General features: G+C 42.1%; 1 protein-coding gene across 2 annotated transcripts; it reads left to right on the top strand.

The window, feature by feature from the left end:
* The first annotated feature begins 39,426 nt into the window (after positions 1 to 39,426).
* Positions 39,427 to 117,469, top strand: ISM1 (isthmin 1). 2 transcript variants are annotated; one of them, XM_073008451.1, is made up of 6 exons: positions 39,427 to 40,805; positions 88,978 to 89,217; positions 96,865 to 97,129; positions 105,792 to 105,935; positions 109,512 to 109,601; positions 115,761 to 117,469. In XM_073008451.1, exons 2-6 carry the CDS (start codon positions 88,990 to 88,992, stop codon positions 116,276 to 116,278), a joined length of 1,245 nt encoding a protein of 414 aa, XP_072864552.1. In that variant the 5' UTR covers positions 39,427 to 40,805; positions 88,978 to 88,989; the 3' UTR covers positions 116,279 to 117,469. The 2 variants fall into 2 exon arrangements, with proteins under 2 accessions (XP_072864552.1, XP_007958588.3); XM_007960397.3 differs by lacking the exon at positions 39,427 to 40,805 and adding an exon at positions 40,831 to 41,526.
* The last annotated feature ends 3,232 nt before the right edge of the window (positions 117,470 to 120,701 follow it).

The raw sequence follows: 120,701 nt of genomic DNA, 5'->3' as shown, positions 1-120,701 counted from the left end.
GCCTTAGGACCCTCTTCCTGTCCAGGCTACTGTATATTATGATTGGTCAAATCCAATGCCAATCAATTGTTAAACATGTAAAATTACTTCCTGATTCTCTCCACATCTTCCATGAGCTCCTTAAGGGCAAAGATCTTATTCTCTTCCCCTTTTATTCACAGCACCGAGAACAGTCCCTAACCCATAGCAGAAATTAATAAGTGAATGCATGAAGGAACAAATAAAGAATTCAGACAAGTAACTATCTTTCTTAGACATTTAGCACTCAGTGTTTCACATCAGTGATTTGCATGACAATAAAGTAGACAGAGATTTATAACAGTTCATTTAAGGAATTTGATTCTTCTTTCAAAATATTTCATCTGAGGAACATGGCAAAATAGCTAAAAATCTCCACGATCCCTGTATCCAAGTTCATATGGATTGTAACTTTGCCACTATTCCTAACAAGATGTGGAGTTTATTTCTCCATCCTTTGAATCTGGGTTTGGCCATGTCCTTTGCTTCGGTCCATAGGACAATAGCAAATATGATGCAAGCTGAGGCTTAAAAAATGTTTACGCAATAGGGTCTGCCCTCTTGCTGTTAGCAACCCTGAGACCACAATGTGAAGTCATCCAAGCCAGAAGGCTGGATAATGAGAGACCACACGAAACAGAATGGACTGCCTCATCTAAGCGTTCCTAGATAAATCAGCCTGCCAACTGTCTGCCAGACATGTGGGTGAATCCATTCTAGACCATCCATCCTCAGCTGAGACATTAAGACCAGAAGATCTGCAGCCAACTGACAGAATTATAAGAAGGAATAAATGCTTGTTGCTTTAAGCTATTAATTTTTGGGGTGATTTGTTAGGTAGCAAAAGCTAACTGATATAAGTATGTCTTAATAAGTCTCTAGTCAAAATTTGGATTTACAAAGCAACATAAAAAGTAAATTTCTTGGAAATTAAAGAGAAACACACATGGATTATCTACAAAAAACATTTAATATTAAGAATTTTTACCAAAAAATTTAATAGGCTGAGAGTAAAATTTTCTTAGATAGGAAATGAAAATCTTATAAATAATTCTCTCCAAATTATAAACTTAATAAAAACAAAACTATTTTGAAAAATAACAATGAACAATGGCAGATTATCAAGCAATAGCACAAGCCGTTTTCTTTTTTAAGAAAGTAAAATAGTGTGGTACTGTATAAATTTGTATTCAACATTTATTCAAGAAATATTTGTTAAGTATTCACTAGGTGCCAAGCACTGTTCCAGCTATTAGGATATAGCAATAAATAAGACAGATCAAGTGACAGTAACCTCATAAAGATTATAAATCAAACAATAGATTATAGAACAAAAAAGAGTACAAATAAGCCCAGGTAGCTATGAAAACTAACATGATAATGAACTATTCAAAACAATGAAGATGTGAAAAGTGATTTAATTGTATTGTAATAGTACATAAGTACTTTAAGAAACTTAATTTTTAAATATTGCTGATCAGTAGTATAATATATTCATTCTTCAATTGTCCATAAGCTACAAATAATACTATTCTAAACCCTTCAGGTTGAATGAATTAAGACATTGCACTTCAGGTTTTTACAAGAACTGATTAAAACCTTTAATCTTTCACAACCACAATCACACGTAGTGGACTTAATTGTTAGTCTTAATTATTCCTGTCACTGTGGTATTATGATAATCCACATTGTTGTCATGGACTTATGGTGGGCATAGTATTCTTTCTCTTCCTTTGACTTTGGGCTTGGGTATGTGACATGTTCTGGCCAATAGGAGCAGAGCTTTAAATTCTGCTTGTATGATTGGCCATGTCTTCCCACACTTTCGCTTTTTGCCATGGAAAAACCATATTTAAGAAGTTATTGGTCTGAGGAGGATAAGAGACATATGGGGTAAACAATCCACAGCTAGAATCAAGCCCAACTAAGCCCACCAGTCTAAATCAGCTGAACGTAAGCTGACTCACAGACACATGAATGAGAAATAAATGCTTACTGTTATAAGCTACTGAGTTATCATACCAACACATAGGAAGATCTATACATTTTAAATAACTGAATGGTTAAAAACTAAAAGAAAATATTTGGGAAGATTTTTTTCACTCAAATATGGAAGATAAAAAAATAACACATAATGACTTTATTTAAAAATCAATACTATCAAAAAGAACCAATAAATAAATGGGTAAAAGACATGAGAAGACAATAATGTCATATAATAAATACATAAAGAAAAATGTTAAATTTGAACAGCAATAAAAAATACAGAATAAATCCATAATAAAGCACTATTTCCAATGCTCTACTTATTAAAGATATGAATAATATAAGTTGAGTTTTGGGGAAACTAGGCCACTGCTCTTAAGACAGAGTCCAAGCACTTCGCAACGATCACTAAGCCCTACTCCAGCATCATCTCCCACCTCTCCCCCAACTCCAGCTCCACTGCCATCTTTCTGAAAAGTTCTTAGGTTCTTCCTTCCTCAGGTGCCTCTCAAACATTATTCCTGGAGATATTCCCTCTTCCTTCTTCTCACCCTCACTTCCCAGCTCCCCACTGCCTCTTTCTCCTAGTTGACAGGATATAATTTTACTATATCATGTTTACCCTAGGAGATATGGTCACTACATGGAATAATGGCAGAATTGTCCTTATTATGGAAATTGTTTATTTTCTGTATACTTAATTTTTGTTGCACACATGTATTTGATTCCATGTGACTCCACTGACTTTATGAACACGGAATTCTCTCTAAAATTTCAGTACAGAATCCCATTTTATTGGTGACCTGCTAAGGGCCTTATATTACTTTCTCATAGATTATTGTCTCATAAAAGTCATGGCAACAACATTGCAAAGTAACAATAAATATATTCATTTTTATAGAAAAATAAAGTCTCAAAGAGGAGGTTAAGGACACTTCCAATCTCAGCTCTGACATGTAATGAGCTTGGAAGTCATCACTACCATCTTTATAGCAAGAAATGTCTGAACATACTGAAAATCAATGACTTTTCTTGGGCTCATCAGAAAACTGACATGGCAGGGCAAACTGCAACTCCAAAATCTGGGTATACAGGGGCACCCAGGAAGTCACAGTCAAGATCTACTTACCTGGAGCAAAAGCTATTGAAGCCTAAAGTAGTAAGATTCTCAAATAGTAATTTTGGTGAATTTGTGGAGGCTCAGTGTACACTAGTATGATAGTGAGAAATTCCTGGGATCCCAGTCTTAGAAGGGGGTCAGATTTTCATAAAGCTTACCTCCAGGAATGCCACAAGGTCTCACAATGAAGATCCAAGAAAGGCTCCCTCCTGGATCAGGCTGGGTATAGGAAGAGTAATCCTTGTTAAATATTTACATAACATTTTCCATAACAAAGACCTACTTTCCAGGGGGAAGAAAGTGTTGCCAGAGCCTTATTCTATCTGGGAAAGGAATATTTCTCTTACATTAGTCTCTAGTCTTCTTATTTTATCTAAAGAGGCTGCGGGGAAAGAAAACATAGTCAACAGGGGACATGACTCTAAGGAAATAGACTGGGAATGCTGAAACCAGGGAAGAATGTAGGTGGAGGAGGGAAAAATAGCTACATTACCAGTAAAACACTAGTGAAGGTCACAGCCCAAAGACATAAGCTGAATAAAACACTGAGATTTAATTGAAAAATTACAAAACACTCCCCTTCCCCAACACCTTATACCAAGAGAGCTCCATTATAATGACAATAAATTACAGCTGACAGTCTTTCTAAAGAGGAATCTTCAGGGAAGTCCAAAATCAAGACAAAAACAAAGATACTAGAAGAATTTGAAACTTCTTGCACTTATAGCTAAGCCGTAAATGAAGTCAAATTTCTAGCCAGACTAATAAAAATCCTCACACTAAAGACCTACTTTCACCCAATACAATGTGTTCAACTTTCAACAAAAAGGTATCAACAACAAGGCAGGCCAAAAGAAGAAACAGTCTGAAAAATAAAGCAATCTTCATAACTAGACTTAGATGTGACAGAGATATTTGAATTATCAGACAGGAAATTAAAATAACTCTGATAAATGTGTTAAAGGCTCGAACGTAAAAAGTAACATGCAAGAAGAGATGGGTAATGTAAGCAGAGAGATAAAACTCTAAGAGAATCAAGTGGAAACTTTAGAAATGAAAAACACTATAACTGAAATAAAGAATGCCTTTGATGGGGCTCATCAGGAGATTTGATGTGATTGAGAAGAGAATCAGCGAGCTTGGAGATAAGTCAATAGAAACTTCCCAAACTGAAATGCAAACGGAAAAATAAGTGAAAAATGCAGAAAAGAACATAGAAGTACTTAAGAAAAATTTCAAAAGGTAGAACATATGAGTAATGGAATACCTGAAGGAAAAGGAAAAAAATGAAGCAGAAGAAATATTTAAAGTAGTAATGGCTGAGAACTTATCAAAACTAATTACAGACACTAAACCACAGATCTAGGAAGCTCAGAGAACACTATAAAGATAAATACAAACAACAACAATTAAAAAAAAAACCTGAGGCCAATCACATTCCAACTGTATAAAAAGACAAGGAAGGCCCGGCACAGTGGCTCACTCCTGTAATCCCAGCACGTTGGGAGGCCGAGGTGGGTGGATCACGAGGTCAAGAGATCAAGACCATCCTGGCCAATATGGTAAAACCCCGCCTCTACTAAAAAATAAACAATTAGCTGGTCATGGTGGCGCGCACCTGTAGTCCCAGCTACTCCGAATGCTGAGGCAGGAGAATTGCTTGAACCTGGGAGGCGGAGGTTGCAGTGAGCCAAGATCACACCAATGCACTCCAGCCTGGCGACACAGCGAGACTCCGTCTAAAAAAAAAAAAAAAAAAAAAAAAAGAAAAGGAAATCTTGAAAGAAACCAAAGGAAAAAGCACCTTACCTAAAGAAGAACAAGGATAAGGATTACAGTGGACTTCTCGTCAGAACCATAAAAGCAAAAAGAGAACGAAATTGCTACGGTTTGAGTACGTCCTCTCCAAAATTTATATGTTGCCAGTGTGATATATATATATATAAAGCTGAGGGCATTAAGAGTAATTAGGCCACTGGGGGTTGCTCCCTTGTTAATAGGATTAAGGTCCTTTTAAAAGAGGCTTCCCTCAGGTTCAGCTGGCTTGCCCTATTTCCTTTTGCCATGTGAGGATGTAACAAGAAGCTCATCATATCGAAGGAGGAAAAATTGAAAGCCTTTCCTCTAAGATTCATAAGAAGACAAGGATGCCCACTTTTACCACTTTACTCAACACAGCACTGGAAGTCCTAGACAGAGCATTAGTAAGAAAAATTAAAAGCACCCAAATTTGAAAGGAAGAAGTCAAACTGTTTCTGCTTGCTGCTGGCATGATCTTATACTTAGAAAAACACAGTCAACTAAAAAATTCCTAAACTAGCAAATAAATTGAGTAAAGTTGCAGGATACAAAATCAACATACAAAAATCAGTAGCATTTCTATATCCCAATAGCAAACAATCTGAAAAAGAAATCAAGAAAGCAATTCCATTTATAATAGCTACAAAAGTATACTATCAATAAATTTAACCAAAGAGGTGAAATATCTCTCAAATAAAAACTGTAAAACACTGATAAAAGAAATCAAAGAGGACATAAGCAAATGGAAAGATATCTCATGTTCATATGATGAAAGAACATTGTTAAAATAACCATACTATCCAAAGCAATCTACAGATTCAATGTAATTCCCATCAAATAACCACCAATAACATTCTTCACAGAAATAGAAAGAACAATCCTAATATATTCATACAGAACCACAAAAGACCCTGAATACCCAAAGCAAGCCTGAGCAAAAAGAACAAAGCTAACGATGTTAAAGCAAACTAAATATGGCTGAGAAAGGCTCTATACTTCTGTATTTGAGTCCTCGTGGATGAACTGTAACCTAGCTTAACAGTCAGACAAAACTGAAAACCTGACTTAATAGTATGCACCTGTAACAATAGCTGAGCGTTGGCCAATCCCAGTGACCATACTTCAACGACTCATAGACTGCTGAATGTTCACTGCATTCAAACCAGGCAAACGCCAGACTGTAACAAATCTCACTGTTTCTGTACCTCACTTCCTGATTACTGTACATCACTTTACCTTTTTTGTCTATAAATTTGTTCTGACCACGAGGCACCCCTGGAGTTTCTGTAAATATGCTGGGATTCTGGAAACTGCTGGATTTGCAAATCATTCATTGCTCAATTAAACTCCTTTAAATTTAATTCAGTTGAAGTTTTTCTTTTATCAACTGAATCCTAAAAGAAAACCCAGAAAATACTCTTCTGAACATTGATCTAGGCAAAGAATTTATGACTAAGTCCTCAAAAACAAATGCAACAAAAACAAAAATTGACAGTTGGAACCTAAGTAAACTAAAGAGCTTCTGCATAGCAGAAGAAACTATCAACAGAGTAAACAGACAACCTACAGAATACGAGAAAATATTTGCAAACTATGCATCCAACAAAGAGCTAATATCCAGCATCTATAAGGAGCTTAACCACATTTACAAGAGAAAAACAACACCATTAAAAAGTGGGTGAAGAACATAAATAGATACTTCTCAAAAGAAGACATCTCAAAGTGGCCAACAAACATATGAAAAAACGCTCAACATCACGAATCGTCAGAGAAATGCAAAACAAAACCACAATGAGATACCATTTCATACCAATCAGAATGGCTACTATTAAATTAAAAAGTAACAGATGTTGGCAAGGTTGTAGAAAAAAGGAAATGCTTATACACTGTCAATGGGATTGTAAATTAGTTCAGCCCCTGTGGAAAACAGTTTGGACATTTATCAAAGAACTGAAAATAGAGTTACCATTCAACCCAGCAATCTCATCATTAGGTAGGTACCTAAAGGAAAATAAATCATTGTACCAAAAAGGTACCTACACTCATATCACAGCACTATTCACAATAGCAAAGACATGAAATCAGCATAGGTGCCCATCAACGGTGGAATGGATAAAGAAAATGTGTTACATATACACCATGCAATACTATGCAGCCATAAATAAGAATAAAATTATGTGCTTTACAACAACGTGGATGCAGCTGGAGGCCATTATTCTACATGAATTAACACAGAAATAGAAAACCAAATACTGCGCATTCTCACTTACAAGTGGGAGCTAAACATTAGGTGCACATGGACATAAAGAGAGGAACAATACAGTAGGGACTCCAAAAGAGGGTAGGGAGCAAGGGTTAAGAAACTACATATTGGGTCCTATGGTTACTATTTGGGTGATGGGTTTAATAGAAGCTCAAAATCAGCATCACACAATATATCCATGTAAGAAACCTTCATGTGTATCCCTTGCATCTAAAAGAAAAGAACAAAGGTGAAGGCGTCAGACCACCTGACTTCAAAATATACTGTAAAGCTATAGTAACCAAAATACCATGGTACTGGCATAAAAAATAGACACATAGACCAATGGAACCAAATCAATAACCCATAAATAAAACCATGTATTAACAGCCAACCCAATTTCCAACAAAGGTACCAAAACAAACATTAGGGAAGGGACAGTCTCCTCAGTGAATGGTGCTGGGAAAACTGAATGTTTCATATGCACAAGAATGAAATTAGACCGCTATCTTCACCATATACAAAAGTCAACTCAAAATGGATTGAAGACTTAAATGTAAGACCTGAAAACTATGAAAACTATAAAACTACTAGAAGAAAACATTGGGTAAACACTTTAGCACACTGGTCTGGGGAAAGATTTTTTGGGGTAAGAACCAAAAGCATAGGAACAAAAGCAAAAACAGACAAATGGAATTATATCAAACTAAAAAACTTCTGGATGGCAAAGGAACCAACCAACAGAGTGAAGATACAACCTACAGAAAAGGAGAAAATACTTGCAAAATATCTATCCTGCAAGGGATTAATATTCAGAATATATAAGGAACTCAAATAACAGCTAAAAAAGAAAAAATACAAATAATCAAATTTTAAAATGAGCAAATGATCCAAACAGAATTATCTCAAAAAAAGAAAAAATACATACAAATGGCCGAAAGGTGTATGAAAAATGTTGAGTATCACTAATCATCAGGGAAAAGCAAATTAAAACCACAATGAAATATTATTTTGCCCCTGTTAAATTATGAAAATGACAAAAAATAACAAATGCTTACAAGGATATGGAGAAAGGGGAACTCTTATATACTGTTAGCAGGAATATAAATTAGTACAGCTATTAAAACAAAACAGTATAAAACTTTCTCAAAAAACTAAAAATAGAAATACCATTTGATCCAGCAATACCATTACTGACTATAGATCGAAAGGAAAGGAAATCAGCTCACTGATGAGGTATCTGCAATCCCATATTTATTGCAGCACTATTCACAATTGCTAAAATATGAAACAAACTAAGTGTCCATTAACACATGAATGGATGAGGAAAATGTAGTACATATACACAGTAGAATAGTATTCATCTATTAAAAATTATGAATTTCTGCATTTTGCAGTAACATACGTGAGTGTGGAGGATATCATGTTAAGTGAAATAAATCAGGCAGAGAAAGACAAATACTGCATGTTCTCATGCATATGTGGAAGCTAAAAAAGTTGGTTACATAGAAGTAGAGAGTAGAATACTGGTTTCCAGAGGCTGGTAAGGACTAGGGGAGGGGAGATACGGAGTGATTGGTTAATGGGTACAAAATTAGAGTTAGATGAGAGGAATAAGTTATGGGGTTCTGTAGCGCAATTAGGTGACTACAGTTAACAACAATTTATTGTATATTTCAAAACAGCTAGAAGAAAGAAATGTGAATGTTCCAAACACAAGGAAAAGATAAATGTTTGGGGTGATGGATATTCGAATTACCCTGATTTGATCACAACAGGTTGTATATGTGTATTGAAATATCACCTGTGCCTCATAAATATATACAATTATTATGTATCAATTAAAATTTTTAATTATATTTCTTTTAAAAAGCCTAATGAGATCAAATACTGGCACTTTGGTCTTGGATTTCTCAGCCTCCAGTATTGTGAGAAATAAGTTTCTGTTCTTTGTCAATTACCCAGTCTGTGGTATTCTGTTATAGCAGCATGAAGACAGAAGTAAAATGTTTGAAGTGATGAAAGAAAACAATCACCAACCTAGAATTCTGTATCCAAGGAAATTATTTCATAAGTGAAAGAGAAATACTTTATTGGGCAAACAAAAGCTGAGGGGAATTCACTGGCAGCAGATCTGCCCTGTAAGAAATGTTAAAAGTTTTCAAGGCAGAAGGAAAATAACGTGGATCTGAAATTTGCAGGTACATAAAGAACAGGGCCGGGAATGGCAGCTCACTCCTGTAATCCCAGCAGTTTGGGAGGCCAGGGAGGGTGGATAGCTTGAGCCCAGGAGTTCAAGACCAGCTGGGGCAATGTGATAAGACCCCATATCAAAAGTGTTTTTAAAAGACATTAGCCCAGTATAGTGGCAGGTGCCTGTGGTCCCAGCTACTCAGGAGGCTGAGGTGGGAGGATCACCTGAGCCCAAGTGATCAAGGCTGCAGTAAGCTCTGATCAATGCACTCTACTTTGGGCAACAGAGCGGGACCCTATCTCAAAATACACAAACACGCACATACATGCACAAACCACACTCAACACTGGGAGTGCAGTGGTGCAATCACAGCTCACTGCAGCCTGGACCTGCTAGGCTCAAGGGATTCACACACCTCACCCTCTCACATAGCCATGATTACAGGCATGCACCACCACGCTTGACTCATTTGACGACTTTTTTTTTTTTTTTTTTTTTTTCTGTAGAGACAGGGTCTCACTATGTTGCCTAGGCTGGTCACAAACTTCTGGATTCAAGCCATCCTCCCACCTCAGCCTCCTAAACTACTAGAATTAAAAGTGTGACCACTACACAGGGCCTAAATAATAACTTTTCAGAAGTAACAAAAGTAATAATGTATTGGAGTGATTATAGGGTATGGTTAAGATAAATGACAGCACTGTCGCAAGGTACAGGAGAGAAAAATAAGAAATATTCTGTTCAATAACACCTGTACTTCATATGAAGTGTTATAGTGTTATTTAAACATAGACTGAGATTAGCTTTCCAGAAAATGTATATTGTACACTCTAGGGAAACCACTAATAAAATTTTTTGAGTATGATTAATACACTAAGTGGGGAGATAAAATGGAATCATAAAAAATGCTTCATTAAAATCAAAGAAGGCAGAAGTGCAATGAGGCAAAGAAACAAAGAAAAATATACTGAGAAGAAAATCACAAACATGACAGCTGTTAATGTGATTCTTATATCACTAATCACTTAAATCAGAATAGTCTAAATGCACCAATTAAAAAGCAAAGATTATCAATGTGGGCAAAAAAATCAAAGATGTGGTAAGTGGAAACACCCAGGTATGGTCCCCAGATGGTCTCAATATACAATAAAGGCACAAAAGAATGGGCATTTCTTTTACAGAAGAAAAAGGACAAAGTCACTGACCTGAGTCAAGCTACATCCATCAAAACATACAAAAACACACAGAGCAAAAATATGAAAGAGCTCTAGATATTCAGAGTTGTTAAGGTAGTTGAATATACTAGTTAGAAATGCATTCCGTTGCAAGTAAGAAAATACTGTATAAACACTGGTTTAAATAAATTAGGGTTTAGATTTCTCACCTAAGAGAAAGGCCAGAGACAGGCATTTTCTTATGTTGGTTCAGCTGCTCAACAGTGTCATCAAGGAGCCAGACTACCTCTTTCTTTTCATTCCACTTCCTTTAGCATTTGTCCTTATATCTATTGCCTCATTATCTCAAAGTGGCCACCATCGTTTTGGACCTCATATCCTTATTCAAGACAAGAAAATAGGAAAGTGGCATGCTAATAGTATATGTCCCACCTTCAGAGGAAAGTAAACGCTTTCCTTGCAATTCCCTCAGAAGACATCTGTTTACATCTTAGTGGCCAGAACTATATTACATAACCGCCTATAGATGCAAGATAGGCTAGGAAAATTTGTATTTTGCTTTTTCAATCTATATAATTTATGTAGGTGATAGAGAAAAAGGTAGACCAACTTCCTTTCAGTGGCTGCCATTGCATATCCAAATAAAAACAGAAAATGTAATTGTCCAACTATCATTAGTTTTGGTTTTTCTTCTTTTGTTGTCTAAGTTTTTGATTTCTCAAAAAACAAAAAAAAAGTTTTTGCTGAAGATTATCTAGACAAGCCATAAATTCACTTACAACTTCATCTACAGAACACCTTTTCCCTTCCCTGAGCTGTATTCTGGACTATGTGTTTCCGTGGATTAGGACATATGGCTCAAGGGAAAAAACATAATTTAGATGAATACATTGTGTAAATGACATGCAAAATCCCTCTAGGTTTTGCATACAAGAGGTTTGATTTATATCATTCTAGCATGACTTAGGGCATTTGGTGTAGAGTGTACCAAGCCAAGAGTCCAGTAGAACATTCTCAATTGCAAATGGTTGAATATCCAACTCCAGATGGCTTCCTTAAGCAATAAAAGGAGTTTCTCAGTTTGAGCAGAGGTTGATCCAGTGAGTCAACAATGTCACCAAGGAAGGGGTGTGTGTGTGTGTGTGTGTGTGTGTGTTTCCATTTGTCTTTTCTGCCATCTATATCAATTTCACCCTAAGCCTGGAGAGTGCTTCATGCTCACATGATGGCTGCCAACAATTACAAAGCTAATCTTTTTATCATACACATTTAAAATTTTACAAAGAGATAAAGAGATACCTTGTTCTTATCTCAGCCGTTTAGTTTGCTACCATGCTTCACCTTGTTCTGACTGAATCCTAATTAATCACAAGCTTACCCTGGAACCAATCACTGTGGCAATAACAGCACAATGATCTGACTGGCTTCAACCAACTAAGGCTCATCCATGTAGCTAGTGATGAGATGAATTTCATTTAAAATGTAAAATGCATAGCTACATAGTCAGATAGAGGGGGTGACCTGGCGTGCCTTGACAGCAACTACAATTTCTACCAGATCAAGATTCCTGCATTGCTTCTCTACCATTTGTGAGGACAAGACCCCATGAACCCTGGATTCTTCTTCTATAACATATGAATAGTAAAACCTACTCAATCCATGCCTTGGCACCCTTAAAAAGATTAAATATTAGGTTACTATTACTTTTAAGGGCAAAAACCGCAATTACTTTTATACCAACCTAACAATATAAATACAGATACTTTGTAAATTAAAATTTTCAGCAATGAAATTTAAGCTTCTGGATGAATTTCCATTATACACACTGGGCAGCTGCTGCATGACCTGCCTAGATTTACTTGGCCTTCTCATTCCTGTTTGCACCATACAACTTCCAGTGGCAGGCATCTATGTCCCTTTGCCTGAGTGTTTTCTCTAGGCACTGGCCCTCTCTGCCCATGTGGAAGTCAAGTCACAAGGACGAGGGAATTAACATCCTTTTCCCTAGCCCTGGATCAGGCTAGCCTGTGAGTGACAGAATTGAGGAATCATTCTTGGCTTCCGAGATGGGATCATTCTGGCATGTTTTTCACAGATCACAGAGTGGCACAGCATGATTAAACTCCGGGTGCCCACTATGGAAACCGGCTTGCTATCACATCTTATGTTGGCTTCCTTCCACCCCAGTCTTAGTCCCACCCCTGCTTACTGGGACCACCTCCCAGGTAAAGTTTTTGCACTCATATCATTGTCTCAGGATCAGCTTCTGGAGGAGCCCAAATGAAGACATCGAGCAAACTAGAATCACGTGAATATGAGATTGCTAATTTCACATGAAAAGTATATTCCAGACATTTTATTTTAAAACACACACAATGATTCTTTTGAAGTTATTCCTGTGTGTTTTCATTTTCTATGCATAGCATACCTTTGTTTCTAGTTAATTTGTCATGCTGCTGGGCTAACTGAGGGGTCAAGCATGGCCTGCGTCCAGAAAGGATAAAACACACGCAATGATACCCAAGTGTATTTTTCACAAAATCCTGCCCTGAGAATAGATAACGCTACTAGAATATACAACCTACAATTAGCGTATTTATCAGTAAAATACACACTAGGCCATGACAAATTTGTGTGTTTGAAAGCAAAAGAAAAAAAAACACATTCAAGATGTATTCACTTAGCCATTAATTTTTCCTAAGTTTTGTTTTGTGCTGAGTTCATTTCTATTGCAACCAAGCTATTAAACTGACCATTTCAAGCCATTAAACTGACCAAGCTATTAAACTAACCATCAAACAGAACTGGCCGTTTCATCTAGGCCTAGAAGAAATGATGGCCTATTATGCAAGTATTTTGAAAGAATAGTTTTAAACCATCTAGCAGTGTTGTATACAAGTATTAAAAAGTGAACTGTTCACTATATTTGCTTTCTTATTTTACAATTAAATTCAAATTTGGTTAATAACAACCCTGCCTCAGGGCCTTTGTACCAGCTGGTCCCTCTATCTGGAGTGCATCCCTCTGCATGGCTGGCTTTTTCTCATTATTTGGGTAGTAGAAAGAACTTCACGTAAAACTGCACTGTCCAGCATAGTAGCCACTAGCTACATAAGGAAGTTCCGCACTTCATAGGTGCCATCTATGTAAAAGATAGGCTGGATCTTGAAGACTTAATATGAAAAAATGTAAAGTATTGTATTAATCATTTTAATATTGATTATATGTTGAAACGATCTTTTGGATACTTTGAGTTAAAATATGTATTATTAAAAGTAATTTTACCTGTTTCTTTTTACTTTTCTCAATATACTCACAGAAAATTTAAAAATACATATGTGGCCCATGTTTATAGCCCACATCATATCTCCATTATTCAGTGTAGACCTAAAATAATCCCCATATCCACTTCATAGCACTGTTTGTCATCAAAGCACTTTGTCACTCACTGCAATTGTACAAGTAAATTACCAATTGTTTACTTTTATACTGTAAGTTCCAGGGATCTTGTCAGCCAGGTTTACTCCGGCATATAGTAGAGTTGAAAATATACTTGATGAAATAAATAGATGAAGGAATAAAGGAATGAGGGACTATGAGCTCTGTTTTCCTGAGAGCTCCCCTGTCTATAGCAACTCCACCTCATTTGAGTGTGACCAGGTTAATGTGCTGGACTACATCCCCCTGGAGGCAGGGGTGCAACCCACAAAAGAAACAGAACTTGTTCACTGGCCATTACCGAATTATGCTTTGTGGTTCTCTTTATGATAGTACCATCAGAAAGGTAAGACTATTTGTTTCATCTGGTAAGAGTGACCAACCCACCTAATGCAGACCTAGCTCACCAGAAGATTTGCTGGTTATTAGGAAACTAATGATTCAGTAACTAACGTGATTGACTGGGGCCAAAAAGACTCTAGCTGACCTTCTGCTTAGGCAACAGTCATTCCAGCAATCAAGAAACTAAAGGGACTGTGCTGGGCTAGAAGTCACCTCTAATTGCTGGCCTCTGAATCCCATAACTGCCATTAAATGGCTAGCAGTGTTATATAAGTGATACAATTAAGTTCGTAGCTAGCAACGCCATTAAGATGAATAGAAGTTCACTCTTCACTCACAACAATTATTTTTAGATTTGCCTGTTTGAAGACTCAAAGACTTTGTCCAGACTGAATCAAAACCTACTTATACTTTGCCCTGAATTGGCTCTGTCCTGTACAGTAAGCCAGTAGCCAGGGGTTGGGCAACTGTAGTGCTCCATAAATTATTAGAGAAATTGTCATTTTCTCCCTTCTTAGATTTTTCATATTCAAGGAACAGAGAAGGTGTAGAATTTTGAACTCATATCCAGATTGCCTAGAGTTCAAATTCTACCCTGGCTAGTGATTTATAAAAAGGCTTTAAATAATGGTTTAAACTTTATCTGTTTATGTTTCCTGATTTTGGATATCCTCACTGCAAAATACTTCATTAAAATGAAGAAAAAAGAAGAGTATGATTTTTATGTACATACTATCATAATTATGCCCTTCCTAAGACAGAAATTACTTATAAGAATAAATTTAAAACCGTCTATCTTGAATATAAACAGAAAAATCTCTCTAAAAGTTTCCACCAGTCTTTGTCAAAAGCCTGTAAAATTTTAGCATAATATTTTAATATTACTCTTCCTATGTAACAAATGTTTTGGAATATCTAGATTTATTTTTTATTGTAATAAGAAATGTGTCTTAGTTCAGGCTATAATCACAAAGTACCATATAAATAAGTAATGGGAATTATTTTTCATCTTCTAAATATTAGGAATTTGTTTTTCACTGTTCTGGAGACTGGAAGTCTGAGATCAAGGTGCCAATGTGGTCGGGTTCTGATGAGGGCCCACTTCCCTACTGCAGATGGCTGACTTCCCATTGGATCCCAACATGGTAGGGAAAAGAGCAAGGGAGTTCTCTGGGGTCCCTTTTAGGAGGGCACTAATCGCATTCTTGAGGGCTCCATCTTCATGATCTAATTACCTCCAAAGTCCCCACCTCCTAATACCATCACATTGAGGGTTAGGATTTCAGCATACATTTTGAAGGGACACAAACATTCAGTTCACTACAAACATTTAACATGAGATCTACCCTCTTAACAAATCTTGAAGTGAACAATACAGTATTGTTACTATAGGCAAGGCAATATCTGGATTATTAACTATGTTTTTCAGTTTTTAATTATGTGGATATGATCTGATAAAGGGTAACTTTGTTTTTCTACCTCATGTCTAAATGCCTGTAACTGGCCCCACTGCTCTGTTCACTGTTTTTCTTGGGTTTTTTGTTTTGTTTTGTTTTGTTTTCTTTCTTTCCTTCCTTCCTTTCTTTTTTTTTTTTTTTTTTTTTTCTTTTTTTTTTGAGACAAAGTCTTGCTCTGTCACCCAGGCTGCAGTGCAAGTCGTGAGATCACACCTCACTGCAGCCTCCAACTCCTGGGCTCAAACGATCTTCCCCTCTCAGCCTCCCAAGTAGCTAGGACCACAGTCATGTGCCACCATACCTGGCTAAATGGGTTTTTTTTGTTTGTTTTCTGGGAGTTTTTTTTTAGAGATGGGGTCTTGCTCTGTTGCCCAGGCTGGTCTAGAACTTATGGGTTCAAACGATTCTCCCACCTCAGTCTCCCAAAGTTCTGGGGTTACAGGCATGAGTCACCACATTTGGCCCCCTTGTTTTCCCTTTTTTTTTGTTTTGTTTTGTTTTGCCATTAATTTTTACCTCATTTCACAAAGCCACATGCTCATTGTTCTCCTTATTATTTATAACTGGCTTATATTTGAATAATAACATGCATCATTTATTTCATTGCCTGTCTTCCTCCCTTCCTTTCTTCCTTCTTCCTTTCTTCTTCTTTCCTTCCTCCTTCCCTCCCTCCATGCATTCAAAAAATACACTGTGCTTCTACTACCCAATAGTGAGTGAAACATTAGACCCATCTCCTGCCCTCATAAAGCTCCTCTAGTGGCAAAGACAAACATAAACCTGTGTATCTTGTTTTTACATTTAATTTGCAAGCCCCTTGAAGGAAGGGACCGCTTTTCATCCTGTGGTACAAGGGAGATTCCCAGGAATGCTTCTTAGGGTGACCAATGCCCTTTATATTTATTTATATTTATATTTATGTTCAAAACTGACTTTGTGTATTTGCTTCTAGGACTCTAAGATTTTCAGTGAACAGTTGAATCTTAAACCCTTCTGGGGGGATACAAAGGAAATGAAGAGGGTGAAGCCTATGTTCAAGAAGCAGCCAGGATGGTGCTCAAATCTAGGGATTTACATGTCAAGTCATGGCTTGCACTTTATTTCAATTATTCTGTCTCTTCCAAGGGTGACCTGTGCCATAGAGTCACTCCTTCAACCAGCCGTGTTGACTTCACACCTTTTGCACTAGTGCCAAGGCCTGACTCAATAACTTTTCCACTTACATAGGTTTATCTAACAGTTAACAAACACGGATTTATCCTCGGAAAATCATTTCAAACAAACGTTTCTCTGTTTAAAATTATTCCAAATAGATAAAGTAGCAAGTTTCTCCTAATACACATAAATATAAGTTGATTTCCCCAAACAAACAAACAAACAAAAAAACCAGAACACTTTAAATTCACAAAGGTACTACGGCTACTGCATTGACTTTCCACATCTGATTCCTTCATCATCTCAGAAATCAGGTTAACAACAATCTGATATTTTTCATATACTTAATTTTTTACCTGTTATCAATTACAGATGATTAGTGCCAGTTTAAATTATTTTTACTCCACATGCATTTTTGTCTATATTTTTTCTATGCTTCTCTTTGTCTATATTTCTTTGTTTTTCCTTGTATTTCTAAGATTTTCACATTGTATATTTGTGCTGCTTTTCTTAGTGTACAAAGTTTTATCAAATGTACTTTTATAACATTTTCCATATTGAATAATTTTTCTCCAAATTATATTTAATATAACCATTGCTAAAAAAAATAAAACAAAACAAAACAATCTGAGACATAACCCATAGTAATGAATAAAAAGTGATGTGAAATTGTCAGTGCCAAGTGTCAGTTGTACCATCACCTGTATCAAATGAATGGGCCTGCCTTTCAGCACCATTGGTTGTTGAGTGCTTACCATTTGGAGAGGGATCTGTCATTTGAATTGCAATTATGCTAGAGCAGAGAACCTGCAAAGGGTGTCATCTCTATTGCAGTTAGCTCAGACTGTGATCCTGAAAGTTAGCCATCCCTAAGCCTACATAATAAACCTCTATAGCATTAAAACCATCACTATAAACTCCAAGTCACCTGCTAGTGAAGCTTCTCTCTCTCTGAGGCTAAATACCACTTCCCAACAAAGGAAACAATGGGAATGTGATATCTGTGGTTGGAAAAAGCACTGCCTTTAAAATATGTTTTATTTTCTCATGAATCCACTTGACTTAATTTATCTAAATCCCATTTGTAGTTTAAAAAATGAAATAAAACAAAATAAAGTAAGATAAAGTGAAATAAAACTGAAAACACCAACAGAGTAGCCAAAGAAGAAAACTGACATTGCAGGTAAATTTCCACCTAATCTGGATTATGTTACCAAAGGCAGCTTCCTGCCTTCCCAGTGAGGGGGAGGAGTTAAGAGCAAGCTTCATTAGCCATAATGATAATTACATACATTTTCAAAGAGGCTATTATCCTGAGGCTTGAAGTGCTCTATAAACATTAATTAATTTAAGCTCTGGGTAGCCCAGCACCATTATGTCTTTTGTAAAGAAAAGTAAACAGAAGTGCTCAGAAGCTAAGTGGCTTCACTAGGCTCATTTAGGCAGCTGGCACCATAGTTGTGAACAAAACCGAGTCTGAATGACAGTCTCCAATGCCAGTCACAGGCACAGAGGACTGCAAAGGACAAAGGGAAGGAGGGATACTGCAAAGTGGGATTAGTAAGAAATGGCTACATTGTAACCAGAAGGCAGGTAAACAGTGCAACTCAGCTAATAAGATGGACCTCAGGGTGAAGAAAACTACACTTACCATTCCAGTTTTTTTTTCAAGGTGGGGCTTCTCAAACTTTAACATCCATCCAGTCACCTCGGGAATCTTGTTCAACTGCGGATCCTGATTCAGGAGATCTATGGTGAGGCTTGAGCGTCTTCATGGCTAAGTAAGCTCTCAGGAGCTGCTGATGCTACTGGCCTTGGACCACATTGTGTGATAATTTTCTGTGTTATTTTCTTTATTCCTCGGTTGATTCTTTAACCAATGCTATTCTACTTAACTTTTTTCAGTACCCATGTGTTACCTTTTCATTGTGTTTTTCCTCCCTTTGAAAATGAATGTATAATATTTATAGGGGAAAACACCGGCAGGAGCCAGCGTGACTTCTTCGGCCCCTCCTACTTGTGGACCGGAGAACCTTACCCGAGAGCGCCATCGCGACTTCCCTGGCCCCATACCTGAGGACTGGAGAACCTCGCCCGAGAGTGTGTGCATATTTGCAATAAAAGGCTGCCGCTTTCTTATGTAAAAAAAAAAAAAAAAAAAAAAAAAAAAAAAAAATTTATAGGGGAAAAGCAAGCAAGTCTTAAGGGTTCAATGAGTTTTAGCCTTCTTTGAAATTTGGAGGCAGAGTTGCAAACTTCTGGCTGGAATCTAGCTCACCTGCCCTTTGATTCCAGCATGGAGAGGCTGCCAGTCCTCAGAGCAGGCTTGCCTTGGTTCCTCCTACAAAATGCACAAAGGGGATTTCTCTCTATGAGATTTATTATCCGATATTAGTATTTTTAGTTTTCCTCAGCTTTTCTTAAAGAGAAGGCACTAAATTAAAAAAAAAAAAAAAATTTAAAGAGGAAGCACTAGACGGAGGCAAATTTGCACTGTTTGAACAAGGAAAGGATTATGGTTAAGAAACAAAGCAAGGGGTTGTGTTTAAAAAATTCTAACCCACATGGACAAAAAGGAAGACCCTTAACTGGTCACTCAGAGTTTTATTTTTTCCTACACAAAGATAAACATCTGGACATTTGGAAATATTTAAGTAATTAACCTATTTTTCCAGTTTTTCACCATAAACAAATTAATTTAGCAACTTTTACTGCAGACAGGGTTATCTATAAAGCATGCTACTGGATTCCTTGAGATGCAGAGTTGTGTGGGCTCTGGAAAATTTATATACTCAAGTTTACAATCACATTCAGCAATGTAAGGACAATTAGGAAGGCATTAGAGAGAAGAGAAGAAAGGTTCACTAAAGGGTACATCCAAATGGGCCGACCAGGAGAAGCTCATGAAGGGGGTGCCTTGAGGATGAGACCTTAAGATGACCAGTGGTAGTGGGACAGCAGATATGCCAGGCAAAAGGAAACCAAGAAGCAAAGGCATAAAAGTGGGAAGAAATTTATGCGAGTAACAGGAAATAAATTCCTGTAATCACATCAAAAGAAAAAAAGCAAAGCGAGTATTATCTTCATTTGAAACTGCAGGTATAGCAAAATGTAATTCTGGGCTTATAGAAATCCTCATGCATGGTCACACTTCCATCTTTCATCCAGTAAATATCACTGGGAGCATAGATTCAGCACTCCCAGTAATATTATGAATCTATGCTCCTCGGTTACAGTCCTCACACTTGGCCCAAATAAACTCTCTGCTTATATTATTAAAAAAATATTACTAAGAGCCCACTGTGTCTCCAGCCCTGTGCAAGGCTTTGGGCATAATCTGATGAAATAAAATGAACATTACCCCTGAGTTCAAGGAGTTTGTGCTCTAGTTGGGGAACCAGACAAAGACAATTATATAAACAAATAATACATATTTACGGATAATGAAAAACATAGTAAGTGAAAAAGATACAGACCTGTGGTGAAGACGAATGCAAGAGGAGGAGCCTATTTTACACAGGATGATCAAGGAAGACCTCCTTGATGCTAATATCTGAAAGACAGAATGCACCTAAACTGTTGGGTTGCAGGCAGCAGACCTGCTTGTGCAAAAGTCCTGAGACAGAAAAGAATGAATATGTTCCAGGAACTCTCAGAATAATGAGCCTGGAATTTAGGAACCCTGGGGAAAATGGCCAAAGGTGAGGTAAGGCAGAGAGGCAAAGGCCAGATTCTTGCAGATCCTTATGGGCCATGGTGAGGAATCTTACTACAAAGCACAATCCTAAATGGGTTTCAGAGTGGGAGTGATGTAGCCTGATTTGCATGTTTAAAAGACCATTCTCACAACTGTGGGGAGAATGGGATTGGAGAAAGGCAAGAGTAAAATTAAGAAGTGTTGAAGGAGCCCTGGACAAGAGATGATAGAGGCCTGGCTGAGAGGGCTGGCCCTGAGGATAAGTGGGTGGATTCCAGCTGTGCTTTGGTGGTAGAAAATCAGCAGGACTTGTGGCTGAATAGGCTGTGGAGGGGAAGGGAAGGGAGAAATTTGAATAACTGGGTGGATGATGGTACTTAATTTGCTGCCATTTTGCATTATGCCTACCATAACTATCTGTATTATCACAAATCTTCAGACATTGTCAATCAACTAAAAAAGAAAGAAATATAGCACTTAATTATCATAGGAATTTCTATTTAAATATTTATGTGCAAAAAAAAAAAGGCAATGAGAAGAGGAAATACATCCAGATTTTTGATCAGAACTATCACAAATATAGGTTTAGTTTTCCCTAATGTAATGGACTGTGAAAATTTAAAAATGAAGAAAAATTTGGGATGAAGCAGTAAAAAATTGTAGACTCTGAGATGGTAAACTTTTTTTTTTTTTTTTTTTTGAGACGGAATCTTGTTCTATTGTCCAGGCTGGAGTGCAGTGGCAAGATCTCGGCTCACTGCAACCTCCGCCTTCTGGGTTCAAGCAATTCTCTTGCCTCAGCCTCCCGAGTAGCTGGTATTACAGGCATGCACCACCATGCCCGGCTAATGTTTTATATTTTTAGTAGGGATGGGGTTTCTCCATGCTGGCCAGGCTGGTCTCGATCTCCTGACCTCATGATCCACTTGCCTCAGCCTTCCACAGTGCTGGGATTACAGGCATGAGCCACCGTGCCTGGCCAGTGGTAAACTTTTTGAAGGTATCCACCCCTCCATACCCACTACCCCTCTCCAGGCCTAGCTCAGTCAGTGGGGTGATGGTAAATATTTAGCAACCAGCTTTGCAGGGAGGAAGGAATCAAGTTAAGGGAGCCCCGACTGGTAACATTTGCTGATTTCAATGGCATAAATATTCCCTCCATGGCTGAGTTCAAGCCACCAACATGATGTCATTCAATGGAGTTGGAAAGCAATGTGCAGAAGCACATGGTTATACAGTGCGTCCACCACACAGATGCAGCAAATGTTAGTAAATTCAAGATCACTGTAAAATGTAAAGAGGAAATAAGTTTTGAGTATTACTTTTGCATGTAATATCATGTCTTTAATTGTACATTTATGTAATTTAATTCTGAATAATGGCCATGATTAAAAGCAGCTCACAACATTTCTGAAATTTTAACATTCAGCTCTCATAAGTCACTATGTCCACCTCTAGCACACCATTCATGATTCACTGTAAGACATGCTAGATACTAATTGTTAAAAGAAAAACTCTAAATAAATTAAATTTAACAGAGTCTAATTGAACAAAGAACAATTCACCATTACGGCAGCCTCCCAAACCAGAATATGTTGAGAGCAAGGCTGGCTCTGCCACGTAGTCAAAGAGGATTTATGGACAGAAAGAGGAAAGTGACGTACAGAAAACGGAAGTGAGATACGGAAACAGCTGGGTTGGTTACAGCTGGGCATTTGCCTTATTTGAACAGAGTTCGAATAGTTGGCCACCTGTGAGTGGTTGAAGTATGGCTACTGTGATTGGCTGAGTATCAGCTATTTGTTATGAGAAGATTATAGTCGTCTTCTACATCCAGTTAAGCTATAGTTCACTATATAGACAGAAGCCTGCAGGCAGAGTTTAACATATGTAAGGAGGCAGCTTTAGGCTAAATTTAGTTTAACACAATGAATGTCTGTGGAATGAGCTTCACTGGACCCCCTGAACTAATGAAAATATCTGTTTTATCATTCAAATCCTAGAAAAGTTTTTTTTTTTTTACCAAAATATTAATTAATAAGCAGTGACTAAGCATTAACTACGTGCACAAAAACTGGGTGCTACGGGTTGGGGAAAATAAGTAACATGTATTAAATGTTACTGTGTGCCAGTCAGTATTCTAGATCCTGTAATAAGTGAATTCTAGATCCTTTAATAAGCATGCAACAGCTTTACAAGGAGCTGCTGTTATTATTCCCATGTTTATGAGGGAAATTGCAGCACAGAGAAGATGATAAGGTTGATAATGCCACAACTTGAACTCTGTTTCTAATGTCAGGATAAATAAATTAGAATGAAGTAAAATATCTGCTATCAGCAATCTCATAAAGACACATGCACACAGGCATCTATTTCACATGCAAACACTCAATTTAGTTCATGGACCAAACTTCAGGATCTTGTTCAGATTTTAAACTACCGAAAGATTTTATAGTTTCAACAGTCACAGTGCACTTGAAATTCTGGTCTATTTTAATGAAATGTGCCTTTATGGATAAATTAATTAATTAAATGATAACATGGAAAAGCAATTAATTAGTTTGGTTAACATGGTCAATAGCTGCATTTTTAATTAGCAGTGATTTAGCATACATTTTTTATAGCCACTGCCTATTTCTCTTCATGCCACAACTTGTAGAGAATTAAGTTATAAAACCAGTTTATATGCCTATAAAAACCACAAGCTCTGCTAAATGGAAAACAAAGAAGGTAATTTGTATTGTCAAATCATCTTTTTAAACTTAGGAGGAGGGATTAGGGGCTGGGTGATTCAGAGAAGGAAATGCAAAATCTGTAAGGATAAACTCACCCTTTAAAATAATGCCTGACCCAACTCTTTAAAACCATTTTCAAACTACAATAAACATGTGTTTCTGAGGGACAAAAGTGTTTGTCCAAATGCTTGTCACATTGGTTCACACCGAAAACAGCTTTAAAATCACCTCGCATAAAGCGTAGTAATGTCATAAGACTTCTCAGAATCCTATGAATATAATAACTTGAATAATATTACTCAAGCATCTGTATGTTTAAAGACAGACTTAATCAGTCTTTTGAGTACTGATTGGTTTTGGATTTCCATACTTTTATTTTAATTTTCAGACGTCTTAGTTCCAAGGCTGAAACAACCTAATTGCTTTTGCAACAGAATTCCCTACCTTTGATGGGAAGCCAGTGACAGAGACTCCTCAGAGGGCTGAGTTGTTCTGCCTGTCTGGGCCACTTTTATTCAATTATTTTACATCTAGAGCTCACAATTTTCCTCTGCCATTTCCAGGATCCCTTGTTGGAGTTTTCAAGGGCCCATTTTGTCCACCTTTGTAATAGAATTCTTCCCCTGGGCGTGGAAATATTACTGAGGCCTCCTCTAATAATTTTAACAAGGTGTTGTGCAAAAAGACATTTATTTCATGTGGGCCATGTGTGGGAAAATATCTTTTTAATCCTGGATTTATATATTCATATATATATATATATATATATATATTTATTTATTTTTTATTTTTTTTTTTTAGACAGAGTCTTGCCCTGTTGCTCAGGCTGGAGTGCAGTGGCGTGATCTGGGCTCACTGCAACCTCTCCCTTCTGGGTTCAAGCAATTCTTGTGACTCAGCCTCCCAAGTAGCTGGGATTACCGGCGCATGCCACCAGTGGATTTATATTTTCTTCCCATTTGAATCCATTTCGGATTTGGTATGAAGTAGCTGCCAATTTTAAAGGTCTTAAGACAGAATTGGGCCCAAGATATGTTTTGTAAGCAGTGAGAGTATCTTTATCCAGCCAGGGCCACGTGCACCAGCCCCTTCTGACTGGAAGGAGGAACACAACAGACCACAGTGGAAATTGTCTGCAGAGGGCTGGTGGCTCTGCACAGTGCATGGAAGCACTGAGCCCCCTCAGGCCCAGACTCCCCTCCAAGAGGGACTTCTTGGAGGATACCTAGGACCTTGTGGGGTACCTATGTTGCCTCCTACCAAAAGGGGTTGCCTTGGCTTCTGCATTTTCTGGAAGGGTCTGCTACTGAGCTCTGGAACCATAAGTCAGGTCAAATTGCTCCTCTGCTTGGGACCTTTTGCTGTTTTTCCATAATTCTTAGAATAAATCCATGCCTCTCCATAGGGATCTGACCCATGCCCACCTCTCCAAGCACTTCCTCCTCCACTCCCCTCTAACTGTAGCCAGACAAGCCCATTTCTATGCCTTGGATATGCCAAGTCCTTTCCCACCTCCAGGACTTTTTAAGTGGTGGATCTTTTGCCTGGAAATCTCTTCCAGTATGTCCCTTCTCAAAATCAGGTGTCTGTTCAAATGTCACCTCCCAAGAGATGCCCTCCCTCAGACTCTGTCATGGTCTACTTGAGCTTCTATAAAGGAATACCACAAACTGGGTGGCTTCAACTACTGACATTTATTTCTTACAGTTCTGAAAGCTGAAGAGTCCAAGATCAAGACCCTGGCTGATTTAGTGTCTGGTGGGGGCCCATTTCGTGTTTTGCAAACTTGCAAACAGGCATCTCCTTGTTTATCCTCACGTGGTTGAGAGCAGGGAGAAGAGGCAAGTGCTGTCATGCCTCTTCTTATAAGGGCACTAATCCTACTTATGAGGGCCTCACCCTCATGACCTAACTATCTCCCAACAGCCCCACTTCCAAATGCCATCACATTGGGGATTAGGGCTTCAATGCATGAATTTGGAAGGACAGTTCATAACACACTGTCTGCCATATCATCAGGTAGGGGAAGTGAGAGTGAGAAGGAAGGAGCCAGGACTGAGAGTGCTAATGAGCAGGTCAGCTCTGCAGGCAACTGGAGTTCATCCCCTCTGAGGACCCTCTGAATCCGCATAGAACAGTCCCCAGAGTTACACCACATGGGAAGGAAATCAGAGTCTTTACCCACTCCTCCTGTCTGTCATTGCTTGAGGGCTGCTCTCAGGGCCTCCATCACTGGGTGCAGGTCAGACAGGGATGCACTCCTGTGGTTAGAGAACACCCTCAGGCACAGTTACAGGTCATCAGAGCAGGGAGTCCTTGGCATCTATCTATGTTGCCCAGGTGATATGAGATATTAGCAGTGTCTGTGACAAGCTACTTCAGAATCCTGAGGGGAGCTGGCCCTGTAGTTCTTGGTGGACTGGATGCATGAACAGCATTCCTGGAGGTATTGCCAGCTCCTGCTTTAACTCACAACACACACTTGGTGGCATCTTCCCTCTCTGACGCTCAGTTTCCCTGACTGTATATAAGGATCTGGATCACAGTAGTGTTTTTTCGAAGTGTGGCATGTGGATCACAGGTGGTACAAAAGGTAAGTTCAGGTAATAAGAGGATGAATATATTTTAATTTTAAGGATTATGCTTTTTATTGCACAGGGTAACTGCTGCCTACACAAATACCCCCAAGTTTTCAGTGGCTTAACATAATAAACATTGATATCTTAAAAATAATAAAATTATAGATAAATTTTTAAAATAACATTCATTTCTTGCTCATGGACAGTCCAAGGCAGGTTGGTGAGATAGGAGGGAGGCCTCTGATGCACAAGGTCATTCAAAACCCAAAATTCATTCCCTCTACTGAAGCTGCCATTTTCTAGAACTCTGGAGTCCTTAACTGTATTCTTTGCATCCAGACAGTAGACAAGGGGAGACAGGAAGAAAGGGAAAGAGAGAAAGAATAATGCAGATTTCAGGAATCAGTTCTAGAAATGAGTGAATCAGTAACACTTCTCAGCCAGAATTCGGCCATATGACCCCACCTGGATGGAAAATGTAATTCTTCTGTGTGCCCAGGATAAGAACAAATGGAGTTGGTGAATGCACACATAGAATTTTCTAATGTGAAATTAGAAAAACATTAGGTTAATAATAATGGAGGGGTTATATAGATGTGGCAAATTGTGAAGGTAGGAGATGAGTGGTCTCCCAACTGCAAGATTTTATATAGAATTTGTTTATCCAAGCTTTGTGTCAGTAAATAGGAACCTGCATCGTGAAGAGATAATTCAGCACATTTTTCTGGAAACTTTAGGAATCAGTTAACTAGTTACACAATAATGCTGCGTAACAATCACTCTATAACTTAGTGGCATATCTGCAGAGCAGGTGGGGTTGGTGACCTAAGCTGGGCTCAGCTGGCCTTGGCTTTAGGCTTCAAGTCAGGTCGAGGTCTGCTCCACATGTCTCTCATCTTTCTTAGAACAGTGGCTGCCCCAGGGCAGAAGCACAAGAAATATACAAAGTCTCTTAAGGCCTACCCTCAAAACTGACATACCGTTGCTTTTACCCACATGGCACTAGCCAAAGTAAGTCACATGGTGTATTAGTCAGGGTCCTCCAGTGAAAGAGAACCAATAGGACATAGGTATAGATAGATAGACAGATACAGTCACAGACACAGACATAGATGTCAAACTTATTATAAGGAATTGGCTTATGCAATGATGCAGGCTGGGAAGTCCTGTAATCTGCCATGTGCAAGCCAGAGACCAGGAAAGTTGGCGGTGTCGTTCTGAGAACTGGAGGGCTGATGCTGTAAGTCCCAGTTAAGAGCAGGAGAAGACTCATATCCAAAGTCAATCAATCAGGCAGAGAAAGCAAATTCTTCCTTCGGTTTTTCGCTCTATTCTGGCCGTTAAGGGATGGGCCAATGCCTACCTATGTTGGGGAAGAATCTGTTTTATTCAGTCCACCAGTTCAAATGCTAATCTCATACAGAAACACCCTCACAGACACATTCAGAATGAATGTTTAATCTTGGCCCCCCATATCTCAGTCATGTTGACACATAAAATCAACCATCACATACCACTAAGCCTAATATCGATATATCAGTTGGGCAGAGAAACACTCCACTGGGGAAAACAATCCAACTTACCACAGGATTCCTGGAAGATATCCAAGGGAGAAGTGAGAAATCTTAAAGGGGGAAAAAAAATCAGGGAAAATGAGAATAAAACTTACACCCTATTTACATAATTTTATTCATTACCAAAACTTATTATAGTATCATTTTTCTTTGACCATGCAGTCTCGCACTACAATTAACTGAACGATGTATACTAAAATTATAGAGAGACAAGTTAGACAAAGTATTATGCGTCAACTCCCTATGCCATAATAAGGCACTAGTAAACAACTTCCTTAAGGTCTCAGGATGAAACTGACTAAGGTATTAAGTGGGCAAAACACCATCATCTGGTGATGACTTAATGATTTTAGAAAACACACAATAGGATCCTAATATAAGATAAACAACCCAGTTTTTCTTGTTTGCTTTAGTAGCATCCCTGTTATAGGAAAACTAAGCTGAAATTTAATTAACTAAGTTGAAATTTGTTTAATGCTTTTTTAGAATCTAGATGTTCCTTTCCTCACCACCCTTACCAAACTATACTGCAGTCAGTATGGTAGATTGCAAAACCAGCCACACTTCCCTACTCTTCCCTTTATCTATACCCTCTGCAATGTACCTGTATAAGTCTTCCTATCAGGAGTTGGAATTAGCTCACACTTTAAGTCTAGGCCAGTTTTGTGACTTGCTTTAGACAATAGAATTCAGCATAAGTGGCATCCTACAACATCTGAGTGTAGGTTCACAGGTCACAGGCTTCTGTTCTCTCTTGGACCTTGTCATCATTATGAGAACAAGTCCAAGCTAGTCTGCTGGTGAATAAGACACCACATGGAACACAGCTGTTTTGTCCCAGCTGAGATTATCCTCGATGAACCAGGTCCTGGGCCACAGGCCATCTCACACAGATGCACAACTGGGATTAGCCCAGATTGGCAAAACTACCCAATGAACTCATAGACTTGTGAGAAATAATAAATTGTTGTTTGCTTTTTTAAGACACTAAGTTTTGGGGTTGTTTGTTATGCATCGGTAGTTACTGACACACATGAAGTATACTCAGCCCAGTCTTCTACCTCACCAATGATGTTGGGTATGGTCATGGTGCTTTGGCCAATGGCATGTAAAAGGCTGCAATGTGAATTTAAGCCTTATATGTGCTTGCGTGGGTGGGCTAGGCCTCTTGGAGTGTACACTCTCTACTATGAAGCCCAATGAAGTTGTTGTTCTTTCAGCTGGGGTTCTGAAATGCAAACATGAAGAGAAAGCTTGAAATTGACCTGAAACCTGTACTCCATCCTTGACCGCCCAAGATCAATAAACCACAGCTGACCTGCAGATTTGTAAGTGTGAATTACAATGTTTTTTGTTGTAATCCACTGAGATTTTGGTGTTTTTGTTAAGCAGCATTATCATAGCAAAAACCAAGCTAATATATACAGTCTTCACATAGAAAGTTAATGTACTGTAGGTTGCGTATTTCCTTGCTCCATAAACTAGCAGCATCCTTGAAAACATAATGCAATTGTTTATTCATTCTATCATAATTGAATTGTACTGGGAAATTTTACAAATTAAAGAATTCTTTTATGAATTCTTTCTGTAAACCACAGTTAATGGAGAAGGATCTTCCATTATATTGACTTTTTATTCCAGATTTAATATATTCAATATATTAAATTGAAATTTATCTCAAGCCCAAAGAAGAACACAAGAGTCCTAGTCATGACACTCCCATGGATTTATTCTCCTTTGACAAATCTAATATTACTAACATTATCTTTAAAAATTCTGCCATTTATCTAGCTTGTGAAAGTGCTATAACAGAAAAGAGATCATAGATGTTTTGAAGATTCAAAATAGCATTTTTTAGAATGTATAAGATTATGCTAAGGAACTTATAACAAATATAGTCAAGTCCTATCTTCAAAGATGTGTCACAGACTATCTTTATGCTTATTTCTGTTTATTAAGTACAGCTTTCATAGAGTGCACAAATCTGAAATGTACAGCTCAATTAACTTTTACATATATGCACAAGCATCCAGATCAAGATGGAGAACACGTGCAGTACTCTGAAGGTTTCCTTGTAACCCCATCCCTGTCTATACCCTTCCCACAAGCAATATGCTGAACTCTCATCACCTTAGATTAGTTGTGCCTGTTCTTGAATTTCGTATAAACGAAATGATACAGAATGTATTGCTTTGCATCTGGTTATTTTTTTCCATTAAACGTTATGTCTGTGAGAATCATTCACCTTGTTACATGTAGCTGCCAGCCATTAATTCTTTTCCATTGGTGATTAGTATTCCCTTGTACAGATACAGTAAAATTTGTTTATCCATTCTAAAATTGATACACATTTGGATTGTTTCCAGCTGTGAACTATTAGGACTAAGGTTCTATGAATATTTGTACATGTCTTTTTGTTGATATAAGCACTCATTTTGCTGTCTATATACTTCTTAATGGTATTTTAATGAAGGAAATTTCGTATAATGAAAATGTCCAAAAATAGAGGGTAGGCTAATTACTATATATTCATACAAGAACACATGCTGCAGCCATTAAAAGTGTTCTTTTGGAAGATTTTTTAATGGCCGTATGGTTTCAGTTATATCCCCAAATTATGTACAAATGTCTATATACATATGCAGTCTATGTATATTTGCACGTGCAGATAAATGGGTTGTGTGTTTACATGTGCATACGTGTGTGTGTGTGTGTGTAAACAGAAAAGAACTATACCAGAGGTAAACAATAATCATCTTTAGGAAATATAGATATGTATAACTTCAATTTCATTTAAAATAATTCCCCATATTTTCGAGGAAAAATATTGTGTTTATAATAGTAAAAATACTTTAAAAATTATAAGTAACAGAAATCTTCTCTTCATCAGTAAAATCTTTCATGACAAACCACATTTTTGCAATGCTTTCTTTTATTTACTATTTTATTTAACCTAAGTAATAGATCAAATCCTACTCCTTTTACCACAGAGCCAATGAGTCAGGATTGGTATAGTTAGGCCAAGGCAACATTCTCCTATGTGGCTCTTCCTGGACCGTTTAATAATTCCACTTTCTCGTTAAGATTATCATCTAATTATACAATATCTAAAACAAGGAGAGAAAGAGGAGCAAGGAGAAAGGCAACACCTGAGTGCTTAATTGAGATGACAGAAGTACTGAACGAATCTCAGTAATTAGAGTCATCACAAATGAGGTGCCTAGAAAATATTAAATAGCATGATCTAACTGTGTATTATGTTGCAGAAATGAACCCTGTTATAATGACATATAGGTTTGTCACATTTTGAAACATAACCTAATTTTTGCTGTTTATTTTCAGTTTACAGTAAACATTTTTATTTTAAATGCAGTCTTCTGAGACCATAACTTGTTCTACATAATCATCATAACTTCAATTAAGTCTATATTTTCAAATTTAATTTGCCATAAATGGTCATCTGAAAGTCTCAACCAAAATCAAAATCATTTTAGGAAGGAGTCTGAGAAGAAGGTAATCCTGTAGCACTAAACATTTCCTTTTAGGATTTCTCTACTCCGGCGATTAGTAAAATAGGCAAAATTGAAATTATACTATTATTCAATTCCCTCAGTACTTCTGTTATCTCAGTTAAGCACTCAGATGTTACCGTTATCCTTGCTCTTATTTCTCTCCCTGTTTTAGAATGGTTACTTTTCCTAGATATTGTATAATTAGATAATAATCATAATGAGATAGCCACATAGGAGGATGTTGGCTTGGCCTGACTATACCAGTCCTCACTCATTGGCATTATGGTAAGAGATAGGATTTTATATATTGCTCAGGTTAAATAAAATAGTATGTCAAGTAAACAGGCCAGATCCTACCCCTAGTTTCTTTTTGTAAGATCCATGAGCAAAGAATGGTTTTTACATTTTTATATGGTCACATTTTAAGTGGTTATATAAGTATATAAGTAATGCCCTTGATTTTTTCTTCTTGTGACACAAAGTTGAAAATGTTTACTATCCACTGCTTAATAGGAAAGAAATTGCTGACCCCTACTCTAGTCCCCTTATGACACTATGATCTTCATTCATACTAATGAAATGAGTGGGGTTTTGGCAGAGATAATTCTATGTGGAAACATACCCATTTCCTTTTCTAAAAGAAAAAGATAGCATTATTTCCACATAATTCTATGTGGAAACATACCCATTTCCTTTTCCTCCTAAGCATTATAGGAATTCTTTATTTCCCAACTGTTCTTGCAGTTAGGTGGGGTCGGTGTAACTAAGTTCTGGTCAGTGGCAAGTGGTCTGCCCCTTAAAGCATCCTGAGCCACCACATACTTTTTCTCTCTTCACTTGTCTGCTATATGAATGTTCTACAAAATGTATAGCCACTAATTAGGAGCCTGGGTCCCCTCATCAAAGGAAGACTGCCCTTTGAATACCAAAGTATGAAAACTATTGCAGCATAAACAAAAAGCATACTTTTATTATGCTAAGCCATTGGGCTTTGGAGGGATTGTTTGTTATAGCAACCAATTTTACTTTCCCTGACTACTACAAGTATAACTGTTTTTTCAATATTGCCATGCCTGATATTACCATCACATGTTGTTTATTCACAGAAACACACACACACACAAAAGTGTGAGAACAGTTTATCTTTCAATCTTTGTGAGTAACCAAAACATCCCTTTAAAGTTTTAATTATTTGGCTTTCACGGCCCCAACAAATAAAATCTTTATTCCAAAACACTACTTTTTGTTTGTCACTTATTATGGATAAAAGTTGATGGTTATTGACTAAGCTACAACTTCAGAATCAAGTTAGACCCCAGGTAAATAAAGGAAAATCTCAACCTTTATAAAATAACAACCACACTAAATTTGCTTCCAAAAACGTGTAAACAGCTCCTTCATGCTTATTTCTCTACAAGGCTATTTCTCATTTAACTTTCATCATCCTGTTTAGAGTTTACAAGTGAGAATCTTCAGATTTCAGTTTAGACACATCTGGCTCACAAATGAGGCACTACACCCTGAGTCATTGTGAAATCCTCACCACAAGCATTGATGATGAGCTCTTGTGTTTATTAGTAAAGATGTTAGAACCAGCCAGTCGCAAATCTATTTTGAGTGGAGACATCTCTGATGTGGCATCTTAGAGGTGTCAGTTTGATCTTTCTCTGCTAAGGAATTGCTGGATTAAATTCACTTCTAAATGCAAATTAATCAGCTTTAGCTTTCTTTCAGATATAATCTCAACTGAAGTTGTTGAAAGATTATTTCAACTATTCTTTAGTTATTTTTTTTAAAAAAAGAGTTAAAACTTCTAGCCCTTTGGCTTTTTTCTTTATTTCACTGAGTTCTTTTGACTTCCCTAGGGTATATTTATATTCCTTGTGTTTTTTAAAAAATGCATCATAAAGCTAAGGTATTTATTATTTTTAAATCACTAAAAACAATTTTCATGAACAACAAATTTATTTCTCCTTTGTCTTACACTAAGCCTGACTTGCTCCCCATAAAAGGTGAACAAAAAAAGAATTTAAGGCTATGCTTTTAAGAATGGATTGATAATGACTTTTGATTACAGCTAACAAAATTACTGATTCATAGAGTTCACCCTGAGGACAGCCCTCCTCTAATATGGTCACAGCCCACTGCCCTGAGGGAGTTGGATGATGTTGACAAACAACTTGGAACAAAGTGAAGTAAATTCCCAGGAAATTAGATGAACTCATGTTTCCCCTTTCTCCACACATAAGAAAAAGATAGCCAACACACTGAAATATTCTCAATCAAGAGCTCTTCCCATTTAACCTCATAAAAATGACTCAGGATCTCCGTATCTTGAAACAGATTTACCCACAACTGGGAAAAATGTCATCACGGATTCCCTGATGTGACGCACTGAGAAGAACATAACATCCAGGCAGCATTCCTAGCCCAAACACATAATCCGAAATTAATCCTAGAGAAACCATCATACAAATATAAACTGAAGGGCATTCTGCAAAATCAGCTGGCCTAGGCTTTTGAAGAATGTTAACGGCACAAAAGACCCAAAGAAAAAGGAGGAGTGGGAGATGTGGACTGTTGAAGACCGAATGTGATAAACAGACATGACAATGACAATTAAATGCAGAGTGATTCTCATCTGAATCCTAGACAGAAAAGAGTTGCTGTAAAGAATATTGTAGGGACAATTTGAACCATTTGAATGTGGTTTAATAAGTTTATACATATTATTGTGTCGATGTTAAACGTCCTGAGTATGAGAATTATGCTGTGATGATGTAGGAGAATCTCCTTACTCTTAAGAAATGCCTACTGTAGTATTTGAGGTGAAGGGTTGTATTTAGCAGGTTTCCCTGCGTGATGAACTACTCTGTTCGCAACAGCAACCATTTATTTCGCCTCTCATTCTATTTAGGCGCAGCTTACCTGGGTGCTTTCTCTGGTTTCAGCTGGGTTCTCTTAATCTCTCTCATGTGTCTGTGATGAACTGCAGGTCTACTGGGGGCTCTGCTTCTGAGAATAGGCAGGTGTCAGCTGGGGCAACAGTGGTGACTAGGATCACTCCAGGAGGCTAGTCCTGGATTATCCACATAGCAGTGGGAAAGTTCCGATACAGAGGCGCACACACACACACACACACACAGAGAGAGAGACAAAGAGAGAGACAGAGAGATAGAGAGACAGAGAGAGAGATTGAGGGAGAAAGAGGGCATGTAAAGCTTATTGAAGCTTAACCACAGAACTGGTACAAAATCACCTCTGATGCATTTTGTTAGTGAAACTAAATCACAAGGCTTCCAGGGGTACAAAGCCAGCTTGTAAAAAGCCTGGAGACAATGGGGAGAAAACTGTGGTCATTTTAAACAGTCTACCACAAGGAACTACAGATGTTCATTTAATTATACTTGCAACTCTTCTATAGTTTTCAATTTATTTTGAAGCAAAAAGCTGGGGAGAGCAATAGAGGATGGCACAAGGAGCCAGACACAAAAGAGTATATACTGTAAAATTTGATGAATTAATTTTCAAAGGCAAATCAAATGTATGGTGAGAGAAGTCAGAATATTGGTAACTTTTGGGTAATTGGCTTCTGGGGTACTGGTAACATTCTGTTTCTTGATCTGCACAGCGAAAATTCCATTCGGCTATGCAGCCAGGATATGCGGTCTTTTCCATATGTACAGTGTACTTTCATTTTTGAAAGTTTACTTTCAGAAATAGAAAGCGCGTTGGTCTTCGAAGTTAGGAAACCTGGGCTCTTGTCCTGATGCTGCCACCAAGTCCCTGTGCAATATTGAGAATGTCTGTTTAATTTTCTGGGCCTGTTGCCTCAACTGTAAAGGAAGCTAAATGAACTCTGTGGAACCCTCCCAACATCTAGACTCCAAGATTTAATTCTGACCAAATAGTTTGTCCTCTTTTTTGCCTGGAAATTACAAAACCTTGTAATTATGATGCACTTTTCTCCCCTAGTTATAACATGTGCCTGAGATTCTATTTTGCTTTCCAGAATTTGCACGGAAATAATAACAACAAAGCAAATGCAATAAAGGGGTCTCTTTTCAATGCAGGTGGGAACTATAAGGGTTGGCTATTTGCAGAAGTGGTCACTGGAGGAGCAGGTTATTATGTTTTAATATCACAACAGAAATGCAGTAAAGGAATCTGGCATGTTAGGGAGAATCATCAGGAATCCTTCCAAGAAGCGGGTCCTATTTCACCACCACTCCAGCCTTGTCCTGGGGAAAAATAGCACTCCCTCTGGAATAGTTTCTTGACCTCCTCCGAAACTCACGTATCTGGTGGTCTCTTGGACTCTTTGCATAGCTAAGGGCTTTTAGCAAGAAGTGAAAAGAGCCACAGGTGTCCCCCCAGTCTTCCTAGGTTTTGTGTGTGTTGGAGGATAGGGAAGTGCAACATTGCTGGCAGTCCAGGTGTCCCACAAGCCTAGCAGCTGCTTTCAGGGGTGGAGACCCTAGGAGCACCTCTGATTGTGGTGATTTTCTCACTTCTGAGCATTGTGACCCCCTCATAGTTCAAAGGAGAGGCTCTAATAGAACAACACTTCAGGCTTTCTGTTTGTTTGTGTTTCCTTGAGGGCTCCAGTTTACGTCTAAGGCTCCTCGGAGTTCCAAATTTCAACAGTTTTCTACAAGTTTCATTCATTGAATAGATATTTATGGAGTATTTACTGTGTGAATTCAGAAGTGAATGAGGCAAACAAGTGCCCTGCCCTCATGGACAGAATGTGGAGTCGCGTATCCATCAGACCTAGAGACCTAGAATGACTTGCTTTTTCCTCCACGTGAGAGTGATAGTTGAACTTCACAATAGCCTGAGAGTAGACATTCTCAGCCCCAATTTACAGATGAGGAAGATGAGGGAACTGAGACTAGGGAGATAAAATAGTAAGTGAAGTCCATCTGACTAATTCCTTCATATATAGCCTCTAAAACAAACAAGGTGGTGAGGCTGTGCCAGTCCCTTAGGACAGCGGTTGACAAACTAAGTCATGTGGTCCAGCTGCCTAGCTGTATACGTGAAATTTTATTAAAACACAGCTGTACCCATTCCTTCACGTATTTTCTGTGACTGGTTTCCCACTGCAACACTAGAGCTGAGTAATTGCAAAAGGGACCTTATAGCCCACAAAGACAAATAAAATTTGCCATCTTGCCCTCTAAGGAAAAAGTTTGCCATCCCTCCAGCCTCAGAACATTGCCCCCTAGTTAGGGTAATGAAAGTTCCTGGAACAAACCACAAAAGTTTAATGGCTTCACACATTTTTTTAAAAAGTTTATTTCTCAGTTACACAACAGCCCAGCCAGGGTGTTCTTGGGCAGATGTAGGGGTCAGGTAGGGACTCTGCTCCACAGACCCAGACTGATCATTGCTCTAGGGTCACCCTGGGCAAAAATATCCAGCCAGCAGACAAGGGTAAGAAAGAAAAGATCATGCACAGGAAGTTTTTACGGGCTAGATCTGGAAGGGACACACATTAATCCACCCATATTCTATTGGCCAGAATTCAGTCACATGCATAGGATACCGAGAAATGAAGTGTACTAGAATGCCCAGGAAGAAGAGGAAACAGGTTTTTTGTGAACACAGAACAGCCTCCACCACAATCCCTAAATTCTGATCATTCTTACACCCAGAAAAAGTCTCTGGCTGTGACTTCTCAAATCTGTTTTAAAGCTCAGATTCAATATGCCTGTGTTTAAAAAACATTGCTTAATTGAGCCCTTACCTTTTTGAGATGCATACTGAAATAGGTACATATGAAATTACATATCATGAATTTGCTTAAAATAATCTGAAAGGGAGGAAATTTATGAAAATATTGAGAATACAGGTAAGACAAGATTGGCCGTCAGTTTTGTTGAAGCTAGCTTATGAGTATGTAAGGATTTATTGTATTATTCTCTTTACTTTCGTATATATTTAAAACTTTCCATACTAAAAAAAATTAAAGATTACATTGAAACTACTATTTGCTATGTTGCACCAATCTTTAGCAAAATAAAATAAAAAAACAATAAAATCCTAGTCATAATAGGCCACAAGGTTCTCTGCAATGATATTAACTACAGGTGTTCTGGCTTATTCATTTCTCTTCCTTCCTTAAAATATTCAAGTCAAATAAGCCTGCCTGTAAGATAAATCGGACTAATAATGAAAGACAAATTCCATGTGAGAATAGTACAATCAAGAGGCAGAATAGCTATAAAAATTAATGTCAGACACCTATAGTACAAGCACTCTAAGGAAAGGTAATCTATTAACTGGGGCATAAACAAATACCAGATTTGTTACATGCATTTTTAAAACATTGATTGAGCAATTACTCTGTGCAAGGCATTGTCTCAAAGATTATACTTGTCAGGATGGATACTATTCTACCAGCTGCTGCGCAAACATCCCCACATTACAATGTCTGTGAATAAAGTTTTCTCTCACTTGTGCAAGGTTCAATGCAGATATTCCTGGTCCAATTGTTCTCTTTTGAGCAGTAACTCAATTTGAGTTCCTTTCACCTCAGAGTCCTTTGCCATGTAGAAAGGAAAGAGAGGGCTGGGCACGTTGGCTCATGCCTGTAATCCCAGCACTTTGGGAGGCCGAAGCGGGTGGATCATTTGAGGTCAGGAGTTTGAGACCAGCCTGGCCAATAGGGTGAAAATCTCTCTCTACTAAAACGTACAAAAATCAGCCAGGCATGGGGGCAGGATTCTGCAATCCCAGCTACTCAGGGAGCTGAGGCAGGAGAATCGCTTGAACCTGGGAAGCAGAGGCTGCAGTGAGCTGAGATTGCACCACTATACTCCAGCCTGGGCGACAGAATGACTCTGTCAAAAAAAAAAAAAAAAAAAAAAAAAAAAGAACGAATGAAAAAGGAAAAAAAAAAAAGGAAAGAGAGAGTGTGTGCAGATAATCACTCAGGATGTTTTATGGTCAGACCGGGAAGGAAAAAAGCTCTTCACAGTCCAAACCTAGACCCAAGTACACCTAGAAAATGTCTCATAGCCATGAACCCAGAAAGAAACTCGATACTGGGATGGAGGTGATGGAGGTGGGGAGTTGTGGGATGCTCTGAAATGTTCTACCACAAAGGTGATCCCAATCAAGGTCTAGTGGGCAGACAGACATGCAGACACAAGTGCCCCAAGTGTCATAAAATCAATAATAAACATATGGATAGGGTGCTCTGGACGCTCTGCTGAAGGAGGTAGGATTTTAAAAATTTTTTATCAGCTATTGATACAATTTCATAAATGTGCTTGAAACTTAATTGGTTTAGTCTATTAAATTTTTAATTATTTTTCCACAAAAATTGTAAGCCCGTGTTCCCTAACTCAAAAACAGAGCCCTGCTGGCAAGCCTGGTTCGGCAAGTGGACTCATAGAGCCCGGGTGTTTATCAATACTCGTTATGTGTGCTTACTGGAACATAAACTCACCTGGAATGGGGATCTCTCAGCGTGAAGGGATTTTAATAGGATTCATTCATACATTTGTTCAACATTTTATAAAGACATCTGTCCCCAAAATTCAATTTACAATTTTTACAACATTTTACAAAGACTTTGATCTCCAAATCTCCATTTACAATTTCACAAGAATTTACATTCATTGCAAAGGTTTCTTTCCAGAGTTTTTTAAAGGTCATTTTTTTCCTTGGGTCCAAAACTGTTACTTTCAGATGAGAGGAGAGGCAGCTGAGGCTTACATGTGGAGACTGTGTGTGATGAAAGGGCAGGACACAGCGGCCCCGGATCCTAATTCAGACCAGCCTGCTTCTGGCAATAGAAAAGTCATTTGTTTCTGCGAGCCCATATCATAATCTGGCACAACTGGAGGTTAGAACCATCCTTAAAACTCTTTGGCTATGGGATTCTAGTTTGCCATCTTAATTTATATATTCTATTTCGGCGCTGATTCTTCAGCCCTTTCCCTTTTAAGTGATCCTAATTAGAAAACACACAGGAGGATCCTTCCAGGATTTAAAAGCTGCTGGGATCCCCTCTTTGATCTCCCATCTGAACTACCCTGGATGGTTATTGTTTCACGTTTCCCACCCCCCACTCCTCCCGACCCACACTCCAGTGACAATTATTGGCATTTTAGAGCCTAGAGATAGAAATAAGATGTCTGACAGGCCCAGCTGCCTACAAATCCAAAGCAAGTACCCCTCCAAACATCTCCCCTCCTCCCTCGCACCTCCCCCGACCCCCCCAAAAAAACACAAAAACTGAAAAGGAAAAAATATAGCAGACTCTATAAACAGCTGCCAATTTATTAATAAGATGCTGGAGTTAGTTAGAATTTTAAAGATGCTTCAGGCATCTTTAAAGAGGCAGCAAGCCCTTCCTCTCCCGGGCACAAATAAGTCCAGGCAACAGACCCTACCTTAACCATCGCTATTTAAATTCTGCAAAGTGCCGCGGTGACCGGAGGAATCTTCGGAACGGAGCAAGGGTTTGCCTTAATATGGATAATACTTGGTTGAGATGCCTTGGGAGAACTCGAAAGCCGTTGAATTAAGAATCTTAAATCTTTCTAGGGCGCGGAGGAGGAAGGTAGGAAATTGGGGAGGGGGGAAGGGAGGCGTGCCGTCAAGAAAGTGTTGCTTATTTATTTACTTTCATTCACCAAAGGAGAATTCGGAGGCTCCATCCCAGAGGCACTGGCGTCCGGGACGCGGGAAGGGCTTGGAAATGTGCGAAGCGGATGTGTGCGAAGGCATAGACTAGGTCCTGGCTCGCTGGGAGCGAAGGGCTGGGCTGGCGCTGGGGAGGAGAAAGGGAGGGAACGGGTAGGAGGCGGGGAAGCGCAGTATAAAAGGCCCGGCCGGACTGAGAGTCCGCTACTCTGAGCCATTTCGGTAAGGGGAGAGGCAGAGCAAGATCTAGGAGGGAAGCGCGCGGTGCCACGGACAGACTCAGTTCGCTCTAGCATCCGAAGCTAGGACTCTGCGCCCTCAGTCCGATCCCGGAGCCCTTCCATTCGCCAACCGCCCCCTGCAAAGCATGAGGCGCACGCGGGAGCCCGAGGCTGCAGCGCGGCCATGAGGCGGTGGCCCGGGATCGACGGCTGCGCGACGCCAGCCCCCAAATGCCCTCTGGTCGCGGCACCCCCGGGATAAGCCCCCTAGACGCAAGCCCGCTAGAGCCGAGATTCACTCCCAGTTCCTGAGCGCCTGAGCCGCGGGCCCTGAGTCCCTGCAGCTTCCGGCCAACACCTGCGCCGGTCACCAGACGGACGCCCAGCGAGTTGGACTCCCCTCCCTTCCCAGGCTCTACGGGGCGCCGCGGACCCGCGAACAGCCGCGCCCGGCTAGCGGGCGGCCCAGCAAGTGTCTAGACCCTTCGGAAGGATACTTTGGCACTCCTCCCCTCCCCCGACTGCTTCAGGCAGGGATCGCACGCAGACACCTGGCTTATCCGGCGCCCCCTCCGTTTTCCATGACTGCAACTCCAGCTCCATTTTGCAATAAAGGTTTCTAAAGCAGCCCAGGCACCATCCCACCTACCCACAGCCCCGAACCTCAGTGAGCACAGGGGCTCTACCCGCGCCCCCCACAGCGACCTCGGCAGTGGGCACTTGGTACAGCCCGGCAGGCGGACGCAGACGCCGAGGGCGCCCCGGCTACCCTCAAACTGTGCCAACCTCGGTGTGCCCGGGGCCCCCATCTGGAACCGGCCCTCCCCGGGACTCTGTGTGCGGGGCGGCGCGGCAGGCGGCCCCGAGGAGCGCGGAGAGTAGTGGAGGTGGCTTGCCGGGTGAGTGGCTCGGGGCGGCGAGGGCGGGGAAGCCAAGCGTGGAGGTAACTCCCGGCCGCAGCTGAAGCCCTCCTCCTCCTCCTCCTCCTCCTCCTCTTCTCCTCCTCCTCCTCCTCCCCGCGCTCCTCTGGCGGCCTCTCCCGCTCCAGCTGCGGCGCCGCGGCCACATCTGGGGCGCCCATGTGCGCTCGGGGGCTCGGCTGCACCCGCCCCGCCGCCGACCCCGCAGCCCCCTGCCAGCAGGGTGGCCTCCGGCCCGGTCCGGGTCCCAGACAGCCCCGGGACCCAGTTTTTGCCGCCGCCGCCGCCAGGCAGCGCCGGGGCTTGCTCCGCAGCCGGCTTGGACAACCCCGGCCTCGCGGTGGCTCCGCCGTGGTGCGGCGGCGGCGGCGGCGGAGGCTCCTGCTCCCCCGGCCCCGCACGCCCCGCCGCGCCCTGCGCCAGCCCCGCAGGCCCGGGAAGCGGAGTCCTGGCGGGAGCCGAGGCGGGAGCCGTGCTGCCGGGCTCCCGGGCTCCTACTCCTCCTCCCCCGGCGCCGCCGCCGGCCGCCGCGCCGGGTCCTAAAGCCGCGCGTCTCAAGAGGATGGTGCGCCTGGCGGCCGAGCTGCTGCTGCTGCTGGGGCTGCTGCTGCTCACGCTGCACATCACCGTGCTGCGCGGCTCTGGAGCCGCCGACGGGCCCGACGCGGCCGCGGGCAACGCCAGCCGAGCCCAACTGCAGGTGAGTGCGCCGCCGGAGAGGGGCGTGCGAGGCTGCGGGGATGGTTTGTGGGGCGGGGGTGCTGAGCTAGTGCCTGGTGGATGCAAGGAGGCGGGTCCCCCGCCCCACCTAAGAGCAACTGTTTTGGTAGTAGTTTTGCCCGGGCCACTTGACTTAGGCAGAGGCGGAGCGGGGGCACGTGCCTGGAGGCTGCACCCGGCTTCCAAGTCTGCCAGCTGCGCTCCTTCAGTTCTGTCGGTCACGGGTCAGGTGCAGAGTTGGTGAGGAGGTGGGAGGGAGCGAGGTTTGGGATGAGCAGAGGAAGTGTGGAGATATGCTTGCTTGGGGGTGCTACCAGTCTTTCGTTGCCCTTCGGAGGCTGAGTAATGTTACTCGAGGCTGTAGGGACGCAAGGAGACTTCACAGGATGATATCCCTGAAGTCTTTGGGAGAAAGAACTCCGGGAGTCTACCACTTCCTGTCCAAAGGTCAGGACATAATTTCCCAAGGAGAATAGCCAGGCACCCCCTCCTCACCCTCAGGGTTCCCTTGCTTCCAGTGTTCCTCCGGAGGCCTCGCCTGAGGTCCCCCGGTTGCCCCCTTGGTCGTGGGGAAGATGCAGTGAAGGCACCGGTAGTGATTTGGGCCAGTGTTACCTGGGGCTTTTTTTTTTTTTTGAGACGGAGTCTCGCTGTGTCGCCCAGGCTGGAGTGCAGTGGCGCGATCTCAGCTCACTGCAAGCTCCGCCTCTACCTGGGGCTTTTAAACTCGTAGCAAAGTCTTTCTCCCAAGGATCTTCCCCGTTGAAGGTCGCTTTAGCAATGGGATTCTGTTTATCCATTTCAGCTTCAGGGCAAGGGGAGGGCATAGTGGACGGTCAGACACAATGTGAGTTCTGACTTCTGAAAAGAATTGCCCAGCTAGGCATTTCCTGCCGCTACCTTAGCACCTTTCCTTGAGTCTAGGGGTGGGACAACTGTAAACTTGGAGCATAGGCAAAAGTAAACAGGGATTTTCCCAGGAGGCAGAGGGGGGATTCTTTGGCTCCTAAAATCAGCTCAAACCAGGAGCGGTGGTTCACGCCTGTGATCCCAGCACTTTGGCAGGCAGAGGCGGGTGGATCACCTGAGGCCAGGAGTTGGAGACTATCCTGGCCAACATGGTGAAACCCCATCTCTACTAAAAATACAAAAATTAGCCGGGCGTGGTGGCGCACGCCTGTAGTCCCAGTTACTTGGGAGGCTAAGGCAAGAGAATTGCTTAGACCTGGGAGGTTGCAGTGAGCTGAGATCACGCCACTGCACTCCAGCCTAGGTGACAGAGCGAGACTCTGCCTCAAAACAAACAAACAAATAAATAAGCATTATTCATTGTTCCCAAAGGACTTTATAGTCATTGTCTTTGATAATTCACTTTTTACATCTTTATACAATTTGTAGCGAAACTTTACCGTAAGAGAAAACTCATAAAACACTTCCATTGTGTTTACTACGTGCCATCGTTTTAAGTGCTTTACAGAATCTAACTCACTTAATTTAACCATAATGTTATGAGACATGGTACTGTTAATATAGCCCCTTTACAGATGCAAAAACTGAGGTATAGCGAGGTTAAAAAACTTGTCAAAGTTCAGACATTCCAAACTCTCGATTAACTACACCAAATTTTGTCTCTACCAGGATAGACTAAAGCAAGGTGATTATTGCACGCAATTACAAAACCAACAGTAGAAAAGTACACACCCCAAAGCTTAAAGTTGTTTTAACTTTGAGATATGTCTAAAAATGTCCTAACTTTGTAGGATCTCTCAGCTTCTCCCGTGGGTAGCTAGGTACAGTGACAGACTGAGGGAATTTCTATGGGGAAGTTGAAGATGCCACCATCCTATAGACTGGGGCACCCACTAATCTAACACTGTAGGGATAATTCTTAATATCTTCAAGATTTCTGGAAGTTATATTTTATACATGATGCTTTTTTCCTCATGGACTCATGAAAAGCCATAGAACTGATGTTCTGTGGAAAAGTAAATTTGGCAGATTTCTTTATGAGGTGTTTGCTATCATTAGAATAACCCGGGGTTGGCCTTTTCCGCTTGAACAGTAAGGTAATGAGAGAAGCAGCTGGTGGAAGTGGCAGTTCTAAAAGGGAAGTGGACTGAATTCTCAAAAGGGGCTTTGGCTGAAGAACTGCCCCAAGAGGACAGAACAAATGAGGGATTTAGAAAGAGTTATGCTCCTAGAAATATCTGAGTCCCAAGTAGCTGCTAATCCACCAGCTTCAGCTTATCTTGTAATAGTGTTTGGTGATACTGTCCACTCAATGCACACACTTTTCCAAGCAGAATGATGAGTTTAGCAGTTTAGTTCATAATTTTGCTGTTTTGTAATTTGTTATTATAAAAGTTTTATACTCTTCCTGACCAAAGTTATTTCTTTGGCCCTCTGACTCTGCAAAGGTTTTATAAGTCAAATGAAGAATGTTCTGCCAAATGAGGAGGTCTGCAAAAGACATTTATTAGTCCATCATTTTCAGGCCCCAGAAAGTGAATTTGCCAGTAGCAGGTGTATTTGAAGACAAAACTGTGGACACTGTATTCTTTCTTTTTACCAGACATTTTAAACCCAAGTCTTAAACATCATCTAAATTTGTTGGTTCTATGCTGTCCTGAGCTACTAAAATCCTTCTTCATAATCAGAAAATTAATCAATCCATATACATCATTTTTATTGTTTTTGTCTCTGTGTACAACCTTCTAAAATATAAGGTTGTCTTAGAAATATGCAATGGTGGGCTTATTTACCCGAATTGTAGTATGTTTGGATTCATTTAAAAAGAGACACATTCTTATTTAAGGACATATCAAGGACACCCAATAAAGTAGTAGTAAGAAAAGCAACAATAATAGCTAAGATTTATTAAGTGCCTTTTATGTGGCAGGCACTGTTCTTAGCGCTTTAGACATATTAGCTTTCTTAATCCTCACAAAAATCCCATGAATTGAGTACTATCATTATTCCTGTTTCAAATGGAGAAACTGAGGTTAGGTAATTTGCCCAAGGTTGCACAGCTAGAAGCTTCTTAATTTATTTTCATTATTTTGTAGTGGGGAGCTATTTGAAGCATACTTCTATTGCAAGTTCTGGATAAAGTCATACACTCAAGAGAGAGAAACACTTTTAACAATTTACATTTTCAAATGTATCTTGACATTCTTACTGTGTTAACTATGACATATATGTATATATACACACATTATATATACATACATACACATATATGTATAAATATTATCTAAGGTTTTTTTTGTAGTTTCAGCATACTAGGGGTTACATTTTTGACTCTTTGTATGACTGTCTCCCCTAGTATGCGCGAGTGTGCTCAAAACATTGATAGGTATGATGTTACAAGGTGGCAGTAAAATGTTTTGAGTACACTATCCATATTGGTTAACTGGCTGATGAACATAAAAATGTTAGTCTTTGAACTGTTTTCAGTATTTTTACATTATCTAGTAAGAAATTAGACAATTGTGTGCAATAGCTGCATTAAAATGCATGGAAACATCAACTTTTTTTTGCTTTTGAATCTTATTTCATTAGAATAAGTATGTCTCATATTAATCAGATACTCAGATTAGTTCTTTCACATATATTTAATGTTAATGAGAAAATATATACATGGATATAGATATAGATATATAATAAAAGTAGTCTGGAAGACAAAATATAGAATCCATAGGCAATAATAGTACTAATAAAGATATCTCCTTTGTCTGAAATTCAAATTATTGCCTTTCCACTAAATCTCAGTCAGTTTTAGAATCATGAATTTCTATATATTTTTAGTAGTAAGCCAGAGCTCATTAAGGCAGTGAGATTTAAGCAAGTATTATAAAACACCAATTTGATTATTTTTACAGTAACATTAAAGCAAACCAAACTCTGGAATGTAGTAAAATGTCTCTGTTCTCTATTTCCTAACTATCATCTTTATGAGCACTTCCCATCTTTTATCCCTCTATTGCCTTCAATAAAACAGCTTAGCTTCTTGTATTCACTGCTTTGGATTTAGGAGTTCATCCAAGCTACTTATAGCAGTAGAAGCAAAAGCATAATTTATCTGTACTTAATATAAGAAAGTCAACAGCCATTTGTGTTTCTTATTTTGTGACTTACCTGCTCATTTTCCAGTTGGGCTGATTACTTTTACTGGATTTTTTTTTAAATGATGAACCATTGTCTCACTTAGCTATTGCTTCAGAACAACCCACCCTAAAATTTAGTGACTTAACACAACCACCATTTTATTTCCTCATGAATTTGTATGACAGCACCTTGCTTGGGCTCAGCTGAGTGGTTCTTCTGGTGATTTCACCTGATATTACTCATGTAGCTGTAGTCATCTGTTGGCTTCATGTGGGCTAGGTGGTTCAAAAATACTTCACTCATTTGTCTGATAGTTGGTGCTTGCTATCACCTAGGTTTGCTCTCCATATAATCTCTCATCCTTAAGGAGTCTAGCTCATATATCTTTACATGGTGGACTCAGAGCAGCAAGACAATAAAAGCAGAAATTGCAAGACGTCTGGATGAGTTTGCACATCATTTCGGCTGCATTCTATTAGCCAAACAAATCACGTGGTTACTTAGATTCTAGTGGACAGGAAATAGATTCCACTTCTTGATGGGAGGAGCAGCAAAGTCACATTAAAGAAGAGCATGTGTACAGGGAGGAATTGTAGGCATCTTTTTATCTTTGTTCTCCTAATTTTTGATTTACATTTTTAGAACCCGTAGTACAAGGACATAAAGTGTCCTTTTGGGTGACTGTATTTTTATCAAGCTGAAATTCTTTATCTCTTTTATTGCCTTTAGTCTTGAATACTTTTTTGTGTCATATTAATATTGCAACTTCTACTCTTTCTTCCTTTTAGAATTTGTTTGGGTGTCTTTTCCAACCTTTATTTTCAAACTTTTTTTGACTTTTTATTTTTTTCAAATTTATTTATTTATTTTGAGATGGAATCTCACTCTGTCACCCAGGCTGGAGTGCAGTGGCGCAATCTTGGCTCACTGCAAGCTCCGCCTCCCAGGTTCATGCCATTCTCCTGCCTCAGCCTCCCAAGTAGCTGGGACTACAGGCGCATGCCACCACTCCTGGCTAATTTTCTGTATTTTTAGTAGATACTGGATTTCACCATGTTAGCTAAGATGGTCTCAATCTCCTGATCTCATGATCTGCCCGCCTCGGCCTCCCAAAGTGCTGGGATTACAGGCATGAGCCACTGCACCTGGCCCAACTTTTTAATTTAAATATATTTCTTATTAATAAGCTATAGCTAAATTATACTTGTTTATGCAAAGCATCAATGGATTTAACCCATTTATATTTATTGTGATTATTGATAAATTAGAATTTTTTTCATTTTATTTGCTATTCTAAAATTTTTATTTATTTTTATTTTTCCTCCCTCACTCTCATCTTCAATTTATTTATATCATCTTTGGCAAGAGGATTAGCCTCTCTATGTCTAGATTTTCTCATCTGTAAAATAGATATATAGTAACTATTTCTCAGTATTATTGTAAGGATTAGAACATTGAATGCATGCTAAATGTGTTATTAGAGCTTGGTATTTAATCATTTGATAAGTATTTATTTATTTGTTTATTTAAATGGAGTCTTGCTCTGTTGCCCAGGCTGGAGTGCAGTGGCATGATCTCAGCTCACTGCAACCTCCACCTCCCAGGCTCAAGTGATCCTCCCACCTCCGCCTCCCAAGTAGCTGTGACTACAGGTGCTCACCACCATGCCCAGCTAAGTTTTGTATTTTTTGTACAGACAGGGTTTCACCATGTTGCCCAGGCAGGTCTCAAACTCCTGAACTCAAGCAATCCACCTGCCTCAGCCTCCCAAAGAGTTGGGATTACAGGCATGAGCCACCACGCCTGGCCATTTGATAAGTATTTAAATATTACTTTTTAAAATTTTTATCAAGTTTTGAAAGTTATCTGTTCTATTTCTATTATGTTTAACATTTTAACAAACATAATTGAACTAACACTTTTCTATTAATGCTGAGAATCAACCAATCAACCATTATCTATAACCTAAACCCACCACATAAACAAGATTCTGACATGCTAGATGCAAGATTCTCTGTCTTGTCTGTATACTATCTCTAATTTTTTAATCTTCTGAAATTTTAGTGCTATAATATTTCTTTTAATCTTTCTTTCTTTTCTTTTAGTATGTCTATTTTAGGAATCAATTCTTACCAGTTTTATTATACTCCCAATAATTATTTAGACTTAATTCTAAGATTTACTGATTTATCTAGCTGCTGCCTTTTGAGACGGAGTCTAGCTCTGTTGCCCAGGCTGGAGTCCAGGAGTGCAGTGGTGTGATCTCGGCTCACTGCAACCTCCCTCTCCTGGGTTCAAGCGATTCTCGTGCCTCAGCCTCCCAAGTAGCTGGGATTACAGGTACCCGCCACTATGCCCAGCTAATTTTTGTATTTTTAGTAGAGACAGGGTTTCACCATGTTGGCCAAGCTGGTCTCGAGTAGATTTCTCTCTTTTATGATCTCAAGTGATCTGATCTCAGGTGATCTGCCTGCCCTGGCCTCCCAAAGTGCTGGGATTACAGGTGTTAGCCACTGTGTCTGGCCTGCTGCTGCTTCTTCAATCTCATACTTTCATCTTTTATTTTGTTAAAACACAGTTTCAAAAATTTTTTCAGAGACAATTTATTAATTATAAACTCTGTGAGAACCTATATCTTTAGACATATCTTTATTTGATTCTCAAAATTAAATGCTAATTTGGCAGTTGGCTGTCTTCTATCTTATTTCTCCCCTAAGAATTTTAAGAATACAATTTAATTTTTTATACTATCTCATATTTCAGATGAGAAGCCTAATACCATTTCTTTGTAGGTGATTTTTTAAAAACTTGATGCTTTTATGAGTTTTTCCTTTATTCATAATGTTCAGAAATTTTACCAGGTTGTGTTTAGATTCAGGGCTTTAGCTGTTAGTCCTGTTCAGCATATGGTGAACCCTTTCATTCTAAAGTCCCAACTTTGTCTCCAGCTTGAAAAAATTTCTTTAGTTATATCTTTGGTATTTCCAATATCCCTGAACTCTTTTTCTGGAACTCCTGTTAGAGATTGAAACTAACATTGAGATTGAGATTTCAAGATCCATCTTTAATGTCTCTTAATTTTTCTTCTCATACTTTTATTTCTGGTTTTTAATTGTGTCTTATGTCTTGAGGCATTCTTCTGGCTATTTCAACCCCGGTGTCTTGTTTAAGAATATTTCATAACTGAATGCTCATAGTAAATATCAGATGCAAATGTCAAACTCAGCCACTCTGAAACCCAGGACTGAATGAAATAGCTCTACCCCTTCCTGCCCTCAGCCTTTTTTCCTAACTTTTATAGCCTCTTTTCTCCCTTTCTTTTTCCTTCCCTTTCTTTCCTTTTTCTTCCTTTTTTTATCTTCCTTTCCTTTTTCCTTATCTTTCTTCTCTTCTCTCTCTCTGCATTTTTTAAAGTTTTTTTAAAACTATATATAATTTACATACGATAAAATGGATGAATCTTAAGGGTTCAGTTTCATTTTTACAGTTGTATATGCCTATATAGTTACCACCAAAATTAGGATATAGAACATTCCCCATCACCCAGAAAGTCTTCCGGTGCACAATTGTAGGCAATTTACTCCTTCCAGAGGCAACCAATTTCTGGCTTCCATTACCATAGATTAGTTTCGCCTGTTCCAGACTTTCACATAAATGGAAATGTACTGTTCGCTTTTTTCTGTGCGCCTGGCTTCTCTCATTAAACATAGTTTTTGAGATTCATTTATTTTGTGTATATCAGTAGATTTCTCTCTTATTGCTAAATGATAGTCCACTGTGTAACTCTATCACAATTTGTATATTCCCATCAATGGACGTTTGGTTTGTTTCCATTGCTTTGCATATTATGAGTAAGGCCATGTTAGTATTTTTACACAAGCCTTTCTGTGGACCTATGTTTTCATTTCTTGTGAGTAAATTTCTAGTAGTAAGGCTGACGTAGTCTCTCTTCTTGATATTATTGTGGCAATTCTTCTAGGGAAACTGACTTTTTAGAGATCTCACTTTCCTTTTCTCAGCTCTGTAGTGCTTCACTTTCAATCGGTTGCCACTTGTTTCATATCTACCAGAAATCCCTCTCTCTCTTCTGTAGTTGGCCCTTCTTTCAGCTTTCCAGTTCTGTTGTAGATTGACTCATATTTCTTCTACCTCCTCCATAGAATTAATAAATAGAAAAGAAGTAAATGCCACCTTGGTCAGCCACCTTGAGCTGAAACACTATAATTCTATTTCTTAATTTTATTTTCCTTTATATAAACCAAAATAAAGTTCTATCATTTATGCTGTTCCTTCATTTATTCACTTCTACCCATAGTTTAAAAGGCATTAATCTTTGAGGTTTGGAGGCATCCTCAGATGTCTATGCATTTGGTCAAGAAGAATCTGTTTTGGTTTTAAACTTACAAAGCAAATAATCTCAATAACATTTTCCATATGTCATACAAGGGTTTTTAACAGCTCTTAATATCAGAACATTTTTCTTCTGATATGCCCATTAAATCCTTTATGCTACATGTTAATTTCTTGTTCACTTTGTTCACTTTTTTTTCTTCCCACTGTTCATGAACAGGTGGCTGCATTCTTTTCAAGAAACTTCTCCTGCAGAACTTGAAGATTATTATGTAATAGCTCCTTTATCATTTCCAAATTCCATTATCTCAGTTTCTTTAACTTGTCTTCACTAGTCTCATTGTAAAACATTTTAATGCTTTCTGTGGTTCTATTATGTTTCTCTCATCTTCTGAGAGCATCTGTCTTTTGCAACCCTTGGCTTAGGGTTTACAAATTTTACCCTTTATAAATGTTATGATTTGTAAAGAAAAAGATGACAATGAAGCCCCTTTCCCCAATGATAGCTAAGAGTGTCCCTCTGTCTCTACTCATCCCCCAAAGACAGGAGATCATTTAGAGATGGGATGGGGGTGTCGGTTTAGTGCCCAGATTATATGTATGTAGTGGGTTCAAACAAACAGCAAGGGAATGTGTTGTAGAAAATAAAAAAGAAAAGAACAAAAAAACTTCACTTTGCATGTTATTTAAACCTTATACAATTCCTTTTTATAAGAATTATAAGAAACTGTGAACATAAATACATAAAACTTAATTTATTTCCTTCTGTGGCTTATCAGTCAAGAGTTTAGATCACGTCCAGTGCTGACAAAACCAATATGCTTCTTATGCCCAGTGTTTCTCTTGGGACTAAACACTCACTGCCCACTGTGGTCCCTGTCTTGATAATGTACCCTTCTGGCTCTTTCTCTTCCCTGCCTGCCTTCCTCTTCCCCTACCAGAGATTTCTGGGGTCATCTCTCAAATAAATTACTTGTTCTTTGTCTCAGGGTCTGCTTCTGGGAAAACCCACACTAAATGAACCACACCCGAATGGTAGTCATGATGATAATGGATACTCCTCTAGGTAGTAACAATATAGGAAGTCTCCAAAAAGGTAACTGAGCAGAGTTTCCATGAGGCACCTGCTTGTTGTTGTCATTAACAGCGAGGAAGTCTGTTAGTTTCAGAGAGATGCGCTGCAGGCAGCAAAAGAACCAGGCTATCCCATGCACTCCCGGAGCAGTCAGGAAGAGGGAAATTCCAAAATTGCAGAGATGGGCTGCAAAGGTCACACCCAGGCAAAGCCTACAAATTCTTGGTGTTTAGAGATCTAGTGGGTCCTTTTTCTCCTGAGATGCTGATCCCATGGTCCTTTGCTATGTTAGGTGGGAGGATCAGTGACAATGGGGAGGCCTCAGAGGCATATGGGATTGTCCTGTAATGCCTGAAATAAGCAGAGGCCAAGGTGCCTTGACACAAATAGCTTAGCATCAACTCCCTAAGCACAGACCAGCATGTGTCCCTGGAAAGTTATCTTTGTAAACCGAGTAGAAGTAAAAATAGTAGGTTAACTACCCCTTCTTCCTGTTGGCCTGACTCATGCACATTTCAGTAAACCCAATCATCTTGCACAGAGCACTCTCCATGGCTGACACACATCCATTAGACAGCAACACCCGCATTCTCCATGGAAGAGATAGTACTCTGAGGTTCATGGAATAGAAGAGTTCTGTCTTCAAGTTTGGGTCTCTGAGCTGCCCAATTTGCAGTTTTGAGTACCCCAGTCACCAGATATTCAAGAGCAGTGACTTGGAAAAGGTCAGGTAGACTTTGAATGCAATGGGCCGTTGATGTCTTCTGGACACCAGTTATCTATTTTCGAAAATAACAAAATACGTCCAAAATCTATATGAAGAATGCAGAGAAGCTGGAAATGGTCATAGCCCACCCCAGTGTTAACTTCCTCCCACAAGCATCCAGATAGAATATTTTCACCAAGGACAAAGAAACAAAGAGCCGACATGCCTTGCCTCACAGGTAACCGTGGGAGATAGCAGTGAGGACAGGAGGAGAAGAGTGGCAGTCATTTTATTATTATTTTTTTTTAATACAGCTTTGCCCAAGTGCAATTAACAACTAATAAACTGTACATATTTAAATGAAAAATGTGACAATACTGACACCTGTAAAACCATCACCATAGTCAAGATGATGAATAAATCTACCATCTGAAAAGTTTCCTTGTGCTCCTCTGTGAGCTTCAGCAATCTCCGGGCAACCACTGATCTGCCTTCTCTCACTGCAGATTAGTGTTGGATTTCCTAGACTTTTATATATGTGGAATACAGAATGCATAGCATTGCATGATATGGCTTCTTTGCTCACCATAATAATTTTGAGATTCATTCACGTTGTTTTGTGTATAGAGAACTTGTTCGTTTTTATTACCAATTAATATTCTAATGTGTGGATATACCACAATATGCTTACCCATTGACTCATTTAGGTTATTTCCTATTTGGCAACTATTAAAAATGCTGTGAACATTCGGGTATAAGCCTTTGTGTGAACATTTGCTTTCATTTCTCTTGGGTGAATACTTTGGAGCAGAATGGTTGGATCATATAGCAGTTGTATGTGTAGCTTATTAAGAAATTCTGGAACTCTTTTTGGTGCACTCACATAAAGTGTTTAGGATCTACAACAATCCAGGTACTTCCTTGGAAAACTTCACGGAATTTGAAGGTTGAATCCCAGGAAGCTATTTTTCCATAGTTAAAATATAAATGTATGAACTACAGTATATTATGAAATACTGAAAGAAGGAGAGAAGACCCTGTCTCCTTAGAAAGAATTCTCCTTTCTTTTCAGAATGGCCAAAGTAGTCTCATGGGTCTCGATTCTCCAAGTGATGGTGGTGACATCGATTGTAGTGACCATCGTGGTGGGGGTTGTAAAAAGAAAATTAGATGCTGAATCAAAAAAAAAAAAAAAAAAAAAAAAACAGGCTAGAAAAGTGTCCCAGAAGAAAACTCTACTTCTCCCTTATCCTGCTGTCCAATATTCCTTGATTCTCTTGCCCCATTCTTAGTTCCCATGAGTGGAAATTTAAAAACCAGAAATGGATTTCGTATCTTCTGCCTGGGGCCTCAATTACATTGTGACGTAGAAACCTGGTATGGATTTTGAGCTCAAAATGAATTGGAAGCCAGGTTTATTGCTGGGAATCTTCAAATTTCAGGGAGTAGAAAGAGCAAAAATAAAAATGGAGATTCCCGCTGGGCGCGGTAGCTCATGCCTGTAATCCCAGCACTTTGGGAAGCCAAGGCAGGCAGATCACCTGAGGTTAGGAGTTTGAGACCAGCCTGACCAACATGGAGAAACCCTGTCTCTACGGAAAATACGAAATTAGCTGGGCATGGTGGTGCATGCCTGTAATCCCAGCTACTCAGGAGGCTGAGGCAGGAGAATTGCTTGAACCAGGGAGTTGGAGGTTGCAGTGAGCCAAGATTGTGCCATTGCATTCCTGCCTGGGCAACAAGAGTGAAACTTGATCTCAAAAAAAAAAAAAAAAGAAAAAGAAAAAAAAAAAGAAAAGGAGATCCCATTAGATGTTCCTAATTCTTGGCCCAAGAAATGAATTGAGGAGATTCTGACCTTCTGGGCACATGGGACATAGGAGAGCACAGATTGTTAGTGACTCACATAGGATTCTCATTATGAGGGAAAATATTGTCCTTCTCTTACACATAATGTAACCCATCCATTGCCCAAATGTTCACTAGGTGCATTCATGGCCCAGAGATAGACAAGAAGCTCAGAATGGCTTCTCAGCCCTTGCGCCCGGAATGTGGTCTACAGACCACCAGCATTAGCATCTCCTGAAAGCTTGTTGTAAAATAAGAGTCTTAAGCCATGCCCAGAACTACTGAATCAGAATCTGCATTTTTAAAATGTTTATTTATATATATTTTTGGGGAGTACAGGTGCAGGTTTCTTAGGTGTGTATATTGCATAGTAGTGAAGTCTGGGCTTTTAGTGTACTCATCACCTGAGTAGTGAACATTGTACCCAATGAGTAATTTTTCAGCCCTCATCCCCTCCACCTCCCACCTTTTGGAGTCCCCAATGTCTGATTACTCTTTGTATGTCCGTGTATTCCCATTGTTTAGCCCCCACTTATAAGGGAGAACATGCGGTATTTGACTTTCTGCTTCTGACTTATTTCGCTTAGCATAATGGCCTCTGGTACTAGCCATGTTGCTGCAAGAGACATGATTTCATTTTTTTTTATGTCTGAGTAGTATTCCATGGTATATTTCTTTACCCAATCTTCCACTGATGGACACTTAAGTTAATTCCATGTATTTGCTATTGTGAATAGTGCTGTGATAAACAGATGAGTGCAGGTATCTTTTTGATATATATTGATTTCTTTCCCTTTGGGTATATACTCAGAAGTGGGATTGCTGGATTGAATGGTAGTTCTATTTTTGGTATTTTGAGAAATCTCCATACTGTTTTCTATAAAGGTTATGCTTATTTACATTCCCATCAACAGTGTATAAGTGTGCCCTTTTATCCACGTCCTCGCCAACATATGTTGTTTTTAGACTTTTTAACAATAGCCATTCTGACTTGTGTAAAATGGTATCTCATTGTGGTTTTAATTTTTTTATTTATCTGATAATTAGTTATGTAAAGCATTTTTTCATATGTTTGTTGTCCTCTTGTATGTCTTCTTTTGAAAAATGCCTGTTCATGTCCTTTGTCCACTTTTTAACGAGGTCATTTGGTTTTTTCTTGCTGAGTTGTTTGAGTTCCTTTTAGATTCTGTATGTTAGCCCTTCGTCAGATGCATAGTTAGCAAATTTTTTTTGTACAGAATCTGTATTTTGACAAGGTCACCAGGTTAATCATCTGCAGGTCATGGATTGAGAAACACTGGTCTACATGCATGTTTTTCTTACAAGTTGCAGGTCCCAGTAAGCACTTAATACAGCTCCTGTGTTATCCAACTATTGCCTAATAATACAGTAGGACAACTACTACAAATCTCAGTGGTCTGCAGTTATAAGCACGTACTCTCACACTCAGGGGTCAGTGGGTCAGCTGAGGTTCAGTAGATCTAGCCAGGGCATGGCTTTAAGCTATGGATTGGGTCTAGGTTTACGCCATGGGTCTCCCATTCTTTCGTGACCAGCAGGTTACCTGCCATACATTTCTCTCATGGTGATGGGATTATACCTCAGTCATATCTGTTACCATTTTGTCAGCCAAAACAAGTCACAAGATACAACAGACTAGCCAAAAAGTGGTCATGGGCTTTGGAGTTGTTTTGATTCCAGTTCTGCTCCTCAGTTAAGTCTCTGCCCCTAAGCAAAATCCTTACACTTCTCTACATCTCTATGTCCCATTCAGTAAAATGGGATAAGAATAGTTACATCACCAGGGCTGTGTTGGGAAGCTGCTCAGCCTGACTCCAGGGCCAGAGTCAGGCCAAGAGGGAGGGTGAGTCCCAGAGGGCCCTGCCACTGAGAAGTTAGAGCTAGAGAAAGCTCCCACATGTCATTCTGTGGGTTGCTGTGGCAGCACATGATTCAGCCCCCACCAAGGGTTGTTTCTGAGTCAAGAAACACACGCCCATCTCTTTCCATCTTTTTCTGGAAGGGTTGCCCTTTCACTGCTTACAAATTGTGTGCTACATAGTAGGAACTGTGCCTGCAAATATGTTATTCATCACTCATGGGGCTTGGACAATTTGAGCCTGTGACCACTTTCCCTGATGAAAGGGCACTGTTTCCTACCTTCCTTCCCCAGATGCAATAAGAGAAACAGAACATGCCTGGGGACAGGAGTTCCACAGGCTCTGTGCTTGTATATTGTACTTCTTTTTTTTTTTTTTTTTTTTTTTTTTGAGATGGAGTCCCATTGTGTCACCCAGGCTGGAGTGCTGCGGCACAATCTTGACTCACTGCAACCTCCACCTCCCGGATTCAAGCAAGTCTACTGCCACAGCCTCCTGAGTAGCTGGGATTACAGGCACCCACCACCATGCACGGCTAATTTTTGTATTTTTAGTAGAGACAGGGTTTCACCATGTTGGCCAGGATGGTCTCGATCTCTCAATCTTGTGATCCACCTACCTCGGGCTCCCAAAGTGCTGGGATTACAGGCGTGAGCCACCATGCCTGTCTCGGCCATACTTCTAACAAGGACCTGCTCAGAGTTAAAATTCTTGGGAGTGATACAGTAGAAGACAATTATGTTAACAAACTTCTCACCTTTCAAACTAACGCTGGGATATTCATTGAGTTAGCACGGGAAAGACTGGCCCCCATGATTCAATTGCTTCCCCCTGGGTCCCTCCCACAAAACATGGGAATTCTGGGAGAAACAATTCAGTTGAGATTTGAGTGGGGACAAAGCCAAACTGTATCATTCCACCCTTCACCCCTCCAAATTTCATGTCCTCACATTTCAAAATCAATCATGCCTTCCCAACAGTCCCCCAAAGTCTTAATTTATTTCAAAATTAATCCAAAAGTCCACAGTCCAAAGTCTCATCTGAGACAAGGCAAATCCCTTCTGCCTATGAGCCTGTAAAATCAAAAGCAAGCTAGTTATTTCCTAGATATGATGGGGGTACAGGTATTGGGTAAATACAGTCATTCCAAATGGGAGAAATTGGCCAAAACAAAGGGATTACAGGGCCCAGGCCAAGTCTGAAATCCAGCAGGGCAGTTAAATTTTAAAGCTCCAAAATGGTCCCCTTTGACTCCATGTCTCACATCCAGGTCACGCTTATGCAAGAGGTGGGTTCCCATGGTCTTAGGCAGCTCTGCCCCTGTGGCTTTGCAGGGTCAGCCTCCCTCCAGCTGCTTTCAGGGACTGGCGTTGAGTGTCTGCGACTTTTCCAGGCACGTGGTGCAAGCTGTCGGTAGATCTACCATTCTGGGTTCTGGAGGACAGTGGCTCTCTTCTCACAGCTCCACTAGGCAGTGCCCAAGTAGGGACTCTGTGTGGGGGCTCTGACCCCACATTTCCCTTCTGCACTGCCCTAGAAAAGGTTCTCCATGAGGACCCTGCCCCTGCAGCACACATGAGGTCCCTCCCACAACACATGAGAATTCTGGGAGATACAATTCAATTGAGATTTGAATGGGGACACAGCCGACATATCAACATGCCCCTGACCCACCAATTCCACCCGAGTATGTGCCCAACAGAAATCTATTCACTAATGCACTCAAAGACCTAAAAAAGAATGTTCATAACAGCACTGTTTAAAATGGTCCCAACCTGGAAACAACCCCAATGCCATCAACAGAATAGATAATAAGATAGTTAAGTGTACACAGTGGGAAGGAACAAATGACATCTACATGCAACATGCACAATTTCACAAATGTAATGTTGAGTGAAGGAAACCAGGCACAGTAAAGTACGTGCTGGATAATTCTATTTAGGTGAAGTTCCAAACCAGGAAAAAGGAACCTGTGCTGTTAGAAGAGAGTTACCTTTGTCAAGGAAGTGATGAAAAGGGAGTCTAAGGAGGGCAGCTAGGGCACTGGTGATGTTTTGCCTCTTGATCTAGGCGTTGGTTACATAGGTGTCTTCAGTTTGTGAAATCTCATTGAGCTGTAGGGTTATATATGTGTATATTTCTGTAGGAATATCATACTTCAATTTTAATAAAAGAGTAAAGAACGCAGCAGGCAGGGTACATGGTGTAGAAGAGATGGCTGGTTTTCACTGGGAAAGATGACCCACAGCCCTGGAATTCACTCTCTGGGCTCCCTGATGTGTGTGCTATCCCACAGATTGTTCTCCAAATTGGAATGAATGCAGGCTAGTTTCAGTATTACGGGGGTGCTCCTCTGCCTCAGGTCCCAGTGCCATTGTTACAACATCAAAGACCAACTGCTGGCTGAGATGCGGTCCATATGAAAAGAGTGACCAGCAAATTTACTGCTTGACTTCATTCCCTTTAAAAAGAATTGTCTCCATGGTCCTCCTTCAAAGCTCAATTGTAGACATATATCTTCTTTATAGGACATCGTTTACAATAAAGAGGAGCAATAACTTAAAATTTTAAAAAAAGAATACCTTTGAGAGCACTGTGAGATGGATATTCCATTTCATAAACGTCACTGTGGTTACATTGCCCAAACATTCCCAGAAGTCCAGCCATGGGCCTGCGAGCCTTCTACTGGACATGGTGACTTTTGGGGACTAATTTGAATTATATTTTTATGCTCCAGCCCTTTCCCTAGGCTCTGAAAGTTCTGGAGAAGGTCATTAATGAGAGGCAATCTACTTCAAACCAGAGGGCCACCTCACTAAAATCAGGCAAAATGGCAAAATTCATAGCCCATCACTCATTAACTTATTTGGAGCTGCCCTTCAGTGGAGTAAACATTTTTTAAGGGTTGGGGCCAAATTAAACTCCTGGATCAATTATATGTGGTTCCCCAATACCCACATGGACATCACTCCACATAATTCCAGTGTGAAAATGTCACAGACTTACTAGCATTTCCAGATACTAGAACTCAACTAGAAAACAGCAAAGTTGTTTTTATGCCTGTCAGAAAATGAAGAATGTTATTAACTTTCCAAGAAAGAAGAAAGTAAAATTAGAACATACAGGAAGTTTTTGGCTTCATATGGAGTCTGACCCAGATGTGAAAGTCACATCTACAATCAAAATGACCAGCCTCCTGAAAACTGACCAATCCAGAATAATCCTTTCAAGTTCACTCATGATAGCAGTTGATCAGCCCATAGGGGATACGACGTTCTAAAGAGTGGTCAAGTCATCCATTTCTGTTTAACCCATTACTCCTGAAAAGGTTCAGCTCTCCACACTTTGCTGGAAAAAGGCTAACAACTCAGTACATCCTTCCCTCTCTGCTCCCCTCACTGGTACATTCAGGAAGACACGAACCAGGTGAGACAACTGAGAGTTCCTTACTGAGAGTGTGAAGTGTGATAGCGGCACAACACGCAATTCTGAAGACATCATGAAATGAGATAAATCTGGGGAATCCACAGCAACTAGAAAAAAACTGGAAACATTTGAAGAGGCGTTGGGATCACAAAAAGAGTGAATCTAAACATCGAACAGCAGGTATTAAATAGAAATAATGAAAGGCAGGTTCTTAGGAAAAAATATATGGCAGACTAGGTATTCGAAGTTCTATTCCAGGTTCTCCCCAGGGAATCATTGCCCTGAAGCTCTGTCCGGTGTGGTTCTCTCATGCCCCCCAGTGGTTCTTTTACTTCTTATTCGCCAAGGCCAGGATTAATGCTAAGGTCTGGACTAACCCAATAATGGACATGAATGGCCTTGGCCTTAAATTTTCAGGGGTCCATCTGCAGGTTCCTCCCTGAGATCTGAGAAGGTTTTTACTTACTTCTTTCATTTTAAGGTGAATGCTAGTGGGGGAATTATTGTGGTGTGCCCCAAGAAGTTTCTGTGTCTTGGTCCTGACAATCTACATAAAGTACTTTTTGTGCCACCAGGATACGTGGGCACATGACAGGCATTCACATACACAAGGGTCACTGCACGTGGCTGCAGGAATGCCCAGGTTGGACCGGGGCTTCATCTGTGCTCCAACCCGCCTGCACTCCATGGTGAGGCACTCTGCTTAGAAGGCAGGTTGCAGACACTCCGCAAATTCTAGAATGTTGTTGTTGGCAAGATAGCCAAGCCCCAATGTCTCATTTCATTGACAAATAATCTAAAACCTGGAGAAATTAAAAGATTTGGCTAAGACCATACCATTCATTCATCCTAGTGCCAGCCAGTACCAGACTCCAAAGCAAGTCATCTTTCATGAACCACACAACCCCCCATTCCTGAACATCTGTAAAAGTTTTTATAGCCCCGCTTAGCTGAAGAGAATTAGAGTAAATGTACATCTAAAGTGCTGGGGTCCTGCTACATGGTGGTTGCTGTTAGGTTGTTACAGGAGCAGAAAAGTAATTAAATGGACATGAATTTTCTCTTTTATTTAATATACAACCAAACTGCAGTCAGGCAAATGAAATAATGTACATATAAGCATTGAGCACTGCCCAGCCACATAGTTAGCATTCTACAATTCCATTCATTCATTCAGCACTTTCCTATCGCGTGGTTGTGATGAGCAGATATTGTGCTAGGCACTGGAGATTCAATAGAGAACAAGCTTGTGTTCTAGAAAGAAAACTGACAATAATTGATTCATAATAAAGAAATTATTATAGATTGTGATAGGTGCTTAGCAGGACATAAACAGGGAGCAAAAGACAGGGAATAACTGAGAATTCCTACTAAAAGAGAGTGGTCAAGGCAGGACTTGAGGGAAAAGTGACACTTGAGTCCTGAGTTGGGGGATAGAAGGACCAGCTCTGCAAAGAACTTGGGAGAGCCAGTTAGGCAGATGGAATCACAAACACCAAAGCCTTGAGGTGGGAAGGACTTTTGCATGACTAAGGGATGGAAAAGAGACTGGAGAACAGTGTGTAAGGAAGAAAGTGGCACATGAACTTGTAGAAAAAAGCAAGAGTTTTGCAGGTCATGATAAAGAATATGGCTGTTCTAGGACTGGTGAGGAAGAAACCATTGAAGAGCTTCTAAATGATGGCTCCATCTGATCAGTGGAGAATGAGAGGGAAGAACATAGATATGTTAGAAAATTTCATAATAATCCAGGTAGGAGGTAATGGGATGTGGACCAGGGTAGAGAGGAGTGGATGGATGCAAGACACAGTTTTGAGACAGAGGCAACAGGATATGCTGGTGGATTGCGTTTCAGAGTTAAGAAGTGAAGAGTCAAAGACAGCTTCCAGTTTTACAAGGATAGAGTTCATGTCAGTGGATTTATATGGGACATGTGGAATATGAGATACCTCTGGGACACGTAAGTGAAGATAATAGTAGGGAGGTTGTCAAGTGGACAAGCTGAGAGTGAGGCGTCATGACCAAAGTGGTAAAAGGAGAACCAAGAGGGGTGGTGTCACAGAAGCCAGGGGAGAAGAATGCCTTAAGGAGAGAGGACTTCTATCAAATGCTGCTGTGAGAACAAAAAAGATTAAGCCAGAGAAGTGCTCATTCAACTGGGCAATGCAGCTATGACTGGTGACCTGAATGACAGCAGTTGCAGAGGCATCATGGGAATAGACCCTAGTGTCTGTTGGGTAAAGGAACAAATGGAAGGTGAGGAAATGGAGACAGAATATACAAATAAGTCTTGCAAAAGTTTTACTATAAAGGGGAGATATATGAACATGTCGTCAAAAAAGAGTTTTTGGTTCATGTAAGATCAGAGATACCAGGGCATCTGTGATGCTGATGAGAACGATCCAATAGAAAGGGAGAGATTGATGATGCAAAACTGAGAGAGGGGAAATGAGGAGTGAATTCTTCAAGAAGGTAAGAGGCTATGTGTGAGCATTGGCCTTTCGAAGAAGCAGGAAAGCTTATTCTGTGGAACAATTGGGAAGAGGAAGAAAATGAGCTATGCAGACAGGAGAATAGATAGAGTGATGGTAATAAAAGAGTTACCATCCCATGACTCCTGTTCCAACAGTGAAATATGAAGGGAGGGCAGGAGCATAAGTAGGACATTTGAGGAGAGAAGATATGAAATGGTCATCTTGGGTACTGAAGCAAGTAAGATTGTGAAGGAAGGGCAATTGGATTTTGGAACAGTGCTTAGTATTCATTTGAGGGTTTGAGGACATGAATCTAAAATAAAGCAAGTTTGTCAAGTTGGATGCTTTTATTGTTCCCATTATCCACCTGCTTGGCTACTAACCTACGGAAGTTGGATCACTGAGTTCAACCAAAATGGAGGTATTGCCAGTTAACTATATAAGGAGAAGAGAAGGGAGCAAGCAGAGTTGAGAGCCGTTGCAAGGAAATGATTAAAATAAAAGAACACATGTCGAAGAAGGAAAGTAAAAACAAGAGAAGGCTGAAGGGAGTTGAGAAAACGGTAGTGGCTTAGAGATCTCAACGAGTTTTAAAACTGGAAAAACGAGTTAAAAGAATGGGAAGTGTCTTTATTAGAAAGCTTACTGACAACAGGTCTAGGGAAGAGGGTGGTTGAGATGCAGCAGAGGGAAAGGGTGTGGGAGGTGAGGACGTCCAAGAACTGGGGAGGTCATCTATGTGGATGTTGAAGTCACCAATAAAGATAACAGGAGGTCAGTGGTAAAGAAGACTAAGCCAGAAGCTGGGCTTTTCAGTGAATAGAGAATGACCAGAAACTCTGCAGAGCAGTCGGAACATCCAACATCTTGAAAGGAGCAGGATTTGTTTGGTTGGTTTTTGTTTATATTTTTCAGGAGGAAGGGGAAGAAAAGGTCAGGAGGTAGCCATGGGACCAGGCAGATGGAGGAGGAGGTTGAGGGGATGTTCAGAGAAGTGGAAAATGAGAGATTGATTATCATGGAGTAACAGCCCTAGAAGGTCCAGTAAAGGACAGGTTTGGGAAGGTGAAGCAGGAAAGGCTGAGTCCAATTAAGTGTTCAGAGATGTGTAGAGTGGAGAGCCTGGTCTCTTGATGGCAACTGGGGGAGCCATGATGGGAATGGTCCTGAGCTTCTCTTGAATGGAGGTGAGACCCTTTGCTCACTGGCATGGTGGCTTCTAGACTGTTGTTTCTATGCTGATTTAGGTTGGTATAAAAGCATCAGATGAGGGGTAGGAATTACTTGAGCCTCGATCAGTGAGGTTGGCAGCCATAGCTTAAGACATCACATCCCTTAGTGTTCATGTGTGAAGTGATGGGAGCTGGTAGTTATACAGATTTCACCTGATTTTATCTACTTGCCTTTGTCATATACTTAAACAGTCCCTACTAGGGGCCAGATACTTTTTTAAGCATTTGATTAATATTGACTTATTTAACCTTCAAAACAACACCTTGGGATAGGCATTATTATTATCCTCATTTTACGCAATAAGATTAAGTACCTTGCCCAAGTCACACAGATAGCAGAGGTAGAGGCAAGATTTGAACTTTGGCTGTCTGGACACCAGAGTCCATGCTTTTCATCACCATGACTGCGTGGCTTGGGGAAGAAGTTCCCTATCTATTACCAAAAAGAACTCTTGCCTTGGAAGTCAGAAGACATAACTTCGAGTCCCTGCTCTGTCACTAACTGGCTGTGACCATGGGCACAACATTTAACATCTTTCACCCTCAGCTTTCTTAGTGGTCAGTTCCATGCAGTCATTCAGGGACCCAGGATGATAGAGGCCCTGATGTCTTCTTAACAGTCCCAGCTCAGAAGTGACATACATCACTTCTGCTCACATGGATCATCCCTTGACTCGGGATGACTGGGAAACGTATTCCCTGAAAAGGGTTGCCTCCAGCATGGCACAAAGACTTGTATTTTTGGTAGAAAGCTAGCCCTCTCTGCCTCTTTACTCAATATGGCTTATGCTTTTAAGATTCTGCAGTATTCCACACTTAGGGCTGTACTCTCAGCTGTCTGTCTTCTTCCTGCCTGACCTCTAGGTCTCTCTTATTATAAAAGCAGTAAAATGACCATCTGAATGCCATTGACTGCCATGCATCCCCTCACTTTTTCAAATATAAGCTATGAATAAAAAAAAATTAGCCCTTCACTAATGCCAAAACCTAGGGAAGAAATTGAGTGTGCCCAGAATTTTAAGCTATATCCATCATCGTTAAGCATCTGTTTGCACTATGTCTATCCATTAACTAATCAGCAAAACAGAGTTTCAGTAGAAATTGTTACAACTCATTTTATATGGAATGACAAGACTTAGAGGTTCAGAGTATTTCTGCAGTTAGAATAGCAGGCACAGTTTTCCTGAAATAGTTAGCTATTTGAAGAGAAGCTGGAATTGTTTCTCAATTTTCCAGATAATATGTTTGCTTTAGTGGAATGGGAATAGACCTCAATGCTCATGGTATTTGCAGAAGGGAGTGTTTGTCTATTACCACATCTCCAATGTAGGCATTGCTGATTCATCTGCAGGTCAGACTAACAGAGATAACAGAGCTCTGTTAGCCAGTTTAGGAAGGTCACATTTATAGACAAATCCAAACAAGGTACTTTGCTATCCTCTCTTTTGTTCACAGACAGACAAGATAAACCTAGGCAAAGAGAAAACTTGCCTCAATGTTGGATTAAATGCAGAGGTCTGCTTGCACATTCCAAGGTCAAATTAAAAGTCTACAAGAGCAGGAGACTTGATTCAAAACAGCTCGTCTCTGACTGGTTTTCATGTGGGCAGAGGGGACTCTCCGAACACTGAGATGACCACAGCTCACATAGAGGGGTCAGCTGAAATATGGAGGATTACCACTACTGTAGAAGATGTCCTATGCAAAAAAAATCAGCATAAGCTAATGAAAATATATAGTGGTCACTTATTCGGACATTACATGTCCTAAAGTCCTACAAATTATTTGGTAAGGCAGCTTTGTGATGATTTGTTTTCATACAGCAAGATGACGAGTGAAAAGAATTTAATGATAAGCAAACATATTGCATATAAAAACATACTAAAGATATTCATTTAGCATGAAGGCTTATTCCAGTTCACAGGCATGGTATTACCTTTGCTATATACTTCCATAATTGCAACACAGATAAAGAGATAATGTGGTTTCTTCAAAATCCTTGGCCAGGTTTTTTGTTAGCCATCATTAGGTATTTTGGTGTCACATGGATTTATGGGAAGACTCCATTTTCTATTGAGAAGATATGCCCCCCTTTTCATCCCCCTAGAAACAAACTGCCTGTGCAAAGTCAAAAGTGAGTAAAATGTGTAAAAGGGAAAGGTGTGTTTCACCTAAGTGTCATATTCAGAAACATCTGCCTTGCCTGGTGTATATGGCATTAATTTCCTGCCAGTTTTCTATTGGAAGGCCCCCCTGAGTCTTTTGAAATTGAACATCAGGTCATGTTTCTTTAATCAACTCTAGGAAACAATGAAAGAAAGGAGTGGTGGAGAGGTTTCTTTTCACAAAATGTTCCTAAAGTCAAAAAAGACCATGAGTCTGGGATTTTAATACCAGAAAGCACTTATTCCCTACCATCCCATGTTGGTTAATTATCTTCCTTCCTGTATTAGTTATCTATTGTTGTGTAACAAATTACCCCATACTTATGCTACCCCATAGCTGCTCAAAAGAACACACGTTTATTATCTCAGAACTTCCGTGGGTCAGGAATTCAGACACAGCTTACCTGGATCCCTTGGCCCATGGTCTCTCACAGGCTATGGTAAAGGTACCCTCAGTTCCTTGCCATGTGGGCCTCTCCGTGGTGCAAGTCCCAGGATGGCAGCTGAACTTATCAGAGCAGGTAAGTGAATAAAGCCAGAAAAAGAGTATGAGCAAGACAAAATCCACAGTTGTTGTCACCTAATCTCAGTGACATTCCATCATGTTTGCCATGCCCTATTTGTTAGAAGCAAGTCGTTTGCTCCATCCCACACTCAAAGGGAGGGGATTGCACAAGGCTGTATATTCCAGGAGATGGGGTCACTGACGGCCATTTCAGAAGCTGCCTGCCATACTCCCCTCCACATGTACCTGCACATTCCTGTGTGCCCCAATAGTGATAGTTCTCCTGCACACCCTAGGGTAGTTACCTGGGTCCTTACTTTTCCAGATTTCCTTAATTCCTTCCTTTTATTTCATTTCTCATTTCTCTCCTTTCATGTCAATTCAAAATAATACTTAGTTTCATCTTCTAAACTGTTGCTCTCCTCTGCTCACAAACTTCCAATCATTCCCCTTTCTATGCCTCAGAACAGATACTGAGGAACTCCATATCTGGAACTGATCCACTTTTCCTGCCCCTCACTTTACAGGATGCATTTTCAGCCAAATTAGACTCTCACTATTCCTTGTACCCACCCATTCCGATGTTCTTTGCCCTCTTTCCTGTTGCAAAAATTCTGGACAGGCCACAAAAGCTTTTCTGTGGACTGGGCGCTGTGGCTCACGCCTGTAATCCCAGCACTTTGGGAGACTGAGGTGGGCAGATCACTTGAGGTCAGGAGTTCAAGACCAGCCTGGCCAACATGGTGAAACCCCATCTCTACTAAAAATGCACACAAAAAAATTAGCCAGGTGTGGTGGTGGGCACCTGTAATCCCAGCTACTCAGGAGACTGAGGCAGGAGAATCGCTTGAACCCAGGAGGTGGAGGTTGCAGTGAGCCAAGATCGTGCTGCTGCACTCTAGCCTGAGCAACACAGCGAGACTCCGTCTCACAAAAAGGAAAAAAGCTTTTCTGTGAACTATTAAGGTAGAAATGGGCCCACTTCTGAACCCTCACAGCATGGTTCATCCATTTGAGTGAATATTGCATGCTTCCTGCTCCATGCCTATCTGTGGGTATGAAGCATCCCTACTCCCCACTCTGCCTGCCAGGACAGAGGAAGGGCCATGAGACCAGCAGTCATAGCTTACTTCTCTGTTACACCCATGGCACGCAGTGTAGCTACTTGCATAAGGAAAGTGCCCAAGAAAGTCTGGAAGGTCAGGGCGCGTTGTGCTTTCCAAAATGCCTTTACCACATTTAAGGAGGCAGAGCAGATACTGTTTTTTCATTTTATAGATGAGAAACCTGAAACCTAGAAAGTTTACCTACTTGCCTGACATGGACAATGGCAGAGCCATGATTAAATTCCCAAGTTCTAAGACCTTGTCCAATCCCCCAATACCCCAGCCTTATAAGAAGAAAGTAACTGATTTGGGATTCTCCATTCATATCTTTTCTTTTTTATTTTCAATGTAAAACCACCTGACTGGACTTGGTTTTTAATAAAGCAATTTAGAGTCACTTGATAACTCCTGCATTGCAATGAATATCCTTCTCTCTCTCTCTCTCTTTTTTAAACCATTCCAGGGGAAAGGAGGGAGTGAGACAGAGATTTTAAAAACAGAAAAAAATAGTGCTGGGCCAAGTGATTCATGCCTGTAATCCCAGCACTTTGGGAGGCCGAGGCGGGTGGATCACCTGAGATCAGGAGTTAGAGACCAGCCTGGCCAACATGGTGAAACCCTGTCTCTACTGAAAATACAAAGGCAGGGGTGGTGGTACATGCCTGTAATCCCAGCTACTTGGGAGACTGAGGCAGGAGAATCACTTGAACCCGGAAGGCAGAGGTTGCAGTGAGCCGAGATCATGCCATTGTACTCCAGGCAGGGCAAAAAAAATGTGAACCTCCGTCAGAGAGAGAGAGAGAGAGAGAGAGAGAGAGAGAGGAAAGAAAGAAGAAAGAAAGAAAGAAAGAAAGAAAGAGAGAGAGAGAGAGAGAAAGAAAGAAAGAAAGAAAGAAAGAAAGAAAGAAAGAAAGAAAGAAAGAAAGAAAGAAAGAAAGAAAGAAAGAAAGAAGAGATTTAGAGACAGAAAGAGGGTCTGGGTCTGCAATTTGTTGTTCTTCTGTGAAGTGAACTTTTCAACTTACCAAAAACACAGCATCAGGAAATGTGTCTTTAAGGGTCAGCGTGTCCCTTCCTGACCCCTGATTCACGTCTGCTCATCTGATGAAGTTATCAGTAGCTTGTAGCCTGTACAGGTCAGGAGGGTTCCAATGACCCAGGACACCTTTGCCGGATGCCGTGGCTGAAACCACAGCATTTTGGCAGCAAAGTGAGGGGGGGTGGGGGTGTGTGTGTGTGTAGGTAGGAGGAGCAACTTAAAAGAGAGACTTTAGCATGAGGGATAATTATTTCTCAAAACCCACCATCCGGGCCTCTGTAGGCAATATTTTGAATTCAAAATGACTTTCAGCCAAGTCGTGTTTGCACCTGGGAACTGTGAGAAGTATTGAAAGCTTCATAAAGGAGGTGAAACCTGACCACGACAGGAAGTGACTTACAGCCCCGGAGGCTCAGATATATTGACATAAGGTAGTGAAGTAGGAAAGAATTACGGTTTTCAAAAAGAAGTAGGATCTTGGTTTCTCTTTTATCTCAGTATGATGTGTGTGTCCTAGAACAAAATCCTCTAACCACAGTGCAAAAGTGACATTCATGCAAGAGGAGTGGTCTTAAATCCCTTGCCTTTGTGGGTCTGATCCAGAGAAAAGTCAGAATTTCCTCTATGACTTGTTCATCGTGTGTCAGTATTGTGGTTTCCAAGTGCTGTGCAAATCTGATTTTCCAAGTTCCAGGTGGGCTATGTGGGTGATGGCAGCATCCAAAAGTGCGGAAGAAATGAGTTAGAGCCAGGGAGTTGCTTGGAGACTGAGGTTGTGGCTGCCCGATTCATAGTAGTACATTTCTTTGTCTGTCAGATTGTCAGATATTCTTACTCTCTGGCATTTCTTAACTTGTTTCTTCTTTATGAACATTTCTTGTTGCTCCACTTGAAGCAACAAGGGGTCTGCTATCCAGCAGCAGGTGATTATCTAAAAAGCTGAGTATGAACTGCATTGCTGGTGTGTGAACTGTCTTGGAAGAACCATGTCACTGGAAAATTTGATATTATTTTGAAAAGATGATGGGCCTTAGCAGGGAGATGTCTCCACTCCAGAGGAAGCTATTTTTTTTATGCAACACCTTGCCCAACATAACTGCTTCAAGATCAGTCTCAGGAGAATCTTGAGTTTAGCGAAAGCATACTGCATCATTTCCCAGCAAGTGATTTCATAATAAATAAAACCATTGATTTTTACCTCTTGAGCCAGGCCTCATAATACTAATTTCTACCAGTGTCCTTCCCATGTACCCAGGGTGAAATGTGCCAAGTTTGTTTTCCCCTTTCAGTTCACTTTGTTTCCTCTCCTTCGTCCGAAACCCAGTGTTAGAGGGACAGTTTGAAACAACCTGAAGGGATGGCACATGATGACTTTTGAGGCCCTTCCCTAGATCCCCAGATGTTTCCCTGTTCTGCGTGACTTCCCATTTAGGGGTGAGGCGGGGAAGCCAGTGGAATAAATATATTTCTATCTGCAAAACCGAGCACTGGCTTTGAATTAACATGAAGGGACAAATGGAAAGCAAGGTGAAAGTATATGATGTAAGAGAGTTGATCAACATGAAAATACTGGTAAAAAGCACTGTGACTTCTTAAGCTGCTTGTACAGGAGAAAAAGCTGTTTATGTTTAGGTAAGATTGGCTAAACATCATGGGCCAAGTTCAGGCCCCACGTACATGTGGTCAGCTCAGGAGCCCTGCAAAGAACCTGTTGCCTTTATCCAAATATTACTCATTGCTGGGTGGATTTTTTAGGATGATTTTTGAAAAGATAAATAAAATAAGGACACAAAGACCTGGTAGGAAAAAGCCAAATCTCACAGGAATCAGGGTTCCTAATGATCTTCTGTTCTCCCCACCACTGAAAGGTACTGAAAACAAGCAGGAGGGAGATCAGTTGCAAGCCTGCCCATTTCACAGAGGGACCAGGGCTGGGGAGCTGGTGCAGCCATTCCAGGCCAGCCTCCCCTGCCTCCCACCCCTAGTTCTGCCAGCAGACCACTGCCTCCAGACGTGAAACGTGGGCAGGCCAGCTGGAACCCTTCCGTGCCCCGGGTGGACAGACATGGCAGGACCACACGGAGTCCATTCTTCTCCAGCAAAGTAGTGATGTGTTCCAGGCAAAAACCCAACTGAGGATGTTTTGGCCCAAAGGAAACATTTACAACCAAATTATACACCTCGGAAAATAAACGAGCTTTCATTTTGGAAGGAAACCCTGCCAGGGTCTTTATTATTTGCACCACAATCATAAAGTTGGTTTTAATCTCTGTAGTGGAATGCTGCTGAATTGGCCAACTGGCAGGCTCTGGTCGCTTGAGTGGGGACCACTTTGCCTTTCGGAACACACAATGGGAAGCAAAGGGGAGTACTTCTCCTGAACCGTTTTTGTCACCCTCCATCATTTTTTGTTTTGTTTTGTTTTGTTTTGTTTCCTGGCATGTTCATTACAACTTTAAAGCAGACTCCTTTCTGCATTCTCTTTTCCTTTTTTCTCATTTGCAAAAATTCCTGGGGCCTTCCAGAAAAAGGCTTAATGTAATGTTTCCTTTCCAAATTGATGAAAATCCAGGAGGAGGCCCAAGAAGGTCTATAATGGATTTCCATTGATCACTTCCAAGGGAACTGGATATAAAAGCTCACAGTGAACAGACGGGAAGAGCTATCAAGCATGTTCTCTTTTTCTACCTTAACAAAGAAATCTGGAGATGGAAAACTGCTGGTAGTCTGCTGCCAGGGTTCATGCCATGAAACGACCACGTTGATAGGGTAGCCAGGAGGCTTAGGATTTCTAGGATGGCCTGGGTTTCAAATATTTTATACCAGTATCAAATTATACACTGGGTACTCTGTCCAATTTTAGGTTTGGAATAAAGAGGGCCCCTACTAGCTTTCAAGGATGTGGCTGGTGCTTTCATTAGGAAACTCCTTTGATAAGACTCAGAGTCGATTCAGCTCGCAGAGCATTTCACATGTGCTGAAGATGTGAGAATGAAGTCCTTAGGGGCAATGGAGTTTTAGCAAACAGAGCGGGAAAGGAGTGAGTAATGGGCAAGCTTTGGTCCTCACTGATTGGGCAAACCATGGCAACACAGTTAAGCAGGTCAAGCTGCTTCCAAAACCTGCTGCACACACTGGAATCGCCTAGGGATCTTTTTAAGGTCCTGGTGCCTGGACCCTTCCCCAAACTCCCTGTCTGATTTATGTGGTTTGGGATGTGACTGAGGCATCAGGATGTACATTTGGGAACCCCTGCTGTGGACTGTAAGCTCCATGAGGGTAAGATTAATGTCTATCTTGCTCCCTATTGTATTTCCAGTCTTTGGAATAGAGTAATTCGCTCTCAGTAATTACATATTGAATGAGTAAATGAATACATGCCCTGCAGCTCATTTGCCCACACACCATCAAAATGAATCCCAGCTAATTAGGTGATTTCAGCCTTTAAGTATGTTGGGTGGTTTAGGATGAGTGTGGTTTACATTCTAGGTCTCCTTTGCCCCCATCTATTTTACCCTCTGCTTCTCCCTACTGAAAACATCCTGAGAATTATTTTATCATCTCTTCATAGGCTACTTTTAATATTCATGACCTGGAAATTTTATAACTTATGACCATTGATTGCTTTGTATTTTCCATAAGTCAGGAATTGCTGTTCTGCTCCTTGGATTTCTGCCTCCCTCCCTATAATACTTTAATTATTCAGAGATCAACCCAGTCATTTTTTGGCCAGCAAAGCACTGGGGATTTCTTTCACCTAGTAATTGAATGGCGAGCACTTCTCCTCTCCTTCTGATGTTGAAGGTTTTCACTTCCCGCTCCCTGTCTCCATTCCATCTCACCCCCCTTCCACAGACATCGAATTCTGGCAGTGGATAAGTCAGCTTTTATTGTAAAAATGTTTATGGAGACTGTCAGTTCTTAACCTTCAAACTGAACCATGCTGTTTGTATTTTTCCAAGTGATGGAGAGTGTGAAGGACTAATGAAAATGGAGCGTGAAGAGATCAAACATGCGTCGTGGAATCTCTGTTCAAAACCCAGAATGGGAGAAATTCCACTTTGCGGGGGAAGGCAGAATTCTGGGGATGGGATCCTCTGTGAGTTGGACTTACAGCCTGAGATCATGATCTGGCATGAGAGAAAGTGAGGTGCAGGGAGCAAGGGGACCAGCGTGGTATGTGGGCGGTAGAGATCATAAGACTTTCTCTTCGGAGAAGCTAGAGCTAGAAATATATTTCCTTTGGTCAGAGAGCAAGGAAGAGTTGCAACAGACTCTATCTTCTGACCTTCTCGAGCCTGCTTTCAAAAGTCAGGATTTTGAAAGAAGCCATTCATAAGTTTGTACAGCGTGCCATGTTGGAGAACGTTTTGCTTACCGTGTGACTTTTCTGTACACCACTGGGGAGGGTGAGCACTTAGAACCTGGAGCCAAACTGTTAGTAACCGAATACCCAGGACTCTGGTTAAAAATGGGTTTGGCTCTACCTAAAATGTCAATCTGTATATCTGCAGACTTGGGGAGTAAGTGGGAGAGTCTAAGCTGAAGCAAGCAAATGGCATATTCACAGGGTGAGGTATAAATTTGCTGGAGGAAAGCAAAACTCTGGTTGCTACATGAGCTTTCCAGTTGGGGGGTGTGAGATTTATCTGAAAAGAGCATTTTCTTGAGTTGGATTCTTGGCAGCAGTTGGCCCTGTCTATGGAGCCTTAAGACACAGGAGTGTGAATGGATCCCTCAGGCCTTTTTTCTGGAAGATGTCCCTGGAAGAACAAGGAGCAAATGCACAGGGGAGATGGTGAATGAATGCAGCTCAGGAAGTTATGCTTTTTCCTTGGAGTAGGGACTATTTGGCTTTGATGATGGCTGCAGTGTACATGCTGGGAACAAATTGATTGTTCTTCTTCACCTTCATACATGAATCATTGCTTTAATCAGGAAAACTACAGGTTAGGTGTTGGATGGTCTGAGATTTATCTTTGCTGATGGGTTCATCGTGGGGAGGCTTTTGCTGCATCCGGGAGCTCTTCAGTTTAAAGGGGCACCATCTTGGCCTGGTGCAGTGGCTCACACCTATAATCCCAGCACTTTGGGACACCAAGGCGGGTGGATCATTTGAGGTCTGGAGTTTGAGACCAGCCTGACCAACATGGTGAAACCCCGTCTTTACTAAAAATACAAAAAAAATTAGCCGGGTGTGGTGGCAGGCACCTGTAGTCCCAGCTACTCAGGAGGCTGAGGCAGGAGAATGGCGTGAACCTGGGAGGTGGAGCTTGCAGTGAGCCAAGATCACGCCACTTGCGCTCCAGCCTGGGTGACAGAGTGAGACTCTGTCTCAAAAATAAATAATTAATTAATTAAATGTGTATTTTTGTCTGCAAATATATATGTATATTTATATAACCATATATGTATACTTTATATATGTGTATATATAAGTGTAAACAGATGTACATACAAATAGAAAATCTTTGAATTCATAGTTGACTTTGAAGAAAAGCAAGCAGATTCAGAAAATGTTCAGAATCAGAATTGAATTCAAGCGAGCAAAATATCTGCCCCTGGCATCTCCTGCTGAGCCTCATTTCTGCACCTGCTTCCTAGACCCCTGCTGCTCTCTGTTGCTCTGCCAGGGCTGCTCCTAATGCACTTGCTGGGAGCTCAGTGGTGACTTGGTCACAGGCAGGCGGCAGGAACCGTTGGTACCTCCAGCACAGTCTCTATATTATCTCTCTGGGCAAAGGGAGAAGCTGGGCACTGCCCATGGTATCACTCAGAGGCAGATGACTATGCCATGGACTGTGCCAGGACTCAGGGTCACCACACAAGTAAGGTCTAAAACAGGAGCGGAGCCAGCGAGAACTCTTCCACCTCTCCCAGAGCTGCTTCTTATCCTCCCACATCCCAGAATCCAAACATGGTTCCAGAGATGCAGGAGGAGTCAACTGTGGCCACACTTATTGGGCATTGAAATCTTGTTTGTCATTCCTTCCTTTTCCATCTATTCATTATCCCTTCCATTCGTTCAGAGAGCATTTAGTGAGCTCCTACTCTGTACTGGGCTCCAGGCCAAGTGCTGAGGCACAGAAGTGACAGAACAGACACACTCCCTGCCTTCTGGTTCTGACATCATGGTAGGGGCCACAACAAAGAAAAGAACACATAAATAGAATAATTGCAGCTAATAAATACTACAAATGAAATAAGCAGAACTATCATTTTGCTTAAGGGTTGCTTTTAAAGGTTAGGAAAGAACACTGCTTATATAAGATGATCAGGGAAGTCCTCGCTCTCTGCAGGTGACATTTAAGCTGAGACCTGAAGGATAGAAGAGAGAATGATGACAGCCTGGACTAGGACAGTGGCAGAGGAATTGGAAAAATGGATAAAATGCTCTGTTTGTTGTTAGCAAGTATTAAAGGACTTGAAGATGTTAACATGGCTAATATAACCCCCCATTGTACAGCTGAGTTTACAGTTCAGTCATTATTTGTGTGTGACTGTTTAGCCAGAAACTGGACAAAAATGAGTAAATGTCTAATAATGTGTAGAAAAAGAAAAGAAGTATGTATATGGTAGGGAAGTAATGAGGAGCAAGGAGGGATTAACTCTGCTGAAGATCAGGGAAGGTTTACAGAGAAGACAGTATCTAAATAGGGTTTTAAAGGATGCATAGGAGTTTTCTATACAGATAAGGGAAGGAAAGACTTTGCAGGTAGAGTAGACAGAAAGAAGTGTGACACTAGAGCGTCTATTAGCACTTATAAGCCTCTGTATGAATTACAACAAGTCATTCCCTCTGGGAAGACAGTACCCCTTCCTCCAGTCCGAACTTCAACCATTACTTGCCCCCTCACCAGACATCTTTGCACCATGCACAAATTGTACAATGTACATGGCATGGTAGACCTAAGTGAAACTACGAGGAGTCCACTGTGCCCATGCCTATCAGGCTTTGAAATCTTGTTTGTTCATCCAGCCCGCCAACCAGCTGTTCATTCATTCAAAGAATATTTAGTAAAGTTCCTGGGGTTTTTGTGGTGTGACTGCAGTTATAAAGAGGGAAAGACAGTTTGTAATTTAGTCATGGAAAACCGTGACGACCCACCATGCAATGACACTCAAGCAGCCAGTAGGAGAGCATCAGGCTGGGAGTTCGAAACCCTGTGTCCTGGGCCCTGGCTCATGTGCCACCCTCCTCTTCAAAGATTCTCTAGAGGTTGGGCGCAGTGGCTCACGCCTGTAATCCCAACACTTTGGGAGGCCGAGGTGGGCAGATCACCTGAGGTCAGGAGTTTGAGACCAGCCTGGCCAACATGGTAAAACCCCATTTTTACTAAAAACACAAAAATTAGCCAGGTGTGGTAGTGGGTGCCTGTAATCCCAGCTACTCAGGAGGCTGAGACAGGAGAATCACTTGAATCCAGGAGGTGGAGGCTACAGTGAGCCAAGATTGCACCATCGCACTCCAGCCTGGGTGACAGAGTGAGACTTCATCTAAAAAAAAAAAAAAAAAAAAAAATTCCTCTAGATTATGCTTTGTAAAAATGGAGAGTTGGGTCCCAAAACCCATCTTGTGCCCTGCCCCCACCAGGCAGGTCCGACATGACTATTCTCAGACTAATTGTATTTTAATAGGGGATCATGGGATCATGGAAATAAAATGGCTTCAAAATCAAATGACTGAAACACTGACTGCTCCTTCCATCCTCAACGTGGACCTTTTTGGAGAGGAGGACAATTGGTGGTGTTGATCCTTTCTCTGCATTCTGAGCACTCTCTTTACACTGAGGTTGTTGGAAGAGGTGTTCACTCTCCCTAGCAGCTGCAGCCCGCACAGGCTGCCTTTTGTTGTCTCTGCTGGTCCAGCTTTAAAGTGTCTCTGGAGTCAGCCAGAATTCACACAGCCCTAGTAAGTATGAGCCAGGTGACTTTGGCAGGATTCCAAACCTCAGTTTTCTCATCTGTACAATGGGGGTGATGATAATTATATCCACCCAGTGGGAAGCTTTGAGAGCCAATTGGTAAAAGTGATACATAAAGTGTTTGGGCAAGGCTGGCACAGAGAAGACATTTGAAAAAGGTGGAGGAGGTGAAGGGGTGGCTGTCACTAGGGAAGATAGGAGCTGGGCCTGAGGGGAAAAACAGTGAAGAGAAAATATGACAGTGTGAGAGTGAGTGTTAGAAAAGGCTAATGAGAGAAGGGAATAATAAAGAGGAGAAAAGAAGTGTCTTTACCACACAGATGCTACCCATTTTACAGGTGAGAAAGCTTGAGCTGCAGGGAAATAACGTGCTCAACGTGAAGCTCCTCTTTTTTCAAACACTATTTTCCTGTATGCCCTATTGGTTGGAAAATAAAGTAACAGTAACAGAGAAGCTTGGCTTCTTTAAGAGAGTATCAGCCGGGCGCAATGGTTCATGCCTGTAATCCCAGCATTTGGGGAGGCCAAGGTGGGAGGATCTCCTGAGGTCAGGAGTTCGAGACCAGCCTGGCCAACATGGTGAAACCCTGTCTCTACTAAAAATACAATTAGCCAAGCATGGTGGTGGACGCCTGTAATCTCAGCTACTTGGGAGGCTGAGGTGGGAGAATCACCTGAACCCAGGAGGCGAAGGTTGCAGGGACTGGCCCTCTGTGTCTTACTTCCTCAGTTCTCTGCCTCATCTGACCCACTGAATAGCTCTCATGTTTACATAGCGCACTATGTGCCATTTCATTCCTAACTTCTCCCCTCTTGAATTAGTGATAATTCATTATTTTTAACATCACTAGATCTATGGGTTTTGTTGACGAGAACTGATTAACCCTAAAAAGCCATTACACTGCACATGTAAAGGAGTGTTGGGCTGCACTGTTGTCTAGATGTGTATTTTCCTTAAAAAAAAAAAAAAAACAAGGCCAGGACTTCCTCTACCAAACCAAGTCAGGGAGCAGAGTTGAGAATTAAATCCACAGTATGCTGCGGCCCAGTGTTCTTGAGCCAGTCTTCTGAGAATTGTTATTCTGGAGCCGACCAGCATTTAGGGGAGGCCAGGGAATTCAAAGTGGCTGCAGACTCTCTTGTTCTAGCCAGCTCCAGGGTGGAAATTAGGACAGCACCGTATGGTGAAAGGAGCAAGGATTTCGTAGCCTGCTTACTATCTAAGGGCCTCTCAGTCTTAATTTCCTCATCTGTGGAATAGGGGCACTCATGTCTACCTCACGTGGATGTCATGAGACCAGATTTAATGTATAGTGCCTGGAATAGGTGATATTATAGCTGTTATTTCTCCCAAGCATGTCTGTGTCCCCCAGATGTTCTATTTACCTCTCTCAATCCATTTTCCACCTTTCTCCGTCCTATTTCTTTCTTGGGCCTATGATCTGAGTGTATTACATCAACAGGCTCCCTTGCTGTCTGGCTTCTGATTGGGTTTGGCCAGTGCTAGGCATGGCAGGAAATGAACGCCCACCTTACCTCCAACCCCACAACTCTCCCTTTCCCTTTGGTTAACAGTAGCTTCTCCCTGTCCTTGCATCTTCCGGCCTGGAGATGTGAGCTCTCCCTGGCTTTACTGACCCTAGATACTAGAGCATTCTTGATGGTTTCTGGTCACTTTGTCCAGATATGTTAAATTGTCCCTTTATTAAGCTCTCCTTAGTTACCCACTCGGAGGGTGTCATTCATCCCCTGCTCAGACTCAGACTGATACATCCTAATATTATGATATTTATACTGAAGAGAATAGTAAACACGTTCTCTGTTGAATATCTCCCCCTTCATGACAACATCCCAAAAGAAAGCCTCCGAGAACTTGTGATTCTCTTTTCTCAAATCTCAGTTAACGGAGGTTCTCATGGTAGAATTCTCACTGGCGAGAACAACACTGGGAGGAGCTTTGTTTCTCTAGGATCAGAGCAGGGAATTCTATGGGGGAAAAATGAAATGGTCGACAGGAGTTTGGGTACCTTCTGGTGCATGGCCTTCTGTTCTCCCCATAAGGACCCTCATAGGAGGAGAAATGCAAGGGAAGTCCTGCTCACAAGCCATGGTTCTCCATACTGGTTCCGGCTTGTCAGTGCATTAGACCAACATCCGGATAGGAGTCTCTTAGAGAAGGTGAGAAAGCATTACATGGTAATGTTAAAGACCTTATAGATGGTGAGCTGTGGTATCATAATTAGGAATCTGGGCTGGGCGCAGTGACTCATGCCTGTAATCCCAACACTTTGGGAGGCCGAGGCAGGCAGATCACCTGAGGTCAGGAGTTCAAGACCAGCCTGGCCAACATGGTGAAACCCCATCTCTACTAAAAACACAAAAATTAGCCAGGCATAGTGGTATGCGCCTGTAGTCCCAGCTACTTGGGAGGCTGAGGCAGGAGAATTGCTTGAACCTGGGAGTCAGAGGTTATAGTGAGCCGAGATCATGCCACTGCACTCCAGCCTGGGCAACAGAGTGAGACTCCATCTCAAAAAAAAAAAAAAAAAAAAAAAGGAATCTGGATAATTTTACTTCCTTACATTGAAAACTTCCACTCCTTCGGAATTTCCCAGTTTCTACTTTGCATTTTACATGGATATAAGCATTTCTTAACTTCCCCTCTGTAATCTAAATTAGAAGACAAAAACCCATCCAAATAAAATTTTCATAATATTAAAAATGTGAATCTCATACAAATAAAGAATAGGCACATGTCAACTACTTAACTAAATGAATGAAAGAACAAGGGAGATGCTAATGCCATGTCAGAGCATTTGAGAAACAGATATTTATAAAGTTAGTGGGGAAACTGATGATGATGTAAATATGTAAACATAAATTTAAGACTGATGAATGTCCTGTAGAGCCATAAAACAGTTAGCATTGAGTTATTGTTTCTACTAGACAAAAACATTTCTGTATCTACAGAATGAAAATCTACAAGCTAGTGTGTAACTTTTAGTCCAGGCCCTAATCAATAGTAAATAATAAGCCAAGTGAAGATACATGCTCCTACAGAATTAAATGCTTTGGGGCAGGCCTGTGCCCCAGTACGAAGTGATAAACTTGCAGTCATCCTTTTGCTTCACTTCCAAGTTTTGGGAAAGTTGTCTTAACAAGCCATGTGCTATTGGCACTGTCTCACCCTCACACAGTACCTGGTACATAATAAATATCGATGAAGTGTTTGTTGAATGAATCCATGAATAGAACTAACAGCCCAGCTTCCTACAGAGAAAGGTTAGCTAAGCTAAGTCAAGAGCCCACAATTGCATCAGCTGCCAGTTTTTCAAGCAGGAATCACACCATTTCTCTAGAGACGAACAGAACAGCAGTCCAAACAGGAACAATCTGTATAGGCAGGTGGGAAAGGGAACAGGTGCCGGTGGCAGGAGCTTTCTCTTCACTTCTGGCCGTATGTGGCCTATGACAGCTCTATCATTGTTTTACAGTGTCGGGGAGGTCCTGTTAATAAGTGGGCATTACTAGTTTCTAACAGCACACAGAGCTGTACAGGTGCATCATGAAAGCACAGAGGAGAACTGTTAAGTCTCAGCTTTGAGTCTTTGAAAAACTGGCAATGAAGCTGTTACCGAAAAAGCACCTGTCAGTGAAGAAAGTAGTTGGCAGGGCTTTGGAATTTTCCAACAGGTTTTACCCAGCTTTGAGCTAACAGGTAGAAGGATAGAGAGAAAGGAGAAGATGTTCTAGTCATTGTAGATAGAATCTACATTTCATGCATTTGTGAACCACTGGATTTTTTATTTAATCTCCCCACCCTCAATTTGATGTTTTCAGCACTTGGAATAAAGTGGAGTTTTTTCTGAAATTAGGGTGAAATAATTTCTCCAGAACAAGTGTCTCTTTAGGATTCCATTCCAAGGAGGTCAGAGCTGAATAGAGTGAGAGCCTTTCTGCAAGTCTCATTCTACCTCACCATGGTCATTTTACAGAAGAAATAATCCAGGTCCTTTATCAGTCAGCTTTTGCTGTGTAACAAAGCACACTGGGTTCACTAGCTTAAACCCACAAGGATTTATTATTTCTCATGAGTCTCCGGGTCAGCAGGGTAGCTCTCATAGCCCGGGTAGGCTCAGCCAGGACTGGATGGTTTAGGATGGTCTCCATCTGAGTGACTGGCCATTGGCAGACTGGTGAATCTGGGATAAATTATCTCTGCTGCACACGTCTCTCACCATTCAACAGGCTAGCTTGGCCTTCTTCACTGAATGTTCTACGCATTCCAAAGAGCAAAAACAATAGGCAATCCTAAGGCACAAGTGCTTTTCAAGTCTCTGTTAACTGTTGTCCCTTTGGCCGCAGTAAGAAGCTTAAAGAAGGCCAGGCACAGTGGCTCATGCCTGTAATCCCAGCACTTTGGGAGGCTGAGGTGGGTAGATCAACTGAGGTCAGGAGTTCAAGACCAGCCTGGCCAACATAGTGAAACCCCGTCTCTACTAAAAATACAAAAAATTAGCCGGGTATGGTGGTGTGCACCTGTAATCCCAGCTACTCTGGGGGCTGAGGCAGGAGAATTGCTTGAACCCAGAAGGCAGAGGTTGCAGTGAGCTGAGATCATGCCATTGCACTCCAGCCTGGGCAACAAGAGCAAAACTCTGTCTCAAAAAAAAAAAAAAAAAAAGAAGAAGCAGCTCAAAGAATGTGGAAGCAACTACCCAAGGCATGGATCTTTAGAGAAAAGAAGAATTCGTGGACATTTTTGCCAACCAGTCTACCATATGTGCAAAGGTGCAATAACTTACCAAAGCTCACAAAACAGGAAGAGGCAATGCTGGGACCCAGACCCGGACCTTGAAACTCCCATCCCTGGTCTTTTCCACAGTACCCTGAGCCCTTTTCAGGATTCCAAGGTTAAGGTCCAATGACCTTTGAAACCCATTTTAGAAGTACTTGGAGCAGACAGATTAGCAATAGGTTTCAATGAGGGTTCTTAACTTTAGTGTTGAGAAGAATCCATCTCCTTAATTAGGATAATAACTTGGCAAGGGTCCCCAGGCCACCCCTACCCCAGACCTCAGCTTCTCAACTCTGCCATCCATGTTCTTTGGTTTAACTTCCAGGTTCTCCCTCTCACCAACAGAACACCAGCCTTAGATCACCTCATTCCATGTGGGGAAGACACAGAATCACTGCAGGAGATGTTTGCCTTCTGGTGTCCTGTTCAACACCCTTTCCGTTTGGTTGCAGGAGGACCTAGATACTTGGGCCTTTTAGGTGCATTAATGATCTGGTGCCTCTTCAAATTGGGTCCTGGAAAACAAATCCTAGACAGTTACCACTCTCTTTTCTTTGCCAGTAATGGAGAAAGCACAACTTGGAAAATCACCGATAATCCAAACTCACTTTATTTGCTCAAAATTTGACTTAAAGGGGTGGCTGAGCTCTAACAGGGCTGAGGAGCAGGGACGGAAGCCCCCTGGTGGCCACTGGTGGCCTGGCCTTTATAGCCCTCAGCTGGTTAGCTGTAGCCTGGAAGACTAATAGAAAGCCCGGCCCTTAACTGGATGCTGAGGATGGCTGGCCTCACACCGCAAGAGCTTTATTAAAGTGATTCTGGATAGTATGATTTCTCCATCTCTCTACATTTGCAGGGATGTTTTGGGTGATGTGGGAAGGGTTTGTTTTTCTTTTTCTTTCTTTCTTTTTTTTTTTTCTGGCCAAACTCACTTTCCACTCTTGTACTCTGCTTCTTACATGTTTTCTTAGACTTGAAAGAATAATTTCTCCTTCATTTCAGTTCATTCTTTAGCCTAACAGGACATAAAAGAAATTGGTCCTGGAAAAGCTACCACTCTGTTTTCTTTGCCAGCAATGGAGAAAGCACAACTTGAAAAAAATTCACCAATAATCTGCACATTTTCAAGATCAAAGCAGTTTACAGAAGTATTCAAGACAAATCGGTGAAGTGTTGATCTCCATTTTGTCAGCCGGCCCCAAGAAGCTTCAATGAGGAGAGATGCACAGGGATGGGTGGCCTCTCCACCGCAAAGCCAGCTCCCTGCCCAAATGCAAAGAATTGCCCATTCTTCATTTCTTCTAAAGCCTGAGATAATAAACGAGGTCACTGCCAAGCTCTAAAGTAAACATCGTTATGACACATTCTGCCACCATAACTAGGGATTCCTCAGCTATTAGTCAGACCTCGACAGCAGGCTCCATTCCCAAACCAGGACGGAGACCGTCCTGAATTCTTGAGCCATGATGTGCCTGTGTCACTAGCTCTCAGGGCTGTCGTCAGAGTCTCCAGCAAAGATTGAAGCATGTGTATGGCCGTTTCCCCTCTGCCAGGAATAGTTCCTAAAGGGGCATTGCATTGTCATGCTTCCTATAAAATACGGCTATTGACATTTGCTCTGTTCCTGGTGCCTGAAGGGGAATGATTGCCATCACACACAGGCTTCATGAGAGCAGCAGCTGGTCACCCTTGTTGTCTGTGTCTTCATGGTGCAGTTTCTCTCCAGTGTATCCTAGCTGCCTCTCTCCAACCCTTTTCAGAACAAGCCCCAACAATCCCCCACCAGCCCCTGCTTCCACTCCTAGGATCGTGGTCTCCATCCATCTTCCTGAGCACTAAGAAAAAGTGTGCCCCTTCTGGAAAGCCGATTTTATGGTCTAAAACTCACTGTATTCATTCTCCTGGTTTTCTCATCTTAGGAGTGCTTGCTCCTCAATCATGTTAAAGATAATCAGTGTGCCATTTTCCTCTTTTATCTCTTCAAATAGTAAAACTTTTGCTCTTCCCTTTGAAATACCACTAGTGGCATTCTTAAACTTAATTTTAGACGTGTGGGAGTATTCCAGACAAAATCGATGCTCGACACAGATAAAGCCCTGAGTGTGTTTACCGTGGGTAGAAGAAAATGAGTGTTTGAATGTGGAAGGTGCACAGCCATGTGTCTCGGTGCAATATGGCTTCCTTTCATCTGGAAAAAGGAAACAAGCATTGTTGATAATAATATGCAGATGTCCAGCTCCAAATGAGGACATATTGCTAATTAGCTATATTGTTAGTTTGTTTTAAGGAGTGAGGCTGTAGTGACATTAATTACCGTCTCTGCTGTTTGTTGTTCAAAGTCTATGAGACCAAATGCATTGTAATATCTTCTTTAATATCTTCAGTAGAAGATTCTCAGGGTTTTTTTTCTTTAGAATCCCACATAAAAGCTACATTAGGGGTAATGAGGCTTGTAGCCTCAGCCTAATTAAAACAAAATCTAACTATGCCCTGTTACCCAATGATAACTTTAGCCATCATTATCATCAACTAGTACCTATTGGTTGCCTCTTGAGCTTGTGAAATTGGGGGAGGGAGGAGGGAGTTTGGAGACTGAAGATAGGGCCTGTTCTTTGCTTTTCAGAAATTTGCCAGCCAGTCTGCCTCCAAGAAGTCTGCCTGGTTGTATTAATCTGGGGAACAGTTAACCAGTTTTTGCCTTAAAGAGAAAAAGTACTAAACTTTCTTAGACAGCCACAATTTGTCACTGATTTGTGCCTCTTCTGGAGGTTCTGAAAGTGGTGAAATCAGCCCTGTTCTTCAGATTCCAGTCCTTGGTTGGTGTTTGCAGAATAGGGCAGGTGGCTATTTGCAGACTGGGACAATGATGCTTAGCACATTTTTTCCAAAAGAGGATGCATCGCCCATTTCCATAGCTTTATCTTCCCCCTATTGTAGTGCTTATCCTAATTTGCCCCGTGGCTTGGATGTCCACAAACCCTCACTCCCTCTCTTTTGTATTCATCTGCTTGTGTCAAATGACCAGCTGGGAGACTCTGGCCATTCTGACCACTCGGACCCTAGATGTGGCTATGGCCATCCACCTTGGTCACAAACACAGCCACGATGGGCAGCGCCAGCTATGCAGTGGCCGGAGGCAGTGATTGGACATTCTTGGTGTTGGACCAGGATGTACTCAGTATAAAGGACACAAGTGATTGAAACGTGTGGATTTGTCATCTGAGAAAAACTGCACCCCGCCTAAAGATGAGAGGTTTTCTCTTCTCGGTTCACCTCAGCACAGCTTTCCCACGGGCATCCAGGGCTAGCTGATGAGAATTAGAAGGAGGGATAAGATCCCAGCACCATGTAGCTTCAGCAAACCTCCAAGTGCCCCAGAGGATGCCACCAGGGAAGTAGCAGCCTAGTGGACAAGTCGCAGTGCAGTATGATAGAGAGCTGTCAGACCAAAGGCTGGTGGGCTGAGACTGTGTGTTGGGCCCGATGTGTATAATATTTAACTCCATTAGTTCATCTGAAAGCAGCAGGTGTGTCTGATCGTTACTCTCACTGCATTTCAGCTCTGAAACCCATTGGATCTATAAACCACAGCTCTGTCAGACCTCAGAGACTCCTTCACTAGGATTGCAAAGGTCCTGGACCCCTCCCCAGATCCCTGTTCTCTTAACCTGATGCATCTACTGCACGTTTAACAAGCCCTTTTTATTTCAATTCAAACACTGCTTCCTCTGAAAACCTTTCTTTCTTTTTAATACCAATTTGCAAAGTAAGGAGTTTTATAATACCTACCTCAAATGGTGACAGTAATTTTTCTGGATTTCTCTCCTTCATGAGTATCCTTATGAATTTTGATAGATTCAGTGTACATTAGTCAAGTACAATCTCTTTTTTTGGTCCAAATTCTCTGATCTATGAGCAATGGGGGCCTGTCAAGCTGGCTCCTGTGTTCTTTCAAGAGTACCCTGTTAGTCATTGAAAGCTTCCTTGCTTCTTGTTGCAGGAAAGTATCCCAAATTCATCTGTGCCTTCCCCGCCCAAGCTCTGCACTCAACCCATTTGTCCAAGAAATGCTGGTTCCTTTTGGTGAGGAAAAACCTCTTGCAATCATGATAACATTTGGTTGGTGCAAAAGTAATGCTGGTTTTTGCTATTACTTTCAGTGGCAAAATGTTTATAATTTTCCTGGTCATCATAACTCAAAAATTAAAATCCCAAGAGGGCACATTGCTACTGGTACTGCAGCATTGTCAATGTTAACATTAAGATTAATGATAACAGTAAAAGACATATGGAGGTCACCATTCCAGGACCAGCGCAATAGCTCCATAATGCTATCAGGGACCTAAGCCCACCATCTTTCCAGTCAGCCACGCTTAGACTACAACCTCCATCCTCAGGCCTGCCAGCTGTCTCATTTCACATCAAGCCCTGTTTCCTCATTTCAGGCAGGGCAAAGTGGAAGAGAGAAAGGCAAATGGTAAAACCGAATCTGAAAACTCCTTTTCAGCAGTTCTGTCCAGAACCTTCCACTTACTCCTCTTGGGGCAGAATTGTGTCACATCCAGATGCAGTGCATGCTGGGAAATGTAGTTTTTGCCAGGTCCACAGCCACCTGAAACAAACACCAAGTAGGAAAAAGAGGGGACTAGACATTGGGCAGGCAACTGCAATGTCTGCCACAGTACTGCCATATAAGGCAAAATACTAGGCTGCAAGAACAGGATATTTTTATTACTATTCCTGTTTTAGATAAGTTCTAAAATAATAGAAGGAGAGGAGCACCAAGCAGTAGCTAAATAATTTGGCCAATGAAGATCACCTGCCTCAGCAATTGAACAGTTCATGTGCATAAGCCTTCAGTAGCTGCATTTCTTCTGTTTTCCTTCTCATTGCTAGTCACAGCTCTGAAATTATAGTCACAAGAGGAAACATTGCTGCTGGTACTGCAGCATTGTCAATGTTAACTCATAGATAGTTAACTCAATGTTAACACATTGTCAGTGTTAACTCATAGATTGAGGTTCAACTCAAAGACACATTGTGGGTAAAGCAATATTTTCCCAAAATGAGCAGACCCCCTTGTATCACTTTAACTGGGGCAGAATGAATTCAACAGCATTTTGGAAAGAATGGTCATGTTTCTTTCCTTAAATTCCCAGACTTTCCTAAGATATCATTTTCAGAGAAGAATGTTTGCTTGCCTGAATAAAACACAAAATATTTTACTTTTAACCTTGACATCCACCCCTGTTGAAAATCTTTACTCTGCTGGAATAATTCAAGTGGAATACTCAGTGAGTGAACTTGGTGATAGCTGGACTGATGTCCTCAACCAGGACCTCCAATGGGGGCTCTGCAAGGAGGATGTGCAGTATGTCCCTTTGAGAAGAGATGAAGAAAGGTTTTCTTCTGCATTACTCTAGGATATTCTGTCTGTTGCCTCCTACTCTAGATTTAAAGTCTAGATGACTAAAATAATGGCTACTCTCAAATCTTGTTATTGATTGAATAAAACAGGGTTTCATTCTATATGGGCCATCCTTAGCCACACTTCCCCTATCCTAGGATTTCCAGTCTCTTAACAGCTTGGGGGCATGCCATTGCAAGGAGGCAAGGTTTCTAGTTAAATATGTTTTGGAAGAGGTGCAAGAATAACTCAGATGTTCAGAGATTGTGACTAGCATTTCTTTATTACTTAGCATCTTCCAAATACTTTGCAAACACCAACCCTGTGTCTAGGGGGCAGGGAAGTTCAGAGAGATAGAGAAATGCCACAATTGTGTGCATAACTGAAGCCAAAACATACTTCAGCCCCAGTTGTCTGACTATTCCCGGCAGTGGTATTTGTGGCCTGAACTGCCCAGCCAGTGGCCCGAATGCGACGCTTCTCTTTCCATGTGTAGACACAACCTAACCCAAGTATCTTGACTAATCCTGCGGGGAGGGTACAGGGCTCTTCTTATTATCTAATCTGCTTTACATGCAAGGTCCTTGAGTCCTAGAAAGTTTAAGGGGTTTGCTTGGTCTGGGGCTAAGCCAGAAGCACTCTGTGGTGGTGGATTTCCTACCAGGAAAAATTCAAGAGTCACATCAATCAATCAATCAATCAAACTTAGTCCCTGTTTTTTCAGACATCTAGGCAAAATGTTAAAGAGTAGCAAAAACACATTTTTTACTTCTTCTAAAATGTAAGTGGTCATGGTAGAAAGAGCAGGGGAAAGGAAAAAGAGCCTCATTTTTAACCTAATTAAGCAGTATACCTCCATTGTGGCAATGAAGTTAGGGCTTGATTTACAAGAAGTACTAAAGTAATTGGGAAGCAAATTCTGGGCCCCTTTCAAGATTCTTAATCCTAAATCCTACACAAAGAATTCTCCATGACAATCTAACTGTCCTCCCTAATGTTGCTGGAGAAGTTTTAGGGTTGGAGATTAAGGGAAAAAAGTAAGAGAACAAATACATTCAGCCATCTCCCCTTTGGGATGTCATAGAGATGTCCCATTTTTTTTTTTTTTTTATGTTAAGAAAAGATAGCATGCTCTCTCTCCTCTCTTCTCTTCTCTCCTCTTCTCTTCTCTTCCCTTCGTTTCTCTCCTCTTCTCTCTCCTTCTCTTCTCTTTCTCTCTTCTCTTCTCTCTCTCTCTCTCTTTCTCTCTCTCTGTGCTAGGCTCAAACAACAATACACTTGGCTCTGTTGCATTGAGTAATGTCTCAAAATGTCAGGGCAACTCCCTCTACCGGGATGTGCCAGGAGACGAAAACCATGGCAGAGAGGTGACTGGAAAGGTGAACAAAGACACTGCCCCCGCCCACATCTTCTGAGCTGTGGAAAGGCGAGCAAAAACATGCTGCAGAGCAGCCAGCTTTCCCCTATCACTGCATGTTTTAAAGAGGTGATAGATGAGGTCTCTATCTCCACCCTCCCCTTGGCCTCTTCGAACATTCAGAGGTGGTCTCTGCACCAGTGAGTTTGTTCCTCAGCCCCATTCCGATTTAAACAGATATATAAAAATCCATTCACAGCTGGGCATGATGGAACATGCCTGTAATCCCAGCTACTCAGGAGGCTGAGGCGGAAGGATTGCTTGAGCCCAGGAGTCTGAGGGTGCAGTGAGCTCGACTGTGCCACTGCACTCCAGCCTGGACAACAGAGCAAGACCCTGTCTCTAAAAAATGACACATAAATAAAAGTAAAAATAATAATCCCTTCCCTAAGGTTAGCTCTCCAAGAAGATATGTATCTGCTAGTGTGTTTCAGCCTAAGTGCTCTTGACCTTGGGTGCTCAGAGTCATGAGTGTTTTTATACCAGATGCAACCCTTTGGCTGGGTCAGAGGCACTGTGGTGGGGGGCAGAGAGGGTGTGTGGAGACAGTGTGCTGAAACATACACTCCCAAACCCCAAAACTTGCCCAAGAATAACAAGAACATTAACCACTGACCCAAAGCTTGGTGAAATTCTATCTTCTTGTCTCTCTCCACCAGTAAACATGAAAATGCTATCCCTGAAGGCTGGAGTAAATCTTTTGTGAGAGGAGAGGGGAGAAAAAGAAAGGCTGGTTTGGAAAAAGAGTCCAGCAACTTCTATACTCTTCAATCACTAGAGAAATTTCCCCATAGTGATAAAGAAATGGAGACATTTTTCACACCTGGGAAAAACAATGGGCTTGCACTTTTCAGTATAAAATCATTAGATTTCAGAATGCCTTTTCATGACTTTTTCTTTGACTATCCCTGTCTCTTCATCCTCATCACCTATGGTTCTTCCCTCCTTCCTTCTACAACAGCTTCGCTGGCCATTCTGTTTCTCAAACCAGCCAAACTCATTCCCATCCTGGACTTGAGTGCTCCCTTTGCTGTTCCCTTTGCTAAAATGTCCTTCCCCCAGATTATTGCAGGGTGCCACCTTCTCTTGTTCAGATCTTGCCTCAAGTGTCACCTTCTCTGAGGGGTTCTCCCTGACCAGCTATCTAAGGTTTTCCCCAGCCACTCTCCATCATCTTCTTTCTTTTCTTCTTGGCAGTCACCATTCTGTGATCTGATCTTATTTATTTATCTATGTACTTATTGTTTATTTCCCTCACCTAGTTGTACATTTCAAAATAATAGGTCTCATGTCTATCCTGTTTATTGCTGTATCTCCTATGCCTAGCATGGTTGGCATTTGTTGATTGGATGGATGGGTGTGTGGGTGGAAGGATGGATGGATGGATGGATGGATGGATGGATGGATGGATGGATGGATGGGTGGGTGGATATGTGAATGGATGTATGAATGAGTTGATGGACAAATGGACAGACAAATGGATGAATGTATGTAATCAATAATATGGCCCAAGAACTTTATCCAGCTTGGTCAGATCTTTTGCTCCACAGCCTACACAAAAGAAAGCAACTCTGGACACTAGAACTATAACTAAAGCCAAGGTGGTTAATCAGTTGAAGCTGTGAGAAGAGAAACATAATTTGGTTCCAGCTTTAAATAGCACCTATTCTCCTTCAATATAGTGTTTTCATTTTTAAAGTACTTTGAAGCTTAATAAGTAGCCCATAATTCATTAACCCTCAGAAAATTCCCAAGTAGCAGGCTAGAAGAAGTTTTCTGATGATCTGGCTTTTAAGACATGAAGAAACTAAACCATGGGGTTGCAAAACGAGTTTGGAATGTCCTACTGGCTTAATTTCAGCCGCTGGAATTGTCCTTGCTCCTGAATATAATGAACTGTTAAGGGTGACATTTTTTAATCATGTGTCTCTTTAATAGGTGTTTGTTTGCTTGTTTGTTTGTTTGTTTTAGAATAACCTCAACATGGGAAGTGAGTCCACATCAGAAACCAGCTTTTCTCTCTCCAAAGAAGAACCAGGGGAGCGTCTGGACCACCAGGCTGCGCACCAACCCCTCCCCAGACAGCGATTCCGACAAGAGACGGGGCACCCTTCATTGCAAAGAGATGGCCCCAGATCCTTTCTCCTTGATCTACCAAACTTTCCAGATCTTTCCAAAGCTGATATCAATGGGCAGAATCCAAATATCCAGGTAATTCTTGGCACATGGAAGATAGAAGATAACAAAACAGTCCATCTTCTGTTTTCTGATGATTCCAGTGGAAACTGCTGCCTTACCTCACTTTTCTTCTTAAACCCTTAATGATTCCTGCTTAAGATCATGTTATCTCCATAAGAACAGTGCTGCATTTCATTAAGCGACACCCATGATTGTGAGATGCACCATTATTTTGTGAACCACTCAAAAGAAGAAAACACTATCAATTAAAGTACGACACACCAAGGATTACAAAATACATACTAATTTAAGAGACAGTGAAATATAAAAGCAAATCAAAACAAAATAGTCCGAAATATAAAAACAAAACAAAATTGATGATGTGACAGTTTTAGGAAAAGGCCAATCTGACCTGCGAACAGATTGGGCAAATGATTTCAAACATTTCAAAGCACTCAGGAAAGCTCTTTCTCTTAATGCCCCTCTAACTTGCCTTGGACACCAGAAATTCCTTCACAAAGAGACAAGCTTCCGTTACTCTAAAGTATACATGACTTACAAAACAATAAGAGGAAGGAAGTTGAGAATAGGAGTTCCTAGGGGAGAGATGGCTATTTTCCACTAAGATGGGATCTGATGAAGCAGTAGGAAATGGAAGGTTAAGGAAAGGGTGACTGGGGTTAAAAACAATAACTTTCATCTACACTGAAATAGCTCAGTATACTTTACAAAGCAAATGTTGATCTGATTTGACCCTCCCAACACCCTCATGAAGGAGACAAAGCCCGTGTCATTTTTCTAATACTATCAGTAATGCACCAGATACTCAGGAAGTTACTGTTTGGTTTACCCAAAGTCACATGGCAGTAAATAGTAGTTGTAGGGTTCAAATCCAGGCTCTCAGACTCTCAACCCACATTCAGAGACAAACTCCTAATTTTGCATGTTGTTTGTACCTTTCTCTGTTTCCTCCCAAAGATGGTCCCTATGATGGTTGAGAGAGGCTCATCCCCCGAGCAACCCAGCCCCTAACCTCATATGACTGCTTCCATACTTTTTTTAAAGATGGCCTCACTCAGTCACCCAGGCTAGAATACAACGGCACAATCATAGGTTACTGTAGCCCCTACCTCCCAGGCTCAAGTGATCCTCCCACCTCAACCTCCCGAGTAGCTGGAACTTCAAGTGTGTGCCCCCACATCCAGCTCATTTTTAAATTTTTTTGTAGAAACAGGATTTTGCCATATTGCCCAGGCTGGGCTCAAACTCCTGGGCTCTAGCAATCCTCCTGCCTCGGCCTGCCACAGTCCTGGGATTGCAAGTATGAGCCACCATAGCCAGCCCATACTTGTAAGCTTTGCTTCCAATTCTTTCTATTTATATAGGGGCACCTTTTCCATACTTTTTCCTCTCTGGACCAAATGCCAGTTTGCTTACATAGCAGAAAGTTCCTGAACTTGGACTCAGACCAGTTGATCCTTCATTAACTGCTTCTCTCTCCACAGACTAACACCCTCTGCGTGATACGGTTTTAGATCAGGTTTCGTAGACCTGAGTTGTTTTGCTCTTAACACCAGTGTCATGGGGGCAGGCAAATCTCACTGAGAACACTTCATTAGAATACCAACCCCCACTGTATATAAAATGCTGCGTTAGGTTATATAGGAAATTGAAAAATGTAAACCCTGTTCCCTCCAATAAATTAGATCGGTGTGAAGATCCCAGCTACCACATAAAACAGTGCTGGAGGGATCATGAAGACAGAGGAGGAAAAGCACTGTGTCCCAAGGGGGTGCATCTCAACAGGTAGGAAGAAGTCAGACAGGCTCTGTTGATGGTACAGCATAAAAAATGTTGTGGAGGTCACTGTCGACAACCCATGCACAGAAATCACTGCCTACTGCCCAGTCAAGTTATTCTATTTCTGCTCTATACAATCCTTATCTGTAAATTTTCTGTTGGTGATACAGAGGGAGGGGGAGGGTGGCCAGCATTTTATTGATCTGATGACGTTTTTGCCCTAAAGAGAATAAAATTGTGCTGCATTTCTGGTCTTCTGTTTCTGGAAGACCACAAAAGGTTAGTATTGGTCACCCAGAAAGATGTTCAAAGAAAGAATAAAACAACTGCTAGCCCTGGGAGCCCCAGTCTTCTGTCAGCATGTAATTGTGTGTGCATGCACATACACACACCCACACACCACACAGCACTAGCCGCTGCTGCCTCATGCACCACTGCACTTGTGTAAACCAGTTCCCTGGTGGTCCTTTAAAACACGAGGTGCTTTCTACAAGGAGGTGATGGTTTCCGTGTTGGCAGCTCTCACCCCTTTCTCAGAGCACTGTTCTTTTGTTGAAATCCACTGGTTTGACACAGGGCCGATTCAGCCCAGCAGACAGTCCTGCTGGTCCCTGCGGGCCCCGTCAAAGCATTCCCTCTCCCTGGGTATCAGAGTGAAGTCAGGTGAGGGGCCCTTCAGTGGGTCGGCTTCCGCTGCCAGGCCCTCTGGCCTCATCTGCCCCTTCCCCTGGCAACCTGCCTTTGCCCCCACCTGGTTCTCCCTAGCTGGAGCCTGGGAGCTGAATGGGAACTTGATACCCGCCCTCCGCACCGCCCCACCCCCTCAGGCTCTGGAAGTGTTTCCCACGCTCCATGGCTAAGGAAACAGCCTGCACCTTTCCAAAGTGACATCGCTAAGCCCATGCAAGAGGCCACGTCCCCCCTGGGCCTCTTGACTTTCAGGATAGGAAATCCTTCTAAAAGCCCCAACACCTGCTTCTGTAGAGCATTTTAACTCCCAGGAGTCAGGCAGCCTCGGTCCCAAGTGAATCAGACAATTCTATTTTAAGACTGGCTTCAAGCTATGGAAGTGAGGAAGGGAAAAAATGCACAAAATAGAAATAAATGGCCTCAGACTCCTAAACTGAATCTCCATATGAAATTTCAAACGATATAAGAGGTTGGGTTTTATTGAAAACAAAAATCATTCGGGAAAGAAAGTGAATCCCCCAGAACAAGTTAGACTTTAGTATCCTTGGCTGAGTTTTCAGTCTGCAGCTGATAGCCAGTTATCAGAGACAAAAATCTCTGAAATAAATGCATTATTAGGCTTACTGCATCGGTTCATTACTACACTAGCTATTCACAACCAAATACTCTCTTTTCTGGATCAAATTGAGATTAGTATTCATTTCAATCAATATACTTATTTCTTTTCTCCCATCAAGAGGGACTTAAAAATAGTTACGTAAAGGCCTTTTTTTCCTTGCACAGACATATTACATGGCCACAGGCCCCTTTAGTGCCACAAGATACAATCAGATGAGTTGGCCAGGGTTACCGTTGTACGTGCTTCTACTTTTGATTTTGCCTCCTCCTTTTTCTCTAAAATACTTTTAGAGGAATGGCAGGTCTGGCTGGATAAGAATCAAAAAATTTCTCTGCCCAGGACATGGACCCATGCCCCTATAGAGACAAGCCTGTTCAGCTCAGATTCTCATGGGGTACTGCTGTCAATATATGGAGGCAGATTGACTTGTGTTTGGGATCAGGCACCACCATTTAGTCAGCCAGACTTGACCTCTATAGCCCCATGCAGGTTTACTGGGCCTCTCTGTGCCTCAGTTTCCTTGTCTATAAAATTGGAATGACAGTACTACCTACGAGTAACTATGTAGTATAATACTACATATAAGTGTGATTTTCTGTGAGGATTCAATGAGATCATCCATATGAAGTACTTAGCACAGGGCCCAATATAGGATAAGCTTCCCAAAACTGATAGCTGCTGGTTGGTGATGATATTGGAGATGAAGATGACAGAGGAAACATAGATAAGAATAATCGGGAATCAGAAGAACTGGTTCAGAGACCAACACTATACCTTCCTTGCTGTTTACCTCAGGACGTTGAATTCTCCAAGCCAGTTTGTGTGCCTGAAAATTGGGTCTAAGTTGTGTAGAAGGGACAGTAATGCCTGGATTGACAGGCTGCAAGTCTCAAAGCAGTAACCACAGTTAGCTGCGGTTGCCAACCTTGTTCTTAAAGCATCAGCAGGTCTGAGAAGAGGAAATTAGATATCTTCCTAGTCCATTTTGTGTTCTTTCCATGGCAGTTGTCGAGAAAGAAGGGGTAGAATGATCTGGATTTAAAACCATTGCTGGAGACATGTCCTTGGATGCTCTGTGCTCCTGAGGAAATCCTTTTCCTCTCTGGAAAATACCTGCCCATTCCCACGACTTTCCACAGCTCACAAGGCTTAGAGGACCAACAAGCAAGAAGGCTTTCCTGAGTTTGAAGAGCATGGCCTCTGGATTCTCAGTGGTGTTGGTTTATTATCAGCTAGACTAAGAGTGGTGTGGGTTTCCCTGTGGAAAGTGCATTTCCAAGCAAGAATCAAGAGTTTCCTTCTAGTCAATGTATTCATTTTCAAGAGAAGGAAAGCTGATCAAGGTGCATTGGAACTTTTCCTCATTTCCTAAGACAAAATTATCCAAGTTATCACTTCTTTTGGACTCTCTTTCTTGGAGCTGGGGAGATTGTGCCAGAAATTGAACTTGCGGCTTTTGAAAGAGTTCCCTTTCTTTTATCATCATGACTTGAGTGTGGAAAAGTCCAGAAGAAAAAAATATACTAAGACACTTCAATTATGTGTGTTAAAGATGAGAAAGGATGGTAAGATCTAGAGTCTTTGGAAATCTGTGCTCACTCCGCACCTACAGTTCATCACACTGATCATTATTTAAGACATCTTTATCAATGGATTCTTTGATGCTAAAATGTGTGTAAATAGAATGAGAGCAATAGGAAACATAAAACGAGCCCTTGCCATTGGAGAAGTCATTGATCACACTCATTAAGTCTTTTAAATTGGATGCCTATAAAACCTCAGGCTCAAGATTAGATTTCTTATTTTGATATCAGCATGAGGTTTTCACTTTGTTAACTGTAGGGAAGGGTGGATCCTAAGATTTGTTTGTTTTGTGTTTTGCTTTTGTTTTAATTCAGTTGAGGCAGTGGCTAGCAATTAAAGGGAAAAATAAACCTCTAAGTGTTGAGATTTAGTCATTGATATAGCTTTTGGAGTAAATTTATATTTTGCTACTCATTGCCTGGCCAGGCAACAAATCTATTTTGTTTGGATCTGAACAGCAGTTTGGAGGGGGAAAAAAATCATATTGACGGTAATAGCTTGAAACATGAAATTGTTTTTATTCCCAGCTTGGAGAAATTGCAGGGCACGTTTTGTTTAAGCAATCCCTTTGACTCCAGTCTGAATACAAATGGAATACCAAAAGTGTTGGGCACATTCCCTCTTATCTCCTACCCAGAGACTGATTTCATTACCATAATTGCAGGCTTGCCTGGCTCTTGGCAGCCTGTCCCCTCCAAGACCCTTACTAGCCTTGCAGACGATTGTTGCAGCTCAGTTGTTCCGTCTGCAGGCAGCGGGAGATGGGGCTGCAGAGAAGAAAGGTTATGTCTCCAAAGGCTCAGCATTGCCCTGTCACTGCCCAGCTTGGCTCGGCTCTACCCAGCTGTGTGCTCCTTCTCCACTTGTCTTTCTAAGCTTCTGTGTGGGTCCCTGTTACCATTACTCTCCCACGACCATTCATTCCAGCAAACAGCAATGATACAAGATGTATGATGTATTCCTTTGCTTTTCTTTCCCCCTTTTGTTTTTTGTTTGTTTGTTTGTTTGTTTTTTGTTTTTTACTTTTGGGATTACTGAAAAGCTCCACAATTATTTACAAATATGCAAAGGGTGCCTACAAGACTGGAGTAAGGGTGGTGGCATGGGGTAAAGCTAGCAGTGCCCTTCTAGGTGTCCCATGACAGAGGAGAAAGGTGCACTTGGCCTGCTGCAACCTGAGTAGACTCTGGGGTTGAAAGTCACCCTCTTGATCATGTGTCCAGACTCCACAAAACCACAGCCCCGGCCCATTGGCTGGGCAACATCCTTTGAAGTGAACAGAATTCAAACCTCCCCATTCCTAACACAAAAGGAAGGGGCTATTTGTCTCAGGGATGGGCACACCCCGGTGCAATTTGGCAGAGCATCTCAGCAACTCTCAGATGTCAGGTTAGGGCAAAACTGGAAATGCATCTGCCCAGTACATCTTGGGTTGATTACTTGGAGCGCATGTTTCTGATTCATTTGCACATAACTCATCCAGGGGGTGTTGCAAGAGCTATGTGATGGCTAAAGGAACCCAATGCGTCTTTTATTATGTTTTTCAAACAAGTCTTTCTACGTTGATTGTCTCTTGGAACCAAGAAGCTTCATTCTTCCAGCCCCGTGACAGACTTCAAAATGAGACTTTTGTAAATCTGAGAACAAGTTCTAGCTTGGGCTCCAGGACTATCTGCTCTGACCCTAAGGGTTGGTTGAGGAGTGTGCAGTCTAGGGATAAACCATGGGGTGAGTGAAAATCGTAGCTGGGAAAGCCTGGTCTTGAGGAGCTTGTACTTATGTCTCTATACACCCTGAAGCAACCAACCCCCACCTGCACCTGTGGTCTTGTTGTTTCTTTGGTCTCATGAGGGGACAGTAGCTTTGTCACTTACTTTTTGAGAGACAGTGTGACAAAGTTAGGGAGAGCATGGGCTCTAGAACCAGACTCCCCATGTCTGCCACTTACTAGCCCTGTGACCTTAGGCAAGTTGTTGATGTCTCTGTGCACCAGTTTTCCCTGGTTGTAAAAATTATCTGGCAGTCATCTCAAAACTTAATAGTTTGAGACAATGACCACGGGATTGCTGTTGGTCAGGAATTTGACTAGAACTCAGCTGGGAGAGCTTGTCTCTGCTCCATGTGGTGTTGGCTGGAGTGACCCAACTGAGGCTGGAAGATCCACGATGGCCCTACTCACATGACTGAGCCCTCAGAGCTAGACATGGGCTGAGAGACCTTGGTTCTTCTCCATGCAACTTCTCTCTTTACATAGTCTCTACACACGTAGTGGTCTAGGCTAGGCTTCCTTGCATAGTGGTTAGAACATTCCAAGAGAATGAAAATGGAAGCTGTAAGGCTTCTGCTAAGATCTGTCACCAATCCACTCCCATCCATTCTGCTGGACAGAGTGAATCACATGACCAATACAGATTGCCAGGGAGGAGAAATGGGCTCCACCTCTCTCAGTGGGAAATGTGGCACATGCAAACATGGATGGGAGGTCTTTACAAGAATTAAATAATATAGGTGGAGTATTTAGGATAGTGCCTGGTACAGAGTTTGTGTTCATAAATGTTATGTTTTGTTATGATTATTCTGGTATCACTTCAGGAACAAATATAGGACGTGTTTACTTCCTGAATGAAGGGCTTCTCAATACCACATGGAGGAGAGACAAACTCTCCAGGCTCAGCTCTACTCAAATTCCTAACCCACAGCAATCCAACAGTCATTGTTTCCAGCTATTAAGTTTTTAGTCATCCGTAAATCAGGGACTCCAGTGATGAATTTTCCCCTCTCAACCCGAGGCCATATTACATCTAGTCGTGGAATTCATGTGGACCATCCCTGGAGGTTTTCCATTTGTATCACTATGCGGTCTCAGCTTTCCTTCACAAGGGATGCATCCATCATTTTCCTCTGCCCTCTCAGACTTTCTTCCAAGGGTCACGTAGCTTGGAGGCTACTGACTCCACATTGACCCTGGCCTGTTCTGAATTCTTCAGGTCACCATAGAGGTGGTCGACGGTCCTGACTCTGAAGCAGATAAAGATCAGCATCCGGAGAATAAGCCCAGCTGGTCAGTCCCATCCCCCGACTGGCGGGCCTGGTGGCAGAGGTCCCTGTCCTTGGCCAGGGCAAACAGCGGGGACCAGGACTACAAGTACGACAGTACCTCAGACGACAGCAACTTCCTCAACCCCCCCAGGGGGTGGGACCATACAGCCCCAGGCCACCGGACTTTTGAAACCAAAGAGCAGCCAGAATATGGTGAGTTTACCACCCAGTAATATAAAATTGGTGGGAAGAATAAATGAGGATGATGCCTTGGACATGGAGCCAAGCAAAGCCCTGCTTAGAGCATGTGGCTTTTGGTCTTCTGTGAGGCAAACCTCACAAAGGCTCTGTTCCGCAGAAGCCCGAAGGAGGCACCAGCAGCCACATTTTTCTGGAAAGATTATAATTTTAAATCAAATCATAATCACTATGCCAATTATCTTAAGAGAGAATTTTTTTAAGGATCTTTGGGGTTCTTTCTGCCTTCCCTACCCCTCAAATTTCAGTTTTACTTCTAAAAATGAAGAAATTATCCAATAAACTTGCTTGTATTTTTTACTGTAAAAATTCATCCTGAAAATCAGTGTAGTGAAAGAGATGTATACGGCTGCTTCCTTTGACCAGGCAACTGTGTTATGTTTTATATTTCCAGTGGAGTGGTCCTTGGGAATCCACACGAACGGGTATGTCTCAGGTCTTCAAAGTAACCCTTCCCCCAATAAATTTCAAAACTCCAAGTTGGGACTTCTGGTTTCCTGTGTTTTGGGAGTAGGATAAGTGAGGTAATACCTTCCAAATTCAGTGAGTTAAAATAATAAAAATTCATTTCTCGCTTGAGTTGGTACGGGAGACAGCGTAGGAGAACTCAGCTCCACTCAATCATTCAGGGATCCAGCCTCCTCCCATTTTGGAGTTCCACCAACTGTTAGGGCCTGAGAGTTATCCCCTGGATATTCTGTGTCCAGCTGGTGTCCAGGGAAAGAAAGGGAGCTTGGAGAAGGAACACATACTCGTAAGGCCCTTGGCCTGGAGGTGACACACATCAGATCTACTGAAATTCTGTTGGGAAGACCTGGTCACATATACCCACCTTGGTGCAAGGGCAGCTGGGAAATGTGTTCTATGTATGTCCAAGAAAAAGAGGAAACCAATTTAGCAAGCATCTGGCCAGTTTTAGTGGGGAATCAGGCAGTTTGTTATAAGAATATTTAATGTCTTACAAATGCACCCATCATCATGCTTTTCTTGTGGCTTCACCATCAGTGGACTTTGGAGTGAGCGGTGTATGAAGAGGATGACTTGTCTTGTACCATTTGCATGCTAACCTTTATCCCCATTTTTCAACAGACCAGTTGTGTATTAGAGACTCATTTCTTCTCATTAATAGAGAATTCTAAGCAACTTCCAAAACAGCAAAACAAAAATATTATTTTGCCACATCATCAGTTGTTCAACCAACATTTATTAAGAGCAAATGTTGTGTCCAGCACTATGCTGGGTACAAAAATGAGCAAGGCATAGTTTGTCCCCAGAACAGATCTCACCAATCTGTGGATCAAGGGAGAAAATTAAACAATAGAGCAAAATAGTGCCATGGTGGAGATGTACATCAAATGCTAGGGTAACAGAAAGAGAACTCTATATCCCTTCCAGCCAGCAGGCTCATGAAACCTTCACCTTTCCCAAAGGAAGTCGAGTTATCTGCTTTCCAAGAGGGCGGACTTGGGATAATAGCCAACATTTAAATAGTACTTACCATGCACTAGTCCCTGTTCATGGCATTTCACATATATTATTTCATTTAATCAGCTCTCTGAGGCAGATACTGCACTTTACAGGTGGGAAAGCTAAAGCCTGGAAAATGTAAGCAACTTAACCTGGAGGGCTAAGACCTGAGACTCACCCCAGGCAGTCTGGGTCCAGAATCTGTCCTCTTGACCACTATACAATTCTACCTTTCTGGGGAAAGAAGTCGCACACCCTTTAGGACAGCAGAAGGATCTAGAAATGAGTGCTTAGGTTGGATGATAGAAATGGGAGGAAAAGATCAGTGCCATTGAATGAGAGAAGCACAGAGGACCGCTTGATGCCAGCCTGACATTGCACAGCTTTTGTGGCTTCACCTGTTTGCCTAGCCCAAACAGAACATTGTTTCTGAGAGTAGAGCTCAGACACCTGGCCTCAGAATCATTCAGTTGCATGTTTAAAAATGCCAATCTTGGGCCGCAACCCTCTCCCTATATACCAATAGTCCTCAAAGTGTGGCCCCCAGAACCAGCACCACTAGCATCACATGGAAATGCAACTGTTTCAAGCCTGACTCCAGACCTACTGAGTCAGACACTCTGGAATAGGACCCAGAAATATGTTTGAACAAGCCCCCCAGGCACTCTGCTGCATTGAGCACCTCTGTTTGAGATGAATGGTTCTCCACCTTGGTTGTTCATTATATTTACCTGGAGAATTGTTTAAAATCCCAATGCTTAGACCTCTCCCTAGACCAGATGAATTGGGATCTCTTGGGATGGGTCCCAGGCATCGTTGTCTTTTAAAGCTCCAAGGATGACTTCAGTGTTCAACCCAGGTTGAAGGCCACTGCTTTCCATCTCCTGAATGAGAAGGTCTAGAAGTGACACCTGGAGTCCGTTGTTGTTTGTGTCTTTGTTTCTTTCCTTTTTCAATCAGGGTCACCAGATGATTCTCTTGCACACTGAAGTTTGATGACCACCACTAGAAACAACTTTTTCATCTAAAGCCTTTACAGAGTACAGTTTGCTGAATTTATGAGCATTAAGAACACCCCCTCTACTTCCATCTTGAGGCTAGAATTTGCTCTACGGCAGTTACTGTGGCTACCTCAGCCACCCGCACCCCCAGCCTCCTAGACCTAGAGTACCATTGAGCTCCCCACATCAGGAGCTCACAGCATGCCTGGGCCATGGAGAGGCTCCCATCCTGTATTATTTCAAAGTACCTCCTAGTATCTTCCCCATCATTAGACTGGACATCGGGATTGCTGCTTTATAAATAAAGTTGTGTTCTGTACGGTACCTCTAAAGCAGTGCTTCTCAGACTTTCATACGTGAATAGCCCCAGGGGCTTGTTAAAATGCACCTTCGATGTAGTAGGTGTAAGAAAAGGGCAGAAGCCTGGGTGAAACTGAGACTGCTGGCCCTCCGACCACACTCTGAGTAGCAAAACTCTATGCCCATTGTAGGTGCTCAGTAGTGTTTGGCAGAATGAATGAATGAGTGATCATTGCGTCCCAGGATAGCCCACATTCTGGAATTCATCTTTTCCAGAATTCCATACAGCATCAGATAAACTGAGAATTCCCCTTTTCTTTCTGTTTTATTTATTTTTATTTATTTAATTTTTTTTTAAAGACACGGGTCTCGCCCTGTTGCCCGGGCTGGAGTGCATTGGTGTGATCAGAGCTCATCAAAGCCTCCAACTCCTGGGCTCAAGCAGTCATCCCTCCAAAAGTCCTGGGATTTTTATCCCCCAGACCCACTTTTATTGCAGTCAACAAGAAACTTGGAGCAATTTCTAAGTATTTATCCCTATATTGGGTGCTGTTGTGGAGGAAACAGAAAGAGAACATATCACCCAGGAAGGAGAGGTTCATGCAACAGCAAAGCAGTGCAAGTCACTCTATCTTGGGGCTTGCAGCCTCGTCGGAGACAGGCTAAAATTGCCACAGGAGCTGGCCTTCATGGAGGAGATAGATCTCAGAGTTTTGAAGGTAGAATTTTTAGTAAGAATTTAAATATTTGTCCGCAAGGAGTATTTCTAAAAATCCTAGGTGAAATACATATAGGATACAATGGCATCTGTAGAATAAATTACAAAATACACAACAGAAGATAGACCTCACTTGTGATGATGAAAACACATGTGATGATGCTGTGAGTCAGCTCAACTGTGGAAAGTATGTATTTGAGATGCTGCATTTTAAATCCTTTCTGTGTAGATACTTGGGGTATCCAGGGCAAAGAGAGAGTTCCAAATAAATATTTTTTTGTCTAACAGTAGTATACCATTTCTGGAACTGTTTAGAATAGCCCACATAATGAAATTACGTAGGTACTGCTTATTGTTACTTGGGTTAGGACTCAGTTCTTTGAAATTCTCTAACTGGTCATGATCCTATTTTAATAGAAGATTTCACAGTGATTTTTTTTTCAGTGGTTTTTCTTTATAATGTTGAATTATGGCCACGTAAATGGGTATCTTAAGGACAGAGCAACTTGGGCCAGAATCAAAACTGCTAGAATAATACCAAGCTATGGAACAGGATATGGCGGGAGCAGACAGATCTTAGATCTAATTCCAGCTCAGCCAAGTTTGAGCTGTGTGACCTTAGGCAAGTACCCTAACCTCTCTGAGCCTCAGTCTCCTTGTCCATAAAAAGAGGATGTTTCCACCTACCTCACAGCATTATTGTAGGAGTTAAATCAGTAGATAGACAGGACAGCTGGTTAAAGCAGGCCCTCAGTAATCTTGGATTACTTAGACACTGTTATCTTGAATTAATGGTGCAGGTTTACTAGTGGCCAAGTCAAGACCCAAGTCACTTCAGTTGCCCCACCACTGTGACTGACCCACAGAACTCTAGTGCCCTGAAACTATGAAAGGACTACTTTAAAACTCCAGCGGCATCCTTGAAACCCAGCTCTCAGCCCACTGCACTCGGGATAGTTTTGTTTCCCCCTTGAGTTATTTGATGTCACAGCCACTGGCTGTCAAAGCACCATATAAATGCTCCCAGGAACTGTTTTTTCCCGCCGTTGTCATTATATTTGCGATTATAGCTGCTCACATTGATTTTCTGCTCTGAGCAGTGGCCCCTGGTAGGTGAGCAACTGAGAACAGGCTTGTTTTATTATAGCAGAAAGGAGCACTGCCCTCAATGATTCGTACCTGTCAGAAATTCCCTTTCTGTTCTTTGAAGACATTAAACAAATAGAAATCCCCAAGAGGAGGGTCTTTGCTGGGATGTTGATGTGGGCCCATGTGCTGTGAAAGCTTCAGGGGAGTGAGCTCACATACACACTTCTTCCTAGGAGGCAGTTTCACTTCATTGCCAGCCTCAATAGAAATAATTAACCACATGGCGAGTTCCATGCCTAACTTTGGGGGACCCATATGAAAAAAAAAGTTTGGAAATAAAATGGCTTTGTGAGCATTTAAAATAAAGACATGGAGAAAGCCAATTACTGCAATCATAAATCCTTAATGGCTTCAGAGTCTGGCAGCTGTCTAGAGAGCATATTTTAGGGAGGATTTTATGGGGTATTTGTAACAGTTAGCTTTTGCTGCTTAGAAAACCACCCCCAGGCCAGGCATGGTGACGCATGTCTGTAATCCCAGCACTTTGGGAGGCCAAGGCAGGAGGATTGCCTGAGGCCAGGATTTCAAGACTAGCCTGGACAACAACCTCATCTCTACAAAAATTTTTTGAAAACCTTGGCCAGGCATGTTGGCACATGCCTGTAGTCCCAGCTACTCAGGAGGCTGAGGCAAGAGGATTGCTTGAGCTGAGGAGTTCAGGGCTGCAGTGAGCCATGATGATGCCACTGTACTCCAGCCTAGGTGACAGAGTGAAACTCCGAAACAGCCAAAAAAAAAAGGGGGGGTGGGTGGGGGGACGAAAGAAAAGCCACCCGCAAAATTAAAGGAACAAAAGAGTTCTCTCTCTCACGAGTCCGTGGGTTGTCTGGATTCTTCTGGTCTGGTCTGGTCTGGTCTGGCTTGGCTGGGGCTGGATGGTTTAGGCTGGCGTCACTCACAATGAGGGGTGCCCAGTTGTGTAGATGCTGTGTTGAGATGGCTGGGGCCTCTCTCCACTGGTCCCTCTCACTCCAGGAGGCTAGCCTAGGCCCTTCACGCTTGGTGGAAGAGTTCCCTGCAGCAAGAGGGAATGCATGGGCACTTTGTATACCTCAGCTGGCATCCTATTTGCTATTATCCCATTGGCCAAAGCAGGTCACGTGGCCCATCCTGGAATCAGCCTGAGAGGGGAGTAGCCAAGGGAATGGATTTGGAAAGAGGAATTATGGGCGTGATTTTTCACATAATCTGACACAATATTAATGTTTAATAATTTAGATCCAAGAAACTATAACAAGAAATCACCTCATGCAGGGATTCCAACACGAGTCTTATAGAGAGTTTAATGCTAAAATCTCAAAACTCAGGGGTGATGTCTCTCCAAATTTGCTAATTGCGATAATGGAGAGCCAAGGCTCCATAAGATTTCTGGATAGTAGAGGTCCCTTTGCTTTTGCAAAGCCAAGGACACCATTTGGCATCATTGGGTTATGTCTTATGCTAGTACCCACCCCACGGGTGATGCAAACTCTCCCTAGGGGATTTAATAAGACTTCTTCTGACTTACTCACTTCCCCATTTTTATGAATAAAAAACATTATAATCTTTACTTTTGACTTTTTTTAGCTGTTATTCCCTTTAACAAAATCTGGCCTCGGTGGTGCGTGCAGGATGTGACTGGGTGTGTGCTCATGTGCGTATGACCCGCTTCACCTGGATGCTTCTCTGACAAGTGTGCAATTGTGTGCTTGTTCCAGGCACCTCTCTGGTGCTCTTAGGGAGGTGACAGAGAGACACTGGACTGCAAAGTTCTCAGTGGGAGCAGTGACTGCCCCTACCGCAGTGGTTTCTCCATCCAGAAGCAACTTATCTCTCCAGTCCTTCTGTGTGATGCCTAATAAGAGATGGTGGAGGTGAAAGAAGCTAATGCCAGGGAAGGCAACCCAATTTCCTGACACAGAGCAGTAGTTTCAAATATCTGCTTAGCTGTGTGGTTGGAAAACCATTTCTTAGGAGAAAAATCAAAGTTCAGAAAAATTCTTTTTTGGGGATCCGGAGGAAAATAGATGGGGCCCCAGGGGCAGATGAGATGGGAGCAAGCTCTCCACTCAGAGTTAGGGAGGAGGACACAACCATGAAATCCACCCCCCACCACCCCGCTTCTCCAATTCCGCTTAGTGGACTGAGGAGGCTCCGCAGCTCTGTGTTTGCCTGAGGCATGTTCAGAGTGAACGCCACGTAAACAACAGCCTGGAAGGCTGGCACGGGCCCACAGTTCAGGTAGAAGCATGTGTGGACTACATTCCTGCCAGGCCTATGTAATAACAATCGCCACAATCTGCTATGAACAGAGGGCACTCCCTCCCGGCAAGGGGCATGCCTTTAGCTCCACACTTGGCACCAGCAGAGGCCCCAAGGCCATAGGAAGATCGGGGTAAACCAGGAGAAACTGTCGCAGAGCAGAGGTACTGCAGAAAGAATCATGCTTTAGAGAGAAGGGCTTGGTGCTAGAGCCCTACTTTCCCTTCTGTCAACCAATGACCTTGAACCAGGCATCCTACCACTCCAGGACTTTACTTTTGGTAAGAGGAACTCGGTTTGATAGGTGTATTAGTCTGTTCTCATACTGCTCATAAAGACATACCCGAGACTGGGTAATTTATAAAAGAAAGAGATTTAATGGACTCATAGTTGCACATGGCTGGGGAGACCTCACAATCATGGCGGAAAGCAAAGGAAGAGCAAACGGATGTCTTACATGGTGACAGGCAAGAGAAAGCTTGTGCAGGGGAACTCTCATTTATAAAACCATCAGATCTCGTGAGACTTATTCACCGCCACGAAAACAACATGGGGAAACTGCCCCCATGATTTAGTTATCTCCAGCTGGCCCTGCTCTTGACACATAGGAATTATTACAATTCAAGGTGAGATTTGGGTGGGGAGACAGGGAGACAGAGCCAAACCATATCAATAGGGTACCAACCTCTCCCACACCTCTCATCCCCAAGGCTCCTATTTCTTGGCCTACTTTTCCTTTTTGCACAGCACTCATCAATTTCTAACATGCCATCTAATTCACTTATTTTATGTGTTTATTGATGAGTGTTTCTCTTTTCTCAGTAAAATATTAGTTCCTTCAGGGCAGGGATCTTTGAAAGTTGTACTTAATAGTGTATCTCATATACCTAGAATTGTGCCTGACATACAAAAAGGGTTCAATAGGTATTCATTGGATGGATGTTGAGTAATGACCTTGAGGGATGATTTCTAGCTTCACCATTAATGTATCGGTAATCTATTGCTACACGGAACAAAGTATCCCAAAGTTGGTGGCTTAAAACAACAACCATTTATTATTTATCATGATCCTGTGGCTCCAGAGTTCAGGCAGGGCCACTGGGTAGGTACTGTGCTCCTAATGGCACCAGCTGCATTCAGCTGTCCACTGGGAATGGCCAGAAGGCTTGAGAAGGCTTTGCTCACATGTGTGGTGTCTCCGTGGTCCTTCATGTGGTTCCTCTCTTTCCACGTGATGCCCCGTAATTCACAGGTCTGGCATGAGCCTCTTTCACAGTAACTGGATTCCCCACAGCAAAAGCCAGAAGCTGCCAGGCCTTAAGGTCAAGGCCAGCCCAGATTCTAGAGAAAATAGGTTCTCCTCTCTCTCTCTCTTTCTCTCTGTATGTCAATGAAAAGCTATAAGCACAGAGAGGGAAGGAACTGAGGGTGGTTACCCTTGGAATCTGCCTAGCATATTATCCCATGCTGTGCAAATGTATGCATTCTCAGTAAGCATTTTCTGGGCACCTTCTAGGGATGTACAGATCACCACAGTGCCCAAAACCTCCTTGCTGTCACAAAGCTGATTCCTAAATGAGCCCTGGAGCCATAAACCTTTTAGCTCCAGCTTAAAAGTCCTCTCCAGCAACCCCCTCCCACAGCAAGAATGATAGAGGTGAATAATTGACAGGCTGCTTGATGGGGAGATTGGGAGACTCTTTGGCCAAAGTTGACGAGCATCTCCCTGGCTCTCTTCCAGATTCCACAGATGGTGAGGGTGACTGGAGTCTCTGGTCTGTCTGCAGTGTCACCTGTGGGAACGGCAACCAGAAACGGACCCGGTCTTGTGGCTACGCATGCACTGCAACGGAATCGAGGACCTGTGACCATCCAAACTGTCCAGGTGCGTTTACCTGAGTGTGTAGCTCCAAGTTCAAGGGGAAAGCTTTTTAATTTATTATTAAAAACTTAGTAAAATTGTCTTTTTAAAAGATGTAACTACTTTTCTTTTCTTTTTGTTGTTGTTGTTGTTTTTGTTTGTTTGTTTTTGAGATGGAGTCTCTGTCTGTCACCCAGGCTGGAGTGCAGTGGCACAATCTTGGCTCACTGCAACCTCCACCTCCTGGGTTCAAGCAATTCTCCTGCCTCAGCCTCCTAAGTAGCTGGGATTACAGGCACACGCCACCATGGCCAGCTAATTTTTGTATTTTTTTTAAGTAGAGAAGGGGTTTCACCATGTTGGCCAGGCTGGTCTCAAATTCCTGACCTTGTGATCTGCCTGCCTCGGCCTCCCAAAGTGCTGGGATTATAGGCGTGAGCCAAGATGTAACCACTTTTCTAATAAGACTTCTGACCAGAGTGAGTCAGGAGATAATTGATGAGCTGAATGGATTTTCTGAGTCTTATGCACAATTGCAGTGGCCGTGACCTAAAAGACAAAGCCGCATTGTACTTATTTAATTTAGAGGAGGGACTCTGGTTAGATTGGGTTTTTGATGTGGGATTTGTTGTGCCTTGAAGAGAAACAGAAGGCAGACACTCATGGTCTGATGAGGAAGCCAGGATGAGAGGCTTGACAGCCATCTACAGGAAAAAGACACAGCTCCATCGGTAATATCAGAGAGTTGCCAAAGGCTCCCAGGAGCACAACCTGGGGCATCTTGGTAGTCAACTATCACTTTATACTGCATTGTCAGTGCTTCAAAAACTAAACTAATTGCACACTTGGTGAGAGGTCATGTTGAGAGTCAACAATAATTGTGATTGACTATAGCAGTGGTTGTCAAACTATGGCCAGGTCTAGCTCGAGAACTGTTTTTGTGTGTCCCATACATTTTTAAAGTGTTGTAAAGAGAATAAGAAAGAGAAGAAGGAGGAAGAAGAATAGAAGGAGAAGGGCATGGAGGAAGAGAAGGAGGAGGAGGAGGAGAAAAAGGAGGAGGAGGAGGAGGGAAGGAGGAGGAAGAGGAGGAGGAAGCTACAACCAAGACCATATGTGACCCACAAAACCTAAAATATTTGCCCTCTGACCCTTAACCAAAAAGCTTAGTAACTCCTGGTGTATAGTCTTACTGTGTATTTCCCATTGCCAGGTAGAATACCAGCCTAAAATAATATCTTAGAGCCTTTCAAGAAACCACACATTCCAAATGGCTTTGGCTGAAAAAAATTTCAGAGACAGAAAATCTGATCCCCGCACCCCAGACTTCCTTTTTGTACCTCTAGACACTCTGTTCTCCAACCAGAGACATTTGGAACAAAGGACAAATGAAACCACAAAGGCGTTTCTGAGGAGAGGGAGGAAGAATCAGATTGGAATGAATGTGTATGTTAGCAAAAGGGGACATGTAGAAAATGGGGCTGAAATGCAAGAAGTGGCAGTTCTGGCTCCATGTCAGCCATGCCATCAGGAGCACAGTACCTACCCAGTGGACCTGCCTGAACTCTTGAGCCACAAGATCATGATAAATAATAAACAGTTGTTGTTTTAAGCCACCAACTTTGGGATACTTTGTTCCATGTAGCAATAGATTACCGATACATTAAATCCATGTCAGGATTTCAAAACAGTGGAGCAACCATTACGGTGCTTTTCCTGACATTCCCATGCTCATTAGGATGAGCTGAGCTGGAAGCCTGGTGGGTGGAATCTGGATGTGTAGAAAAAAGCAATAAATAATAACAATATGAGGAGGACGGAGAGGGAAACAGGAAGGAAATGAAAAAGAGAAGAAGAATGTGAAGTAAAAGAAGATGATGATGAAGGTAAAAATATGAGGCAAAAGAAAATGACAATAAAGGTGAAGAAGAAAAAAAATAGATGATGATGAAGAAGATATTTTGAGTACTTAAGTATCAAGCAAATGGCTAAAGCCCTTATAGGTATTATTTTGTTTAGTTTTCACAATAACTTTATGAAATAGGTATTTACAATTGTATCCATTTGACAGCTGTAGAAACTGAGGCATAGAGGATTAACTTGCCTAGAGTCACACAGACAGCAAGTGATCAACCTGGAATTTGAATCCGGACAGTCTGATTACACAGTTAATATTCTTAATCACTAAACTCTTTGGTCTTTGCCAAGAGAAGGGTATTGGAATCAGCCAATGCTGTCATTGGACACAGACAGCATTTGAAGTCAAGGTTTGGGGGCTTGCCTGTTGTTTTCTCTTCCAGAGCTCCCATCCAGACTCAAAGTGGTAGATTTAGGTGCCTTGTCAGGGGAAGGCTCCCCTCTGCCTCCATTTACAAATGTTTCCTTCCTGTTTTCTGTCACCGCAGAGAGCAGTGTGACCAGGAGCCCTCTTCATACCTTTTCTTCTCGTCTGTCCTCACCCTCCTTCCATCCTTTCTGCCTCTCAGTCCCTGGCTATTGCAGCTTTTCTGGGCTCCCTTGGAACATGAAGGATTTCCTTTCTCAGGATCTCTTTCCTTGTTTGATTCGTTGATTTCCAGCTTTCCTGGAAAGACTCATGGAACAAAGTCTCCCTGGCCTGGCAGTTATTACACTGTAAAAGTGTGTCCTGTAGGTCAACCCTGCAGATGAGTTTGAGGTGCCTCACATAAAATCAGAGAGAGCTCCTTAATGGAAATCAAGTCAGGGAAACCAGTAGGGAAGGCCAAGGCTCACCAGCAAATGTTACTGCAGCACCTCACTCTCTCCTCTTCTTATTGCTTTAGCTTGCACCGGATTCCTGCTTGTAAAGGAAGCTTGGTTAGGGGTGACCCTTTGGGTGAGCCAGTAAGTTTCAGTACAGCTGGGTTCAGTTCCTCAGAGCAAATTATGGGAAGCCCAGCTTTTTCTTTCTGAAGCATCATCAACAATGCTAAATGTCCTAGAATATGACCTAACTCTTCTTGGCTATGCATTGTAGCATCCTCAGTGAGCTAGACAAAGAATGAGCAAGACAGATATTCAAGGGAAAACTATCACCTAACACTTCCCACTTACTGCTCTAAGTACTTTCTTTATACCAACTCATTTCATTATTTCAACTCTAGGAGGTAGGGCAATTTGTTCTCCCCATGTACAAATGTAAAAACTGAGGCACACAAAAGTTTACTGGCTACCCCAAGGTCACATGGCTAGTAATGATTTCAACTCTCACAGTCAGTCATTAAGAACAAGATATTAACCACTACGTTCTATTGCCTCTGGTTTAGTTCGTCACCCTGACACCATCCTGGCATGTGTCCCCCACTGCCCAAATCCCCATCCACGGGCCCAGTGAGTGAGTTCCTAAGGACTCATTCAGGCACATTTGGATCTGATTTCAAGCTGCCAATGTATCTTGGGTTTTAATACAGTTTCTGCACTACTACCTGCTTTTTACTGTTTCCTCTGTTGGCAAGTTTCTGCCCGTGAGTAGTAATGAATACAAAAAAGGCTTTGTTCAGGTGTATTTATTTTGTTATTGTTGGGGGGGAGATAACTTTCCATATAATGATGGAAAAATGAGCTCTTGTCTGTGTTTAGGAATTGAAGACACTTTTAGGACAGCTGCCACCGAAGTAAGTCTGCTTGCGGGAAGCGAGGAGTTTAATGCCACCAAACTGTTTGAAGTTGGTAAGAAGATTTTTTTCTTTTTTAATCCAAATATTGACTTAGTGCCTCGGAGATTCCTTTTGCCTTTACAGTGCCATCCTTGGATCCACGTAAATGTTTCATTTTGCTTTTCTGGGGTCCAGTGCTCCCAGCATGTGTCTTGCTTGCTGAATATACTTCAAGCAAGAGAAAACAGTCCTGAGCCTCCTCCACCGGACTGAGTGCTTCTGGGTTCACTCTGCTCTCCATGCAGTCTTCACAGCCAGAGGCAGATGGGGACCCATCTCTCCTCTTAGCACAGAATAAGCCCATAGCAGGGGCTCAAGTCACATGGAATCTGTTCTTAGTCAGCCTTCATTGGGCGTCCTCAAGAAAATCAAGAAATGGTGTCCTCAGTTCTCCAGCAGAGGGAGGGAGGGAGGAGAAGAGGGAATTTTCTCAAAATGTTGCACCTCCATCCCCTGCAAGAATTTTTCATAAACCTTTGGTACATTCTGCTATTTGTCCACTAGAAAATGCTAGAGCAAATGCAATAAATGTGAAGCAAACAAAATGGAAAGTGACTCTTCAGGAGCAAGGTGCAAGCTTACTTTTTAAAACTAGCTTCATGTGCTTCTCTATATACTTAAGGATTGTAGAAGGGTAAAATTCCTTCTACCCCATATCTTTTAGCCACCCAAAAGTTCTTACTTAGCCTCTAAATTTTGGCCTGCCTCCTCAACCAAAATTTAGCAGTCCTGAGTCTTTTTTTTCCATAGCCCAGCTATTTGGGAGCTGATTTGGTGAACAAAAAATGTTCCTCAAATGCCTATTGGGGTCAGGTAATGGGGTCAGGTAAGCATCCAAGTAGAACAAATCTAGAATAAAAGGAAAGACAAAAAGAAAGTCTGGAGGAAAATAATGGTTCTAGCACTATGATGAAAAGAAAATGAGTCTGGGCACAGTGACTCACACCTGTAATCCCGCACTTTGGGAGGCCAAGGCAGGTGGATCACCTGAGGCCAGAAGTTCGAGACCAGCCTGGCCAACGTGGTGAAACCCCATCTCTACTGAAAATACAAAAATTAGCTGGGCATGGTGGCAGGCGCCTGTAACCCCAGCTACTCTGGAGGCTGAGGCAGGAGAATCATTGAATCCAGGAGGCAGAGGTTGCAGTGAGCCAAGATGGTGCCACTGCACTCCAGCCTAGGCAACAAGAGCAAAACTCCATCTCAGAAAGGGAAGGGGAGGGGAGGGGAGGGCAGGGGAGGGAAAGGGAGGGAAAGGGAAGGGAAGGGAAGGGAAGGGGAAGGGGCTACAGTGTCGGGGGCAGTAGAGAATGGTACAGTCTGTGACAAAATGAAGAGCTTTATCCAAGGGTCGGCCGTGATGTGGTCACTATGGAATGAACACCCACCCAGTATTGCCAGGTGTTCTGGGTTTCTAAGAGAGACCTGAAATCTTGATTTTGCCAGATTATATCTTATTTTTTTAATGCTTGATAGAAATTTATTCTAAAAACAAACCTAATCAGAAATGTCTATGAGCCAAACTGGATGCAGTTTGGAAATTCAGTGTCATGAGGGCCTTTACCTCACCCCTCCAATCCCTTCACATACATATGATCAAATGCATTTAACAGGAACCGTCTGCAAATACAATACATTTGATTGAAAAATAGAAACGACTTTAAAGGCAAGACTTTGACATAAAGTGGTGGAACCTTAAAGGCATTCTTCTGAGGCAGAAAGTTTCTCAGGCCTCTTCATATCACACCCCACAGGCAGGCGGCATCTAGCTGTTTTGCGGAACACATTCCAGATGCACAAGGCCACATTGGCATGTGGCTAAGGACACCAGAGCTGAGTAGACATGGTGTCTCAGTCAGGGTCCAGGCAGGAAAGAACATGGCACACTCAAGTTAGGTAACTGAGGAGCCTTTGGTGAGGGACTGCTTGCAAAGGTACAAGCAGAGCAGAAGGATTGAACTTTCATTTTGTCAATGACTGCTCAGAGAGGAGGCCACAGCCACAGCCTATCCCAGCTGGCAGCACCTAGACACTGTTGGGTGCACCCTCTAGGTTCCCTCCCACTTAATCCTCTCTGCAACTTTCTGAGAGAAGTGCTATTTTTATGCCCAAATTAGAGATGAGAAAACTGAAGCACAGCAAGGTAAAATACCTCCCTCAAGTCGCAGAGCTCCTGAAAGTTGAATTGCAATTCAATCCCGGGCTGTTCAGCATGCACTCCCACACTTTGCCTTTCACCAGGCCTTTCTGAGTTCATAAGACATGCCCCATTTTTCTCTTTCTCATTTCACTGACAAGTGCTCAAAGCCCTCTTGCAAGCTGCCCCTCATCCTGACCGTGTGATTTCCACCCACAACACCACCAGCCTCCCAGGCTCCTGGATCAGAGCTGGAGTCACTGCTGATGTCTTCCTCTCTTTACTCCAAAGTCCACCAGCCACCAAGGCCTGGCAGCTGTAACTCTCTGACCTCTTCTGATCCCACCTGCTGTTTCCTCCCAGAGTATCTCACCTGGACCCTCCCCATCATTATCGGCTCTGAATTCATTTTCTGACTGCACAGCTCAGTTAATAGCTCACTATCATTTACAAACTTTCCATGGCTCCCTAGTACCCTCTGAACCAGCCTAAACTGAACAAGACCACCATGATCTGACACCAACAATCTTATATTCCTATACCTTCTGCTGCCATGAAACTGAACATGTCATGCCTCAGCCCCAGACATCCCCAGCAGATTTTTTCCTGCATAACCTTAGTTTGCACCATGAACGCTTACCTGGAGAGCCTTCCCTTGCCCTTCCTCCATCTATTCTATTGTAGTCTGTGTCCATGAGACATCTCCAAGACCCAGACACCATGATGGGATTAGACATGCAGGAGATTTTTTGAGGCGACGCCCAGAAAAGATAAAGAGCAAGGCAGCAGGACTAGGCAGGGAGAGCTTTCGGACCAAGGTGCAGGCCTGACTCTTACAAAAGAAAGCAAGGCAGGCTCAGCCATGCTGATGGGGAATCCCAGCAAAGTTGCCTGTTGGAGGAGACCCTCGGGCGGTTCCCCTACCATGCTCAGTCATTGGCCGAGAGCAGCCAGAGGGCAGATAGGGCCTTGATGTTAAAATCATGATAGATCCAAAGGTGCAACCTGGAGGCTGCCAGTCAGCAAAGCACCCACAGCAGGTTCCCTTATCGGAGCTCTGAGCGGGACACTTGTGGCTGTCACATAGCCCTGACATGGCCTAGGAGCAACTTGGTGTCACATGCTCCTTGAAGCAACCCTGACTTCCCCTGCTAGAAATGACCTTGCATTTTTGGACACCCCTGGGGCTTTTTGCCTTTGCCTCCTTTAACGCACCTCACATTCCACCACTGTTGGCTGCCTTAGATATGCCTCATCTTACCCACCGCAGCTCACTGGGGCAGATGACCTGCCCACTCACTGGGCTGCCGGTGACCAGCCCACATTCCCTCCACCCACAGCATGTCCTCGCACCTCTAACTGACAACCCCTGTGTGCCTTTGCCTGAAGTTTTTCTCCGGTCCTGAGCCCAGCTGCGCATGATTGCACAGGGCATTCCTAGCTGGAAGTCCAGGACCAGTCCCCTGTCGGTGATGAATGGGAGCCGGTGGATAAAAACTCAGATCCCCGTCAATAAAAACAAATCTGGACTCAGTAAGGAGAGGCTTTATTCAAAGGATTATTGCAGGGAGGTGGGGGATGTTATCTCCGTATTACTGCAGTGGGATGAACGATGTGACCAGAAGGTCTGCAAGCATCTCAAGGGTTAGGCAAGGAGCATTTCCTTTTATAGAGAAGTAAGTAAGGGAAAGCGAGATGAAAGGGTGGCGTGATCAGATAGTAGATTGGAGAATGCTCTACCCTGAAGCCAGCCTCTTTCCAAAAGGGATCCTTCAGGAGAGGCTGTGCTGGTTTAGGCTGAGAGTGGGCCAAAGTCCTGGGACCTGGGTGAAGGAGAGAAGCTTCATCAAAGTTTGGTTAAGATGCATTTTGTCAGCCAGGCGCAGTGGCTCACACCTGTAATCCCAGCACTTTGGGAGTCCGAGGCAGATGGATCATGAGATCAGGAGTTCAAGACCAACCTGGCCAACATGGTGAAACCCTGTCTCTACTAAAAATGCAAAAATTAGCCGGGTACAATGTCAGGTGTCTGTATTCCCATCTACTTGGGAGGCTGAGGCAGGAGAATTGCTTGAAGCAGGGCAGCAGAGGTTGCAGTGAGCCAAGATAGTGCCACTGCACTCTAGCCTGGGTGACAGAGTGAGACTCCATCTGCAACCCTCCCCACCCCACCAAAAAAAGATGCATTTTCTCCTGATTAATCATGAGGACAAGCAGTTTTTGAGGCAAAGAAAGGGAATTTGTGCTTCTGGCCTTGTCACAGGTGAACAAAGCAGACGTCCGTGAGTCTTTTCTAAGTCCTATGGGGAAAGGGGGTTCTCTGCAGTAAGCTGTTTTCCAGAATGCAGAAGGGCTGGGGGACTCCTAATCTTCACTGTTTCTAGGATCACAGGACTTGGGTAAAGTTTAACATTGTTTCAGATAGGAAAATGCTGAGGGATGAGGTTTCCCAGATCCCAGTGGGAGTAACCAGTTCCTTACAGTGGTTACTTGTTTGCTCCACACCCTGTATTAACTGCTGTCTCTTCTCTGTCTAATTCCCCTGCCTCTGTTTCCTGAAATCACTTCCCCAAAAAATCATTTTCACTGGAATCTTTTTGTCTCAGGGTCTAGGGTAACCCAAACTAGGACACTAAACCTGAGGTCCTGGAATCAGATGACTGAGGAACTGAGAGATCACCCATAAATGAAAGGATCAAGTAGGAGTGGTGCTGAGCTGGGGACCTTCGACCCTGTCCATGGAGGGGTCACCATTCACCTGTTCGCAGGATCAGTTGTTCCCATGGGAGAATGCAGGACCAGCATAGATCAATCTTATGGTTTTTCAGATAAAACCACAGATCCACATTTATAATTGAAATAACTAATTCTTAAATATTGACAACTAATCAACTATTTTTAATACTGAAAGAACCAAACACAACCCCTCTGGGGGTACATTTTGACCCAGGCCTACAGGTCACTGGCCTGTGACCCAAATCTTAAGATCCCTAAAAGCAAGTGCCCCGGGCTCCTTCCTCTTTGAGGCACCTTGCCCTGTGAATTTGCAGACAGTGATAGTTACATGCCTAAGGTTAAGAGGTTGGGGGAACCAGTCCGTGTGTGGCAAAATCAAAACTGAGTCCTACAAATCTTCCTTTGGGGCCTTTTCTGTCACATCATCACTTATTTCTTTATATTTTTATTTTTTATTTTTATTATTTATTTATTTATTTATTGAGACAGAGTCTTGCTCTATTGCTCAGGCTGGAGTGCAGTGGCGCAATCTCAGCTCACTGCAACCTCTGCCTCCCAGGTTCAAGCGATTCTCCTGCCTCAGCCTCCTGAGTAGCTAGGATTACAGGCACGTGCCACAATGCCTGGCTAATATTTTGTAATTTTAGTAGAGACGGGGTTTCATCTTGTTGGTCAGGCTGGTCTCAAACTCCTGACCTCAGTGTTTTAAGATGATCTGCCCGCCTCAGCCTCCCAAAGTGCTGGGATTATAGGCATGTGCCACCATGCCTGGCCTTATCACTTATTTAGAGGGGAGATTCAAATAATTCTGAATTCTTAAGTTTGTTAGGAGTGAAGCGGGTCATGATTATCTAGGAAAATATCCTCTTTTTTGTAGATGCTTACTAAAATTTAGGGGTAACATTATGTATTTCCACAAAATGTTTTCAAAAGATAAAGCAAATATAATGATAGTTAAATCCAGGTGATGAAATGTGGGTAGTCATTGTATAAGAATATTCTCTACTTTTCTGTGTGTCTGCAAATTTTATAATATAAAGTGGGGCATTTGGAGGAAGTCTTGTGAATAATGAAGTTCCCAAGTTCAAGGGAAGTGAGAACGGCCATCCACCTCTGATGGTTCCAGAGGGCTGCAGGGGTCTGTGGCTCTAGGAGAGGAGTTGTTGACTTTAGCTAGCTGTTGACTTTAGTGTCCTCCTGCGGGCCGTGAGGAGCAGCCTGCTGTAACATGCCCCTTGAAGCACCTCCTGTGGGCCGGTTGTGCATGCGGTGAGAGGATTTCTCTTTGGCCTTTTCCAGACACAGACAGCTGTGAGCGCTGGATGAGCTGCAAAAGCGAGTTCTTAAAGAAGTACATGCACAAGGTGATGAATGACCTGCCCAGCTGCCCCTGCTCCTACCCCACTGAGGTAGCCTACAGCACGGCTGACATCTTCGACCGCATCAAGCGCAAGGACTTCCGCTGGAAGGACGCCAGTGGGCCCAAGGAGAAGCTGGAGATCTACAAGCCCACGGCCCGGTACTGCATCCGCTCCATGCTGTCCCTGGAGAGCACCACGCTGGCGGCGCAGCACTGCTGCTACGGTGACAACATGCAGCTCATCACCAGGGGCAAGGGGGCGGGCACGCCCAACCTCATCAGCACCGAGTTCTCCGCGGAGCTCCACTACAAGGTGGACGTCCTGCCCTGGATTATCTGCAAGGGTGACTGGAGCAGGTATAACGAGGCTCGGCCTCCCAACAACGGACAGAAGTGCACAGAGAGCCCCTCGGATGAGGACTACATGAAGCAGTTCCAAGAGGCCAGGGAGTATTAAAGAGACTGGGACGAGGTGGAGGACGCCACCTCTGGTTCTGCAGCGCACACGCGCCGCACTGACCTTGCTGACTGGCGTCGAGACCTTCTTAGCCGCGGTCGTGTATATTTGTTTATACCACATGAGTATTTCTCATACATTACGCTAGGGGCGTGCGCCACGCCCGGGGACTGCCTTGTGAAGCCGCCCTCGCCATCTGCAGAGTTCCTTGAAAGTACCCCTGGGGAGCGATGTGGGCAGAAGAATGGGGACCACTTGGAAGCCAGAAGAAGAACCTGGAAGCCACAGTGGGTGCGACTCAATTCACACCCTGATCCAGAGTTTCCAAGAGAGGCTAAGGGGGAAAGAGACTGAGGTTGTAAACATTATAAGGAGTTTTTATATATAACTTATTTAATACAAATGTGATTTAAGCGTAACCTTTTCTCTGGAGTTGTGGTGAAACTAATCTCTTCTGTGAGAGATCAGAAAGAAAGAGACTTAGGGAAGTGGAAGAGAAAGGGAATTTTGGAATTTATTTCTTTAAAAATAATGCAATAGAAATATATCAAAACATGTAAACGCCCACCTTAAACCAAATGTTATTTAGTCATGAGGCACCTTGCTGGAGTCTCAGATTCCAAAAGTCTCTTCTTCGGACTGGGTAGGGAATATGGTATTTTAGGGACAAAGCTGAGGCTGAGGACTGATTTTAAATAGGCTTTAAAATAAAAGGGCAGTATTATCATAATGCTATTATTCTGCTAAATGGCCCAAAACAGTAGAATTTCTGCTCATGTCTTAGGTTCAGAAGACTGCAGCCAAGTTCAGACGTGAAAACAGGAAGTAGCACTTTTCCAAAGGAAAACAACAAAACAAATGGGAAAAAGATAATGGACCTCATTTCACCTATTTTAATACTATTTTAACAATTTTTTTCCTCCACCAATATATTCCCAATAAATAAATATAAAAGAGGGGGAGGGTCAATCTGGGGAATCTTAATTTTTATGTTTTAAGAAAAGAAAAAAAAACTGCATTATTTTTGTAAAGTATTTATTGAGTCATGGATTATTATGCATCAAGCAATTGTTAATATGACCTGGTCCTATAGAGTGGAACTTAGGAAAAATGAAGTTGGTTCTTATTCAATATTTTACTTTGCAAAATTCTAGTAAAAGAGAGTATATAATAAAATCATAATAAAATGTGTTACCTGCATCCTTCATTTATGATACAAATGTGATAAATAGCCCGTGTGAAGCCAAACTTCAAGGTAGGGGAAAGAAAATTGCAACCCAGGTGGGAATAAAAGGCTCATTCAGTGATTAACATGATTGTGGGTGGTGTAAGTCATGGTATCTTTGGCACCAAGAATGTCTACCCAACCCCCAGGAGGCTGAGGCCCATTGACACATGTGTGACTTTTTGCCCGCCCAGACCTAAGGAAGCCAAGCTTAAGACAGCCCAGATGAGCAGGGCCACTTCCACAGAAAATTCTGCAATTACAGTTATAAGTAGAACTACTTATCATGCTAAGTATTCCTTTTCCCAATGAGAAAACCAAAGCTCAGAAAACATAAAGACATTGGACCCATCTTTCATTTCCTCTTCTAGTATTCTTTCTACTGTAGCACATTTTTGAAGTCCTTATATTCCTCATATCTTTGGTATTCCTAACCCCACCATTAATTGTACAGAAGTTATCCTGTACAATTCTATTCTTACGGAAAACTTTTTACCAGTCATTTACACTTTTTTTTTTTTTTTTGGAGACAGTCTCACTCTGTGCCCCAAGCTGGAGTGCAGTGGCATGATCTGGACTCACCACAACTTCCACCTCCTGAGTTCAAGCCATTCTCATGCCTCAGCCTCCCAAGTAGCTGGGATTACAGGCATGTGCCACTATGCCCGGCGAACTCTTGTATTTTTAGGAGAGACAAGGTTTCACCATGTTGGCCAGACTGGTCTCGAACTCCTGGCCTCAAGTGATCTGCCTGCCTTGGCCTCCCAAAGCGCTGGGATTACAAGCATGAGCCACCATGCCCAGCCATTTACACCTTACAATGAATTATTTACACCTTAGAAGGTATTGCCCATTCTCAGAATATTTATATTTAAGATCTGTGTCTAATCATGGAATGAGAAGCCTTATTCACATCTGAAGCAATTTTATGCTACAGATGAACTGAACTAGTAAGGAGAATCAGTGGGTCCATGTATCAGGCAAATAGATTTGGTTTCTAATAATGAGGAAACGTTTTCACCAAGAGAATTGGCTGGCAATGGAATGCATTGCCTTTGAGGTTGTGAGTATCCTGTCAGGACAGGTATTCAAGCAAAGGCTGGAGATTATTCACATGAACAGCTCAACTGGATGATGAGGAGACAAATATGTATAGGACAAAACCCTCTGATGTGTTCTGTTAAGGGTAAGCACAAAGTACTATGAAGAAATAGAGGCAGAAACCAGGGAAGTATCTGTTGGTTCTAATGAAGGAGTGGGATTTTATAAAGCATAAAAGAGCAAGGGGAAGTGGGGTGTATTTGTAATAAAAAAATAGTATGGAGAAAGGCAAGGAAATAGGAAAGTACTTGGTGTTTTCTGAAAACTGGGAGTTTAAGGTGATGAGCAGAGGAACAAGAGTGGCAAGTTATGGAGCCATGTCTACGGTGTTTTTGTTAAGTATTTAGAATGAAATCTCAAAGAGAACAGAGAGCTTTTGTACTACGGTGAAAATGACTGATGTGAGCAATGCTTTCCATGTGAGCCATTTGCTTTAATATCAGACCTTGCTGACCTAATGAAATGAGAGTTGGAAGGTGGGGTGAATTGGAGGGGAGGGCTCCAGGACTCTGGCTACTGAGAATGCCCTGGTCTCCCATGCATCATCAGATGGTTCCAAACCTCTGGAAATTTGCTAAACTATAATCCACCTCTATTAGGATGAGCTAATTTTCAGTCCCAATGCTTTAGTGGGCCAATGAGTGATCTTCAGAAATCAAGACCTCACTGCCTCAGTTGTCTAATAAGACAAGGAGACCCTTATCTCATTCAACACAAGGCCCCAAGCTGGTGCTAAGGCAACCCCAGGCAGTTCACTCAGTAGGCAGTAGATCTTCTGCTCAAGGGCCTGGTTTGCCTGCAGCAGAGTAAGATGTCTGCAGTCTCATTGCAGCCGTTGTAAATATGACCCCTCAGTAGCTACTCAAATGGTTCTCTTTGAGTGCACTGCTCTTTTGCCTTCCCCTGGAAAGAGAGCCCTAGTAATTCACTGGGCATCCTGGGTGCCATATCTGAACACAACAGTGCTAAACAGAGATGACCAAGGCCCTCTAGTGGCTGCATATGGGAACAGTAGAGGAGAGGCCAGGGCAGCCTATAGCTTTCTCTTGGGACCCAGTTCATGTAACCGCCATGATTGTAGCCTCCCAAGCACCTCAGTCTTTATATCTTAGTGGCCAAGAGAGTAGAGTTCTCTGTCTTAACACCAGGGATTAAAGAACAGGTACTATACAAGCCACTATCTTCTGAGCACACACTTTGTGTCTCCGTGTTAATCATTTTACCACAGGAGACCAGCATTATTACATCCAGTTTATAGATAAGGAAAAGAAGCCCAACAAGGTTAACTAACTTGCCCAAGGTCAGACCACTTGGTAAATGACAGAGCTCCTTGAAGCCAGCAGTGTCTGATCACCAAAGCCCAGGCTCTTAAACCTAACACCTGTGCTGTCCTCTCCTCCTAACTCATCCCAAGTTCTGCTGGATCCATTCTTTTCTGTGACTCACTGCCTTTGCTTAGATTGTTCAAAGAGGATCTGGCTTTATGTATTTTGCTCAGTTATCTCATAGTCCATAAGATAACTTAAGTCCAGTGGTTCTATAGCTGAGCCCTTGCTCAGGTTGGGTAAGTCACAAAGCTCAACATTTCTAAAAGATAGCCTGATCCATGGATGAGAACAAAGACGGGTCTGCTTTTCCCACCACACATAAGCCCTGTGCTAACTGCTGCGTGTTAGGTAGACCTCAGGGGCAACCTAACAGGCACCTAACCTTCTTACATGCCCAGGTTCCAGCACTGCACCTGGCATACATAGTCAGGCAATGTGCAGAATGCTTAACAGTTTGAGGGTTCAGTGGGCCTGGACTCCAATCCTGACTCTCTCACTTGCTTGCTGGGAGTTGTTGGACAAGTTAATACATTGGCCTTTAGTCATTTGCCAAATATTTATTAAGCATATACATATGCCAGATGCCAGGGATCCAGTGGTGTACAAATCAAAGTCCCTCCTCTTGGACGGGAGATGGTGGATAAGTAAATAAGTGGAGAATCTGAGATTATGGTAAGTGATATAAAGACAAGTTTTTTGATCATACATGTATGATGTTACATTATTTAAGGTGATGCTGGTTACTGTAACAAATAATCCTCAAAATCAC

The sequence above is a fragment of the Chlorocebus sabaeus genome, chromosome 2 (genome assembly GCF_047675955.1).
Source record: "Chlorocebus sabaeus isolate Y175 chromosome 2, mChlSab1.0.hap1, whole genome shotgun sequence".
Classification (NCBI taxonomy): Eukaryota; Metazoa; Chordata; class Mammalia; order Primates; family Cercopithecidae; genus Chlorocebus; species Chlorocebus sabaeus.
Note: the sequence above shows the minus strand (reverse complement) of the source record. Positions and strands in the feature narration are given on the sequence as shown.

What these genes read in the sequence shown, in the direction of transcription:
- ISM1 (XM_007960397.3), top strand. Translation starts at nt 41,389, where the DNA reads ATGGTGCGCCTGGCGGCCGAGCTGCTGCTGCTGCTGGGGCTGCTGCTG. An exon ending in CAAAGAGCAGCCAGAATATG is followed by an intron (nt 97,130 to 105,791) that starts GTGAGTTTACCA and finishes GCTCTCTTCCAG; the next exon opens with ATTCCACAGATGGTGAGGGT. An exon ending in CACCAAACTGTTTGAAGTTG is followed by an intron (nt 109,602 to 115,760) that starts GTAAGAAGATTT and finishes GGCCTTTTCCAG; the next exon opens with ACACAGACAGCTGTGAGCGC.